Raw genomic sequence first — 144,179 nt, 5'->3', positions numbered from 1 at the left:
AAAATCCACCCAAATTAAATTCTGAGATGTTGGAAGGACTTTCTATAATAATTCATAAAATAAAGATATATGTATTTGAAAAATTTGAAAAAATATTTATATGTTATATGTTTTAACTTTTTAATTTCAATTTAACTCACTTTTTATTATGTTTTAATTTTTCTACTTAGAAAACATTTAAATGTTCACGTATGCATTGTTACAATGCATGAAACTTCCAAACCTTTTAAAACAACTACAATACATATAAATATAAACCTATCAATAACTACAATAACATGAAATTTAGAAACCCTAAGAGAAGATATTTAAATAAATGATAATAGATGTAAGTTATAAAGCTAAAAATAACTACATAAACATGAAATTTGGAAACCCAAAAGAAATTTATCACCGTATTAATATCTTGAACTCAACCATGGTTCCTAGAGTGTATTGAACTCAACCATGGTTCCTAGAGTGTATTGAACTCAACCATGGTTCCTAAGTGTATGAAAATGGGTGATGTTGATAATACACGTTAAAATTTTTTCAAGAATTAATTAAATTCACTTTATATAATTAAAAAAATATGTGCGTTTTATTTATTTATTTTTTTAAAAAGTTGTTTTTAGTGTGATTTTTTGGACTTTTCGGTGCCAGAATTGGGTGGAAAAAATTGAGGTGAAATTTTGATTTGTATTATTTAAACTAGTTTTTTGACTGTATATTTGGATTCAACACCCTGGAAAACTCTTAGGGCATTTAGATTGCACATGATTACCCATCAAGCTTGTGATTTCAATAAATTCCTGGTGGATTTTAGAGAAATTACACCAAAAAAAACTTGTAATTTCAATAAATTCCTGGTGGATTTTAGAAAAATTACACCAAAAAAACCCACTGTAAAAATTTCCAAAAAATCACACTAAAAACAACACTATTTTTTAATATACATAATATATTAATATAAAATTTATTTTATTTTAAATAACATTAAAAAAAAATACCTAATTTAATTTTTTAAAACGATATGTTAACATATTAGGTATATTATTATATATATTAATGTATTTATTTTGAGTGACATTGTTAAAAGAGGAAAAACACCTCTTTTCAAAGTGAAGGCAATGAAACTTTGTTATAGTCATGAGTTTGGTGATCATGGATTTGTTTCAATCATGGATCAGTAAGTGCGTCTCTATATAGGGGTTTGTTTCAGTCATGAATCAGTAATTGATTGTAGTTTTAGAAAGTATAAAATTTTGTAACATTATAATAATAAAATTTAGAGCCCAATGCGGATCCAGTGCAACATAACTCCCAATTTTGCGATGGCCATGAAAGATGCTAACCATTTTAGCTCACCATAATATATATTATAAATATATTAATAAATTTGGGTACACAATACAACGAGATCCGGCACATTGAAATCATATACTTGTGTATTCATGTGTTCTCATTATCATTACTTGCCAAAGATGAGCCGGGAGAAGATAATGAAGCATATATCATTATTATAATAATAATTTATCCCAATATGGATAAGGGTAAACATAACTTTGGATTTTGTTGTCATCACAAAAAGTCATTTTAGTTGGTTTAATATAACAAAATATGAATTTATGTATGAATTATTTATTCAAAAATATTTATTATTTTTATTATCATGCAAATTGATTGAAGAAATGAGAAATCTAGCGGGTATGTGACAATTTGAGCAACATGCATTTTTTTCATTTTAATAAATAGCTATTAATGTGCGATCTATCTATAATTTTTCGAAGTAATTTTTATTGAGCCAACATGTAAATGTTTACACTCATTTACAAACACTATAACATCTCCATCATACTAATTTTTATTTAGCTGACATTTAAATGTTCACTTACTTATGGACACTAAAACATCTCCCTCATACTCGGTTGTAGAGTGCTTCTCAATGCAATGATAGATTAATAAAAGGTTTTTCCTTCAAACCTAAGGATTGCATGTGATCTTTTTCAACTCATGTTTCTTTGTCTTTTGCTAACTCTTTTGATTTATAGTTTTCATATCCTTGTTTTATTTCTCCTTGGACCCTTCTAAATCCTCAAGGTGGCTAATCCCTTAGGAGGGGAAGGTAAAGTCATTTTCCCAAGCCTAAATCTTCTCACACATGGATAATTTTCAGCACTAAGAATATATTTTGGCTTTGACATGCATGTGCATAATTTCTTATTATGTTTGGACTTGATTCCACTTGTGCTTTAATTAAGTATTGGTATTGTTATGCTTTCTTAGATCTTTTTTCATTATGAAGACATGCTGGTACTCATCCTCAATTTCTTATCAAAGGGCAAAGCCTAGTTTGGAAACTTTTTTTAACAAAATGACCATGCTCATGACAACCATTATGCTTGAAGGGAAGTTGCTCATAATCCATTTTCCAGGCATGAGATTTGCTATCAAAGTTTGGTTTGATTTCTCCCGGGATTCACAAGTTCAGATCTACTTCTGCATAAATATGATAACATGAATATATTCTATATTGCTGCTCAAAATCAAGTAAGAAATTTCTAAGTTGATTTCCAGTTTCCTCCATAACCTCCCCATCCCATAGGTGTAGAGAAAACAAAGTTATGAAAACCCAAACTAGCATTGTGGAGGGTATTTCTTATGTTGGGCCAAAGGTAAGAGTCTATTTATTCAAGTGCAATCCATTGGACCTTACAAAGGAAAAGACCCACTTCTAAATATGATGTCTTTGTCATGCTTGAACAAGAAGACAAAAAAGATGCTTATCATGAAAAGACCATTGTAATATGCGTTTTGAAATGGGCATCCCAACATTGTAGTATCTAAAAATAAAGGGTTTTGTGGTTAAACCACGCCCCCTAAACGTTCCATGGAAAAGATGGCCTGGGTGAGCTCATGGAGTTGAGTTCCACTTTTTGGCAAAGCGAGGGTGTGCTTTGGTGAAAAAAGGATATTCTATCAAGCAATTTTAAGCACTCAATTGAGCAAATTTTAAGCACTTGATTGAGTTTTTTAGGCACTTAAAAATAGCTCGATTGAGTGTTTAAACAAAACCTCTATTGATCCCTTTTCTAACCCAAGTTAAAGGCTAGATTGAGAGATGGGACTCGATCGAGCTATATGGTTCGATCAAGCTCTATTTATTATTAAAAACCCTAAGTTGCAGCCTGTGCAAGCCATTTTCCTCAGACTGTGAGAAAAAAGGAGTTTGACAGAAGATTTCTAAGCTCAAACGAGATGGAGGAACTCAATTCAGCTGTCTATCAACCCCTCCAACGACCTAGAGGCTCAAGCCAAGGTAGGTTTCCTTTCATTTTGTCTCTTTTATTTAATTTTTTTTGCAAAATAAAATACATTATTTTGAAAAAAAACCTACCATACAAACACTACAAAACAATCATGAAAACCACAAAAAGCCACCAAGAAAACCTTTGAAATCCACACAAAACAACTTAGAAAACCACCAAGAAAACCCTTGAAGACCAAAAATAACCTAGAAAGCCACTAAGAAAACCCTTGAAAACCACCTAAAAGAACCATAATTTAGGTTTTATTTATTATTTATTTTTATTTCATTCTATAAGTTATTTTCAATAGTACCATGTTCATTATGAATATTTTTGATGGTAAAAACTTTGTTTTTAAATTATTTTAGTTTTTAAAGTTTTTAAAGTTTTTTTTAGGAATTCAGTGAAATAATTTTTCAAAAAAATCTGTATTTTTGTTATTTAAAATGCATTATAAATTGGGAACAAATTTGACCAAAAATATGCCCAAAAAATTCCAAAGTAGAAAACAACTAACCTATAACCTATAAATAAATAAATTAGGAGCTTTAGATTGACATAATGAATATGATTGCTTATGGTGAACCTCTATTAAATCCAATAAGAAATTTTATTTCATTTTTTATTTTAACTTTAAATAAATTTATATTTTAAATATTTTTTAATTATAAATATAGTAATATGTTTAAAAAAATTAATTATACTTAAATAAAATATTAACTAAACTAAAAGTCCAAAATGATTTTTTTTTGTTATTTAATTAAATTTGGTTAAATCCATAGTGAAAAGTACATTTAAAGTGAATATAAGCATTTTGACTCTTTTCTAATTTTTACCATATTGTTTCATTATGTAACGTGTTGTACCAGAAACATTGTCTTCATTTCCTTGCACCTAGTACATATCATGTGTCAAAGTCAAACATTATAAGAACTTGTCTTATGGAGTATTTGGTTGGCATGAAGTTTTATTAATTTTGCAAATAGGTTTATTTGAATTTTTAAAATATATTTACATATTTTTTTCACTATGAATAACATGCATGATTTAGAAATGGGAAAAAGTAAAAGCTAGATTTGATCACATCTTTCGATTGTGTTTACATGGAACTCAATACTTGGTTGATAATTTATCAAAAAAGAGACTTTATTTAGTTTATGAGTGTTACCTTTTCTTAGGGATATATTGTTCTTTGCTTTGATAATTACATTTCTTCATAAACACATTAAGTTCACTCCATAACATCATAGCATTATTCATATTTACATCATTATTCAACATCATATGAAATTATATAGAAAGAATAATATCATCATCATCAATGCGGCAGAACGTAAAGGAAAAATAGAAGAAAAGCATTCACACATAAAGACACCAGAATTGGTCAAAGACTAGGGAGAACCCCATTATGGGGAAAACCCTTTCAAAATATTCTTCTTGTTAGATTGTCATTGAATGATTCAACAAAAGAGAGTACAATAATCCATACAACTATTCATAAAAAGAAACTACAACATGCATGAAATGAACACAACAATGCTTATACTCAAAATCTTGATTCAGAAGCATGTAATGAACTGTCACTGTCTAAAGTCAACTTCCAAGCACTGCGATCATTGAGCGAAATCTTCAAACAACTGAAATTACATCATTTAGGTCCTGGTTGCAAGAAGGAGGAGTCATGCGTGTGACTGGGAATCTTCCAATTTCTCTCTAGAACCTACAAGCGAGTGATTGCAGTCTGCAACTGAGATTCTGACACCCTAGATGTTGGTCGCAAGGAGGACGAGCTGTGCATGCGATTGGGATGCTTCGGTCCCACGGATGAGCCTGGTAGTTAGTGATTTCAATCCAAATCTCTCTTTCCTATGCCTGCGACTGAGGACCAAAACTCTAAAACAAAAATGCAAGCTTCGAACCTTGTAATTTCATCTTTGAGCAAACTGATTCCTCCGTAGAAAAGCCTTAGATCCGTGCGAGCCAAAACCAAGATACACGAGTGTTTCATGATGATTTCCAAATGAGGTAGAGGTCACTTGTATTTATAGCCTTCTAAGGTTGTCCACTTTGGTTTAGGGCCGACCTTATCAAATACGCACATGTGGTATTTTCTTCATTAGTACACTCTCCCTTATCTATTTTGAGTGATCTTTAGGTCAATTTTGATCCTCTCAAAAAGAGGAATTAAATGCAATCATCATATCCATCAAATGAGTTTTCAAAAATGGAATTTGATTGCATTTTCATATTTTAACACTAGCTCTCAACTAGGGAGAATTCCACCTGCATCATGTCATGAGTATCTTGTCAGCAAATCATATCCAGTCTCAAGTATCTCATCATCATGTATCATTACTGTTCATATCGACCCATCTCTTTCTTATTCCTGCTTATCTTTTGATTGTCTTTGCTCATATGTTGAACATTCTCGAATCTAAAAGAAGAAGAATTTGACATCGGAGGGGAGCTCAATCTACCATCCTCTATCCATCAGGGATCCACTACTACCACTCGGAATCTCTGCTAGCAGGGAGCCCAATGCTACTACCTGAGAAACATTAGTGAGGAGCTAAATCTACGACTCACATCATAATTAGAGAACATGTCATCAGGGAGAGCATATCTCAACCTAGAACCACATCAGGGAGCATATCTCAACCCAAAATCTCATGGGGGAGCTAAACATATATAACACCATATCGAGTAATAGGTGATATAGGGGAGATACTACTCAACCCATATTATTTCCAACTAATATTCCCAACAATGACCCTCAATAGTCATGTGGTAGAACACCTGCATCATAATCAGCTTGGGTTGCACACCCCCAAGTACACTCTTAACCCATTGGCCAAATGGGGAGCGATAATCCCAACAAGCTCAACTTGTGGGTATGATGCCAAGTGGGGTATACTCTACAAATACGAAGATATGGGAGAAACATCTCCAATCGTATGGGTGAAAGATAGGGGATCAACATCTACGACCCTATTTTACAGATATCCCTCAACCCCAGGAGCCTTCCTTTTCAATTCCACACCCTAGGAGCTCAGGTAGGGGGGAAGAGTTGTATGAGTCAGTGTTCCAGATCAATTATGCTCTCTGTAGATCATCAATATATCATCGTGCTCATATTCGGTAATCATCATGTCTCAGTAACAATTTTCTCCTATTCATACAGGACATCAAATCAAATATCATATTAGAAAAAAATATACATATCATAAAAACGATACCATAGACATCCTCCCTCTCAAGGAGGAGCTAACCACAAGACTAAGATTGTCTCGTACAAAAACACTATCTTAAAGAAGGTGTCTCAGACTCAACTACAAGCGGGATTTTCTGCCAATTGGTTCCCACTCTTTGTCATCGCAATGTATCCATGTCATATCCAAAACTTTCTCAAACATCTTTCCAAAGAACTTCTTCATCTTGCCACATAGCTAGCCATGCTAGCAACATCATATTCAACCTTGGTTGTACTTAGAGCTATGAACCTCTCACCCAAAACATCATGGCATATATCATAATACGGCAACACTCAAATGTTCTCATCACGTCAATAACGATCATAACCACCATCAGTACTATTAGCTCCGCTGACAAAGGGATCAAAAATGGATTCAAAACACTCCCAAAGTCTGCAAATCTGCTTAAAATATATGCCAAGGGATCCATTCATGCTCTTGAGATCTTCATTTTTTGTCAAAGGTCATCCACCGATCGAAATAGTCGCAGTTGGAAAGCCCTTAGAAGGGCGACAAAACACTATCAGGAGGCTTAAACACTTCAAAAGCTACAAAAAAGCCTTTCAATAGGCATAAACCCAACAATGCATAGCCACCGTCCGATTTGGCCGATCAATGGCCCAGACCTGATCGACAGATCACAGATCAAGGAGACCAAGGGGCAGGGCCTTTACATATAGCGATATGCGATTGCGATCAAATCGCATCATTGTATTGCATCGGCGGAGGTAAGCTGGCAAGGTAAACGTGGACCAAGTGGGACTACGATTTGTGATTAGCAATGAAGGATCGCTATCGGAGTTAATTGGCGCCATACCAAGGGTCGGAGGGCCCACTTCGCATCGCAGGATCGTAAATCGGCATATCGCCAGTGGTGCTTCACCAAGGGTCGGGGCCTTTTGCACATACGTATTTGCGATGCGATAACCGGACCGTACGGGTATATAACACTCTATTGCATATTATTTCAGGTCCGCGCTAAGGCCGTTTTCAGTGGTTTTTGGTGTATTTTCGTTGCATGACCGAAATACAAAGGGAAGCTGGGTTTGTGATATGCGATGAGACACGGACCTTAAAGGGTCTGAGAAGCAATATTTTATAAAGATTGAGGTCTGCAAGGGCTGCTTTTTCTCATTTTTAATGTTTTTCCCACATGGCGAAATCCACGTAAAATACACAGGAGTGGGCTTTGTGTGACTGGCGATGGCAGCAAGGGTAGACCCGAGAAAAGAATGAACCATTTTTCTAATACCTTTGAGGCCTGAACGGGATAGTGATGGGCAGGATTTAGCAGTATTGCATCATTTTTGCTGTTTATGACTCGAACAGCCACAACAAAAGAAAAACATTCATGGCTATCATCTGAAAGGGACCGGTGTAGGGATTTCATAGGCATGATAGCCACTCCATTGTAGGTTCAGGCGACCAACCATCCTTAAAGGAGTCTTGCAGTCATGTTACATACTAGAAGAAGGATTCGGCAGAGAGACAACGACCAGAAAACAGAGCCCGGAAAGGGAAGGAGAAGGGCCACCACACGCCACAACCCAAATCAAACGAAATCATGGGGCATTAATAGTCCTGCCAGTGGAACAACTATCCTAACAAACATGATGGGGCATCTCTGGCATGAGAGAGATCCCAAGCATCACAACAAGCTGCCCAAAATATCTAAATATTGTTATTCCTCTGTCAGAATAGGAAAACCTCTGAGCCATGCCTGCCTGTTGAGGGAATCAAATGGTTAAGGGATAGATTAGACAAGGTTAAGACTCCGAGCCTTCTCGAGAGCTCAGGATCATTTTAAAGGGCCTATAAAAGGCAGAAAACTAGATGTAACAAAGGTTCAACTTTTGGAGACTGTTCCTTCAAGCTTCTTATTTGCATCCTTTAGTAATACATGCTTCTTTTGTTGTCATATGTTCAATATCCATTCCTCTTCTATTCTATGCTTTCACTTGAATAGTCTGTTCATGTTCTTTGTGTATCTGAGGCCAGATAACTACCATCTTATCTCTACTTTGATATATTAGATTTGCAAGCTTCTTTGTTGCCTGTAGCTAGCCATTTACATGTGTTGTCATATATGTAATCTGCTAGTATAGTTAAGCATTCTCCATCTATCAATTAAATCTGCAAACTATTGAGCATTAGTGGTCTAAATCCTTGTGTTGTTAAGAGTGTTCATGCATGTCTTGAGTGAGAACAGAGCTAAAATGGTCATCTGACTTGTTCCAAATCATCATCCATTCCAATAGTCCTGAGAACAATATTGAAGATTATATGTTATCAAGCATCTTCGAGTTGCAACCATAGGAGAGTTTCCTGGAGTGCTAACATAAATTGGTGCTGTTGTCAGGGAGAGGAAACTGAAGCTCAGCTTCCCTGGGAAACGACACAGACCCAACTTTGATGATAGACAAAGTCTGGGCACATTTTTCGTTGTAATCATCTATCTGGCGACTTTACTGGAGGTCGAACCTCTTGGCGACTCCACTTCATAATTCTGGCTCAGTTTGTGAGGCATACTCGGAGAAATCCTCAGAAATCACAAGCTGACCCAGTACCTGACCCTGAAAAGACCATCAAAGAGAAGAAAGTATTGCAGAAAGGAGCATCAGGTTCAGGTAAACCTAAACAATATTCTATATCTCTTCAAGAAAATCCTGTAATAGAACAAATACATGTTGCGAGTATAGATTCTAATACTATCAGTGAAGAAAAACTCTCAGAAATTCATAAAGCTCCTTATTCTTTAGTTTCTCCTTTTGTTGTTAGCACAAAGGGAACCTCACCTCCTATCCATCATACTCCTTTGCTCTCATCAGTCACTCCTCAGCCTTCTATCATTCAGACTTCTAGTACTCTTTTAGTCACCACAGCTATGGTAGGTCCATAAGCACCCACCAAAATGGAAAGAATCATAGCTACTAGGTATGGACTTCTAATACCGCCCACTCCTTTGAATGCTATGCCCACTGGAGAATATCAAAAGTATATGCCTAAGTTCACTGGGACTGAAGGTGTTACTGTTGAAGAACACCTTGAGTCATTTTATAGCTATGCCGATAATCTAGACATTAGTGAAGATGATGTGTGGATGAGAGTCTTTGTCCAAAGCCTAGATGGGGAAGCTAGAAAATGGTTCAGAGAACAAGCCCTAAGATCTATAATAGATATTGAAGCCTTAGATGATGCATTCCTAAAACATTGGGGGGATAAGAAGGATCTCCTCTACTACCACACTGAGTTTGGGAGCTTGAAGAGAGAAAATGGTGAACTGCTATTCGATTTTAATAAGAGATTTAACTGCATGTACAACAAGACACCAGCTGAGGTAAAGCCCACTACTACCTTTGCTAAACTCACCTATGCTAATGCTTTTGACTCTGACTTCTGCCTACTGTTGAGAAAGAGGCGATGTGCTACTTTGGCTGATATGTAGGATGCAACCTTGGAAGTAGAATCAAATATCATGGCTACAGAAAAGCTCAAGGGGAATGTTGATAGAAGAAGACAAAGGGGCAAGTCTTCATCACCCTCTGATCCTAAGATAGATAAAATGACCTAAATGATCGAGTCATTAGCCTCTGAAATCTCCAAATTAAAGGTTGAGCAGCAGCCAGGGAAAGGAAGAATGCCTAATGCCTTTGCCCATAGAAATCCAAACCCAAATCCATATAGAAGAAATAATGAGCAGTTGCAGATTTTGCAACGAAACAAAGATGCAAATGAAGACCAAAGGGTGAAGGCTTCTTTTCAAAATGCGGTCACGGAAGAAAAGCAGTTTGAAGAAGATGATGAGATCCATTATCTGGAAGACAAGGCCAGTGCTTCCTTTCTGACATTGGCTGCCTATGAAAAGTCATTATGTAATGGCCAAATCAGCCAAGAATGGGATGTGAAGCTATCCTACAAACTGAAGATCAGCGTAGATATAATCTGCGGTCAAAGATAAATAATGCCAAGGAAACTCCTGTTCAAAAAATTGCTTCCCTTGCAGTACAACAAGCTAACAAGTAGAAATAGCCAGCAGTTGATCCCATCACCCTCAAAGCTCCAGCTCATGAGGTAAGAGGCCTTGACAAGTCTCCTTCCCCTTTCAGTTTTCAATAAGAAATTCAGAAGCCAGAATACCTATGCCTATGATTGAATTAGTGAAAAATGAGTCCTTCAAATATCCATCCTTCAGGCTCTTGAGCCTAAAGCTATCCAAGCCTCCAATGATTGTGTAAATCTGCAAGATGACTAGCCAGCTGTTATTCTTAGCCCAATGATTTAAAATTGTGAGGACAACTCCCCATAATTCTATGTCTCTCTGACTAATCATGATAAAATCCTTCACAAATGCCTTTTGGACACTGGAGCCAACCATAACCTAATGCCCAAGGCTGTTATGGATGAGCTGGGTCTAGACATTACCAAGCCTTACCATGACCTGTTCTCTTTTGACTCTAGAAAAGTGAAATGTCTAGGATTAATCAAGGACCTAGCCCTCACTTTGTCTCAGCTGCCCATGAAAAGCATGATGATGGATATTGTGGTAGCAGATGTACCACCCAAGTTTTGCATGTTACTTTCCAGAGGTTGGATCAAGAGACTAGGTGGATCATTACAATATGATCTGTCCTATGCTACTGTCACAGTTTTCGGAGGTGAAAGTAAGAGATTATACAAAAAGGTGCAATTGGCTTATATCATCAACAATGAGAAGAACCCTAAGAATCATCACATCTATGCTGTGGATACTGATTTTGGAGCATGTATTCTTCATATTGAAGAATCCCAGTTGGCCTCCACACAGCTCAAGAAACCAGTTTGCTAGATCACAGAGGATGGAAACCCATAGATTTGGGATGCAGACCTCATCATTCAGCAGGTAAATAAAATGTTCTGAGCAAAGCATCCAAGGTTGAAAGAATACAGGGATGAGGTATGGAGGCTCAAAGATTCTTTCAAAGATTTCAGCATTTATTATATTCGAAGAATGAAGAACCATCTTGCCGACTCCCTTGCTGTCTCTACTAGCATGTTTGTTCCTCCTTTGCCTCCTAAATTGATATATGAAGTTCAAGTAAAATACAGACCACCCCTGCCAGACAATGTCAAATATTGGAGAGCTTTTGAAGGCGATGAGGAAATTAACAGGTTTTTACAAGTCGTTGAGGAATTTGCTGAAATGCACATCGACTAAGAAAATGAAAACATGGAAGAATTCGACCAGTCCAAACTAAAAAGTGAAATCGGCCGAGAAAGCATTGTCTAGCTGCCCAGTAATCAAATACCAAAGGGATTGGTGTCTCTAGAGAAGCTTTTCGATCATAATGACATGCCCTACAAGCTGACCAAAATAGAAAATGAGTCTGTTGTTTGTAAACATAATATAGGGAGCCTAGCCCATCCGAAATTCATCAATCTGTCTACTCATTTGTCTTCTGCCCAGAATTCCGAGTATTGCACCCTCATGAAGAAATTCGCTGATATTTTTTCCTGGGAATACATCGATCTTAAAACCTATGACCCAAACATTATTCAACATAGGATCCCCCTGGAAAAGAACACCACCCCTTTTAAGCAGAAATTAAGACCTGTCAGCCCTCTCTTACTGCCTTTGATCACGAAAGAAATCAAGAAGCTGTTGAATGCCAAAATCATAATTCCCCTAAGGTATTCGAAGTGGATAGCAAACCTTGTGGTGGTAAGGAAGAAAAATTGAGAAATCAGGCTTCGCGTCAACTTTAGAAATCTAGACAAGTGCTCTAAAAAAGATAACTATCCCCTGCCCAAGATGGAACACTTGCTGCAAAAAGTTTTAGGGGCTAGAGTCATGTTTTTCTTAGATGGATTTTCAGGTTACAATCAGATTGATGTACATCCTGAAGGTCAGGAAAAGACTGCCTTCACTACTCCTTGGGTTACTTTAATGTACTCCAAGATGCCTTTTGGACTGATTAATGTTGGGGCTACGTTTCAGAGGGCCATGGACATAGCCTTTGTGGGAGAGAAGGACAAGTTTTTCCTTATTTATCTTGATGACATAACAGTCTTCTCCAAAAACCAAAAAGACCATTTACAACATTTGAAGAAGGTATTCCTAAAGTGCAGATAGTTCAGAATCTCAGTAAACCCAAAGAAGTCACAGTTTGCTCTAGAAGAAGGCAAAATTCTCGGACATATTGTTTCTGCTGAAGGTGTGAAGATTGATCCAGTAAGGGTTCAAGCCATTCAGACACTGTCCATCCCAAGGTCGAAAAGGGGCATCCAATCCTTCCTGGGTAAGATCAACTTTGTAAGGAGGTTCATTCCAAACTTTGCAGAGTTAGTAAAGCACATCACTTCCATGCTAAAGAAAGGTTCAAAGATAAAATTGACAGCTGCTTCAAGAAGCTCTTTTGAAGCCATCAAGCAAGATATCATGGAAGATCCCACTCTAATCAGCCCAAATTACACTAAGGAGTTTTGTATCTTCTCTTTTGCCTCTTATGATACACTGGCAGTAGTTTTGTTGCAAAAAAATGATAAAGGCATAGAGCACCCCATGGCCTTTTTCAGCAAAACTCTAAGGGATGTTGAACTAAGGTATCAACTTATTGAGAAGCAAGCTTATGCTCTCATAAAGTCTTTTAAAGCATTCGTGATTTATATTCTACATTCCAAGGTAATTGCATATGTGCCCTCAGCCTCAGTGAAAGATGTCTTAACTCAGCCAGATATTGATGGAAAGAGGGCCAAATGGATTGCAAAATTCATAGAATTTGACATAGAGGTGAAGCCCACTAAGCTTGTCAAAGGCTAGGGCTTGGCTAAGCTCATGGCTGAAGAAAATTGCAACTTGTTAGACATAAATTGCATGGGTCTAAATTCAGATGATGAGCAAACAGAGGGATCATCAAAAGAGAAAAAGTAGAATCAATCCTTGGCTGAAAATCTAGCCACATGTGAATGGTATTCCTAGATAGTTAATTTCTTGCAGAAGATGGAAGTCCCTCCAGGGCTTAGCTCAAGTCAAGCTCGTACCATTAAACTCAGATCAGCCAAATTCTACATTGACAAAAATTTGCTTCTCTGATTAAGAACATTACCCATGATTTGCTTTATTGTAAAGACCCATCAAGAATCCTCTTGAGGTGTCTAGATAAAGAACAATCTGTAGAGGTCATACACCAATTCCGTTCTAGCATCTGTGGTGGGCATCATTATTGGAAAAACACATCTCAAAAAATCTTGAGGGCTGGGTATTATTGGCCTACGCTATTCTCTGATGTGTTTTCTTTTGTAAAAGCTTGTTACAAGTGCCAAAGGTTTGCAGGAAAACAACAGCTAGAATCTCTGTGTTTGAAGTCAATACATGTCAATGGTCCTTTCCAACAATGGGGCTTGGACTTTATAGGTGAGATTAACCCACATTCCAGTGGCCAACACAAATGGATCTTAGTAGCCACTGATTATTCCACCAAGTGGATTGACGCTATACCCACTAAGAACGCCAATCATCAAGTTGTCATCAAGTTCTTGAATGAGAATGTTTTCACTAGATTTGGTTGCCCAACCAAACTAGTCACTGATAATGCAGCAACTTTTAAGGCAAAAGAATTGATGGACATGACTGAATCCATGGGAATTCAAGTGGTGCATTCTACCTCATATTATCCTCAAGGCAATGGTCTGGCAGAACCATCTAACAAGAGTCTGATAAGGGTAATCAAAAAACTGTTAGAGGACAACAAAAAGAGCTGGGACTCCAATTTGAAGTTTGCGCTATGGGCTGACAGAGTTACCATAAAAAATTCCATAGGGAATTCTCCATTCACACTGGTTTATGGCGCTAATGTAGTTTTCCCCATCCAGCTAATTCTCCCTGTGGCTAAATTCTTGCAAGAAGAACAAGATGGAGAGAATGACATGGTAAGAAGAATGAATAGCCTGGTGGAACTACAACTGTTCAAAGAGCAGCTGGTTGAGAGGTCCAAGGCTTATCATAAGAAAATCAAAGAAACCTTTGACAAGAAGGAAAAAGTGGACAATTTCCAAGTTGGTGATTGGGTGCTCAAATGGGATGCATTGAAGAAAAAGAAAGGTAACCATGGCAAGTTTGATTCCTTATGGACAGGTCCGTTTGTCATCGCTCAAATTCAGAAAAACAATACATTCATCCTACACAATCTGGAAGGAAGAGATACTTTTGGTAGCTTAGTAAATGGGCGGTTCTTGAAACTTTATTTCGTTTGAGGCTTTAAATCCTTGTCATTGTAAATATGCTTTTCCAGTTTTTATTTTTTCTTTTGCAAAATAGACTTCATGCCCAATGGAACACTAGGGCGAATATTTAATTTTGTTTTCACAGGAAAGGCATTGGTCTGTGATTCTTGAAACCTCACAGGGAGGTTTTCATCCCCAAAAGGAGCCAGTCCACTGACAAAGGGATCATAAATGGATTCAAAACACTCCCAAAGTCTACAAATCGGCTTAAAAAATACGCCAAGGGATCCATTCATGCTCTTGAGATCTTCATTTTTTGTCAAAGGTCATCCACTGATCTAAATAGTCGTCGCTGGAAAGCCCTTGGAAGGGCGGCAACACACTATCGGGAGGCTTAAACACTTCAAAAGCTACAAAAAAGCCTTTCCATAGGTGTAAACCCAACAATGCATAGCCACCGTCCGATCTGGCTGATCAATGGCCCAGATCTAATCGGCGGATCACAGATCAGGGAGACCAAGGGGTAGGGCCTTTACATATAGCGATATGTGATTGTGATCAAATCACATCATTGTATTGCATTGGCAGAGGTAAGCTGGCAGGGTAAACGTGGACCAAGTGGGGCTGCAATTTGTGATCAGTGATGAAGGATCGCTATCGGAGGTAATTGGCACCATACCAAGGGTGGAGGGCCCACTTTGCATCACAAGATCGTAAATCGACGTATCACAGTGGCACTTCACCAAGGGTCGGGGCGTTTTGCACATACGTGTTTACGATGCGATAACCAGACCGGATAGTTATATAACACTCTATTGCATATTATTTCAGGTCCGCGCTAAGACCGTTTTCAGTTGTTTTTGGCGTATTTTCATTGCATGAGCGAAATACAAAGGGAAGCCGGGTTTGCAACATGCGATGAGACATTGACCCGAAAGGGTTCGGGAAGCAATATTTTATGAAGATTGAGGTCCGCAAGGGCCGATTTTTCCCGTTTTTAATGTATTTCCCTCATGGTGAAATCCATGGAAAATACACAGGAGCGGGATTGTGTGACTGGAAATGGTAGCAAGGGCGGACCTGAGAAAAGAATGAACCATTTTTCTAAGACCTTTGAGGCCCGAAAGGGACAGTGATGGGCAAGATTTAGCAGTATTGCATCGTTTTCGCTGTTTATGACCCGAATAGCCACAACAATAGAAAAACATTCATGGCTATCATCGGAAAGGGATCATAGGGATTGCATAGGCACGATAGCCACTCCATTGCAGGTTCAGGTGGCCAACCATCCTTAGAGGAGTCTTGCAATCATGTTACATACCAGAAGAAGGATTCGGCGGAGAGATGGTGGCCGACAAACAAAGCCCAGAAAGGGAAGGAGAAGGGCCACTGCACGTCGCAACCCAAATCAAACGAAATCATGGGGCATTAACGGTCTTGCCAGTGCAACAACCATCCTAACAAGCATGATGGGGCATCTCTAGCATGAGAGAGCTCCCAAGCATCACAACAGGCTGCCCAAAATATCTAAATATGGTTATTCCTCTGTCAGAAGAGGAAAACCTCTGAGCCATGCTTGCCTATTGAGGGAATCAAACGGTTAAGGGACAGATCAGACAAGGTTAAGACTCTGAGCCTTATAGAGAGCTCAAGAGCATTGTGAAGGGCCTATAAAAGGCAAAAAACTAGATGTAACAAAGGTTCAACTTTTGGAGACTGTTCCTCCTCTGTTCCTTCAAGCTTCTTATTTTCATCCTTTAGTAATAGATGCTTCTTTTGATGTTATATGTTCAATATCCATTCCTCTTCTATTCTACGCTTGCACTTGAACAGTCCGTTCATGTTCTCTGTGTATCTGGGGCCAGATAATTGCCATCTTATCTCTGCTTTGATATATTAGATTTGCAAGCTTCTTTGTTGCCTGTAGCTAGCCATTTACATGTGTTGTCATATATGTAATCTGTTGGTATAGTTAAGCATTCTCCATCTATCCATCAAATCTGCAAACTATTGAGCGTTAGTGGTCTAAAGCCTTGTGTTTTTAAGAGTGTTCATGCATGTCTTGAGTGAGAACAGAGCTGAAATGGTCATCTGACTTGTTCCAAATCATCATCCATTCCAATAGTCTTGAGAACGATATTAAAGATTATATGTTACGAGCCATCTCCGAGTTGCAACCATAGGAGAGTTTCCTAGAGTGCTAACAAGTACATCCAAGTAGTCACATATCATAGGAAGAATCTCTTAGACAAAAAGTATATCATCTCATGCAAATATCTCTAAGGGTGCTTGCCAACAACTCAGTGTGTATGAAGCAGTTCAATCACGGATAGAATCAGGTCTATGTACAACATATATGTATATGGATGGTGTTCAATCAAAATATCAATGCTTCAATCAATTTCCGGTTGCCAATTTTAGCTCAACACTATCGCTTCACAACTTCTTGAAATTCAATCGGAGTGTCCAAGGATTTGCATTTCCACTTTTTAACACTTCTTCAATAGCTTTGCAATATAGATATTCTTTCCCCAACTTCAAAAATTGATTTATCATGCCATGATTCATTATTTTGAGCTTCAGAATCCAACTCCTTCTTACTTTTATCATTAGAGGCTCATTACCTATCAAGAGTAGACCATTAGTATAAAATCAAAATCAAACACATACATTGGACCCCTTTTGAAGTAGAGGTTTGGATCAGCACATAATCATGTATTGTCAATGCAGACACATCAAGATCAAGGAGCTTGCTTCATACAATGCTATCTGCAAACATAAAGACTTTACCAAACCAACATGCTTAGCCTTACATAAATCAATATTATGCAATCAAATTAACTAAGTCAGCTTGTCAAATTTTAGATGCCAGATCAAAATTAATATCAAACTCATCAATATCACTATAATAGTTTCTTTAGACTAGGGGATAGGTAGAGCTCACATCAAGTTGTGACTTCATTTATCAACAAATTTTCATTTGCCAAATAATATCAAACCAAACTTCATCAAGTCATTCTTATGATCATAATATAAGTTACTAGATCCAAATGCATACATCAAGAATAATTCATGTAGGTTCCATCCATATATTGTAAGATTACTTCACACTAAATCACAACTTCTTATACTTCAGTGAGGCCAATACAAAACCATTATCGAATACCAATATTAGTCACCGAAAGATACTATGCCTATTTAGCACTATTATCAAGGAAACTCAACAGTTGTTAAATCAAATCATTAGTTATCACGTCAAATCCTAAATTTTCTATCATCGTGAGATTTATAGTCTAGAACATATCTCAATCATCAAGTCAAAGTTCTAAGTCATTATCATGTCAAAACTCCAAACACTTCTCATCTATATCAATCAGCCAAATCTAGTCAAACTCTTGCAGCAAAAACTTTAATGGTTAAATCATAATGACATATCTATATGCATATCCTGGTCACCTGTAAACAAGTTCTGTCTACATATTCATATTATAGTAAACATTCAAACTTCCCTTCTCATAGAACTTTCTGTTATCTGCTTCATGTCTGTAGGACTGACATCTTTCAGGTGAACATTTGATTTCATGTACAAAACTTCATTTTTGTGTCCTGCGGGCATACAATACATCCATAGGCCTTCTTCTGTGTGGTTGGGAGACTACAGTTGCACCCTTGAACTTAATTCCATGCCACTGAGAGGCTACAATCGCACCTGTAAGCTTGCTTTAGTGCGACTGAGGCTTAGAGTAAGGGAAAACTCTCTCTTCTCATATCAAAACTTTGCTGCAAATCAACAATGTCAGATATTTGTCTATTCATATCCATAAATCTTATTTCAAAAATAAAGAGTATACATACAATGGCAATGGTGATGGGAGTAAGAATCTTATAGGTAGATTCTCCCTATGAGTGGGAATCTAATTCAGTAATCTTCATTCATTCCATCAACTTATCTATAATGCTATCATGCATCAGTAGATATGTTAGATCATAAATTCAGACTATATCCTATAGTTAGTGTTGGTCCACTAAGATGACTTTATAAATCAATCTTAATACTACATTAATTTGTGAAACTGTGATTCCTATTTCCATTTCAAGGTTGCAAGCACTATCTCTGTGATAACAATCAGAGATTGGGATGCATGTAATTAATCCTAAAATCCTAACTAATCTTTGCAGAAATAAACAATTTTCTCAACAACTCATTGACTCTATAAATTCAAATGCAAAACAAAGATTATTAGTCAGTTCTAAATTGAAAAGATAAATCAATTGCAAACTACTTCAGACAAAGATCTTAACCTAATATTCCAAATGCCAAAAGAAAATCGAATTGAATAATCGAATCCACATGCATTAAAGGAAACTACTCAAATCATGTTAATCGCAAGGAGCATCCAAAGCTAGAAGTAATTACAGAAAGCATATATGGAAAGGAAACAAAAATCACATACGAAACTTACTTTTTTGTAAATTATAAAAACGATGTTAACCGAGATATAAAATTTAATATAACTCAACATGTAGAAGGAACAACAATATAAATCTTTATACTAAGGAATAATTGACATAATACAAATGACTAGTATATCTTCCAGCGACCGGGCCCAAAGCCTCTAGAAGGAATGTCTATAGAAGCTCAATACACAGATTTAATGCGAAACTCCAAGTTTTTCATTAACTGTCAAAAAGTAATTACAAAATCACTACAACCCTTAAGTTTGAATCTGCATTCACAGTCTTGATAGAAATTAATAATGATTACAAAAGTTATTGTTCTTTTTCATCTACTAGTGTTATATATTCTCTATCAAATGCTAGCAAAATTAGAGCTTATCCTTAGGATCGGAAGATCCTTAGGATTGCTCGGCTGAATTATCGGATTCTCCACATCAATTCTGTGTTTTGCCTCCTGTATTTAGCTTGGCTCGCGTAGCTGGAATAGTGACATCTTCCTTTCTTGGAGCTGCTGTCTTATCCAAAGGAACAACAATTGTCCAATCCAGTAATCCTGCACATAAACAAGCAAAAACTTAGGCTTTTAATGCTAAAAGCATATAACTTGTTCAACACTTCTTTTCATTCGTTGTTCATGGTATTACTTCAATAATATGTTTAAGACGAGAGCAAATTCATGAAAACCATATGATTAACCAAGTAAATGAAGAGGAAAAATGTACCTTTTCCACGACCCAAGTAGGACCCTCACTTAAGACAATGTTACCATAACAGATGAGTCTAGCTACAGTTTCCTTAAAGTTTCTGTAACCAAAGGGTTCTCGATTTTTGACACTGTTGGGAGAAGTCGTCCCCCTTTGGTTTGCAGCCATGAGAGCTACTTCTCTAATGTCCTAAAAATATTCCAAACCCAACTAGATAACTTTTGTGTGGATGGGGCCCAAGGTAGACACAACCCCTTCCTATTCCATAAAACTTTTATGTTGTATCCAGATCTGCAGGGGCCTTGTAGGTTCACCTCTTACCCAAAGATCCAATCCACTTTATCTCCTATAGAATGTATCATAAGCCTTAGCCCATTTGAGCTGGTTTCTGGAGAAGGAGATGAAAGCCTAAAATTGGACATCGCTGATGAAGGGGCTAGGATTCGCATCCCTTTCATCTTCCAGAAAATTGTTGTGCAAATATCATTCACAGAGAAAATGTTTTACATCCTCGGTCTGTTTTTGTCAACATTTAATAAAATTGGGAGTAGAAATAAACTCAAAAAGCTAACCAGCTCTAATAGCCTTAACTTTTAGCAGCAAATATTGTTCAAGCTAAAAAAGTGTATAGTTTGTAGTAGGCGACCTACAAGCTAGTGCATCTGAATAAACAAAACAAATATTTTTGATTTTCTCTAAGGATTTCTAAAATTGTCCTTGTACTTCCTCCACTTTCTTCCATTCTGCTCTGAAACTGGCATAGGTCTCATCCTCTGTTGTAGTCAAGTCATTAAATTTTTTCAGTAACTCCTGGTATTTCTTTGAAGGAACAACTTATTTTTGATGTTGTTGTAGAACTTGTTGTAACTCTTCTAGTTCTGTCTTCAACTTTTGAATAATAGCCTCTACTACCAAAGAGGTATAAGGAGGTATGTCCTGGGTCTGAGTAGTCCTATTGCTAGATGCTACCGAATCTGTTTGAATGGCTATTTACACTATTGACATAGGAACACAAAGGTCTTTTTGAAGATCTGTTTGAACAACTATTTCCATTTTGACATAGGAACACAAAGGTTTGTCTGAAGATCTGTCTGAGCAAGTGTCTCTATTAATTCCACAAAAGAACAAAAATCTGTTTGAGTTTCTATAGAACTAGTACAAACATCCTCTGTTTGAGTACCTGCTCGACGAGTAGTAATGTTTTCCGTTGGTAGTCCATTGGAAATAATAAAATTCTCACTCTGGGTTCCTATTGATTTCGACTCTACTTCCTTATTATAATATTTCTTAGAGTCTTTTAGCCATTTCCTAAGCTTCTTGATTTTTCTTTTCAATTTCTTATTTTCCTTGTTCATTGGTTCCAACTTGTAATCATCTCTCTTCTTTGTTCTTACTATGGGTTTCTTCACTAGGGAAGAAGGACCAGCAACAACATTTTCAAAAGTAGGAGAAGTTTCAAAATCATTAGGATCACGTTCAAGGAAGACTGTGTCTCTCGAATTAGATTCTGACTCCTCAACATTTTCAAGGTCTGGTTCAAGTAAAGCTGTGTCTCTAGACTTAGCTTTAGTCTCCTCAACATTATCAAGGTTTTGTTCAAGTGAGGTTGTATCCCTTGAATTAGCTTCAGGCTCCTCAACATTATCGGGGTTTTTCTTAGGTGAGGTTGTATCCCCAGAATTAGCTTCAGGCTCCTCAACATTATCAGGGTTTTGTTTAAGTGGGGATGTATCCCCTGAATTAGCTTCAGGTTCCTGGGTTTTAGCTGTAGAAAAATTTTGTCCTTCCAAGTCCTGTGTATCTCTGTCATTTTCAGAAGAGGGTAATGTCTCTGTGTGGTGAGAAATATGAGGAGAAGTGAAAGGGATAAGAGTAGGGACTTGTTCTTGTGGATTCTTAGATTGGCCTATCTCCTAAAAAGGGGTTCACAAATTTTCAAAGACCTGAGCCACTTCTTCTTCATAATCCTGAGGAAAATCAACTCATTGGCTATCAAGGAATCCGTGGGGTGATCTCATCTCATCTGTGGCTACATTAATGATTCTCCATTGGATTATTCACTCAGACCATCTTTGTTTAATAGGAATAGATTTCAAGACAGGGTCTTTTCTTTTTCGTCTCATTTTTTGGGCTTGTACCTCCATATTCTAGTGTTCATACTAGGGTGGGCATTTTTAGGGATTCCTTCTAGGGGTGGTACATTAGAGCTTATAAAATTTTCCCAGGTTAGTTGCAACTGAGTTAATTCCTTGGTGACTACCAATTTGATCAAACCTTCATGACTAACTATAGCCTATGGGTTTTTAGATTTCCTCACTCTACTAACAATTTCATGTAATAACGAGTTCGGGAATAATGGTAAATTGATTACTATGTTTTGTTTTAATGTTGCTAATAGTTTAAGGTTCCTATTGGGCGTGGAGCCTAATTATCTTCTTTATTCAGGGGTATCGCCGCATTGGACCCCAGTTCGTAATGTGGCGAAAACGCCACCCGTAAAATGTACACCACCAAGGGGTCTGGGGGGGTGACGATGATTATTTGGAGCCCCCCCAGGGTGGGGGATCAAGGAAAATGCCCCTGAAGCTAAAAATAGATGTAAAATTTCCTTGTAAAATGTTGTAATTTCGTAGTCAATCTAGGCCATTCATTAGGCAAATATCTCACGTAGAAGTTATGTTTAATTTAGGGTTTTTGTCCTAGAAGGAAACCTCTCACTATATATGAGGGAATTGTATTGCATCTATGCAGATCTATATTCTAAGTGAGAAAGAGAGAGGAGATTATGTGAGATCGAAGAGGGAATTACAACAGATCTTTTATAGCTTGCATCTCTTCAGTTTTCTAGATAATATAAAAGGAAGGATTGCTTGTTTCTTTGTGGACGTAGCCTAAATTGGGTCAACGACGTATATCTGTGTCTCTCTTGTTTTTTGTGTTTATATTTATATAATATTTTATGTGTTCCATTGCTCTGTAATATATAATTTTTCTAACAACTGGAATCAGAGCCGAAGGTCTATTTGGCTGATAAACTCGTAGGAGAGAAGGGTTCCTGGTTCGAGTGGGACCAATGGCAGAAGATGATAGGTTTAGGGTCGAAAAATTTGACGACCAAAACGACTAGTTGTGGAAGATGAAAATGGAATATTATCTATATTAGAAAGATCTATACCTACCATTGAGCAGAAAGACAAAGAAGTCGACGAGTATGATAGACACAAAATGGGATATTCTCGACAGAAAGGCACTTGGAACAATACAGTTATGCCTAGAGAGCATCGGTAGCCTTTAATATTTTAGAGGAAACGACAATGGAAGCTTTAATGTCGGCATTGGCCAAACTATATGAAAAACCCTCGGCCTCAAATAAGGTATTTCTTATGAAGCGTTTATTTAATATGAAGACGTCAGAAGGTGGATCTGTTGCCGACCATTTAAATGAATTTAATACAATTAGTAGTTAGTTAAGTTCTATAGGGGCAACTTTTGATGATGAAGTTAGGGCTATGTTATTTCTGTGTTCATTGCCAGAAAGTTGGAATGGTTTAGTTATGGCCATTAGTAACTTTCTCTCTGGATCTAGTACTTTAAAGGTTGATGATGCTGTCGGTGCAATCCTTAGTGAGGAAATGTGACGGAAAAGCTCCAGTGAGACATCAAGTAATGGTTTGACTGCAGATACTAGTGGAAGAAAAATTGAAAGAGGAAGGAGCCCATGATATCGCAGTAAGTCAAGGAAAGGTAGATCCAAGTGTAGATCGAGGATAGTGTGCCGGAAATATGGGAAGAAAGGACAGCTGAAGAAAGACTGCAAGTCTTGAAAGGGAAAAGAAGGAGACACGCAACAAGAAAACAATCATGAAGCGATTGTGACAGGTGATGTGTTGCAAGATTCTTTGATTCTTTCATTAGAAAATATTACTGATTCTTGGGTGGTAGATTCAGGGGCCTCATTCCATGCAACACCTGACAGGAAAAGTTTTCATGATTATGTTCAAGGATATTTTGGACAGGTTTGATTAGGTGATGATAAACCATGTAAAATAATTGGAATGGGTACAATTTCATAAAACAGCAGAATGGAAATCAATGGCTATTGAAGGAGGTAAGGCATGTTCTAGATCTGAAGAAAAATATAAGTTCAACAGGGTAGTTGGGAGGTGAAGGTTGTGTGACTACTTTTACAGATAAAACCTAGAAGGTCACTAAAGGAGCCACGGTAATAGAAAAATGAGAAAGGGTTGGTACATTGTATTTATGCAATGGTGTTTCTAATTTTGTTAATGATTTAACCTATACAGGAGAAGATACAACATTGTGGGATCATAGGCTTGGGCACATGAGTGAGAAGGCGATGCAGATTCTTCACTCAAGAAATTTGTTTCCAGGTTTGAAGCATGTTGATTTAAAATTCTGTGAGAATTGTATTTATGGAAAACATAAGAGAGTCAGATTCCTCAAAGTTGGGAAAGAAAAGAAGAGAAAAAAATTAGATCTTGTGCATACAGATGTATGGGTACATGCTCAGGTATCATATCTTGGCGAATCTCATTATTATGTTACTTTTATTGATGGTGCAACCAGAAAATCTTGGATTCATTGTATTCGAAATAAATCTGACGTATTTGATACTTTCAAGAAATGGAAAACTTTAGTTGAAAATGAGACAGGAAAAAGGTTGAAGTGTCTCAGATCAGAGAATGGAGGTGAATATTGAAGCAAATAGTTTGATAGGTACTGTTCAGAGAATGGAATTCATAGAGAGAAGACAGTTCGAGGAACACCATAAGGAAATGGCGTGTCAGAAAGGATGAACAGGAGAATCATGGAGCGTGCAAGGTGCATGAGATTGCGTACAGGATTGCCTTTATAATTTTGGGTAGATGTTGTAGATACTGATGTTTATCTAATAAAAATGGCCTTCAAGTTCGTTGGATGGTGGTATTCCAGAGGAGGCATGGACAAGTAAAAAGGTAAACTACTCATTTTTAAAGACTTTTGGCTGTGAAGCCTTAGTCCACATAAATAAAGAAAATAGAACAAAGCTTGAGGCAAAATCAAAGAAATGTACCTTTATTGGATATGTTGTTAATTATTTTGGTTATCACTTTTATGATTATGAAAAAAAAAATCATTAGGAGCAAAGATGTCATATTCAATGAAAAGGTTTTGTATAAGGATCAGATGGAGGAAAAGAAACAAGAAAAAAAAATAGAGAATACACAGTTCTTAATGACATCACAGAAAAAGTGAAGGTGCCTGAAAATCATAATGATCGACAATCATAACAACAACAACAACCACAACAACAATAAGCACCTCAAACACCTGAAAGTGGTGATAGAAGATCTACCAGGATAAGTAGACACCTTGAACGATACTCTCCTTCATTATATCATGTATTTTTGACTGATTCTGGTGAACCGAAATGTTATGAAGAAGCAGTGCAGGTAGAAACCAGGAAGAAGTGGGAGCAAGACATGAAAGAATAGATGGACTCCTTAGTACATAATGAGACTTGGGACTTAGTCAGATTTCTTGCAGTTAAAAAAACATTACAGAATAAATGGGTTTACAGGTTGAAGGAAGAAGATGGAGGTAGACAAAGGTACAAAGATAGAGTTGTGGTGAAGGGGTTTCCATAGAAAATGGGTATAGACTTTGATGAGATATTTTCTCCTATTGACTTCAATCATAACTATTTTAAGTCTAGTAGCAGCTAAAGATTTTCATCTTGAGTAGTTAGATATAAAAACAACCTTTCTCCATGGAGATTTGGAGGAAGAGATATATATGCAACAACCACAAGGATATGAGGTAAAAGGGAAGGAGAAACTAGTGTGCAGGTTGAAGAAGAGTTTGTATGGCTTAAAACAGGCTCCAAGGCAGTGGTATCTAAAATTTGACAGTTTATGTCTGAACAAGGTTATACTAGATGTCACTCTGATCATTGTGTTTATCTCAAAAGGCAAAATGATGGAAGCTACATTATATTGTTATTGTATGTAGATGCCATGCTTGTTGCAGGTTCTAACATGAAGGAAATAAATGTGCTCAAAAGAAAATTGGCGAACTCATTTGCAATGAAGGATTTTGGTGCTGCAAAACAAATCCTTGGTATGAGAATAACTAGAGACAGGAAGAATAAAAATTAACATTGTCTCAGAGTGAGTACATAGAAAAGGTGTTGAAAAGATTTAATATGTAGAATGCAAAACCAGTTAGTATACCTTTGGCTAGCCATTTCAAACTAAGTAAGGAGGTGTGTCCCAAGACTCAGGAAGAAATGGCTTATATGTCTAAAGTTCCATATGCATCAATAGTTGGAAGCTTAGCGTATGCAATGGTCTGCACAAGGCCTGATATTCGACATGCAGTGGGAGTTGTAAGCAGGCACATGAACAATCCAGGAAAAGAACATTGGATGGCGGTGAAGTGGATTCTCAGGTATTTGAGAGGTACCGCAAATCAAGAATTATGCTTTGGTGGTTCAAACATTTCTCTACAGGTATATGTTGATGCAGATATGGCGGGTGATAAATATAACAGGAGCAGAACAATAGGGTATGTGCTTACTGTAGGTGGAAAAACTATCTGTTGGGTTTCAAAACTGCAAAGTGTTGTTTCACTCTCAACAATGGAAGCAGAGTATGTTGCTACTACAAAGGCTAGTAAAGAAATGATTTGGTTACAAAGGTTTCTTGATGAATTGGGTAAGAAGCAGAAGTTGGGTAGGTTATATAGTGACAGCCATAGTGCCATACATCTTGCAAAGAACTCTGTATTTCATTCCAAGACTAAACATATACAACTCAAGTACCATTTCATACAGTCAACATTGGAAGATGGACAATTGAAACTGGAAAAGATACACACTATCCAAAATCCTGCAGATATGTTAACAGAAGTTGTAACCATGGAGAAACTGAGATACTTCTCAATTTCAATTGGTCTTCAAGTATGATGATGAAGATGAGAAATAACCAGGTCCAAAGTGAAGTCATTGTCCAACAAATGAAGCAGCTGTGGAGTTGCTATAATTAGTCTCCAAGTGGGAGATTGTTGGGTGTGGAGCCTGATTATCTTCTTTATTCAAAGGTATCACCACATTGGACCCCAATTCGTAATGTGGCGGCCATGCCGCCTATAAAATGTATGTTTCCAGGGGGGTCTAGGGGGGCGACGATGATTATTTGGAGCCTCCCCTGGCGTGGGATCAGGGCAGTGCCCCAGAAACTAAAAATAGATGTAAAATTTCCTTGTAAAATGTTGTAATTTCGTAGTCAATTTGAGCCATTCATTAGGCAAGGAGATGATGGTAGAGGTTATGTTTAATTTAGGGTTTTTTCCCTAGAAGGCAACCCCTCACTATATATGAGGGAATTGTATTGCATCTATGTAGATGTATATTCTAAGCGAGAAAGACAGAGGAGATTGTGTGAGAGCGAAGAGGGATTACAACGGATCTTATAAAACTTGCATCTCTTTAGTTTGCTAGATAATATAAAAGGAAGGACAGGTTGTTTCTTCGTGGACGTAACCCAAATTGGGTTAACCACGTATATATGTGTCTCTCTTGTTTTCTGTGTTTATATTTCTGCAATATTTTATGTGTTCCATTGCTCTGTAATATATAATTTTTCTAACAATTGGTATCAGAGCTGAAGGTCTATTTGGCTGATAAACGCGTAGGAGAGAAGGGTTCTTGGTTTGAGTGGGACCAATGGCGGAAGATGGTAGGTTTAGGGTTGAAAAATTTAACGACCAAAACTACCAGCTATGGAAGATGCAGATGGAAGATTATCTGTATTAGAAAGATCTGTACCTACCATTGAGTAGAAAGACAAAGAAGTCAATGAGTATGGTAGACACAGAATGTGATATTCTCGACAGAAAGGTACTTGGAACAATACGGCTATGCCTAGAGGCATCAATAGCCTTTAATATTTAAAAGGAAATGACACTGGAGGGTTTAATGTCGGCATTGACCAAACTATATGAAAAGCCCTTGGCCTCAAATAAAGTATTTCTTATGAAGCGTTTATTTAATATGAAGATGTCAAAAGGTGGATCTGTTGCCGATCATTTAAATGAATTTAATACAATTAGTAGTCAGTTAAGTTCTGTAGGGGTAACTTTTGATGATGAAGTTAGGGCTATGTTATTTCTGTGCTCATTGCCAGAAAGTTGGAATGATTTAGTTATGGCCATTAGTAACTCTCTCTCTGGATATAGTACTTTAAAGTTTGATGATGTTGTCGGTGCAATCCTTAGTGAGGAAATGTGATGGAAAAGCTCTTTGTGAGACATCAAGTAATGCTTTGATTGCAGAGACTAGGGGAATAAAAATGGAAAGAGGAAAGAGCCCAGGATATCGCAGCATGTCAAGGAAAGGTAGATCTAAGTCCAGATCGAGGATAGTGTGCTGGAAATGCGGGAAAGAAGGACACCTGAACAAAGACTGCAAGTCTCGAAAGGGAAAATAAGCAACAAGAAAACAATCATGAAGCGAATGTGACAGGTGATGTGTTGCAAGATTCTTTGATTCTTTCATTAGAAAATATTATTTGTTCCTGGGTGGTAGATTCAGGGGCGTCATTCCATGTGACACCTGATAGGAAACATTTTCATGGTTATGTTCAAGGATATTTTGGACAGGTTTGATTGGGTGATGATAAACCATGTAAAATCATTGGAACGGGTACAATTTCATAAAAAAATAGATTGGAAATCAATGGCTATTGAAGGAGGTAAGGCATTTTCCAGATCTAAAGAAAATTCTAATTTCAACAGGGCAGTTGGGAGGTGAAGGCTGTGTGACTACTTTTACAGATAAAACCTGGAAGGTCACTAAAGGAGCCATGGTCATAGAAAAAGGAGAAAGGGTTGGTACATTGTATTTATGCAATGGTATTTCTAATTTTGTTAATGCTTTAACCTATACAGGAGAAGGTACAACATTGTGGCATCATAGGCTTGGGCACATGAGTGAGAAGGGGATGCAGATTCTTCACTCAAGAAATTTTTTGCTAGGTTTGAAGCATGTTGATTTAAAGTTCTGTGAGAATTGTGTTTATGGAAAACATAAGAGAGTCAGATTCCTCAAAGTTGGGAAAGAAAAGAAGAGAAAATAATTAGAGCTTGTGCATATAGATGTATGGGGACATGCTCAGGTATCATATCTTGTTGCTTTCGTTATTATGTTACTTTTATTGATGATGCAACCATAAAATCTTGGATTCATTGTATTCGAAATAAATCTAATGTATTTGACACTTTCAAGAAATGGAAAGCTTTATTTGAAAATGAGACAGGAAAAAGGTTGAAGTGTCTCAGATCAGACAATGGAGGTGAATATTGTAGCAAATAGTTTGATAGGTACTGTTCAGAGAATGGAATTCACAGAGAGAAGACAGTTTAAGGAACACCACAAGGAAATGGTGTGTCAGAAAGGATGAATAGGACAATCATGGAGCGTGCAAGGTTCATGAGATTTCATGTAGGACTGCCTTTACAATTTTGGGTAGATGCTGTAGATACTGATGTTTATCTAATAAACAAAGGGCCTTCAAGTTCATTGGATGGTGGTATTATAGAGGAGGCATGGATAGGTAAAAAGGTAAACTACTCATTTTTAAAGACTTTTGGCTGTGAAGCCTTTGTCCACATAAATAAAGAAAATAGAACAAAGCTTGAGGCAAAATCAAAGAAATGTACCTTTATTGGATATGGTGTTAATTATTTTGGTTATCGCTTTTATGGTTATGAGAAAAAATCATTAGGAGTAGAGATGTCATATTCAATGAAAAGGTTTTGTATAAGGATCAGATGTAGGAAAATAAACAAGAAAAAAATAGAGAATACATAGTTCTTAATGACATCATAGAAAAAGTGAAGGTGCCTGAAAATCATAATGATCAACAACCATAACAACAACAACAACCACAACAACAACAAGCACCTCAAACACCTAAAAGTGGTGATAGAAGATCTACCAAGATAAGTAGACCCCCTGAACAATGCTCTCCTTCATTATATTATGTATTTTTGACTGATTCTGGCGAACTGAAATGTTATGAAGAAGCAGTACAGGGAGAAACCAGGAAGAAGTGGGAGCAAGACATGAAAGAAGAGATGGACTCCTTAATACATAACCAGACATGGGACTTAGTCAGGTTGCCTGCAAGTAAAACAACATTATAGAATAAATGGGTTTACAGGTTGAAGGAAGAAGATGGAGGTAGAAAAGGGTACAAAGCTAGACTTGTGGTGAAGCGGTTTGCATAGAAAATGGGTATAGACTTTGATGAGATATTTTCCCCTATTTTTAAGATGACTTCAATCATAGCTATTTTAAGTCTAGTAGCAGCTGAAGATTTGCATATTGAGTAGTTAGATATAAAGACAACCTTTCTCCATGGGGATTTGGAGGAAGAGATATATATGCAACAGCCACAAGGATATGAGTTAATAGGGAAGGAGAAACTAGTGTGCAGGTTGAAGAAGAGCTTGTATGGCTTAAAACAGGCTCCAAGGCAGTGGTATCTAAAATTTGACAGGTTTTTGTCTGAACAAGGTTATACTAGATGTCACTCTGATCATTGTGTTTATCTCAAAAGGAAAAATGATCTCAGCTATTGTTATTGTATGTAGATGCCATGCTTGTTGTAGGTTCTAACATGAAGGAAATAAATGTGCTCAAAAGAAAATTGGTGAACTCATTTGCAATGAAGGATTTGGGTGCCGCAAAACAAATCATTGGTATGAGAATAACTAGAGACAGGAAGAATAAAAAATTAACATTGTCTCAGAGTGAGTACATATAAAAGGTGTTGAAAAGATTTAATATGTAGAATGCAAAACCAGTTAGTATACCTTTGGCTATCCATTTCAAACTAAGTAAGGAGGTGTGTCCCAAGACTCAGGAAGAAATGGCTTATATGTCTAAAGTTCCATATGCATCAACAGTTGGAAGCTCAACGTGTGCAATGGTTTGCACAAGGCCTGATATTCCACATGCAGTGGGAGTTGTAAGCAAGTACATGAAAAATCCAGGGAAAGAACATTGGATGGCGGTGAAGTGGATTCTCAAGTATTTGAGAGGTACCACAAATCAAGAATTATGCTTTGGTGGTTCAAACATTGCTCTACAGGGATATGTTGATGCAGATATGGCAAGTGATAAAGATAACAGGAGGAGCAAAATAGGGTATGTGTTTACTGTAGGTGGAACAATTATCAATTAGGTTTCAAAATTGCAAAGTTTTGTTGCACTCTCCACAATGGAAGTAGAGTATGTTGCTACTACAAAGGCTAGTAAAGAATTTTTTGGTTACAAAGGTTTCTTGATGAATTGGGTAAGAAGCAGGAGTTGGGTAGGTTATATGGTGACATCCATAGTGCCATACATCTTGCAAAGAACTCTATATTTCATTCCAAGACTAAACATATACAACTCAAGTACCATTTCATACAGTCAACATTGGAAGATGGACAGTTGAAGCTGGAAAAGATACACACTATCCAAAATGCTGCAGATATGTTAACAAAAGTTTTGACCAGGGAGAAACTGATATTCTTCTCAATTTCAATTGGTCTTCAAGTATGATGATGAAGATGAGAAATAACCAGGTCCAAAGTGAAGTCATTGTCCAGCAAATGAAGTAGTTGTGGAGTTGCTATAATCAGTCTCCAAGTGGGAGATTGTTGGGTGTGGAGCCTGATTATCTTCTTTATTCAAAGGTATCGCCACATTGGACCCCAATTTGTAATGTGGCAGCAACGCCACTCGTAAAATGTACATCACTAGGGGGGTCCAGGGGGACGACGATGATTATTTGGAGCCCCCACTAGCGGGGGATCGGGGGCAGTGCCCTTGAAGCTAAAAATAGATGTAAAATTTCCTTGTAAAATGTTGTAATTTCGTAGTCAATCTGGGCCATTCGTTAGGCAGAGATCTGACAGTAGACGTTACGTTTAATTTAGGGTTTTTTTCCCTAGAAGGCAACCCCTCACTATATATGAGGGAATTGTATTGTGTCTATGTAGATCTGTATTCTGAGCGAGAAAGAGAGAGGAGATTGTGTGAGAGCAAAGAGGGAATTACAACATATCTGATGTAGGTTGTATCTCTTCAGTTTGCTAGATAACATAAAAGGATGGACTGGTTGTTTCTCCATGGACGTATCCCAAATTGGGTGAACCACGTATATCTGTGTCTCTCTTGTTTTATGTGTTTTCTGTTTTTTATTTCTGCAATATTTGATTTGTTCCATTGCTCTGTAATATATAATTTTTTAACAGTTCCAAGGCCTTACTACATCATGGTGACCATCAGATGTGATGTATTTTTTGATGACCTTTGCTAGTTCGTGCCATGGCTCGCTTAGATATACAGGAAAAATACCTTTACCTTTCTAAACTAATTCCTCGCCAGGATCCTTTAATAATTCTAAAACTTTGTGGAGTACCATGTGCTTTTATACTCATTTTATGCCTTTTGTAGGGAGGCTTTTGACCTCTGCCAAAATGTCTTCAGTTACTGCTATGGTCCTGCCTTTGATAGTTTTGCACTCGTTCTGTAGATTCTGCAGGAATTCCACAGCCATATCATCATTAAACCCCTGCAGCTGAGCAAGATATTGTGCCCATCCTACACATTCTAAAATATCTTGGGCTTGTGTGGTGATTTTTGACAGTGTAGGCTCACTCCAAAGAGAGGTGCCACCCATACCTGCTATTTCTTAAGAACAACTGCAAACATGCATGCACTTTTGAAATCCACAATTCTCGTAATGAAACATCATACATTAAGCTACATGTAGGAGTATAAGGAACGTAAACTAAGTACAGGCTCTCTCTAATGATATCTTATCACATCGACATATATGGCAGATGTTTTTTAATCATGCCTTTCACATCGTCATAATGTATGACCGTCCCCCTCTGATGAGAAAGAGGGCGACCACGACCTTTGAAGCATGTGAAAGGGAAAAAGGCATGCGACATCATTAATACAACAAAAAGTGGTCAGAGCAGTCATAAGGGAAGAACTAAATGCAATTAATGCACATCCATATGATTGGTTAGAGAAGATCATGAGAAATAAAGGGTATGAAATATACATCATGGAAAGAGATTTTCCTTTTGGAATACATGTGATGAAATATGATGAAGTGTTGTTTTAAATTTATTATCGCTGACGTTAGATGATCAGATAATGATGATGTGGTTCACATAATATAAATATGCCGCCTATACTAGTTATTAAGGATATAATCAATAATCAAAGGTGTTTTCTCCCTTTTTGTTTAATAAAGAAGAATTACGGACATAGTAAGAGTTTGCCAGCATCGAAGTAATCATAAATACCATAGGTAGAGCCACTATTGCCAGCATGTGCCCATGCCTCGAGAGGGTTTCCTTTTAACCCATAGATGAGATAGTATCCCTAACTTATAAAAAATGATTTCCTTCAAAAAGGACATTGTTTTGGCATGATGTCCAGATAGTAACAATGCCACTCACCGAATCATAACAAAGCGAATAGACTGACTTGTGATGAGACCTCATGTCCTTTGACATTTTAGTGTCACAAGGCCATTACCCTGGTGTGGTAGCCATAATGGGAATTTCACTTATGTTACTTTCCTATGATCGTGGTAGGCTGGCTTGTGATGAGACCCCCCATCCCTCTTTGAGAAAAAATAGCTTAATATATTCCAAATTTATTTTTGTTTTCAATTATTCCTTTTTTTTTGTTTTTTGTTTAGAAGTTAAGGGAGGCTCATCAACTCCTTAGTAAGAAATAAAAAAATTGTGAAGAATACATATGCCTTAGAGTGTTTATCATATTTGTGAAGGAATCCACCATTTGAATATGCAATAAAAGGAAAACTAGGATGGTGGGGATAAATCATGAACAGTTTATAATGTATCCAAAAAAATAGACATAAGCAGGTATATTCATAGATAGAACATGTCATATTTTAAAAAACAAATATTCACCAAAAGGCTAAGAATCATGATGATCTAAATATTACCGCTTTTAAGGATTTAGATCGAACTCATAAGCAAAAGGAGTAACCGGCATGGAAGGATAGTAATGGGGGCAACAATCATTCATGGCGATGGATCAACAATTATTCTTTTCGATAAAGGGGACATCAAATGTTTCATTGGAAGAGGGAACATAAATCATATCATTGAAGAGGAAACAACAACTGTTTCTTCTAAAAGGGAACAACAACTGTTCCTTTGGGAAGGGAACAACAACTGTTTCTTTGAGAAGGGAAAAAAAACTATTCCTTCACAAACAGAACCACACTTGTGATGAAGGAACAACAACTGTGTTTCAAGGGGAGAAAAATGATCGATTATAAAACAATGTTTGTATAAAAATTCGAGCATGTTAAATAATAAAAGAAAGAGAAAAGAAATTCTCAACCATTTCCAAGGAAAAATATGTACATTATTTACAATATAGAAAGAAATTTATTTTTTTATGGAAATGAAGTTGTCGTGTTACTATCCCCTGTAGCTATGATTTGAAGAGTAAGATCATTACTTACCTGCTGATAAAAAGATTCCTTTGCGAGTGGTTGGTGATAAAGTCACAACCGATGTCCATTCACTAGAAAGGGATCACCATACCCGTCAATGGTGATAAAAGTTATGGTGCCATTATTATGAACTTGTTGAATCTCATAAGGGCCAAGCCAACTTGTCTGTAGTTTCCCTGGGAATTCATGAAATCTAGAGTCATAGAGGAGTGCCCAATCACCTTTTTGAAATTATTTATTTTTAATAAGCCTATCATGCCACTTGGCCCTTTACTGTTGAATAATATTTGAACGCTGCAGGGAAAGTAAGCGTCCGTCATCTAGTTCATTTAATTGCTGAAGTCATTGCGTTTGGGCTTCTGTAAGATCCAGTCCAACCTCCTGGGTTGTCCTAAGAGTCTTTATGTCAAACTCTATTGGGAAGATTAGTTTTTTGCCAAAAACAAGTTGGTAAGGGGAGTATCCAGTAGTATTGCGCCATGTTGCGCGATAGGCCCACAAGGCCTTTGGAAGTTTAGCAGCCCAGTTCCATCGATTTGTTGAGACTATCTTAGTCAAGATTTCTTCTAGGACTTTGTTGGTGCTTTCTACCTATCCATTTTCCCGTGGGTGATACGAAGAGGTAACTTGATGTTTGATATGATGATTTCGTAGGGTGGCCTAAATTTTATGTCATGTAAACTGCAATCCACTGTCAGTTATTACCTCCCTTGGTAAGCCATATCCTACGAACAGTTCGAAAAGCAAATTAATCTCTATTTCTTCAGTGGCCCATGGCAAGGCTACTGTTTCTACCCATTTAGTCACATATTCCATGGAAACCAATATATAGACCTTTTCATTTGATGGTGGATTAAAGAGCTTGACAAAGTCAAATGCCCATATTTCAAAGGGTTCCAGCACCAACTATGGTTGTAATGAAATCTCATCAGCCTGGCCAGGACGACCCATCCTCTGGTAGTTATCACAAACTTGAACATATTTCTTGGCATCTTTGAATATGGTGGGTCATTAATAGCCCATCTGAAGGATTTTATGCCCACTTCCTTGATCTACGAAATGTCCACCACAGGGCTCATCATGACAGGATTTCAGGATATCATAGATCTCATCTTCTCGAATACACCTTCGAATCTGTAAATCATATCCAGTGTGGAAAAGTTACCTTCCAATAGATGAAAATCAGGCACTGTGTTTGTTAAGGGATAAATTCCCCTAGGGTCTTGGGTTGATACCCTAGCAAATCGAAGGTTATTTACGTAGAGAAACACTCATTCCATACAGCCATGATGCTAATATAAACAAACTATACGAAAAAGGGTTGCACCTGAGGTCCTTCGTTTGAGAAGATCCAGTTAGGGTCCAAACCCTCTTTTAGTTCCTTTTAGTCCTTCAAATTGCAAAACCAACAATTCCAGAAAGTACAACAGTATATTGACCAAGCATCATAAAGAAATCATCTTCATAACATAAGGAAAGGCAGTTAGTTATACAATTAAAAACAACCATTCACATATGAATTATAACATTGACATCATGAATATGAAGAAGATTTATATCAGGAACAAGACAAGTGTTTCTTTTATTATAAATAACTAAAATACAGAAAGGAATGATTTCACCTGATTCGTCCTTTCGCAAGCTCCAAGCGAAACTGTCCTCTGGATTTGTCCAGTCTCAAGCCTTCAACAAACTCCTTCCATGACTTACTCCATGATCTCTCAAGTAGTAAGACATCATCACACAAGGAAACAAGGGTTTCCTGCAAATGGGGGAAGTGCTGGAAGCACAAGGATCTTCAGACATGGTTAGGGAAAATCTTAGCAGAGTGATCTTTCTCTCTATTCTCTCCTCCCTTTGGCCTTCGCATTGAAGCCTTTTTATACTTCTCCCAAAAGTAGTTTTTTAGTTGGGAATTCGTTGGGAACAGTTGGGCCACGGGCACTAACAGGTAATCAGCAGGTAAAACCTGCGATCTCCGCCTGAAATTAAGAATTTTTAATTTTTTAAAGTGTTTTAAGACATATACGTGGGTTGGGTATACACAGACCCACGTACACATGTGTTTAGCTCAGGTCAATGTCACGTATAGGGAGTAAAACACTGTTTTTTGAAAATTTGGACCAGGTCTGGAAGGAGGGGTTGTCGTAGGCCATGAGTGCAGCATCACAAAACATCAAGAGTGAGGTTTGGAGCTATAACAGATGCCCCCTAATATATGAGGTCAGAAGGGGTACATGATGGCCAAAATGTATTAAGCAAGTACATGGAAAGGAAATCTGTCAAAAACTGAGAAGGACTTCACCAGAGTTCAACCTGCCAAGCCACAAAAGGAGATCAGAAAGAAACACTGTCTGAGGCGAGCATACCCATGCTCAGAGAAAGTAAAGCATGTCCGCATATCAAGTACAAGCGGATCCACTAAGTATACAAGTATAAAGAACTGGAAAATACATAATGGATCATCTGATCACGATCGAACAAGTACATGTCTGAATATCACATATAAGAATGTCAATGATGCTGAAGAATGAACTGGATCACTAATATCAAAGACTGATCACAAAAGGTACCAAATGAACATGATGGAGTAGGATGGTACTACACTACAAACTCAGGTGCCAACATATAGAATGTTGCCATGAATGACTGCAACATATAAGTTAGAGTGGTATCAACTAGCAGCAACAGGAACAACTGTCAAGTGACCCAATGAATGCTAATGCAACCAGAGGTTTTAACCGACCGTCGTGGTACATTTATGCACTATGGGAATAAATGATCTGGAGTCAACCATGTGAGAAATCGTTTGGTTACCGGTCATTTATGTATACCGTTAACAATCACGAGACTACTCGCCGATAATGATAATGAGTGTCAAGGTACCCATTACAATCTAACAAGTGTGAATAGATGAGCTAGAGTTGAACACCCATCAGAATCTATCAACCAGGAGACAATGATGGTTTCCCACTGTCGATAGTGAAGGATCTGCCACTAATTACTGCAAACCCCAAGTTACTGCAAAATGGACTCTAGATCTTTGCCCCAGAGCAATGTGTCATAGTCGATAGGGAAAGATCTGCTAGAAGGAAGGAATTAAGGCATCCTTCATCAATCTAGCGTGAGTGTAACCTGTAGGCCAATAATGTGGAAGGAATGGGACGAAAAAGATGTAGTAACCCGACTGAAGCACATTTCCGGTGTACACAAGATGTAGCTAGCGCACGACAGAAACCCTCTGAACCAACCAATAATGAAAGCTAACACAGAGGTGAGGTATCCATCAATAGGGTCAAATGGAAACCAAGGTACTGCACGAATCCCAATGTGTGATAATGTAAGCTGATGTCAAACACAAGGGAAACCGCTGAGTCAAAGACCCATGATACTGATCGATGCTGAGCGCAAGGTGACCTATCAATAACGAAAATAGGGCCAGGGTGCAGCTCTAGGCCTATCCTCAGAGCAAGATGTCGTATTCGATAAGGACAAGACCCGCCAGCAAGAAGTCAATGGGGACCTTCTCAAACCGGCACAAGTAAAGGATCAATATAGCTGATGTGATGATAGACATGAAACTGACAACCAGGGATGGCTGACTCAAAAATGAGTCAAAAGACACCGCATAGAGGCCGACTCAGGCTAACTTCCCTTGAACAAAAGCACGACTCAATATGACCATGTGGCAGCATATGATGACTTTGTATAAGTTCGTCATGTAGGAGGCACGAATGAACCCTCCATATGATTGGAAGAGATAGCCAATCGGGGGAGGATTGACTCAATAACAAGGTTAAGGTGTGCCTAGGTCAAACTAAATCCTGCCCAGATGGAGGAGACTTTGCTTTGAGTGCTTTGTTCAAGGGCGACATGACTGACTCTAGCTGCCAACAATAAGTGGAAATATTGTCCCGTTCCCGCTTTTTTTTTGCAATATATATTTTTTTGTCTTTTTCTTTAAGCTAGAAAAAGAATAAAAGAATGCTATAGTACAATGGAAAGGACGAGTGTCAATGAAACAGATGATCTAGTTCCTGGGATTGGAACGTTCCTATGCTCAATGCAGGGAGGTGAAAATTGGTCAAAGACACTTAAAGGTGTGTTCCTTCCATGGATCAAGGTGTGTCAAGTTGTAGAAGGCAAGGGCATGCAAGTTTGATTTCGCAGTAGTCATGGTCAAAAGTTGGCTTAAACACGAGTCCAAGTGAAGTTGGGTTAAGGCCAAAAGGGTGCAAATGGTCAAAATGCAATGCAATAGTACAACTCAACACAAAGGAGCCTCTAGGGTATAAGGCCATAACCAAGCGAAGCAGTAAAGAGGAATGAGTCTTCATCGCATAAGTCATGGCAGGACTACAAAGGACTCCCGAGCCTACTCAGATCGCAGCAGCATGGGTAGCAAATGTTAGTAAGGTGCTAACTACGATGCCCATGAAAAGGATGGCTCTACCATCGTGTCATGATTTTTTAAAAAATTGGCGAGTGGAGGTGGTTTATGAACCATAACACGATGGGATCGACCCTATGGCAAGTGTATCGACAAATGGAGGCTAGTATGCATAATGCAATGGAAAAATGGTGTCCCTAACCTATATGCTAGTGAGAAAACAATACCTACCATGATGGGTCAGCAGTCATGGAACCATCTCGAAACTGTCGAAAAACGTCCAAAATGTCTTGAAAATCAAACCATTCTCGACATTCCAAGCTGCCAAGTTAAAAGTTACATGAGACCAAAGAAAATCAAGTTTTGAAAAAAATTTGCATTTTCAAAGCCTATAAATAGTTTTTGGACTCACCATTTTCACCATTCGAGCTTGAGAGCAAAGGATTGGAGCAAAAGAAGCAAACTTTCCCATACGCCAAATTCAACCGTTCAGATCCTTCCAAAATCACCAGGTAACCTTTATACTTGTCTTGCATTCAATTGTGACTAGTTTTAGAATTTTTAATTTAAGTTTTACCATTGAATATTTTGTCAAAATATTCACCGCGGTGTATATGCGGGTTGGATATATGAAACCCGCATACACGCGGGCCCTACACGCGACTGTGTGTAAATGGACCCACGTATATGCCGCGAACATTTCAAACAAAAAAAATAACGGTTTAAAATCATTTTTTCTTCAGGATGCCAGTCACTTGGCGAGAAAGAGAGCATAACTCAGTGGATGATGAGGTCATGAATGATCCCAATGCTTTGGATGCCTTACGGGGATGTGGTTTGCTAAAATTCTTCAAATTCCCAAATATGAAAGAAAACACACGCCTGCTTGAGATGCTCATTCACTATTGGAGCATCGAGGATGATTCATTTCTGATTGACCAGATGCCACTCAGGATAGAAGTGGATGACATTTATTTCATCACAGGCCTTTCCCAAAGGGGAGAGGTAGTACATTCCAGGGGTAGGACACGAGGCAATCTCTCGATCGAGGACTACGTACATATATATTGCTTGGGACATCCAGAGAAGGTTGGAAGTCAGATTCCAATCAAACATGTGGAGAGTCTATCGCTGAGAATAATCTTGTTCACTATAGCTAGAGTGAACGGATTAGCTTCTCTGCACCAGGCATCATGGCCAGCCATGAGCTTGGTGGTAGATTGTCTTATCACCGTATTTGATTGGTGCACTCCTCTTCTAGCCAGCCTGAAAAGCCAGCTTACTTCCATCAAGAGAGGTCAGACCAAAAACTTTGGATATGGGACTATTTTGTGTTCTTTCTTTTTTGAGAGGGTCCCAACACTTCGTCCTAGAGTGCCAGTTTCAATCAGCACCCCACGAGATCCACGAATGGGCAGGTGGGCTGACTTGATGAAGCGTCTAGAAGGCGGGGACGTCCAACGCACTACATTTGAAGATGACTTCTTCTCCTGGTGGGAGGATCAGATCATTGCCATAGATGACTACCCTTATGCTGGGTTGGATTTCCGAGGGGATCTCGATCTAGTATTACCACTGACCGCAGCATGGGGTGACATAGGTAAGTATTTTTATTTTTATGATTTTTTGTGATTTTTTCAAATATAATAATGAATTTTTAAAAATATTTTTGAGAGGATTCAAATGACTAATATGATGATCATGTTCCAGATATTGGGCCGGTACGACCAGATGAGTTCCCACGACATAGACGTCGTGGCTGAGGGGCCGAAGAGGTAGCTGCAGACATAGAGCGATTGCTACACACAGTCCAGTGGCACTTGGTGAGACTCACTCACGGAGTACCGATGGCGAACGTAGAGGATCTTCCTGTAGATATGCAAAGTCATGTGGTTGGCATGCCACGTGACTGGGTTCGCACTCTTAGGCGTGTGGCCAATGCGATAGTTACCTATTTATCCACTCAAATTGAGCCGGGGCATTAGATGTACTAGACATGATTATGGGCATTTGAGTCCCAATTTTGTATATTATTTTTGGACAGACTTATGTACACTCGAGATGTTTTATGTATATATATATATATATATATATATATATATATATATATATATATATATATATATATATATATATATATACAGTTCGACTTTTTGATGCTTGATTTTATTGTGATGAATGATTGATGTGCTAGTCTAATGCTTGATTAGCGATAGAATCAACTAACCAATTATGAGATCTTGGAATGTGAAAATAATTAATATAAGTAAATGATCTTTGCAACAACCTCACCCTTAAATACTGGCGATATAAACATGGATCCCTCACCCGATAAATGTTATTCAATTGTGACACTATCAATTGTGAATCAAGATAAACTACCAGCGAGTCGATTTCATGGGAAATTGCCTCGGATAGTAAATTAATGATGGCAGTATACTCAGCCATATTATTTGAAGTAGGACCAATGCATACTCCCCTTGACACCATCAATTGACCAGTTGGGTAGTAGAGTACCCGAGCTGCGGAAGTGTGGTTCCGAGTGTGCCGACTAGCACCATCGGCAAATCCAAAATAGACCGAGTCATCCATCAACTCCTACCACAGCAGACCAAAAAGTATCGATATCAAAAACTCTCGATGAGATATGTACAAATATACAAAATGTACAAAGAAGCCATTGCCTAGTTACTACTTAAGAAAAGTACTTCTTGAGATAGAGCCTGTTTCGGGGCTCCGTCAACTTGTTTCCTTCAAAATCGATTAACTCATATGCCCCTTTTTCTACAACTTGTTTAATAATGAAGGGACCGTACCACATAGGCTTAAACTTGCCTGCCCCCAAGGCGCTTTTATCTTGGTCATAGACCAAGACAAGGTTGCCTTCAGTAAAGACTCGAGGATAGACAGCTTTATCATACTGAGTTTTAACCCTTTTCTTATGAGCCTCATTCACCGTGGCGGCATCTCGACGCTGCTCATCGAGATGTTCCAAATGAACGAGGCGATCTTCGAGACTAGAAGTCTTTGGAAGGATCTCAACAGCTAACTTAAGGGATGGGATTTCACATTCAATAGGAAAGATAGATTCCATTCCATAAACTAACTGAAAAGGTGTAAAACCAGTAGCAGTCTTTATGGAGGTTCGGTATGCCCAGGGAGCCGGATACAACATAAGATGCCAATTGGACCAATTTTTGTCGATTGTCCACTGCAGGATCGTCTTGAGAGTTTTGTTGACTGCATCGACCTGTTCATTGGCCTGAGGATAATAAGGAGATGAATGTTCCTAGCGGAAACCCAATTTGAGAGCCAATTCAGACATTAGTTGATTCTGGAAATGACTGCCATGGTCAGTGACAATCTCTCTCCGGATATCGAATCTTGAGATAATCTGATTAAAAAGGAACAATGCTGCCATTTCACTATCATTATTATAAGTGGGCATGGCCTTAGCCCACTTTGTAAAGTAGTCTACAACCACGATGCTGTACTTGTGATTCACCGCTGAAGGCGGATTACAAGTTGTAAAATCAATACCCCACCTAGTAAAAGGACTGATAGTGACAATGGGAAAAAAAGGAGCTGGATGTGCGGATCTTCCGAGTATAGATTTGACAGGGGTGACAACACTAGACCGCTTCAACACAATCTTTGAAGAGCGAAGGCCAAAAATAGCCGGCACATAAGATACGCTGGGTTGTAGCAAGCCCTGAAAGATGACTACCACAAGCTCCACTGTGGTAGTCATTGAGCACTGACTCTGCTTCCTCTAGGGTTAAACAACGCTGAAGGATTGAATCAACCTCTCGATGGTATAATGTATCACCTATGATAACATAGTTCTTGGCTAGGTGACGTAATTTTCGGCGTTCATCCTTAGAGAAAGTAGAGGGAAACTTTGAAGTCTGGAGATAGAAAATGATATCTCCATACCAAGGGTCGAGTGAAGAGATGAGGAATAAATGTTCGTAGGGAAAAATTTCCTCATAAATAATATCCTCTCCATAAGGCAGCTCAGAAATTAGCTCGGCGAAAACCATGGATTTCTTAGACTTGGCAGACAAGAATTCGAGATCAAATTCTTGTAAAATGACTATCCATCGATGATATTTGCCCCCAATCACTGACCTACTGAGGACAAATTGAAATGGATTGACCGCCTCTAAGACAAAAGTTTTGCGTAGCAAGATATAATGACGGAGCCACTGGACAACATGGAAAACTGCCAAAGCCAGCTTCTCAACCGGAGAATAGTGAAGTTCAGGACTTATCAAGCCTCGACTCAAATAATAAATCACATGCTCCGTGAGACCATCGTCTTCCTGAACGAGAACCATCCCAATGGCTGATTCTGCTGCAGTGAGATATAAAAGGAAGCCCATACCATAATTCGGTGGACTCAAAAGTGGGGCAGAGACTAATGCCTTTTTCAAAGCATCGAACGACCGTTCTGCAAAGTCATCCCATACGAATGGAACTCCTTTGCGTAACAAACGCATAAACCCTTTAGTGATCTCGGCATAATTCGCTATAAACCGTCTCAAGAAATTAGCTTTCCCTTGAAGACTTTGAAGTTGTCGAATTGAGGATGGGGGAGGCAACTGAATTATTGCCTCAACCTTGAAGGGATCAACTCGAATCCCTTCATTTGACATGATGAACCCTAATAGCTGACCAGATGTAACCACGAAAATGCACTTATTGGGATTCAACCGGATCTTATAAAAACGACATTGCTCAAAAACCAATCGAAGGTGACTAGGATGATCAGTTCTCTTTCGAGAATGAGCAGCTAGATCATCCAAGTATGCTTCGATGATATGTTTAATGTCGTGGAAAGCATTTGACATGGCCCATTGGAAAGTAGCTCCAACATTTTTAAGACCAAAAGGCATCTTTTTGTATGCAAAGGTACCCCAAGGACATATAAAAGCTGTCTTATGTTGATCTTCAGGACGGATAGATATTTGATTATAACCAGAAAAACCATCCATGAAGGAAAAAATCTCATTACCTACACACTCGTCAATAATCTGATCAATAAATGGTGTGGGGTAATTATCTTTGGGACAAGCTTTATTTAGGTCCCTAAAGTCAATGCAGACTCGGATTGTTCCTTGCTTTTTATCCACAGGGGCTGGATTAGAAACCCAATCGGTAAGAGGAACAGGGTATATAAAACCCACCTTAAGCAGCTTCTCTATCTCAGCTTTAATGGTTGTTGCTTTCCTAGGATTAACCGGCTGAAGCCTTTGACAAACTGGTTTGGTGTTTTCATACGTCTTGATCTCATGTTGAACTATAGATGGATCAATTCCATACATTTCTTCATAAGACCAAGCGAATACATCTCGAAATTCCTTGAAAAGGTCGGTGTAAACTTGAATTTCTTCAGGGGAACATTCGACTCTGATGAAGAGATTCACGATCATGTTAGGGTTCATAGAGATGTTTATATATATCATTTTTGAAATCACCGACATATTACCTTCAGCACGAAAGTGTGCTGGAGCCAAAGGATTCGATACCTTACAAACGTCACTAGTAAAGAGCTCAGAGAACCTAGATTCTACTTCCTGCAATGGAGGAAGAAAATATGAACGATGGTGTAAGTATTCCCAAGGTCGATCTACACCCATAATTACTTCTAGGATTACTTCTTCGAAAGGTAAAACCGTATCTAAGCAGTCCAAGGCGGAGGTAGAATCAAGGGTCTGGGCCGGGGCCACATCACCATCTAGCTCCTCCTCAGAGAAAGGAGTAGAGTGGTCATCTGCAGGGTTAACGATAGACTGGTATCTAAGCTCAGCTGCAGACATAGGGAATTCCATTCCATTAACTTTTCCTTCAGCTAATTTGGTCGTAGGTGAAGGCAAGGTCCAAGGGTCCGAAAAATAATGAGTTCAAAAGAACTCTTTTCGAGGAGACTCCTTAGATGACGAAACGACATTGATTCTAGCAATAGGAAAGGGAAGATAAAAGGTACCCATCAATGAAGAATACATCCCAACTCCTAGATTCTCAGTAGGTGGACGAGGGTTATCCACTAAAGGAACAGTAGAGTCAGAAGTTGCTTGAGGATCAACTGGACAATAATCCAATTGAACAAACTTAACGATTTTCCCTTCATGAGGAAAGAAAATTACGCAAAACAGAGTCGAAACAACGACGTGCATTTTGTATACCCAGTTACTTCCTAAGAGGAGATTGTAGTCTATGTTAGCATCAATGACTTCTACTTCAATATTAACGACCTTCCCCCCAACACATATGGGAAGGGCCGGGATAATCCCATGTGGCCTATGAGAATGTCCATCAAATGAAATTAGGAGGGTATGTGAAGGAAGAGCTGAAGGTGATCCAATATCCTTCCAGCATGACATCGACATGATGCACGTGGAAGCTCCTTCATCAATAACACTACGAAAAATGTTAATTTTCCGGTATGTAGACTTTATTTGGAAAGCCATATGATGAGGGAGTCGCTTTTTGACATTTAACATGTCGAAAGTGAGCACTAAAGAGTTAGTTGGATCAACTGCCCCAATCACCGAGAGTAAAGCACTTCTTTGAGCCGGACATGACTAGAGAACCTCTAAAGCGGACATAGCGCATGGACTCTGAGCGACATCCTCAACAATGGAGTAATTCTAGGTGGCCTTAGCATTAGGATTAATAGTCACGCTTTTAGCGGAACCTTTCGGTATCTGTGGTATAGTCTCAACAGGGGGTCGTTCAATATGAAGGTCGGTATTTTCGGGAGTAGTTTTATCCTTGGAAGTTTCTGCTTCGCCATAATCATGTGTCTGAGTGGCCACATGGACATTGGAACCCATCATGAAAACATTTGATGATTTTTCCCCTTCCTGGTTGCCCCCTGCTGAGGTACCAGGGTTTGAACTCGCGCCAGCAAGAAGTTGCTGCCCTTGGGGAAAAGGGTTTGTTAACACATCTTGGGAGCTAGAAGTCCCTTGCTGCCCTAACAAGCGCTGAGCATATTGAATCTTGGGGCAGAGATGAGCTAAATGGTCTCTACTTCATGACTTGCATGGAAACTTGACTTTCTTTTTAGACTCATTTCTACCACCACCAGCATTATTGCTAGGATTATTTGCGCCAGTCTTCCCATCTTGACTCCATCTTGACATTTTTTCTTACCTCGTCCTTTCTTCTTCCCGTTGGAATTTTGATTTCCTTTGGGGTTGGTATATTGGATGGCATTAATTCAAGAGGGTTGGGAAGACAAAGGGTTAGACGATGTGACCTGTTTGTTGGAAGCAGTTTGTAAAGACAACTGCTGTAATTGGCTCAACAAGTTCACCACATTTGTGTCTACTGATCCAACGATACCATCCACATGAGGACCTGGCTTCGAATTGGCTATATCAACCTTAGATCCAGGAGCATCTGGAAATTTTTTTTGTAGGATCCCAGACTGAGAGTAAATCAATTCTAATTGCTGGGCCCTAAAAATAGCTTGCTCCTCAGAATAGTCTTCGGACATGGAGACATCCTTAGAGATTTCAGGTTGTAAATATTTCAAAAACCATTCAAGACGGTATTCCAGAGGAATTTTGGCTTTAATGAGCCTCTCTCTCTGTCTCCATTCCTGAATGTGATCAGAAATGTGAGTTGTCGTATCCTGACGAAAAGTGGCCAAAAGTTTAGTTCCGGCATCATAATGGATAGGAAACTGGAAATGATTTAAGAAAATATTAGCTAAGTCGGTGAAAGATGTAAAGCTGCCCCCTAGCAACTCTATATACCACTTGGCCACATTACCAGTCAAGGTGCGTTGAAAAAGTCTCAACCTAATCAAGTCATCAATAAGGGAGTTTGATGAGCACCACAAATGGAATGTGGTTAGGTGGTCTCCCGGGTCTTCATCGCCCTTCCCCTCGAACTTTGGAATGTCCAAAGGGAGTTTGGTTGGGACTGGAGGCCAGGCTGGATTGTATTTGATTGGATCCTTTGTTAATTTCGTGAGATCTGTCAAGTTCAATGTTGCCAAAAAGGGAAGCCTAGGAGGACCTTAGGGGTTCCACCTAGACTGGGCAGAGTTCCCAAAGTTTTGAAAAGATTGGCCTGGATTTTGGAAGGCACCGGGCTGCCCAAAGTAACCAGCAGAACCAGATAAACCAAAAGGCAGACCTTGTGATCCAGCAAAACTCGGAGTTTGACCAACTCCGGCCGAAAAACTTCCATAACTGGTGAAGCTCCCTCCTAAAGGATTATAAGGAGTCGAAAACCCCATATAAGGATTCCAAGCAGAAGCTAAGGGAGGAATACTTTGAAACAAACTAACCGTGGAGTAAGGCTTATTCCCTTGTTGGCGTAAAAACAGATTCCCAGTTCCCATGCCACTAACCGTAGGGTTAGTCCAACCTCGAAAGGGATTACTGCTTTGTCCTGTTGCGGGAAAAGGCATAGATCCTATCGTTGGGTTGGAATGTGGTATATGACCACTTCCAAAAGGAAAACATTGAAATGAAGCTGATCCACCCATCATGGATGTGGAGGCACTAAATGGAATTGACGGAATACCCTGTGAATGGGTGCCAAACGGGAAGAATCCAGTACTAAAAGCATTGGCTTGGGAATTTCCACTCGTAGAAGGAATGGAGGTAGACCCAAGTAAAGATGTGCTAGCAAAAGACCCAAATAAAGATGCAGAGGGGATGGAGATGATTCCTCCCCCTTGTACTGATGTTGGAGTCTGCATAGTTGTAACACTTGTGGTAGAAGCCATGCTTCCACTAGTAGCCATCGATGGTAAGTGCGTAATATGACTTGGACTTGACGGTCTACACATTGGAGACCCAACATATTGTAATACTTCTGGATAACTAGAAGGTAGGGGGAATTCGGAGCCGCTAACGACTCTTGAAATTCTTCTACTTCTATGTTATCTTCCGGTCGAAAAATAACTCGAGAAAGAACTAGAGTGTTCCTCTCTTGTTCCATGGAAGTACTAGGCCTGTTTTGAACACTAATGTCCATGTGAGGAGGATCAATCCTCGATGCGTCAGCTGCCACGGGATGAAACCCACTGGAAGTATTACCTCTGCGACTTCTCGGAGAAGGCTCTAAACTTGGTGGTGAAAGACCACGAAGTCTTCGAGACCATCTGGGTGATCGGTCAGCCACTGTGAATTTTTCATTAAGATCTAACTAAAGACTCAAAAAATTGAAATATAGGCCAACTAAGAGCACAAAGCACACACTAAAAAGTCCCTAAAAGATATCAGCTAGTCAAGCAACTTTCGAGTATTTCCGCTCCGGGTGATGAGGACCGGACACCAAAATACAAGAAAGTGAAGTAAGGGGTCTTCCGAAGATATTCTAGGATAATGACGGCCCAGTCCTACCAGCGAAGGTAACAGAGGAAGTTACGCTGACCTCCTAACAACAACCTGTGCTGGTGCAAGCCCCCAAGCTTCGCAAGGGTGCCCTCCAGTAGTACTGTTGAGCGTGATACAACATCGACCTCAGGTGCCACGGGATTCCCCTCCACAGCCACCTATGTAGATCCCTAGGAGTAGCAACTAAGGTTACCAACTCGTATCAGAAGCCAGATGAAACAACCTTGAGGTTATATCCGACAAGTAGGAGAGGGAGTATCTCTCTTGCTTATCTTCAAAAACCCTCGTGCTTAACTCCCAGATCCGGAGCTTTCCCGGTCTCCCTAACGCTATTGGATTTTCACTCACTATTCAGACTCCTATGTTTGACAGCTTAAATGGCCTTGGAGAGTTTTCTCTCCACTCGCCTAATCCAAGGCCCTAAAATATCCTAAAACTTGTTGGTGTGTCTAACTTGACAGTTATAAAAAGTTCTAGTATATTTTAATTAGCGCTTGTTTTTAAATGGGCTGTTCTTAAGTCAAGGGATAAGCGGAAATGAAACTTGTGGTGTTTTGATGCAAAAGAAATTAATAAAAACCAAACTATATGCAAATGCACTCGTTTTGTTCGTCGATGAAAGAAATTTCTACTGGGTTCAGAGGAACTTGTTATCACAAAATCACTACTAAGGGCTGCAACCAAGTAAGATTTTATGTAACTCTTTCAACCAGACTTTAGACTAGGAATTAGCCTTCCTAGTCAGAGAGGGCTCTCTCACAGACTTTTGATAGAAATCAATCACAATAGCAGATGGCTAACTCTTCACTCATTCATGAAAACAAAAGCTGGTTGAACACATATCAAATTGGTCTTCATTGGGCTATGGAGTCTCACACATTTAATAAACAAAGCAAAGTCATTTCATGGAAGTCAAGGCTCTTTGCATTAGATGTTCAAACATATTTCACATAAACCACAGCTTGCCAAACATACAGGAAGTCAGAGCATTAGAAATGAATTCTGAGTGATTATGTTATAACAAGGCTGTAAAAGAACATTAAGAGAAAACACCACCATCATATTTGAACAATATAATCCATTGAGAATCTTGAGAAGAAACAACCATTGTTTTACTATTACTGTAACAAGTCTTTACATTGGCCCAAATAAACTCTGTTTTTGTATAAAATGTCCAACCCCTATTACATTCATCTTTCAGCTCTATATAGAATGCTTCCTCTACCTGATTCGAGCTCCCTCCTCCCCCGTGAGGAGAGCTCAATAATTTCCCTATGATGACACCTACTAACTTTTTAAAACCAACTAATAAATACAGCAGGCTACTAATCTACAGCACTGGAATTCTAAAGCAAATAAAATCCTAATTCTACATCATGCTGGACATAGCATTTATTACAATTAAGATTCCTCCTTGCAGCTTTGACACCTAGCTTTGACACCTGGCTTTCTCTTCGTTCAGCTGAGATAGCATGAGATGGCATAAGATGGGCAATTAATGTCCCATGCTGGCTTTGAATACCAAAGGCTTTGATCTGTTCTGTATTGACTGAAAATATCCCTAAACTTTCGGTTCTGGTCCCCCATCACCGAGTATGCAGTAGTGGATACTTTAATTCTTTAATAACCCAAGAGAATAGGGTAACACCATGCTCCTGACATGCTGGAGGCTTCCTTGGTAAACAAGTGTAACATAAGAATGGATACAGAGTTTACCATTAAAACCTTCAATTCTCTAAGAAGTGGACACTCCCCCGCGCAAACATTATGGCAATCATTTTTGAGACACTGAATGTGGTCTTCCCATCTGCAAACACTCGAGCCAATGTTCCAGCTCCTGTGGACAGCAAACCACCTTATAGGCCCTTCGTGCTAACCTTGAGGACATGACTTTTGATAATAAGAAAAGGTTCACACCTTCAATAACTTCTGGTAGTATGCTGTGACAACACTCGACTCAGAAAACAATATGACCATTGCATACTTGAGCATAAAATATATCAAAACTTGCACCTTTACATGCTTCGTGACTAATTTATATGCCTCAACAATTGAGCTTGCAGGTTTTCGACTGTCTTTTGAAATACATAATAGACTCACAACCTGTGGATGGTGTAAAGACCTTGGAGGATCCCTGAGAAAAACTGTTGGCATGAAGCAACCAACAATTCTGCATTCTCCTCGAAACTATACTCAATCCAAAGCAGCAGAAAACCTCTGTTTATCCTCTGTAGTCAAAGATACTCTAACCATATTCCTTTGGCTTAAATGGGCATTTTCATCCGAGCATTAGCTGAGAAATCTTCAAGATTTAGCCGATAAGTAAGACTATCAAGAGTACCACCTGCAGTTTGCATCACTTTGTTCGGTGATTGCTCATGTGTGTTTGTAAAGATGTTCCTTGTTGCGCTGACTGCCTTTGTTCCAGGGGTCACAAGCAATCTTGGGTCAAGACCATCTGCAACAAGCTGGGAGAAATAGCCCACTAAAGGAGCCATATGTATCCTGCCTATAGTGGGAAACATTTTTCCAGTAGGACCAAGGAACTTGTCCCTCACAATCACATATGTTTCTAGCATTCTTTCATTGAGTAATAATATTCCCTTGGGCTCTGATATTAGAATATCTGCTTTCTCTGGCAAAATCAACCTCTTCAATTTTTCCCCTTGATCACTGGTATATGCTGACCCAAAGATAATATACACGCACCAATATGCAGATCAATCTGACACTATGCACTTAATAACCAGGAATTCCACTGTAAATGTTTGCATATCCTTTTTCTGACAATCACACTCGACCAGCATGAACCAAAGCTTGCAATCTGACAATTGCTTGCGCACAACGCAGAGTTCTTGCAGCCTGCTTTCGTTCATGAACATGGGCTTGTAAACTTACAATACATTTAAGGCGATCAAATTCTCGGCAGGCCAAATAGGCCCCGACAACTGCTTGTATATCGATCACTGCAGAAACTTCTGAGATTCTATCTGCAATTCCAGTTCTCTTCTTCCATCTTATCTGGAAAGAAATTTCCCTCACAGTATGGCCAATGAGCAGCTGTGGTGTTGCTCTTTCCCCAAAACTGGCTATAAATGTTTGTCAACTTCAGAACGATTCACCATGTTCCTGTACCTCTTTCGGAATTGGCTTTGAATCTAAATCGATGGCCATTTATGAGGTGTAGAAAGAACCCTATTGATTATGATGGGCTGGATGCTGAATCCGTCGATATCACCGTCATCCTCCATTTACAGTGCCATGTGTTCATTACCATGCTCTGATGCATGCCATGTGTGCACATTGCTGTCGTTCAATCATCAGTGCAGAAACTCGACTTTCCACCCTCTTGTTTTTATGTAGGTGGTATTAAATGTGCATAGAAAGCTAGAGGCAAAGATCGGAATCTTGACCTCAGCATCCCCAATGTTCGTATCTCACCAAGTCGGCGAAAGGCACCATAGATACCTCCAAAGATAGTGGAGTAAATGGTATACCAAATCTGTATGTCCATGAAATAAACAAGTACTATTGGAGCCCAGAGGGCAATCACCACGCCAATGTTGTTTTTTGCGTTTGGAGAAATTCATGCCATTCGAATGCACTAATATGCATTGTCACGATAGCCTTTGTAGGCCCAATCAATGGATGAATCTCATCGTAGTAGCTGAATGCCAGTTTGGTTACAAGAAGTAGGATCCAGAACATTGTGTACTTGAAGAGAGAAAACTGACTTTCGTGCATTGCCCAACCAACATAAAGTCAAGGCTGTGCCCACCACATCAGGATACTCACAATGCGCCATTTCGAGCTTTCAATAAATCGCTTTATCATGGGCAATAAAAACAATATTGCCCCAAGTACATTAGGAACCAGATTAGAACACGATTGCAGAAATGTATAATGAAGGGCTTTCCCACTTGTCACCAAACCGGTTCTTGAAAATTTTACCAAGACCAATTGGGTTATCCATGCGTGAGCATAACAGACTGGGAGGATGATTACCCATGCAGCAGCAACGACAACTTTCAAAACATATCTTAGAATTTCTGATGACTTCATGGCTTTCCTTGCTTTCCAGCTAAGAATTATATCTAGAATAGCTTGAACAAGCTTTAATATTGCGGTGGTGATAACAATACTCAAGATCTTTTCTAAAAACAACTTCATTAAAGATTCCAGTTGGCTGGCTCGATCCATTCCAGAAAAGAATTATCATTCCCTGTAAAGACAAAATATGGAAGGTCCACATTCGATCAAAGCTTCTAAGAATGTGCCAGAAGGAACGGATTTCAACAAAGTTCATCTTGCCCAGCCATCTGTTTCTATCAGTTAAAGGCTTTTCTTTAGAGTTACAGCCATCTCCTGGTAGCATATAAAAACAAAATCTGCATCTGCACGCATTGGCCATCCTAGCCGAAAACAATCCACTGACCAGAAATATTCATTCAGATCATCATAATTCCTCCATTGAGAATGTTTTGCAGTGCCATCCTTGCTTCTCTTGGCTTCCATTGCAATGAGTTCATAGATGAGGGTCACAACTTTTCTGAGAAAGGACTCCTCATCACCTCCATATGCTGGCTTTACATTTTCCCCTGTTGTAGGACTCACCTTGCCAGCTAACATCCCATACAGCTCAAATGCCATATGATGGTAGATATAACAGAGGCACTCTGGCATAAACCGTAGGTTTGCAGCCTCCCCCCAAATAAGAAGGTATAATCCCATATAAAGAATTTTCCGCTGCTGCAGATCCTGTTGGATGTTGGGTAACCAAAGGCTGGATTTACGTCCTAAATACTTGTGCCATTTCCTGTGAGATTCCCACTTGATGCAGATTTCTGAAAGAAAGCAGAACTCTGTACAATAGGCATGCTAGGATATTGACCTCCACTAGATACCAGAACTTTGACCAATATAGTGGGATTATAGAGAAAACCTTGAAGATGAAAAACACAGCAGTATTATTTGTATATTGATGATAATAACCTGCACTGTGACATGTCGAGCCAGACATTCCCACAGAACCCATAGGAGACAAAAGTGATATGGGTGAGTTATGGTTTCGGACAAATCCCCAGTTTTGTAGCGCGCTACGAAACCACCTAAACCTGTAGCGCTGCGAAACTGCTAAACAGGATTGATGCGCTGCGGAAACACTTTGCCCTGAAACTAATCTAAGCAAATTTGGCAACAGAATTTTCAGTGATAACAGTGGCTCCACTTGGGATAGTGTGCCCTTGTGGTACACTAAGAACATGCAGCTCCAGTGCCTTATCCATTTGTGACAAACAGAAATTCGCTTGACAAGCATGACTGTAGGAGAAAGAAAGCTACATCTACTGAAAAAAGAAATGCTCAGTTAACCTTGAGCTTATTTGCATTTACCTATACCTACCTACCCTAACAATTTCAACTTCTTTCTGTTCAATCAATATGAAATTTCCAATGTAGCCAATCCTCTGCTTTATCTGATATTTGATTTCTTTGACCGCATTGGAGTTCAGAGCCAATCTGACAGTGTGATGACCGCTGCCACTGAAACTGCCTCTGATCTTTATAGGAAAACTGAAACACTGGAGAGTAAAACTCTTCCATGTAATCAGCTATAGGATCCCAGAATATATGATCAGCTTGATTTTCCTTGTAACTTTCCAGCTGTGCAAACTGATCTTCAACCACAGTGTTCAGTTCCTCAATCGTGAAAGAGAAAGGAACCAGCATTGTCTCCTTGCGTTCTGCCATAGAAAATTTCTGAGAATAATGATCATGATCATGAAAATTGTATGCCTGAATTTGTCCTTCTAAACCTTCAATTTCTTTTTCAAGGTCCTTGGCAAATTCATCCAAAAATCTCATCCTTTCCTCTGCCTTGCAGTCAAAGGATTTTAGATATGAGGATAAGGACAAAGAAAAAGATTCATTTGTTTCTTCTTCACTATGATCATCATTCCATTGTTTGAAACCCTCAACTGAAGGAGAGTTTACCACCACCTCTGACCTATCTATCCATTCCTCCAAAAACATAAGCCAAAAGTCTTGAAATGACTTAATAGATTTGGTAGGAAAACTTTGAATCCATTGTTTGCATTTCCCTTGAAGTGAATCATAAAATAACATAATGCAAACATCCTCATGTTTAACTCTAAGAAGCTCAGTAAAATGACAAAAATCTGTTATATGCCTCAAGGTTAAACTCAAATCTTCTCCGTTGAATTTTGGACCATTCCTTAGAAAATATGCATCCTTGGGAAAATGATTTGGGAAACCATGAATTCCTGAGAAATCTATGCATGCATACCTTGAACTAAGAATGGCAGCTTCTGGGTCCTTCATAACTCCAGTGGAATCACCATGAATGTATGAACTTTGAATTCTTCAACAATGGAGTCGCCAAGGTAGGTTTGCAGCCTCGAAAATCATTTGAACTCCTACTACCTTCAGAAATTCAATCTTCAAACTTCGGGAATAAATAATCATCAGACTCCCGGCAGACGCACCAAAATGTTATCACAAAATCACTACTAAGGGCTGCAACCAAGTAAGATTTTATGTAACTCTTTCAACCAGACTTTAGACTAGGAATTAGCCTTCCTAGTCAGAGAGGGCTCTCTCACAGACTTTTGATAGAAATCAATCACAACAGCAGATGGCTAACTCTTCACTCATTCATGAAAACAAAAGCTGGTTGAACACATATCAAATTGGTCTTCATTGGGCTATGGAGTCTCACACATTTAATAAACAAAGCACAGTCATTTCATGGAAGTCAAGGCTCTTTGCATTAGATGTTCAAACATATTTCACATAAACCACAGCTTGCCAAACATACAGGAAGTCAGAGCATTAGAAATGAATTCTGAGTGATTATGTTATAACAAGGCTGTAAAAGAACATTAAGAGAAAACACCACCATCATATTTGAACAATATAATCCATTGAGAATCTTGAGAAGAAACAACCACTGTTTTACTATTACTGTAACAAGTCTTTACATTGGCCCAAATAAACTCTGTTTTTGTATAAAATGTCCAACCCCTATTACATTCATCTTTCAGCTCTATATAGAATGCTTCCTCTACCTGATTCGAGCTCCCTCCTCCCCCGTGAGGAGAGCTCAATAATTTCCCTATGATGACACCTACTAACTTTTTAAAACCAACTAATAAATATAGCAGGCTACTAATCTACAGCACTGGAATTCTAAAGCAAATAAAATCCTAATTCTACATCATGCTGGACATAGCATTTATTACAATTAAGATTCCTCCTTGCAGCTTTGACACCTAGCTTTGACACCTGGCTTTCTCTTCGTTCAGCTGAGATAGCATGAGATGGCATAAGATGGGCAATTAATGTCCCATGCTGGCTTTGAATACCAAAGGCTTTGATCTGTTCTGTATTGACTGAAAATATCCCTAAACTTTCGGTTCTGGTCCCCCATCACCGAGTATGCAGCAGTGGATACTTTAATTCTTTAATAACCCAAGAGAATAGGGTAACACCATGCTCCTGACATGCTGGAGGCTTCCTTGGTAAACAAGTGTAACACAAGAATGGATACAGAGTTTACCATTAAAACCTTCAATTCTCTAAGAAGTGGACACTCCCCCGCGCAAACATTATGGCAATCATTTTTGAGACACTGAATGTGGTCTTCCCATCTGCAAACAGTCGAGCCAATGTTCCAGCTCCTGTGGACAGCAAACCACCTTGTAGGCCCTTCGTGCTAACCTTGAGGACATGACTTTTGATAATAAGAAAAGGTTCACACCTTCAATAACTTCTGGTAGTATGCTGTGACAACACTCGACTCAGAAAACAATATGACCATTGCATACTTGAGCATAAAATATATCAAAACTTGCACCTTTACATGCTTTGTGACTAATTTATATGCCTCAACAATTGAGCTTGCAGGTTTTCGACTGTCTTTTGAAATACATAATAGACTCACAACCTGTGGATGGTGTAAAGACCTTGGAGGATCCCTGAGAAAAACTGTTGGCATGAAGCAACCAGCAATTCTGCATTCTCCTCGAAACTATACTCAATCCAAAGCAGCAGAAAACCTCTGTTTATCCTCTGTAGTCAAAGATACTCTAACCATATTCCTTTGGCTTAAATGGGCATTTTCATTCGAGCATTAGCTGAGAAATCTTCAAGATTTAGCCGATAAGTAAGACTATCAAGAGTACCACCTGCAGTTTGCATCACTTTGTTCGGTGATTGCTCATGTGTGTTTGTAAAGATGTTCCTTGTTGCGCTGACTGCCTTTGTTCCAGGGGTCACAAGCAATCTTGGGTCAAGACCATCTGCAACAGGCTGGGAGAAATAGCCCACTAAAGGAGCCATATGTATCCTGCCTATAGTGGGAAACATTTTTCCAGTAGGACCAAGGAACTTGTCCCTCACAATCACATATGTTTCTAGCATTCTTTCATTGAGTAATAATATTCCCTTGGGCTCTGATATTAGAATATCTGCTTTCTCTGGCAAAATCAACCTCTTCAATTTTTCCCCTTGATCACTGGTATATGCTGACCCAAAGATAATATACACGCACCAATATGCAGATCAATCTGACACTATGCACTTAATAACCAGGAATTCCACTGTAAATGTTTGCATATCCTTTTTCTGACAATCACACTCGACCAGCACGAACCAAAGCTTGCAATCTGACAATTGCTTGCGCACAACGCAGAGTTCTTGCAGCCTGCTTTCATTCACGAACATGGGCTTGTAAACTTACAATACATTTAAGGCGATCAAATTCTCGGCAGGCCAAATAGGCCCCGACAACTGCTTGTATATCGATCACTGCAGAAACTTCTGAGATTCTATCTGCAATTCCAGTTCTCTTCTTCCATCTTATCTGGAAAGAAATTTTCCTCACAGTATGGCCAACGAGCAGCTGTGGTGTTGCTCTTTCCCCAAAACTGGCTATAAATGTTTGTCAACTTCAGAACGATTCACCATGTTCCTGTACCTCTTTCGGAATTGGCTTTGAATCTAAATCGATGGCCATTTATGAGGTGTAGAAAGAACCCTATTGATTATGATGGGCTGGATGCTGAATCCGTCGATATCACCGTCATCCTCCATTTACAGTGCCATGTGTTCATTACCATGCTCTGATGCATGCCATGTGTGCACATTGCTGTCGTTCAATCATCAGTGCAGAAACTCGACTTTCCACCCTCTTGTTTTTATGTAGGTGGTATTAAATGTGCATAGAAAGCTAGAGGCAAAGATCGGAATCTTGACCTCAGCATCCCCAATGTTCGTATCTCACCAAGTCGGCGAAAGGCACCATAGATACCTCCAAAGATAGTGGAGTAAATGGTATACCAAATCTGTATGTCCATGAAATAAACAAGTACTATTGGAGCCCAGAGGGCAATCACCACGCCAATGTTGTTTTTTGCGTTTGGAGAAATTCATGCCATTCGAATGCACTAATATGCATTGTCACGATAGCCTTTGTAGGCCCAATCAATGGATGAATCTCATCGTAGTAGCTGAATGCCAGTTTGGTTACAAGAAGTAGGATCCAGAACATTGTGTACTTGAAGAGAGAAAACTGACTTTCGTGCATTGCCCAACCAACATAAAGTCAAGGCTGTGCCCACCACATCAGGATACTCACAATGCGCCATTTCGAGCTTTCAATAAATCGCTTTATCATGGGCAATAAAAACAATATTGCCCCAAGTACATTAGGAACCAGATTAGAACACGATTGCAGAAATGTATAATGAAGGGCTTTCCCACTTGTCACCAAACCGGTTCTTGAAAATTTTACCAAGACCAATTGGGTTATCCATGCGTGAGCATAACAGACTGGGAGGATGATTACCCATGCAGCAGCAACGACAACTTTCAAAACATATCTTAGAATTTTTGATGACTTCATGGCTTTCCTTGCTTTCCAGCTAAGAATTATATCTAGAATAGCTTGAACAAGCTTTAATATTGCGGTGGTGATAACAATACTCAAGATCTTTTCTAAAAACAACTTCATTAAAGATTCCAGTTGGCTGGCTCGATCCATTCCAGAAAAGAATTATCATTCCCTGTAAAGACAAAATATGGAAGGTCCACATTCGATCAAAGCTTCTAAGAATGTGCCAGAAGGAACGGATTTCAACAAAGTTCATCTTGCCCAGCCATCTGTTTCTATCAGTTAAAGGCTTTTCTTTAGAGTTACAGCCATCTCCTGGTAGCATATAAAAACAAAATCTGCATCTGCACGCATTGGCCATCCTAGCCGAAAACAATCCACTGACCAGAAATATTCATTCAGATCATCATAATTCCTCCATTGAGAATGTTTTGCAGTGCCATCCTTGCTTCTCTTGGCTTCCATTGCAATGAGTTCATAGATGAGGGTCACAACTTTTCTGAGAAAGGACTCCTCATCACCTCCATATGCTGGCTTTACATTTTCCCCTGTTGTAGGACTCACCTTGCCAGCTAACATCCCATACAGCTCAAATGCCATATGATGGTAGATATAACAGAGGCACTCTAGCATAAACCGTAGGTTTGCAGCCTCCCCCCAAATAAGAAGGTATAATCCCATATAAAGAATTTTCCGCTGCTGCAGATCCTGTTGGATGTTGGGTAACCAAAGGCTGGATTTACGTCCTAAATACTTGTGCCATTTCCTGTGAGATTCCCACTTGATGCAGATTTCTGAAAGAAAGCAGAACTCTGTACAATAGGCATGCTAGCATATTGACCTCCACTAGATACCAGAACTTTGACCAATATAGTGGGATTATAGAGAAAACCTTGAAGATGAAAAACACAGCAGTATTATTTGTATATTGATGATAATAACCTGCACTGTGACATGTCGAGCCAGACATTCCCACAGAACCCATAGGAGACAAAAGTGATATGGGTGAGTTATGGTTTCGGACAAATCCCCAGTTTTGTAGCGCGCTACGAAACCACCTAAACCTGTAGCGCTGCGAAACTGCTAAACAGGATTGATGCGCTGCGGAAACACTTTGCCCTGAAACTAATCTAAGCAAATTTGGCAACAGAATTTTCAGTGATAACAGAACTTCAAAGAAAGCAACAAATTTTTCTTTTCTTTTCTTTTACTCAAGCTTCACACTCACAAAAGTTAACAAAACTATGGATGTCCTAAAAAGATGTGCAAATTTATCATAATGCAATGAGTACATGCTGACGCAAGACTTAAGACTACTCTAAATCAAGAAATGAAAGTAACTTGTTTATCGATGTGATTTGCCACTTAAAATGTTTAGATGGAATATGAGTTGCTAATGCTCATTTTCGTCTCTACACTAAAAGCAAGTTTCAAGACAAACAAAAATGCACTTTCATTCACTAAAAGAAACTAAATCAAAACAAAGTTCAAGAAAGCAAAACCAAGTTTTTCAAGAAGTTTTCTTCAAAAGAAAAAACAAAAACGTCTTTTCAAAAGTGCTCTCAACAAGACTGAAACTTTATGATTGAAAAATTGGCAACAAAACACTTTGCAAGCCGACAACACAAAATGGATGAAAAATCAACAAAAAAAATGTGTTTCGAGATGCTCTTAACAATCAAAAGCAGCAATAAAAGCTTGGGAACAAAAACCAAAATATCCAAAAGACAATTTTCAAGAAAGTGTCAATCAACAACTTTTGGAAAACAAGAAAAGTAGATGGTCACAAAAATGTAGTTTCGACAAGCAAACAAAAATGTCACCAAAATAAGATTTGACACAAAGATTGAGATCAATATTCCTGCCTTGAGGAATCAGATCAACGAATATTCCGAGCAAGAAATATTGTGTGCTTAAAAAAAAAGAATGACACTTGCAAAAACAAATAAGACCAACACTTTCCACAATCAGAGAGAATTTGAAATCAGATACTTGCTGTAACACTAAAGACTGACACAGAAAAGTAACTGTTCAGGACTGAATCAGATCGGCAGACAGACCTTGAGAAACAAAAAGATTTGAAAAATCTTGAAAATTTTAAGATATACGCGACTGTATTGATGTACAGCTGCGTGTATACGTGACTGAGCCTAAGGAAACTTGCGTATACGGAGGTTTACTTAAGGAAACATGCGTATATACACTTCTGTAAATTGGAAAAACAACGTATATAAAATATTTCAAGAGAAAAACAAAAAACAGCCTGAAGAAACTGACCGAACTTATAATTCAAGTTCCTACATGAATAGACTACACAGTAACAGCAAGCAAATAGACAGCTGAGACCTGATTGGCTTGAATAAACCCAAACTAGGAACAAAAATACTCTTGTCCCTAGAAGAGTCACCAATTTTGTTAAGGGATAAATTCCCCTAGGGTCTTGGGTTGATACCCTAGCAGATCGGAGGTTATTTACACATAGAAACACTCATTCCATACAGCCATGATGCTAATATAAACAAACTATACGAAAAAGGGGTGCACCTGAGGTCCTTCGTTTGAGAAGATCTAGTTAGGGTCCAAACCCTCTTTTAGTTCCTTTTAGTCCTTCAACCTGCAAAACCAACAATTCCAGAAAGTACAACAGTATATTGACCAAGCATCATAAAGAAATCATCTTCATAACATAAGGAAAGGTAGTTAGTTATACAATTAAAAACAACCATTCACATATGAATTATAACATTGACATCATGAATATGAAGAAGATTTATATCAGGAACAAGACAAGTGTTTCTTTTATTATAAATAACTAAAGTACAGAAAGGAATGATTTCACCTGATTCATCCTTTCGCAGGCTCCAAGCGGAACCATCCTCCGGATTTGTCTACTCTAAGGCCTTTAACAAACTCCTTCCATGACTTGCTCCATGATCTCTCAAGTAGAAAGACATCATCACACAAGGAAAGAAGGGTTTCCTGCAAATGGGGGAAGTGCTGGAAGCACGAGGATCTTCAGACCTGGTCAGGGAAAATCTCAGCAGAGTGATCTTTCTCTGTATTCTCTCCTCCCTTAGGCCTTCCCATTGAAGCCTTTTTATACTTCTCCCAAAGTAGTTTTTTAGTTGGGAATTCGTTGGGAACAGTTGGGCCACAAGCACTAATAGGTAATCAGTAGGTAAAACCCATGATCTCCGCCTGAAATTAAGGAGTTTTAATTTTTTTAAGTGTTTTAAGACATATACGCCGGTTGGGTATACACAGACCCACGTACACATGTGTTTAGTTCAGGGCAATGTCACGTATAGAGAGTAAAACACTGTTTTTTGAATATTTGGACCACGTCTGGAAGGAGGGGTTGCCCTAGGTCATGAGTGCAGCATCACAAAACATCAAGAGTAAGGTTTGGAGCTATAACAGTGTTGGACAATCAACTTCCTTTCCTTGGGCAACAAATGTGCTGGTAATTTCCTGACTACTAAGTATTATGCTAAATCTGCATACCAAGTCGCTTTAATCATTACAACGAACATGTGCTCATTTGGAAATTTATCATCTACTGATAATGGATCATTCGTCTTAGGCACCCTAGACAGGAAGTATGCAACAGGATTTTATTTTCCCAATCGATCCTTTATGGTGACATCGAACTCCTACAGTAAAAACAACCATCATGTTACTCGCCCATTAGTGATTGGTTTGTTGGTCGATTACGTGATAGCAGAGTGATCAGTATATAGGAAAAATGGATAGCTTGTTATATAATGTCTAAAATTATTGATAATATGTATAACAACTAATTTTTTTTTTTTTCTATTACTATATCATTTAAATCTGCAGGGGTAAGCTGTTTTCTAATATAATAGATAGCGTAGGGCTTCCTGTCCTCTTCTTGTCCAAGTAAAACGCTTATAGTTGTGTCTAATGCGCCTGTAGAGATATGGAAAGGTAACTCCTAGTTTGTCCCTCATAATAATGAAGTGGTTGAAATCAATTTCTTTAGATCTGCAAAGGCAACGTCACATTTGGCAGACTAGTTAAATTCAACATTCCCTGTTAAGACATATAAGGGTGTAGCAATTTTTGAAAAGTTTTCAATAAATCTGTGATAGTACCCTAGATATCCAATTAAACTACGTACCTTGGTTTGTGTGGAGGGTGTGGGTAGTGCAATAATTACACTTTAAGTTGCTTAATAATAACATGGTATAAATGCGTCGTTCAAGTACCTTTTCCACATTTTGTAAACCTTGCTCAAAGTCACTTCCATAGGGCGTAAAATCATCCATATAAATCTCAAGTCCTTCGTTAATCAGATCAGAAAAAATGCTCAATATTTCTCTCTGAAATGTGGTTGGGACATTGCATAAATCGAAGGGTAAAACTCTGTATGAAAAGGTACCCCAAGGGAAGGTGAACGTAGTTTAATCCTAGTCTTCAGGGGCGATTTGAATATGATTATAACCATTGAAGCCATCAAGGAAGGAATACAATTGTTTCCTTGCTAAGGTATCGAGAACTTGATCAATAAAAGGAAGAGGGAAATGGTCCTTCTGGGTGGATTTGTTCAATTCTTTGTAATCCACGCAAATTCTCCATTTCCCATTTTTCTTGGGAATGACTACCATGGGGAGACCCACTGACTATTTGAGATAGGATAAATAGAATTTACATCCAGTAATTTTTGCAGTTATTCTTTCACAATTTCTCTGAGGTGAGGATTCAACCTTCTCCGAGGCCGCCGGATGGTGCGAGTGTCATTCTCAATGTAGATATGATGGGTACACAACTGAGGATCTATACCTTTCATGTCTAAGTATTCCCAGTAAAAATATTTTTTATATTTCTGAAGAACCTGAATAAGTCTTTGCTATTGATGACTATCCAAGTTACCGTTAATGTTAAGTGTTTTACTTGGTTCAATATCAATTGGCCTATTGTTATAAACAACAGTTGTGGTTATATGTTGTTCGTCTGTGTCCCTCAAGGGATCTCCCTGTGCTTCATTATTGAGGATGGCCTTTAACGCTTGGCATGTTGGATTATTCATGGAAACTGGTCTATTAATGAAGTTGTTAATCACATCATCTTCCATTTGATTCTTAAATTCAAGAGCTTCTTCCAGTGTGAGAGGAGAGCATATGTTTTCTTCCAGGTATCTAGGTGGGTGTAACTAAGTATTTACAATAGGTAGACTTGGTTTAGCTTTACAAGATTCCCTTGAGTGATAGTCATCCTGCCTACACGACATCCTATATAAGCATCTGTTGTTGCTAACCAAGGTAAACCTAATATCAAAGGATGTCCATCTAGCCTACTTCTTGGGTTGATGACTAGAAAGTCCACACGATATTCCCAGGAGTCGACAAAAATAGTCACATCCCGTAAGGTTCCTTCAGGTCTAACAACTGATATGTTAGCAAGCTCTAATAAGGTTGAGGTGGGTTCCCGAGTTGTAATGCCTAGAACCTTGCAGGTTTTAGAAGTCAGAATATTAATGGTTGCCCCAAGATCTACTAGTGTATTCTGAAAGGTGCAGCCTTGTATCTGAACCATTACTACAATATTTACTGGGTCTTCATATTTAAAGGGTTCTTGTTTACCCAAAAGCATATTAGATAAAGTTCCTACCACATATACTATTGGTGGATTTTTTAATTTCCTCCAAGGCTTCTTCCCTCATAACTCCTTAATTGTCTTTACATAAACCAGGATGTCTTGTATGGCCTGGAGGAGAAGAATATTTATACAAAATTTTTTCAGTTCCCCTAAGATATGAAAATTAGGATAGACGATAGGTTTAGCTATCGCTAGTCTCTCATGGAATGGGGGAGAAGAAATTATAATTTTATCGGGATTCTACTTTTCGACTGTGTCTTCTACCTATTTTATTTCCATGGTAATCAAAATCGAAGGGTTTATTGCGGTTGATTTTCGTTTTTAGTCTCTTTATTTTCTACTGTAGTAATAATGAACCCTAACCCTAGTAGAAGCTCATTGCATTCTACTGGTTTTGTGTCATTATCCGAATTCTCAAGAATCTGTACATATTGAACTGGTCTATTATTACGATTCAGATTTGGTTGAGCTGGCAATTGGGGGCATACTGAAGGTTGAGGGTTCTGAAATGGACCTAGAAATGTGGGTTGAGGTTGAGAACCTGTTCCCATGGGTAGATTGTTCATCCCCATAGGGCACTGCCAGTTTTGAGACCAATTCAAGTTCTGTGAAGTGGAAGCAGCCCACTATGAAGGGTAAGGATTACTAGCTGCATTTTACCAGAAGAGGGCACAGCATTATAAAATCGGCTAGCTAGCTCCTGGGAAGGGTTGGTTTGACTAGGGTGACATGGAATACTGTTGGGATTTCTAGGCAGAGAAGTGTGGTTGACCTTGCCATGTTGTTCCAGGATTTTGTTGTTGATTATATTGCGTAGGAAAGAACAAATAAGGGTCTTGTGCCATACCTGAGGGTCGTACTTGCCATTGTCGATGTTGAGCCATTAAGTATGCCAACTCTGTTCCTTCCTTAGCTTCTTTGAATACTGCTTTTAATCTGGGAAGTGATGGACACTGATCCGTTTCATGGTCCTTGGTGCATATAGAGCACGTCTGAATCATGTCGAAAGGACATTCTCTTTGACTGTGTTTTTTCTAGAAACATGGACAAAATATGGCTAGCATTTGTTTGCCTCAACTTGTGTTTTTCTAGCATGCAAGAAGTCTAACTGTGTAGTCAGTGTGCCCAAGATATCTGTCTTGAAATATTCCAAGAGGTTTCCGATATCTATTCTTGTCACGCCTATGTTGGGAGTTCTGCTTCCTCTAGTCATGGAATCTCACCCTCCTAGTCCGATGTGTGTATTGCCCTGCGAACACCTGATACACAATCAGATAATTTCATCATATTCCTCTTGATAAATGTAACCTTTGCCAATCAGATTTAAAGTTTCTACCCATTCTTCTCTCATTCCCTTTATCAAAATGGATTTCAAGACTGCTTTTGGCAATGTGGAGTGGGGGGATATTTGCAACTTATACTGAAACCATACAACATATTCTTTTAAATTTTCATTGTCCTTTGCAGACATTTTGAATATTTCATCCTTTAGATCCCTTGTCCTACAATAGTCCTAGTACTTGGTGAGAAAAGCATTCTTCATGTCATCCCAGGAGTTAATGGTACTTCCACCCAAACCCATCAACCATAAAAAAGATGCTCCTTAGAGGGGAACAACTTCAATTTCTGAGGATCAGTTGTGTAGTCATATGCTCTGTACAAGACATCAAAATTAAATAGAGAAGCATCCAGATCCTTTGAGGTCATCTCATGAAAGGTTGGGATATTTTGTAAAGGAATGGACTTCATCAGGGCATTGGCTACTAGGTCAACAATAGGGTATTCCAACATCGAGATTTGACCTTGAGGTGGTTGATTTTCCATTTGATCAAATATGTGCCAATAATCTTCAGGTATTTCTTGGTCAGGAGGTGTTATCCAGGTGGATGAAGTATTCAAAATTCGAAGGGGATTTACTATGCTACCTAGATCTGGGATTTTAGATACTTCTTTTTCAACTAGGGTCATAGGAGATCCTAATTCAGATGGTTGTGGGTCTACTTTAGAACCTCCACTAGTTTTTCCCTCTCCTTCTTTCAAATTACACAATTCTCCCTCTTGTGAAGGACTAGAGTGTTGATTATTTGTATTTTGAAAGCTTTGCTCAGATCCTTCAGTTTTACTATGGATCTCGATGTAAGATGCAATTGGTGATTTTGCTGCTTGAGGGTCCAAAGTAGAGCCCTTTCCAGATACTGTCCAGGGTCATATTGACGCCTGAGATTTAGCTCTCCTAATTATTTCGTCTATAAAGGTTGGTCTCCCAAGGGTCACCAATCCTTGGGATTTGGTGGTTTTCGGTACTGATTTCTAAACTATTCGTGTCTTTCTTCTCCTAGTCATTCATACCTACACAACCCCTGTGTATCTACTGAGAGCGGGCATTAGGAAAAATATTTTTATTTGCTATATACGCAGGTTCTTACCTCTCATTTTCAATACCCAATTCTCTTCAGAGATACAAATTAACTATTAACCTGACAACCTCCCCAACAACGATGCCAAAATGTTGGTGCACTAAGATGACTTCATAAATCAATCTTAATACGACATTAATGTGTCAACATGGGATTCATCTTTCTATTTCAAGGTTGTAAGCATTGTTTTTGTGATAACAATCAGAGAATGGGATGAAGGTAAATAATCATAAATCCTAACTAATCATTGCAGAAATAAAAAATTTGCTCAACAACTCATTGACTCTAGAAATTCAAATGCAAAACAAAGATTATTCTACAGTTCAAAATTGAAAAGATAAATCAATTGCAAACTACTTCAGACAAAGATCTTAATCTAATATTCCAAATGCCAAAAGGAAATCAAATTGAATAATCGAATCCACACACATTAAAGAAAACTACTCAAATCATGCTAATTGCAAGGAGCATCCAAAGCTAGAAGTAATTGCATAAAGCATATACGTCAAGGTAACAAAAATGATATACAAAAATTACTTTTCTGTAAATTATAAAAACGATATTAACCGAGATATAAAACTTAATCTAACTCAACCTGTAGAAGGAACAACAATATAAATATTTAACAGTAAGGAATAATTGACATAATACAAATGAGCAGTAGATCTTCGAGCGACCAAGCCTAAAGCCTTTAGAAGGAACTGTTGTAGAAGCTCAATACATGGATTTAATGTGAAACTCCAAGTTTTTCATCAACTGTCAAAAAGAAATTAAAAAATCACTACAACCCTTAAGGTTGAATATGCATTCATAGTCTTGCTGAAAATTAATAATGATAACAAAAGTTACTATTCCTTTTCATCTACTAGCGTTCTATATTCTCTATGAAATGCTAGAAAATTTGGAGCTTATCCTGGGATTGGAAGATCCTCAGGATTTCTCGACTGAATAATTGTATTCTTCACATCCATTTCGCATTTTTCCTCCTATCTTTAGCTTGGCCCATGCAACTGGAATAACGACATCTTCCTTTCTTGGTGCTGCTATCTTAGCCAAAGGAACAACAATTGTCTAATCCAGTCATCTTGTGCATAAAGAAGCGAAAACTTCGGATTTTAATGCTAAAATCATTTAACTTGTTCAACACTACTTTTCATTCATTTTTCACGGTCTTACTTTGAGAATATGTTTAAGACGAGAGGAAATTCATGAAATCCATATGATTAATCAAGTAAATGAAGAGGAAAAACATACCTTTTTCACGACCCAATAGTTAGCATGAGGTAATTCACCATTACATATCAATCTTTCATCGAGGGTCAGTGTCAAATAGCTAATAGGAATATACTTCTAGAGTCATGATCACAAAACTACTTATTTGTCACATAACTCAATCCATCAAGTTAGGGAATTCAATTTTACCATATGCAATAATTACTAAACATATCAAAACATAACTATGGTTAACAAAATATCTTGAATATCAATCTCATTAGTTATACTTATATCATCATGGATACAAACAATATCAATAGTATCAAGTTACCATCTATTAGAATCAAGGTTCTAGCCTTCTTTATGGGATCAAGATATTCAAGATGATAGATGTTAACCAAACATCAAGTATATCAATATATAAAATATCAATATTAAGTAGCTTCTAGAATCAAGAAGTTCATCACTTCTAAAAGGTAAGATAGTTGTTTACTACCAAGTGCACCATTTCATTATAAGAACCATGAATCCAAATCACTTTCATATGCATGAACGATTTGTGAAGGATACATTCATCATACCTTAGGGCTTACCTTGTCATCAATATTACAGCTGAAACATAACACCATACATACCTTGTAGTGTTTATATACTTGTGCACCTTCTTATTTGAATAGGCAACTTGTAGCACTTTGTTACCTTTACTAGCTCCTCTCTTCTTGCATTAACCATGATCCTCACGAAGGATCCACTTATCACAACTCATCAAGAGTTTATAAGCATCCACATACTCAAATATACATGTAGGAAATATAAACAATCAAAACAATAATAAGATCCATAATTATAAACAAAAGTAAAGAAATAAAGGAGCATCATAAATCATAAACTACTTATCTTCAATGAGAGGTGATCATCTCCCTCTTGAACTAGCCTTCAAGAGCCATCACTGCCCATTTTCCACTTGTTGCCTTCAATATATATTCTTCAAATTCATCATCAACCAGGCCTAATAGAAGCTATCGTATCTAGGGATTCATCAAATCTGTCACAAGTGATTGAGCATCTTCACATTGACCATGCTAGGGATTCTAGATTTCATATCTCAAATCCTTTCCATAAACGAGGGTTTCTCCCAAACCTTATCCTCATAATATCCATAAAACCCTAATGCAAAAATTGCCTAATGTTTTCTTCAAACCCTAGACTTCTTGTAGGTCTCCATCATCCTCTCTTGCATCCATCAATGGTGTCATCATAAGAGTGATCTCCATGAATTTTATTAAGCTTGGCTCTGATACCATGCTAATTTTTCTTAGGGCTATACATTTCTTTGCTTTGATAATTGAATTTCTTCATAAACACATTAATTTAACCCCATAACATCATAGCATTATTCATGTTTACATCATTATTCAACAATATATGCAATTATATAGAAAGAATGATATCATCATCATCATTGCAATAGAACATAAAGGAACAATAGAAGAAAATGATTCACACATAGAGACACCAGGATTGGTCAGAGACAAGCGAAAAACCAACTATGGGGAAAACCCTTTCAAATTATTCTTCTTATTAGATTGTCATTGAATTATTCATTGAAAGAGAATACAATGATCCATACAACTATTCATCAAAAGCAACTAAAACATCCATGAAATGAACCCAACAATGCTTGTACTAAAATTCCTGATTCGAAAGCCTATAATGAATTCTCACTGTTTGCGTGTAATTTTTGAGCATTAGGGTCACTGTGTGAAATATTCAGATAAATAAAATTCCATCATTTAGGTCTTGATCGCATGGAGGAGGAGTTATGTGTGTGATTGGGATGCTTCAGTCGCATGGATGATCCTGGTAGAGAGTGGCTACAATCAAGATCTCTTTGTCTTATGCCTGTGACTGAGGACCAAAACCCTAAAATAGAAATGCGAGCTACGAACCCTATAATTTCATCTTCGAGCAAATTTGTTCCTCCATGGACAAGCCTTAGACCTGTGCGAGCCAAAAACCAAGATAGAATAATGTCTCATGCTTATTTCCAAATGAGGTAGAGGTCACTTGTATTTATATCCTTCCAAGGTTGTCCACTTTTCTTTAGGGTTGACCTTATCAAATACTCACATGTGGGCTTTTCTTCATAAGTACACTTTCCCTTATTCGTTTTGAGTGATATTTAGGTCAATTTTGGTCCTCTCAAAAAAATAAATTCAATGCAATCATAATATATATTAATTGATTTGTAAAAAAGTGGAATTTGACTTCAGTTCCATATTTTAACAATGACTTCAACCTAGATTATTCTACTTGAGTTTATAAATTGTTTTCCTGTCAACATTCTCTCTATGTTAACATTTTTTTCTTGGATTAGTTTATATGTATTATATATAGTTTGTAGAGCCATCTCCCATATGTCCCCTAATCAAAGCCCATCTGAGTGTTGAGGGATCTGTTATACATAGTTGGTCTCATGATATATCACGTAACCATAATAGAGTGTGTGTTCCACTCATAGATCCTCCCTCAACACCAGTGATAGTTTCATATGCAGTGTTTCTGTCTCTGTTGATGATCTTGGTATGTATAGTGGACCTTCTTCATATGTTATAGGTACACATATTTCATTTTAAATCCTCTTTAAAATTTATGTTTTTATGTCCCGAAGTCATGTTTAATTTTTAAATCGTCTTCAAATGATATATTTGAATTTAATGTATATGTTATTATGCTTCTAGTTTGTTATGTATATTAAACTATGTTGATTATTTGAAGACCCTCAGTAGGGTGAAGATGATTATCATAGTCTAGCATTGATCCATCCATTGAACGACGATATATCCAATATCATAGGTTAGGATGTTAGGGCCCAAGAGACGTGGATCACACGAGAGTTGGATACAATATCTACTAGTTATCCTACTAGGTGTAGTTTGTCTTTAATGCTAGATAACATCAATAGGTTGATTGAGACATACCAGAGGGTGGGCCCATAGAGCCACCTCCTATACTCCATACATATGATTAGGAGGTTAGAGGTTAGAGGCCCACATGCTTGGAAGGTAGTGAAAGACGCCACCAAGAACATTGATGTTCGTGGGGAGTTGTTTGAAATCCCTCTAGACTGTCGTGCTAGACATGCTGGTCTGATTTTGCTAAAATATTTCAAGAATGTTGATGCAACCCCTTTTGTTAATGATCAATTCAATGGAGGTTTGGGCTAGTTCTGCCACTATGACCAAATCCACATTTACTTAGAAAAACATATATATGTAGAGTTTTTGCTACATATGAGGTTGGATTACACAAGCGCTAGATCTAAGTTTTATGGTCTTGGCTTAGGACGTAGTTATGAATGTGTTGGGGCTCGTAGGGATCCTGCACATGTATCACTACCTTTGATATTATTTCCATGATCATCTTAGAGCATGGTATTATCGATGGATCTAGAGAGGTCATTATAGCTCGACGTTGAGACTAGGCATACCATTATAGATAGCATGTAGAGGACATTGGCCATTGCACATGTCGCATTGCGTGGAGAGATGAGGAAATCATCGTCGTTGCCTCGTAGCCCACCAGTTGCATTACATAATTCATATCTCGAGATTCTAGGGCATGAAAAAATTTTGTCATATACAAATAGTGTCGTGATACCTTCCATGACACTTGGAGGGTGCATGACCCATGTGACACATACCAGGTACATTATGGAACTTTTGATTCTTATCTTTAAATTATACATTATTTACGTTGATAAGTATATATCAAATTGCATTTATATTAATAAGTTCATGATAACATGCATGCACAACCCAACTACAAAAATGACCTCCTAAGGTCATCTAAGGGTGCAGTTGACCAACCAGAGCAGCCTCCTGTAGTGCATGTCTCCATGGCTCAGTCTACTCCACCTCTACATCCACCTCATAAAACTCATGTGGAGGAGATTCACTATGTATAACCACATGGACCAATAATTGAGGTAAAAAAAATTATTCCTAAGATTTCAACATTTTATTTTCTTAAGTTACATGTATGCATGCTAATTAATTCATAAACTGATTATAATTTGTCTTTTCCCTTGTGTACATAGGACCAGATGCAGAGTGGTGTTGATGATGCAATTATGTGGACACATGAGTGGGATTTTGGGTATGGAGTCATTGAGCCACATGCAGGGGAGGACCAAACCCAGATTGATTAGACCCCCATCCCACTTGAATTCGATTTGCACTCGACTGAGTGACAGGTAGGGGACTAATTAAATGCACAATTCAAAATCATTTATTTATATATTTTTTTATTTTGCAAAAATAATGTTCTAATCAATTTGAATTTGAATATGTTATATTGTAGTACCATATTATGGACACTCACTCTGTGCAGCGGAACATACATAAGAGTTCCAGAAGTGATACTTTCCAGAGTAGATCACAGATAGTTTGTATATTTTTAGGCCCTTTTCATAGGGCACATTCACATTTTCATACATAGATAGTTTATGGATGCATGTTCACATTATTTCAGTTTATGGATGCTTATTATTTCAATTCTCAGGAAATAAACTAAGAAAATAAGTACAATCTTAGACTACGATGCAAGCCACTTTGATACTTAAAATGAACTAAAATATATGTTCATGGTTCAATTAAAAAACATAAGTAAGATTGAAATAAGTTTTAAATTAAATTTTATAATATGTATTCAACCATTAATGTTCAACAAATAAGTTTTATTAAATTTTATATATTTTGAGGTCATCTACATGAGCTTAGTCATAACATGATATAAGTCATATATATCAAAATATAATATACCAAAAAACAATTATTGATATGTTTTTAGATAATTTTATATCATTTTATGAATTTTCCTAAATTTACTTGGCTATCCAAATATTTCAATCAATTCCTTAACTTAAGACCTTCGATTAAGAACATTCAAGAAGTTAAATTTTACAAAATAATAATTTTGATTTCTAGTTTCATAGGCTAAGGAAATAAGTACTTGATCTTAGTATGATGCAAATCACTTTGATACTTAAAATTAACTAAAATATGATCACGTGTACATCAATTTAATAATTAACTTGTAAAATGTGTCTTTTAGTGCAATCAATGTATGTTAGTTTAAACGATTTATGATGTGTTTGTATAATTTTATGCACTTTCCTAAATTTACTTGCCTATCCAAATATTTCAATCAATTCCTTATCTTAAGATCTTCAATAAAGAACATTATGTTCAGGGAATAAAATTTTACAAAATAACAATTTTGGATTCTAGTTTTATAGACTAAGAAAATAAGTACAATCTTACTATGATGCAAGTTACTTTGATACTTAGAATGAACTAAAATATATCATGTACATCAATTTAATATTGAATTTGTAGAAAGTGTCTTTCATTGTGGTCAATGTATGTTAATTTAAACAATTAATGATATGTTCCTATAATTTTATACACTTTCCTAAATTTACTTGCCTATACAAGTATTTCAATCAATTCCTTATCTTAAGACCTTCAATTAAGAACATTCAGGAAGTAAAATTTTACAGAATAAAAATTTTAGTTGTCATATTGGCTTGTAGAAAGTGTCTTTTAGTGCACAATCAGTGTATGTTAAATTACAATTATTTTAAAAGATGTCAAGATGTAAACTACAAATAAGTTTGATTCGATTTTATTTCTTTTGAGGTTATCTAAAAGAGCTTAATAATCATTATATATATATATATATATCTCTCTCTCTCTCTCTCTCTCTCTCTCTCTATATATATATATATATATATATATATATATATAGATATGAAGCATGTGTGTAACTCTTTCCATGTTTTATATCAAACTAACACATGGAATTTATTAATAACATAAAAATATTTCAATGTTGTTCATAATCTATATAGCTGATTTTCCATTTTAAGTAAAATAATATTATATCAACTTGCTTGTTACTAAAATGGATGTTGGCATGTTGGGGTCTGACCCAGGTTTAGAAGTGTTTTAGCCAAACAAATCCTGAAACTACCGGCCCTTTCGACAACAGTCCACGGAGCATGCACTGAGGTCTCACTCGAGGTAGTATGGGAGGGCGTTGGAACCATGTTTCCACACCCTTGGGATGTATTGATGAGTCTTGGAAGGCTTGCGATCCTACTCTACGCGTTTTGTTACTTCCGCGTAGTTGTCTGTCCAGTGCAACTACCTTTGCGTGGCTTAGTTGAAGATCGCGAATTTTCTTTACCCTTTACTGCGCTTATTAGTATTATAGATCTTGAACTAAATTAAGTGGGCCCAATACATAATATAAATGAACATGCACGCAATCATAAACTATAAACAGATGCTTAAACAGAAACTTAGAAACAGATATGCAATATTCCAAAACCAACTTATCTTTATTAATACCCTTTCCAATTACAATCCACTTCCTGCCCTGCACACACAACTGCAAGGGTTTGCGCACATAGCTGTGGACTCTACTAGGCCTCCGCACACACAGCTGCAAAGCCTCTATCTACTACCATGATAAAACACTTGGACGTACAGAATCAGAGTTAATATTTCATTCAAAAACCCATATCACTTAAGATCTGATCTAAAACTTAGAACTGACTTCTATACTTAGAGCCTCGCTCTATTTATACATTCCCATGGTCCGCGGACCATGGGTAGGCCGACTCACTTTCCATTACCTTACATTATTTCTGGGCGGATAACCCTTTGAATTGACTTATTACAATTAACGCTCCGTGCACTTTGCAGAGCTTTTACAATACCATTACCCCAAAATTGTGGGCTTTAAGCCCCAGAACCATTATGCGGGGATCCGCTGCCCAATCGGCCCCCAACACAAACATTGTGACTCACCCTCGAGTCATCGCGCTGGTGTGGTGATCTTTTCTCGGAGTCCATCCAACAACTTCTGCGCTTCGCGAACGTCTGCCGCACATTCCTTTGTTGTCCGTTGAATCAATTGTGCTCGACTCTCTGATGCATTGTTGTCAGAGGCACCTTCTTGCCTTTGCGCATATGTGTCCTACATCTGGGGTAACTTCCCCTCAATCATGGCAATGACTGTGAATGCTTCCTCGAGCCAAGGTTGGATGTGTGCTTTAAGCCCTACTTCCCTCTGGCGTGCGGCATCCACCTGTTCTTTCAAAGCCTGCGCCTCCCTCATCTTGGCCAATCGTTGAGTAAGGGCAACCGTTTGTGTGGTACCTTGGACATTGTCATAGGCCTGCTATAATTGTCGCACTTCTGTCTCTAACTACTACAGTGTTGGGTCCTCCTACAGTGAGGTGAGCGTGATGAGGGACTGGTCCAACAATCCCATGCAATCCTATAGATCATGCTCTATCTCTTTCAACTCGGATTGAATGGCGCGGTGGTGCTGCTCTCTGACTTCTGGGGTGTAGAGGACTGCGTCTTCAGTCGCAGCTCTGCGATCTGCAAGTTCAGCTCAAACTGAACCTTCGCGGCCTCCTCCTAGGTTCTGTGGACTCCAGCTACCAGTTGGTGAATCATTTCAGCGGTGGGGAGTGCTTCCAACACGGCCGACTCTGGAATGCTACTACATGCCTCTTCCACTGACTGTTCTAATCCCTAGTTTTGGGCGTCCAGGTTGTCACGCTATAGGCTGAGTTGTTCTAAATTTACCTTCTGCTCACTCAAGACTTGGAGAGCGCAGCCCTATCTAGCATGAAGCTCAGCTATTACCCCGTCTTGCAGTTGGTATAGGGTTTCTATGGGAAGGGCGGCCAAACTCAACCCCCAGCCCCACATGTCACCTTCAGTTTCTGCTAAGACAACACCTTTCGGTAACACTAAATAGTTTGTTATGCGTGTGCGCACCATTTTCTCAATTTCGGCTACAACTTCCACAAGGTGTGGTCTCATCACTCTTGGAGGTCACACCTATAATTCTTGCAACTATGCTCTGAGCACCCCCAACACAGAGGTTTGCTCTGTCATCGACTATTCAAGAGAATCCTTAGTGAGATTACGAACTGGTTCCCTATTGTCAAGAAGGACTCCCTCAGATGTCTTCGTTGTCTTTGTATTCTTCTGTACGGTTGGCTTCTCCTGGACGTGCGACCTCTTGAGCTGGGTCGATTGTGTTGTGCATTCCTCTGCCTCAACCTCCCCCTATATTTCCTATTCAATGGACATTTTCAGACCTTCCTTGGTTTCTTCGGTGGGCACGGTTATGGTTTCTGCCATCTGCATAGTCACTACTGCCTCAGCCTCCTTCCGCTGCATGGGTGCTTCCTGTTCTTGGCGCTTCCATTCCGCTAACTTCATGATGTGAAACTTGGTTTCCTTCTTCTGCTGTTGTGCTAAACTGTTTTCTAATGCTACCAAGTCCGGAGCGCACCACTCTAGAGACCATGTCGCCATTACATCGAATATTGCATCATCTGTTGCAATGAACGGAAGCCTCATCCATGTTTGGGTTGGATCCTGTCACGCCTGAATATACAGATTATGCATATCTGCCTTGAATTCAGCTGCACTTTGAAAACTGTTGTATACTATTGGGGACAACCTCAGCCTGCGATTGATCCATGTTTAGATGCGCGCCTCCATGAACCCCCAAAATACCTTGATCTCGTGAACCCTCGTCGCATCTTTCGCCGCCTAGAATGAGGTGTACCTCGTGGCTTCAGGTAGGTTCTTCTCAATGGTGGGGAATTGACTGTCCTCCGGCAGCTCCCCTGCAACCAACAGGATGGATAAGAGTAGCCACACATAGTGGAAGGTCTTACCTTGCTCCTGGGCCTCCCTACAATTTGTCAGAAACTCGTGGTAGAGAAACTCCGCCCAATTGAACTGGACCCCCTCTGCACACTGCTCTGCCAACACGATTACAGATGTTGGCACCTCGTCTACGCGGCACTTCCTCATGCTCTTGTCGGCCAACAGCTGGGTGGAAACGCACACCCCGTGATCCTTGATGCTTGCTATGACATACCCTCTCTTCCTCTTCTCCAGCTTATATTTGGCCTTCATAGCATTTGTGAGGCCCAAGTCAATGCTCTTTCCTACTATGGCTGCGGGATTGTTTCCTTTGATGGGCAGCCGAGAAATTCGGTGAATTAAGTCAACTTTGATGGGAATTGGCTCCTCCAGCCAGAGACACCCATCATTTACTAGACACAGTAGCTATCAAATGACAAAACTTGTGATGGGTGCGTGGTGGTAGTGGGGTATCCACCGCATATGTAGTAACCAAGACTTCTCCACACCGCGTAACCATTTCTGCTGCAATAGTTGCTCCTTGGCCAGCTGTGGGAACTTCTCGCTATCCATGAGGTCCCAGTCTTCGAACTTTATATTAGGCACCCATCCCAGCGGTGGACCGTCAAACCTTATTTCGTCCGGAAGAAGTGGGGTCTGGAGCGCACTCTTCATGGCCTCCAGGTCCTTTGGTATCTTTGATGTCCCTTTACACAGGGCCATGTAGGGGGGTAACTTTATCGCCGAAGGTACTTGGGAAACATTTTCCACCTCATCATCCTGTGCTTCAATTTGAGCGATAAGGGCCTACAAATCTTCCTCCTCCTCCTTGGTTTTGATGGTGACAACTTTGCACTTCTATCCCATTGACAATTTACTAACTCGTGGGTTTCATGGCGATACCTAGACTGGCCCTATTGTCTGCTTGTCTTTCTATGGTCGCAGTGTGTGTGGGTACTTTGGAACCACTGGTGCAACTGTCGCCTCTCCAGGCTCCTCCTGGGTTACTCTGGGCTCTGGGACTACTTCCGCGAATCGCCTTTTGGTTCTTGTAGCCGTCATTGTTTCTACACTAGATTTGTTTGGTTGCATACTTACGAATGGCAAGGTATCTTGGTCTCAATGCTCTGTATCAACTCAAATCTCCAACAACCAAGTGCTTCTTCAAGGCTTCGCCAAGGGATTTATAGTAATGTTTGAATTTGAAGTCGCCCATTCCCTCCACTTCTGAGTCATTAATACCTTCTTGGCGGCAGATCATCTCGAATAAGCTCTTAATTCCTGTCTTAATGGCCCGCCACCTGCTCCTTTCTGCCTTAAGTTAGACCTCTTGTCATGAATAGTGACATCAACGGTCACCTCCCAGTATATCTGTGCAGCACCCTATGCACGACCGCGATCCCTGTGACATACTAGGCCTACGCGGAAACCTTTTTCCGTGTAGATTTCCTGTAGACTCGTTTATAGTCCCGTGCCTTCTTGCAACTGCTTAGAGTGTTGAGGCTGTGCTTCCTACAGATAGTCAAGTGTTCGCACCCCTAATGTGAAGCTTCCATTTTCTTGCTAGCCCGGGCTTGCGGGCACCCTTCAAATTCCCTTGCGTTCGGTAGTGCATTGCATTCTTCTTTGTATGGTACGCTCCCCTATTTAGTAAGGTGCAGTCGTTGTTGGAAATAATACTAAGAGGGGGGTGAATCAGTATTATCAAGACAAATATTTCCTTTTTCAACTTCAGATAATATACGCTACTTCAGTTAATAAAAACCGCGTATATACGCAACTTCAGATAGGGAAAACCGTGTATATAAAGCATACTTATAATTTGATTTATCTTTCAAATGTCAGTTATTAATTTGTGAATCAGAAGAAAATAAATAGTACTAGAAGCAGTTAAACAGAGCAGAAGACAGTCACACACATGAACACAAGATATAAGGAGGAAACCCAATGTGGGTGAAAACCCCCTGCTGCAATTCGTCTCTATCTTCTTTTAATTAGAAACTTCTCTTTACAATGTTTTGCACTAGTGCAGTCTTTACTAGTACGCAGGATGCAACCTGCAGAGAACTACAACTCTCTCTCGTTCTCCAGCTTTCCTAGAAGGGAGCTCCAACCCCGTTAGTTCTTGTACTAGCTTGAGATACTAGTACGCAGGCTCCTACCTGCAGAAGGCCGCAACCTTCTCTCTGCTTTCAGGGACCTCGTTTCATTAATTTTCAGACTGGATCCATAAGTAATATCAACCAAACATCAAGTATTTCTGCATCAACCAAACCCCTTTCACCAATCAAAAATTGAATCAGATAAACACTTCTCTGTCAGCTGTACCCAGAACACACTAACTGTAATCAAACACCAATTCTGAACCCATAATACTGCAACAATAAAATAGAAGCAGCTAGAACATAAATCAAGATATGTACGCTACTTCACTATTCATCAATCTGTGTGTATATGCTTCTGTACCACAACCAACCTGCGTATACGCTTCTTTCATTCATATAAAAAGCGTGTATATGCACCTGCACTTCACTAAACCTGCGTACAGATCTATAAAGGATAATTTATTATTTTAAACATTCAAACATTAGTTAACCCAAATTTATAGATCAAGAGTGCGCCACATATAACAGATCAAAATCATACAGAGATACCAATGTTCAAGCCTTGAGATTTTGATCCATCAATAGTCCTTATCCTTCTCGCGCTCAGGTTCCTCCTTCATTTAGATTTAGATCTGCACCATAACCCAATCACCAGTATTCCAGATCTAGCACGATATCAGATATTCAATAAATCAGATGATACTTTGCCACATGATCTCCTTCCTCTTTTATAGTTTTAGTCCTTCCACAATACCACGGTCCAAAACCATAATAAACCAATACCAAGGGCCCAAAACCTAGGGTCAACACTTCTGATGAGATACCATGGTCCAAAACCATAGGTTCAAATTCCAAGGACTAACAACCACGGACCAAAAATAAGTTTCCCACCATGTACGTGTTTTTCTGTGCATAAAAGTGTGTGTATACGCATACGCGACTTTTGAACATATAACCCGCATGTATACACGTCTTCGGCAAGGTGAACCTGCATATACAAGATTTCCTTCATTCTGAGCGCCTGAACTGAGATCTGTCACCAAAGTGAGTTGCCATCAAGGACAACACCTGTCATAGCGCCACGCCGGTGCCAAAATGCCAACAATCTCCCCCTTTGGACTTGATGGCAATCCCAAGATCCTCAAAGTCATTCTCCCCCTTTGTCATCAAGGGCAAAGGGTTGTGCTCCCCCTGAGTACATGATATATCTCTACTCTGCTGTGCTGAACATGCTCCCCCTGACTGTAGGCAAGATCTGCAAAAAGGTGTTCTTCAAGAAGAACCATGACTTATACATCATAAAAGACCTTCCTATCACCAAAAGACTCAATACATACAACCATCACCCAATCAAGTGGGGATACATCAGAAATTTACATATGACAACCAATTGCATCAATCATCCCAGGCATAATGGGGAAACCAAAATAGGCCCTTACATGACCTTGATAGAAAAAGATATACATGACATAGAGACGAAATATCAAGACTATGTAAATCACCAATAACTACTTTCAGCAGCATCTGACAATCACTGTATATATCAGCAACCATGTTCCCCTTCTGTTCTTCTTTCTGCAGCTGATCCACCTGAACCAAAAACAACTTGAGTACTAGAACCAAGAGCCAACAATGCATTATTAGAAGATTATCTGCTCCCCCTGAACCTGTGCCTAATGGTCTCTGACAGACCCATATCAGACTCTCTTCAACCAGAGTCTGTCCTTGCTGATTTTCTTCAGAACTCCATATACGCGACTGCACCTGCATAAATCAACGTATGTACATGGATTCCCCTCATCCAACTCGTGTACACCAACTTTTCTTTGAAACAGACAAGCTTCAACAACAGGACGAAGCATCAACTACTCCCAGCCTCTGTCTGAGATATTCAAAAGTTTCCCTGGGTAGTGGTTTGGTGAGGATATCAGCAATTTGTTCCTTAGAAGAAACATACTCCAACTTGATTTTTTGCTCAAGCACTTGTTCCCGAAGAAAGTGATATTTGATAGGTATGTGCTTGGTCTTTGAATGCATGACAGGATTCTTTGAAATGCTTATTGCACTTGTATTATCACATAATATAGAGACAGGTGGAGTACAAGTGATTTGAAAATCCCGCAAGGTTTGCATCATCCAAAGAAGTTGAGTGCAACAAGATGCAGCAGCCACATATTCTGCTTCAGTTGTAGATAAAGCAATCGAACTCTGTTTCTTGCTGAACCAAGATACTAATCTGGAACCCATAAAGAATGCACCACTACTTATGCTCTTCCTGTCATCCATGCTTCCGGCCCAATCTACATCTGTGTAAGCATGAAGTGTGAGATCTGTATCTCTAGGGTACCATAAGCCATAGTTTTGAGTTCCTTGAAGGTACTTGAAGATTCTCTTGACTGCCTGAAGATGAGTTTCCTTTGGATTTTCCTGAAATCTTCCAACTATTCCCCCTGCATGCATGATGTCTGGTCGGGTACCTGTCAAATAAAGTAGACTTCCAATCATAGATCTATAGGTTGGTTGATGCACTGCTACAGATTCATCATTTACACTGAGGCTGCATCCTGTAACCATGGGGGTACATACTGGTTTTGAATCTTCCATGCCATACTTCTTCAGAATCTGCTTGAGGTACTTGGTTTGAGACAAGAAGATACCGCCTTCATTTTGTTGGATTTGCAATCCAAGAAAGTATGTCAGTTCTCCAAGCAAGGACATTTCGAATTCTTTCTACATCACCAAGGCAAAGCTTTGTCTCATAGCTTCTTCATTGCTTCCAAAGATAATATCATCTACATACACAACAAGTATTAGCAATTTGTTATTTTCAATTTTTATATAGAGATTGCTATCTGTTGATCCTTTTGAAAAACCTTGTTGATGAAGGTATTTATCCAAACGATAGTACCAAGCCCTTGGAGCTTGTTTAAGCCCATAAAGAGCCTTTTTAAGTCTACATACAAGATTTGGATCATTCCCAAGGATGAAACCATCTGGTTGCTCGATGTATACTTCTTCTTCTGAGTCTCCATTCAGAAAGGCTGACTTCACGTCCATTTGAAATACTTTGAACTTCTGAAAGCTTGAGAGAGCAAGGAGCATTCAAATGGCTTCAAGTCTAGCAATAGGAGCAAAAGTTTCTTCAAAGTCTATTCCTTCTTGTTGAGCATACCCTTTACAAACAAGCCTGGCCTTGTTTCTAATAACTTCCCCATTTTCATTCAACTTGTTCTTGAAGATCCATTTTGTTCCTATGACATTCTTATCTTTTGGTCTAGGAACCAACTCCCAAGTGTTGTTCTTTTTTATCTTCTCAAGTTCTTCATTCATTGCCTTGACCCAGCATTCATCTTTGCACGCCTCTTTTACATTTTGTGGTTCAGTGGAGGAGAGTAATGCCAAATAGCTTGAGGCTTCTGCAATTATTCTTCTAGTTTGTGCACCTGCTTCTTTCTGCCCCAAAATCTGAGATTCTGGATGATTCTTCTGAACGTATCTGGATGGAATCTTCTCTTATATCCTTGTCTGTCCCTCTAGTGCCTCTTGAGGTTCTTCTTCATAATTTGTCTGATTTGGAGAGTAGTCTTCATCCTCATCAATATCTTCATGATTTACTTGCCTAGGGATGTATCCTTTTTCATCAACCACTACATCAATGCTGTCAACAATTCTTCCAAGTCTTTTATTGTAACACTTATATGCTTTGCTGTGAGGAGAATAACCAAGGAGAATGCCTTCATCTGCTCTAGGTTTAAGTTTGCCAAGCTGCTCATCAGTATTCTTAATATAGCATTTGCTCCCAAAAATTTTGAAATGCTTTACCGAAGGAGTCTCACCATACCAGAGCTCATGAGGAGTTTGAGTGTTGTTCACTCGGACATTTGTTTTGTTGAGAATAACAACCGCAAAATATGCATCTTCACCCCAGAAGGTTTCGGGAGTTCCAGACTCATCAAGCATAGCACGAGCCATTTGTTGGACTGTTCTATTCATCCTTTCCACCACTCCATTTTGCTGAGGAGTCCTAGCCGTAGAGAATTCCCTTCTTGAAGCAAATTGGGAAGATTTTACCTGTGGCTGATTGTAGCTTCTGTTTGTCCTTAAGGTAGCTTGTCCCCAATTTTCTTGATAGTCTTTATTCGTTCTTGAGGTAAACTATCCCTGATTTACCTGATGATTTCTATTAGGCCTTTGCTCACTCCTCCTTGCTGCATCAATATAACTTTTGGAGGTAGAAGCTTGAGATGTTTCTCCATTATATCCCAGACCTGTCTTGATTAGTGGAGAACGCTGCACATTGATAATCTCATCTAGAGTTTCAGATCCTTTAACAAATTTAAGATTAATAGCTTTTGTTTTCTCAATCTCCTTTCTAAGACAAACAATTTCACATTCCAATTTTTTAAGATGTTTTTCCCTTTCAGCCAGTTGACATTGTAGAGAATCAATAATTGCATTTTTCTCTTCTAAGCAGATTTTGAGATTAGTCATCTCTTCACAAAAACCTTCTACATCTATAGCATCCATGTAGTCATCATCTTCAAAAGCCATTAAAATTTTATATTCATTACCTCGTTCATCTTCGTCACTATTTGAAAGACCATCACTATCCTCATGAGTGTAATAGCTTTTCTTATTTGCATTCTGTTTCTTGGTCCATCTAATAGGTTCCTTTCCCTTGTCAATCTTATCCTTATGAAGACATTTGGCAGCATAGTGACCTACTCTTCCACAAGCAAAGCACTTGAAAGGTAACTTACCTCGGAATCGTCCGGCACCCCTTTGAAGATTTTTGACAAAATTTGATTCTTCTTCTTCTTCTGACACATGTCCTGATTCATAGTATTCTCCTTTTCCTGAAGCCTTGAAGGCAGCTTCTCTCATGTCTGATGGACCTCCTTTCCTCATTTCATAAGCAGTAATAATTTCGTGCAGTTGTGACATTTTAAGACTTTGTAGATTCTCCTTTTCTTCTATTGCAAAAACTTTAGATTCAAACCTAGGTGACAAAGATCTTAGAACTTTTTCAACCACAACAGCCTCTTTTATTTCTTCTCCCAAGTTTTTCATAGAATTAACAATCTCATCTACACGAAGAAAATAGTTAGCCACACTTTCATCATTATACATCTTGAGATTTTAATACTGAATCTTGAGGGTTTGAAGTTTTGCTCGTTTTACCTGATCATCTCCTTCATAGCTTAGGACAATCTTGTCCCATATTTCTTTTGCTGATTTTAACTGCATAACTTTCACGAATTTTGATTGAGATAGACATCCTAGAAGATTATTGACCGCCTTTGCATTGTTTCATATTTCTTCTTCTCAGCTGGATCTGTAGGGGTAGCTGATGGAAAAGTATACCCTGTTTCTATGATGTCCCAAACTTGTGTACCCAGAGATTGAAGATAGGCGGTAACTCTTACCTTCCAATATATGAAGTTTGTCCCATCAAAAACCGGTGGCCTGATTGATGCTTCCCTCTCGTAGTTGCTCATGATGAAAGATCTTCCTTCAAGCGATCAAGCTTCTTCAGAAGGACCTTCTCTGATACCAATTGTTGGAAATAATACTGAGAGGGGGGGGGGGGTGAATTAGTATTATCAAGACAAATATTTCCTTTTTCAACTTCAGATAATATACATTACTTCAGTTAATAAAACCGCGTATATATGCAACTTTAGATAGGGAAAACTGTGTATATAAAGCAGACTTATAATTTGATTTATATTTTAGATGTCAGTTATTAATCTTTGAATCAGAAGCAAATAAACAATACTAGAACCAGTGAAACAGAGAAGAAGACAGTCACACACATGAACACAAGATATAAAGAGGAAACCCAATGTGGGTGAAAACCCCCTGCTGCAATTCGTCTCTATCTTCTTTTTAATTAGAAACTTCTCTTTACAATGTTTTGCACTGGTGCAGTCTTTACCAGTACGCAGGCTGCAACCTGCAGAGAGCTACAACTCTCTCTCGTTCTCCAGCTTTCCTGGAAGGGAGCTCCAACCCCCTTAGTTCTTGTACTAGCTTGAGATACTCGTACGCAGGCTCCTACCTGCAGAAGGTTGCAACCTTCTCTATGCTTTCAGGGACCTCGTTTCATTAATTTTCAGACTAGATCCACAAGTAATATCAATCAAACATCAAGTATTTCTGCATCAACCAAACCCCTTTCACCAATCAAAAACTGAATCAGATAAACACTTCTCTGTTAGCTGTACCCAGAACATAGTAACTGTAATCAAACACCAATTCTGAACCCAGAATACTGCAGCAATAAAACAGAAGCAGCTAGAACATAAATCAAGATATGTACGCTACTTCACTATTCATCAATCTGCGTGTATACACTTCTGTACCACAACCAACCTGCGTATATGCTTCTTTCATTCACAGAAAAAGCGTGTATACGCACTTGCACTTCACTAAACCTGCGTACAGATCTATAAAGGATAATTTATTCTTTTAAACATTCAGACATTAGTTAACCCAGATTTATAGATCAAGAGTGCGCCACATATAACTGATCAAAATCATACAGAGATACCAATGTTCAAGCCTTGAGATTTTGATCCATCAATAGTCCTTATCCTTCTCGCGCTCAGGTTCCTCCTTCATTCAGATCTAGATCTGCACCATAACCCAATCACCAGTATTCCAGATCTAGCACGATATCAGATATTCAATAAATCAGATGATACTTTACCACATGATCTCCTTCCTCTTTTATAGTTTTAGTCCTTCCACAATACCATGGTCCAAAACCATAATAAACCAATATAAAGGGCCCAAAACCTGGGGTCAACACTTCTGACGAGATACCATGGTCCAAAACCATAGGTTCAAATTCCAAGGACTAACAACCACGGACCAAAAATAAGTTTCCCACCATGTATGCGCTTTTCTGTGCATAAAAGTGCGTGTATATGCATACGCGACTTTTGAACGTATAACCCACGTGTATACGCGTCTTTGACAAGGTGAACTTACGTATACAAGATTTCCTTTATTCTGAGTGCCTGAACTGAGATCTGTCACCAAAGTGAGTTGCCATCAAGGACAACACCTGTACCATAGTGCCACACCGGTGCCAAAATGCCAACAGTCGTAGCCATGATAGCAGGGTTGCAACTATTTCTAATGCAGTAGTAGGGCTGGCTAGACTTGATCCAACCATGCTTAGTTTCTCGCGGCCCGTTTGCGCTACTTTGGTTTCCAGTTCGTTGATTTCTTCATCCAATATCACACTTCTCTTCCTTAGCCGTGCCCAGTCGTCATCGAGTTCGCGGAGTTTCATGCTTCCTCACCAAATGTCTTCTTGAATCTGCATATGTTCGTCCTCGCTCTGCTGCATAATTTCTTCACTCTGGTCCTCGCGACCTGCAATTATGGGAGTGATTGTGTGGGGATTCTTTCCCAAAACTATGTCCTTGACTCCACTCATCATCTTTGGAACCTTTTCCGTGCCCCGGTTCCAACACATAAACCTATATGCCCATCGGACTGCTGGCACGCGCAGGTCCCAATCAGTTCATCCTATCTAGTAAATTATGTTCATGATTCCGCATAGCTTTGTGAAGGCGTCAACGTGAAATTTTTGTGGCATGCATCACATCCCTTGATGTTCGATCCCTAGTATGGGAGGTGCTTGCTTAGCACATGTCTGCACACATCGACACAAATGGGCGCACCCACTGCTGTGTCCTGGCTGCCCAGCTTGTGTTCGTTGCTAGGAACTCCTAGTTCATAAGTGCATCCGTCTTCTACCTTCGCACTAGTTCGACATAGTCTTTTGATGTATATTCCCCCATCGTGCGGGTGTCGCGTGCAACACCCATTCTAGCGCACCGTACTACTGTTGTTCCAGTATGTTAGGTCCCTATAATACTAGTGATTACCCCATTACTGTTGTAGCTGTATCCTTTATTAATATTGTTGTGCCCCTATTGTCCCCATATTGTTATTACTATGCCCCATAGAATCCCACTATTGTTATTTTTGTGCCTTTATATTATTATTGTTAGGTCGGCTGGGTTATATTGTGAATCCTTAGACTCCTATGTATAGAAAGGAGGTTTTTTCATTTGAATCATCAAAGAATCATTCATTTGTGTAATGTAAAGGAGGTTCCCCCCTCGAAGAGGCTGAATTCTAAGGCGTTGATCTATCTTTTCTATCTTTTTGTGAGTTGGTTTCATAACATTTGGTATTAGAGCTTTGGATTCTAGGGTTTCGCTGCTCCAAATAGATCATCGTGGCATTTTTGCTATAACTTTTTTTTTGCGACGTTTCAAAAGTGAAAAAAAAAACCATTTGAGATGAATTCTTACTGAACCTCAGGTCCGAATTTCAGAGCTTTTCGCGCTATATTTGCGGAGATATGATCTGAGGAAGTTGGTCTTTTTGCAGACTCTTGAATTACATTCCAAACAGGTGACCTGGGGAAAATCGTCAGAACTTTCTCTCTGAGAATCAAATTGAAATTTCATCACAAGGTATAGAAGGAGGATGGACTGTAGTTTCTTGTATATATTTTTCAGAGCCAAAGGTCGAAACAGGGACACGTCACATGCCATACAAGTTTGCTCTAATGAACTAGTCTATAATCAGGCCACTGTGGGATATTTGGCATAACTCTTGCTTGGAGAATCCAATTTGGATTAGACTAGTGGCATTGGAAAGACGAAATAGAGGGCTACTGTAGGTCGCAATTTCAAAACCAGATGATTGAAAATTACAGAGATACATCAGAGGCAATATTGAGCTCCTACAAAGTGAAAAAAAAGGTGTGTAGATTTTTTTAAATTTTTGCTTAAGCTTGGTTTGAAAAATTATTTTGAAGGAATTCAAAGGGCATAGTAGAGAATTATTATCGGTAACTGATGCCCCGAGGAAAGAAAATTCAAACACCTAGTAAGCAACCTGAAAGCTTTAGCACGACTCATGAAGAAGAGGAAGAAATGCTACATGATATATCAAAATTACAAGACCAAGTGCAACAAATGTCACTCTCACAAAAGCTATCAGAAGCTAAGATAAATGGCATGGAATATAAGATAAAGGGCGTGGAAGCTAAGATGAATGATGTGGAAGCTAAGATTGACAATTTGAAAATAGATTTGAAGAGATATTTGAAGAAAGGCATGGTAAATTTGAAGACAGATTTGACAAATTTTCTACAAGAAATACTTACTAATGGTGAAAGGATAGTAAAGGAAACTCATGATGCGAACAAAAGAAATTCTAATCATGATTTCATAGATTCTAATGTTGGATTGAAGACCCACCATATTCTAAAAATCGATATGAGGAAGTTTGATGGCAAGGATCCCGCAACATGGATATTACAGATGGAGAAATTTTTCGATTTCAATAATGTGCAAAACACATAAAAGGTACGTATTGCAACTTTATATTTGGAACCAAATTAGTTTGTATGGTATCAATGGCTTTTCTCTTGTAAAAAATTATCACTTGGGCAATTTTTACGGAAGAATTGATAGCACATTATGAGGATACAAAAAGCAACACTTTTTTTAGCCAATTGATAAGTCTCAAATAAAAGGGTTCAATAATGGAGCACATTGAGGAGTTCCAAAAATTGAACATAAGGGTAAAAAAAATTTCAGAGGAGCATAGGATTGATGTGTTCATAGGGACCTTAAAGGATAATATCCAACATAATGTTTTCCTTTGGGAACTTGATTCATTAGAGAAGGCATTCAAGTTAGCAAGAAAAATGGAAAGAAAAATTATGGCAACCAGGAAGCATACCACTTACAACTATAAAGATGGTAATGTTGTTGCCCCTAGTCTTCCACAACCTATAAGGTTGAAACCAAAACAATTAGAAGAAAAAAGAGAAAAAGGGATTTCTTACAGTTGTGATAGCAAATACACTAAAGGTCATAAGTGTGCTGAGAAGAAATTATTCAACATAGATTGTGAAAAGGAAGAAGAAAAGGAGCAAGAAAGGTCAAAAGAAGAGGATATACTCCAGGAACAAAGCCTAGATAAATAAGAAATGAATCCGACCATATCTTGTAATTCCTTGGCTGGAATTACCACTCCTAAAACCATCAAGATAGAAGGACAAATCAAGAAGAAAAAAGTAATAGTGTTGATTGATTCTGGAAGTACCCACAATTTTATTCATTGTAAGGTAGCAAAAGAATTGAATTGCTTCCTATATCCAGTACCAGAGTATTAAGTGATGGTTGCAAATAGAGGAATGATAAATTTCTTTGGAAGGTACCATAATATCAAGCTATCCATGGGAGAATATGTATTGACTAGCCCAATGCTTTCCATTCCAATGGTAGGTGCTGATGTTGTACTAGGAGTCCAATGGCTACAGTCCTTGGGTACAATAGCTTTTAATTTTCAAGAAATTTTCATGAAATTTTCTGCAAAAGGAAAGGAAGTTGAATTAAGGGGTGTTGCAGGGAAACCAGGAAAGATAATCAGCTCTAACGATATGAAAAAGCTTCTAAAAAAGGAACAAAAAGGTGTAATTGCACAATTATGTTCGCTAGATGTTTCCACATCGAAATTATCTATTTCTCCAGATCTCCAAAAGTCTTGGACAATCATTCCAAGGTATTTGAGATTCCCAAAGGTCTCCCACCTATTCGTGATCATTATCATGCTATTCATCTGATTCCAGGAAGTGTTGCTCCAAACACTAGGCTGTACATATATCCCTATGCCCAAGTGAGTGAAATTGAACGTATGGTTGCAGAAATTCTAGAGGCTGGTATAATTCAACCTGGTCAACGTTCTTTCTCTTCTCCAGTAGTATTGGTGCACAAGAAGGATGGATCATGGCGCATGTGTCTGGATTATAGGGAGATCAACAAGCTCATTATTAAAGATAAGTTTCCCATTCCTGTCATTGATGAATTACTAGATGAATTGCATGGATCAATTTACTTCACCAAGTTGGATCTTTGTTCAGGATATCATCAAATCGAATGAAGACAGAAGACATTCCGAAAACAACATTTAGAACTCATGAGGGTCATTATGAATTTTTGGTCATGCCTTTTGGCCTTACCAATGCACCTTCTACATTTCAAGGCCTGATGAATTCCATTTTCAAACCCACCCTTATAAAATTTGTGTTAGTATTTTTTGATGATATACTAATCTACAGCAAGTCTTGGAAGGATCATGTTGAACATGTTGATAGGGTGCTACAACGATTGGAGGAGAAACAATTATATGCAAAAAGATCCAAATGTTTCTTTGGAGTACAAGAGGTGTAATATCTGGGTCATATTGTATCTCATGAAGGAGTTAAGGTAGACCCTAGCAAAATTAAAGCCATTAAGGAATGGAAAATCCCCACATCCATAAAGCATCTACAAGGATTTCTCAGGTTGACAGGGTATTATCGCAAGTTTGTTAAGAATTATGGGAGAATAGTAGCACCTCTAACAACATTATTGAAGAAAGATGGATTTTCATGGACTCCAGAAGCAACAAAGGCCTTCGAACATCCTAAAGAGGCAATGTGCCAAGCACCGGTCTTAGCTACCCCGGACTTCACAAAAACCTTTATTGTGGAATGTGATGCTTCAGGAAATGGAATTGGTGCTGTTTTAATGCAAGATGAAAGACCCATTGCTTTTGAAAGTTTTCCAATCAAGGGAAAGTTTTTACACAAAGCTATTTATGAGAAGGAAACGTTGGCAATACCACATGCAATTAAGAAACGACAACCCTACCTAATGGGAAGACACATCAAGGTAAAAACGGATCATGATAGCCTTAAATACTCTTTAGAACAAAGATTATCCTCTGAAGAGCAACAAAAGTGGGTCACAAAGATGTTGGGTTATGACTTTGAAATCATCTACAAAAAAGGGAAGCAAAATGTGGCAGCAAATGCACTCTCAAGAAAGGATGAAAATTTGGAAGCATTGTTGTGCGCCATTTCTATTATCCAACCAGGTTGGATAAATGAAGTAAGGGAGGAATGGAAGGATGATGAAAAAGTGTGGGCACTTATTCAAAAGTTACAACAAGATTCCAATACATCTTATACATTTAGCTGGAAAAATGATTCGTTATGGTACAAAGATTGCTTATACCTCTGTAAGAATTCCCAACTCAAACAAAAGATTCTTATGGAATTGCACATTTCTCCCTTAGGAGGGCACTCAAGATTTCTAAAAACTTACCACAAGGTTAAGAAGGAATTCTTTTGGGATGGCCTTAAATCAGATATTCAAAAGTTTGTGGTGGAATGTTTGGTTTGCCAACAAAATAAAGTTGAAACAATTAAGACCTCGGGTCTATTACAACCTTTATCCATTAAAATCCAACGTTGGGAGGAGGTTTCAATGGATTTTATCACAGGTTTACCCAAGTTTGAGGGAAAGAGTGTCATAATGGTGGTAGTTGACAGACTTACCAAGTATGCACACTTTTGTGCATTATCACATCCATTTAAATCCAGTGCAGTTTCTGCTACATTTATGGAAACAATTCAAATGCTACATGGAAACCCAAAGATTATTGTAAGTGACAGAGATCCCATTTTCAATGGAAATTTTTGGACAAATTTTTTTTCTTGTCTCAGTACTCAGTTAACTCATAGCTCATCTTATCATCCTAAATCTAATGGGCAAACTGAGATAGTAAACAAATGTTTGGAAGGATATCTTCATTTCTTTGTATCTGATAAACAGACACAATGGGTCAAATGGTTGCCTTTGGCTAAATGGTGGTATAACACTGCCTTCCATACAGCAACAAAAATGACCCCATTTATGGCACTTTATGGATATCAGCCACCATCCATCACATCATATTTAAGAGAAAATTCTAAGGTTCAAGTAGTGGAACATCACATCGAGCATCAAAAACAAGTCCTCCAACTCTTAAAGGATAACCTAATGTTGGCGCAGAATAGAATGTAACAATAGGCATATCAACATCGCAACGAAATAAGTTTTGATGTAGGTGATTGGATATTACTACGGCTCCAACCATATAAAAAAATGTCCCTCAAGCAAGCTAAGAAGGATAATAGATTATCACCAAAGTATTATGGTCCGTACAAGGTGTTGCAAAAGATTGGTACTATGGCATACAAATTGGCGCTTCCTGCAGCTTCTCGAGTGCACCCAGTTTTCTATGTTTCATGTTTAAAGAAGGTTATAGGTGACAAGCTCCAAGCTCAAACAATATTGCCAGAACTTGACGAGGAAGGAAAAACTATATTGGAACCGGAAGCAGTCACAGAAACAAGAACTCGACAGCTATGAAATCAATCAATTTCGAAGTATCTCATTAAGTTGAAGAACTTATCCGCTAAAGATTCCACATGGGAGGATGAGAATTTTATACAGAAGCATCCAAAACTACTCAAGAGTTGAGGACAACACTTTTTTGAAGGAGAGGGGCATGTTAGGTCCCTATAATACTAGTGATTTCCCCATTACTATTGTAGGTGTATCCCTTATTAATATTGTTGTGCCCCTATTGGCCCCATATTGTTACTACTATGCCCCATAAAATCCCTCTATTGTTATTTTTGTGACTTTATATTATTATTGTTAGGTCGGCTGGGTTATATTGTGAATCCTTAGACTCCTATATATAGAAAGGAGGTTTTGTCATTTGAATCATCAAAGAATCATTCATTTGTGTAAGGTAAATGAGGTTGCCCCCTTGTAGAGGTTGAATTCTAAGGCGTTGATCTATCTTTCACATTGGTCTAAGGGTTCCTCAACATTTGTTACCCCATCATTTGTTGGCAGTTCCCTTGCTTCAGTCGTCACGCACCGCAGTGATCTAATCATCATGTTACAATTCAGCGTTGTGACTTCGTGCAATCGGTTCTGCCAGCGTTCTATTTCTTCATTTGAATCCGAAGTATAGGAACTGTCGTGTTCCCATGAGATTCTTCCATCTTCAGTCGGGATCACCCGATCCTGGTCTTGCTTATCTGGTAAATGAAATCCAACTCCTCATTGCTGTCATCCTCGTGCACAGGTTCAATATAGCTCACTCCTTCAGCTGGATCTAGCAGAACTACTACGCGTAGGGACTTTTTCTCAAAAATCATCTTCCGCTTCTTCAATTTGATGACTCTGTTCATATCCGTGTCCCAATATATTCCTAGCAACGCGGGGTAAGGGTTGTTGCCATCAACAATCTCTATTACCTCAATGTCCATTGCCGTGCTTGTGCCTTCGATATCAACTGTTACCCCCGGCAACCTTCCCATAGGCAAGATCTTTTGTTGGTTCGTCATCCGTAATTGAATAGGAGACCACTGTAACGCGGGCTTGCCCATGCATTCCCATGTTTGCTTTGGTAACACATTCGCGTCTGAGCTCGAGTCCAGGATTACCTGATCCATCTCATATTCGCCAATCTGCGCCTTCAATCGCATTTCCCTCTCGGTGCGCAATGCATGCTTTCCAAATTTCCGAACTACGCGCAGTTCACCCGACCCTACACACCTAGCGATTAGCTCTGGTAGTGCCTTAAATGCTTTATTTTCACACAACAACTTCATGCATGTCTCTAAAAAGGTAGTAAGCATAGAAGGATCCATTCTCGGATCTGGTAGATCCTTATTACCTGAAGTAGAGGCCTCCGTGAAGTTCTTCTTAGCTTCCATAAATGTCTCCCTTGCGCGTTCCAAGTAAAACTCAGGTCCCTTCGTAGGGACCTTGCGAACCCATGTATCGTCCTCAGGTTGCTTTCCCTTATCTTCCCTAGTGGTCACGCTACTTCTGAGCACCATGTTTACGTTGGGGTCTTCTTTGTGTAGTTCAAATCTCATCATTTGGATATTCTGAGTTGGAGTAGGCTGTAGTACCCCTTTCTCGCACATTTGTGTGATCAACGTCAAACAATCTACCACTTCATTACGGACAACATGTTCTGGTCAGATTCATATAGTCACACGCATAGTGCACAGGTCCTCCAAAATTATAGCAGATTAACTATTCGCGCCCTCTTCCGGGTCCCATTCCTCCTCGTCCTTGCCCGCGTCCTTAGAATCCACCTCGCGCTATTGCTGCAATTGGATCTTGACCTCGTGCCTCAGTCTGCATCCTATAGGCAGGTGTTCGATCCATCAAAAATTCATAACTTCGACAATTTCTCTCATTGTGGCCCACCGATCTACAAAAATTGCAAAACAGCTGCTGCAGAGTCTGTGTATACTTCTGCAACAAGTGACAGTTGTCTGTCGTGTGCTTTCCTCCCACCTGACAGATCGCACACCAAAGCGCAGGTGCTGCACTTGACCCTAGCTATGCCTCTGGTCTCAATGGCATTGGTACTCCTCCTGCCAAATAGTTTGCAAATACCAGACAATGATCCTTATCGTGGCCCTAGCCTTTACATTTCATGCACCATACTTCTTCATGCGATTCTGGCTAGGGTGACCTATCCTGCTTCAAGCTCTACATCTCCAAGCATAGGTTCTGTAGTTGTGCATGGATTTGTTGGACTCCCAACCCCAAATCTTCTATCGGTGTTTCATGAAACCTCATCATCATTTCCAATGCCATAAACCATGTGTGGTGCTGTGCATCCGTTAGCGTCATATTAGCCTCACAGATCGTACTCTTCAGCCTCTGATCCAGATCCCAAGGGGTCTCTCTTGGAAGCACCGTGATCTCTTTAAATCCTATGATCGACTATGTTTCTGATTTCGGCCAGCTAAATTCTCTGTTCAGCGCGTTTTGGATCTCCACTATTCCTGCATTTGGGTGATCATTTGAGTGCTTAATGTACCATGTCAGCATGCGATCGTGTAGTGCACTTACCAGTGTGGCCTTCTTAATGTTGTCATCCATGACCCCATGTTCTTCCCACATTGCTCTTACCATGAACCAGAACTGATCCGGGTCCTCGTTCCCTACTCCTATGAATAAAGGTAGCTTTATCGCACTCACCATGCTGAACTGTGGGTTTGGTGGAGGTGGGGTGGTTGAAGACGGAGGTGAAGTAAGTGAGGTGGGTGATGGCATAAGTGGAGGTGATAACTATGGAATGCGCTGCTTTATGAAACTGACCGTACTTCTTGGAGAAACCCGAGCGTGCTCTTCCTCACTCTCTCGCAATGGAGAAATTAAAAGATTGTTCCCTAACCCTTCGATCCCTTTGTAGATATTTCCGCTCCACGTCGCTCCACTCATTAATTATTCGCATAACCTACTTTTCACATAACATCTTAATCTAGGTATTCAGGGATTTGATGTACCTACCTCACGGTCCCTTGAGGAACTGGTGTTCTGCTTCGCTATAGCTCACAGTTGTCTTTATCGCGAACTCAATGAGAAACCCTCCTATTATCCGGTCGAGCCAATGGTCCACGGCCCACGCAATTTTATCTTCTGATGCCTCTAGTCTGCGCACTAAGTCTGGAGTTCACACTATCGGTTGATCGAGCTTGTACCCTCCTTGGCTATTGGCTAACCTCACGATCCAATCATATAGCTCCGAAGAGAATGTCGCAAAGAAGATCTCGTGGATTTCTGTATAGACGTAGCGATCCAACCACCTCTTCTCAGATATCTGTAGAGTTCTGTTCTCCTATGTTATGAACTCATGAAGCTTCTGATGCAACCAATCTTCAATTTCCTTTTTCGTAGGGTTCCAGTTTTCCGACATCAAACATCCCTTAGGTAGATCCTGGTCCCAGAAACGGAACCATTTGTTGCCTTTTTGGGGCCTGACCCAGGTTCAGAAGTGTTTTAGCCAAAGAAATTTCGAAACTACTGGCCCTTTTGGCAACAGTCCACAGAGCGCGGACTGAGGTCTCACTCGAGGTAGTATGGGAGGGTGCTGGAACCAGGTTTCCGTACCCTTGGGATGTCTTGATGAGTCTTGGAAGGCTCACGATCCTCCTCTACATGCTATGCTACTTCCGCAGAATTGTCTGTCTAGTGCAACTACCTTCGCGTGGCTTAGTTGAAGATCGCGAATGTTCTTTACCCTTTACTATGCTTATTAGTATTATAGATCTTAAATTAAATTAAGTGGGCCCAATACATAATATAAACAAACATGTGCGCAATCATAAACTGTAAACAAATGCTTAAATAGAAACTTAGAAACAGATATGCAATATTCCAAAACCAACTTATCTTTATTAATACCCTTTCCAATTACAATCTACTTCCTGCCCTGTGCACATAGTTGCAGGGGTCCGTGCACACAGCTGTGGACTCTACTAGGCCTCTGTGCACACAGCTATGGAGCCTCTATCTACTACCACGACCCAAGACTCGGACTTACAGACTCAGAGAGAAGATCACATTTAAAAACCCATATCACTTAATATCTGATCTAAAACTTAGAACTGACTTCTATACCTAGAGCCTCGCTCTATTTATACATTCCCATGGTCCACGGACCATGGGTAGGCTGACTCAATTTCCATGACCTTACATTATTTTTGGGTGGATAACCCTTTGACTTGACTTATGACAATTCGCGCTTTTACAATATCATTACCCCAAAATTGTGGGCTTTAAGCCCCAAAACCATTAACTTCGCGGATCTTTTACAATACCATTACCCCAAAATTGTGGGATTTAAGCCCCAAAACTGTTATGCAGGGATCCGCTGCCCAACAATGGATTTTCTAGAAATGAAATGTATGACATGTATATAGATGTATAAAATTTTCGGCACACTCAACATGAATACTATACAAGACATTTAAAAAAAATTAAGATAAACAAATTTAATTAAATCTAACTCTAAATCCCTATTGATTCTAAATTTTAATAAAATTTTGGTTCTATGGGGTTCACATAAGGCTCTTATCCATAAAATAAAACCTCCTTGAAATGTGGTGTACTTTAGAAACTTAAGCACCTCAAGGAAACTAAGACTTATATAACATATATGTACACCATTATAAATCCATCCTAGACCAGAGGGAAACATTTCTCTTTTCAAAATTACAAAATTACAACAATATTCAACTATCACACTTATAAATTAGAAAATGCATACATTTGATATCTCTTATACTAGATTATATTACACTTGACTATTATAGACTCATCTTGAGGGCTTTCCATTTGCATCATCTACTCGTCTGGCCAATGGTTCATAGGAATGCAAGTCTCCATAATACGTCCATAGTCTCATTCTCTCATCTTACATCTCCTTGGTTCACCTATATTTGTTTTAATTTCTATGAGATTCATCTAAGTTGCTATGACTATGATCCAGTGTTTCAATCATGCTTTTGATGGTGGAAATAGATTCAGCAACATCAAAAATATCTAAGACATCTAAAATTATGAATTTTAACAGCTTTTACTTGGATTTACAAAAATCCCAACCCAAAATTTTCAAAATATAACCAGAATTTCCATAATTTTTAGAGCAAAAACATAATTTTTAGACTACTACATAAAAATGATTAAACACTTTCGGACTTTTTGAAAATTTCTTGATAACATAATTAATCGTTAGAGTATTCACTAGTAAGATGTTATTAGTATGATTGGGAATCTATTTCAAACATAAAAAATGATTAAACACTCTCGCAATTAATTTTTTTTGAAAATTTTCTTAATAACATAATAATTTCGTAGTTCAAGCAAAATTATAACTTTGTTAAAAAACACCTTAAATAACTCTTCTTTATTTTTATCAAACAAAAAATATGTTGCAGTGAGATAAAAAGGTCGTCACTTTACTTATAAAACAAAGCAACAAATAAGAGAATTCACTATATTATTCACTTTTTTCATTACTTCTATGCATTCTCTTCCATATCCATATTTATCCAAAGTATTATTTTATAAATTAATAACATATAAATAAACAACAACAATAGTTCTTGTTGGATATTTTGTGCCCTCTAGTTAGTGTCACATAGAGGTGGAGTGAACATAGTTGTTAGGGTTTAGTTTAGTTAAATGTTTTTTTGAGGCTCATGAACATAGTTGCTAGGGTTTAGTTTAGCTAAATTCTTTTCAAGGCCTAAACCTTCATTAAAATTTGGAGATTCAATGAATATTAAATTATCTTGGCATGATTTAGGGTTTTTGTTTTTGATTTTGGTTGGTAAATTTCAATTTTAAGGTTTAGATAAGGTTATATGTCATTTTTGAGGCTTTTTCTCTCGATCAAATCTCTCGAGGTGTAAACATCTTTTTGAGTTCAAAACTTGAGGAAAGGTTTTCACCTCAAGAGATTTTCTCCCTCTTAGCACTTGATAGATCTGGAGTTGAGATAGATATAGGCTGGTTTCAATCATGGGTAGCCACATAAAATTAGTCAAACATATCATTAAGACAATCATTTTAAATATGTTAAATATGTCTAAGATCAATCCAATGAGTTCTTTCTCTTCTACATCTCATTCACATTGGACTTGTGTTTGTATGAAATACCTAGATTCCAACATATGACTTCTCACACACATAATCGATAAATCCTATCATCAAGTTTTCGATGTGCATATTTATATCAACAATAGTATCGATATGAGCTTAGTTATAGATATCTTTTAAATTTATTTTTTTCATAGGTTTTTATTCTGCATATTGTACTATACCTGAGTCTATTGAATATTGTTTTCCAGGAGATGTAAGATAAACCAATTATACATTAATGTTGGAACATTATAGCTTATGTTGCTTGCATTTTGTTTTGAAATTATACTTGCATATTAATGCACAATTAGCTTTGTATGTGAATCTATGTATGTGTAGTAAGCAATCAAAAGTACCTTTGGTTTTGTTTGCTGGTATATGTATCCATGAAGGTCTGTACTCACTAGTTTTATTGAGCAACTGAAAACAAGAAAAACCAACCAAAGGCCAAGCACAATATATTGTAAGTATACCACAATTGCACAAAGTGTGTTGTCAACTATTACATTAAACTGTATCTTTAACTGTATGTGAACTATTATATTAACCATGCAACCGATTGCATCCTTACACAATCCACATTGCAATATGGTCATAAAAAAAAAGTCATGCCACCATTATGCTTAATGTCCTCAATTTTTTGCATTGCCCAAACTTGTTGAGTTACTTTCCCGAGCCAAGTATGGTGGGCTACCCAAGAACGGTTGATTAGGATGTGTATGAATGTTAACATATTCTTAAGTCCAATTTTCTCCTTGTGGGAATGGAGGTATTGAGTAGTTGAAGTGTCCACTAATGCTAATAACCACAACACTAAGGGAAGGTGTCCTATTATCTAACATATGATTTAAACATGGACTGGCAGGGGTATAAGAGGTGGGAATAACCCTTGGATGGTAGCGGGGGACTTGGATGTTAATTAGATCCAGGTATGATGGTGTATGCTTTGCAATGTGGTCTAGAGTGTTGGACATCATCATATTTGACTCAATCTGGCCTGGACCATAATATTCCTTGTCTATCACCCCTCCTCCTTTTTCCAACACTTATTGAACCTTTCTTTCCTCCCTATATTGCCTTGCGAATTTTTTTTATGTTCCTTTCTTCCCTTGCTTTCTGTCTTTCCATCCTTTCCTTTGCCTGAGATTTTGCTACTGCAATCCTTGCATCTCTCTTTTCTTTACCCAACTCCTTCTTTCTCTATTTAGATTCCTAAATTTCAATATTTTCATGTTTATACTCAAATAATAGGTTCATATAAGTCTTCATAGGTGAGCAACTGTGAATTCCTCCCTAAACGATGAGTGCCTTAATGAGACCTTCACTCTCTACTGGTAGCTTTAGGAACCTGCCAAGTCTTGGTTGGTTCGTTGTCACATTCTCTTCAGGGCCTGACACTTTCCTTTAAATCTACAGGAAAACTAATTAAACCCCATTATTGCCTTTTTCTGGTACTTCATGGTGAACAAGCTCTTCCTCCAATGATCCATTTTCCACAAAATAATGAACAAGTTCAATGTTTAACTTTGCTAGTTATCAAGGCATGTTCATGCTTTCCTCACTGGTGGATGACACATAATGTGTGTTGATATTCATCATGGCCTCTTCTAACCATGATGGTGGAGTTACCTGGGTTGACATGATGAATTAATCATTGTTTAATCCTGTTGCATTATCATATGAAACCACAATTGCATTGTCATTCACATGATCAATTGCCTCATATGTAATATCACATGCATAATTAGTAGGTGGTTCAGTGGGTGTGACAACCTCCATTGCAGTGAAAATTGGTTCATGACTGAACTATGTCTCACTCACATGTTCATCATCATCACCATAGACATTCCCTTGAGAAAAGGATATCATACCTTCAATACAAACAACATCTTCATGCCCATCCACATCTTCTTGGGCATCAACATGGTCTCATAAGCTCTTTTCTTTTTGACCTCCCACATCAAATTCCTAGTTGCAACCAGTATCATGCAAAAGAGCATCAAAATTTAGTGGGAATATACCATTTCTCTTAAATCCAACCTTGATATTAGAAGGTGTGAGAGCCCTTTTAAATTCTTTACTTGTAATCTCAACTAGCTCAAACCTTTTTACCTCCATACCTAGATTCTTTGCTATCCATGAATCTCTCTCGACCCTAAAATAGTTCTTGAAAGGCCCAAACACACTGACATTAAGGGGTTACAATCTGTGAGTCATATGAGTTGACAATGTTAACATGTTAATGCCCAAATTGTTGGCCCCTTAAATTATCTACACAACCATGTGGCTTCCATGGCCATCTAAAACCAGTAGGTATTTGTTTTTAGACGAGACACCACCTAGTATTGATGCAACAAAGTGACAAAGACAATTCAAGAATAGCTCCTTTGTCATCCATGCATGGAGATGTGCAGGCATGTATACACCTCGTTCACAATTATGTATATAGTTTTTTAGTTGAGTTTTACCTTTGAATATATAAAAAATTGGTATTGAAGAACCAATAGCATTGACACAACAAAGAATAGTGATCCACTCCCCACTCTTAGGAAAAATCTTAGTCATGTTTTTGCTCCCTCTCTTGGAAATTACTCGCATGCCACAATTCCTTCTCCCCTATAAGCTTGTTTCATCATAGTTGCATATATGGTTTGGGCCATATGAGTGTTTCTCATATGCAATAGAAAGAGTGTCATAGAAATTGGACACAATTGCAGGGAATTTAAAGAATTGTCTCTATCAAGGCCCTTGGTTGTACGTAACACAAGGCCTGGATTCCTTTTCTTAAACCCACTCCATTGTGATTTACCAGGAAACCCACCTTTGAAGGGGTTTGGCCTCCCTTGACATATTTGGGCTACTGTGAATTTAAGTTATATCAGCTCTAAGCCATGTCCCAATTGGGCCATCTCCTTACACCACTCAACCACCTCGACCTCCTCCTCTTTAGTGATAATTGTAATAGGCATTGTACACTTTGAATGAGTTAGCCCATTTATCCAATAATTTATGTTTGAAGCAACGGTCACACATTTTTTTGCAGAGGTACAAATTAAATATCCCCTAAACTCTATGTCATCAATTGCAACTATCATGTCTTCCTTTGTCCAACCTCTTATGGAACTGATCTTCTTTGTAGAAATTGCACCTTGCACTATGGTTGACGATGGCCTTGTGGTTGATTGTGGGGCAACATGATCTTCCATCGCATTGTCATTATCAACAACATTGTTGGGATCATTCTCATCAGCCCCCCTGTCTTCATCTGCCTCAGTGCATCGCAATTATGTACCCCTGGTCCCTCGCCTCCTCTTATTCTTTGTATAGGCTGCAATAATAACTCTCGGCATGGCTGCAACAACTTGCAAATTTACCCAAAATTTTGATTAAAAAAATTGTTTTTGTGCTCAATCTTCTTTTGTATTAGTGAATATTGTCTTCAATTGTAATTTGTGAGCAATCCATGTGTAATTGGGCATGTAATTGAAAGCGTTCTTTTTTTTTTCCCAACAAACATAAATGAAATTTTTTCCTGAAAATGTTAACGTTCCTACAAATCTATGTTTTACTTTTTTTCTAGAAAAACAAATGAAAGTGTTATTCAAAGGATAAAACAACAAAAATAATAGACTAAGTTTATGTTTAAGTTTAGGAGCTTGAAGTTGTATGTATCTGAAACTTCAATTGTTTCATTGGAAAAGTTGAAACCTTTCGTGATTGTATGACTATCAATCTTTTGTGGAAAGTGCAGTTTTCTTGGCTAAAGAGAATTTGTCTTGGCATAGTTGTAACTTGTAAAGTTACAATTAATTTATCACTTGAATAAGAAGGTATCCTATATTTTATCGTGATTATATTAGATTACACTAGAAGTAGGAAAAAATAAAATTAAATGTTCAAACTTTATAACACCGTGCACGCACTTGGATTGTATATATCCAATAGCTGATGAGTAGAATGAGCGTTTCAAATGCTATTCGATGAGGGTTGAGGTTAGTTTGTAGTTTTTTGATGTTGAATTTGATTGGTAGGAATATTGGCATGGATTGCCATCTCTCAAATTCAAATATGTGTTCTGGATTGATTTGTACATGATCCAATGAATGGTAAAATTTCATGGTTGATACTTGTGCTTTCTTGTGTTTTATTCCTAAATTGAAAGGGTTGGTGTCATTTATTAAATTCAGTAGTTGAATAGTGCCATTTATTTCCTTCATAGATTGAATAGTTGAACACACATGTAGATATGGTTGACACACATTTCACCTATTCTTGTGTAGGTATTACCCAACCATGGGAAGTATTGCTCCAATGGAGATACGTTTGATGGGATAGGTGTACTGTTGGATATAAGTTAATGGAATGTTTTGTAATGCATTTTGACTTGTTTAGTAATTAAAATTTGGAGGTATTTGGGACATGATGTCTTGTCAACTTGTTATGTTAAAGGCTAGTATTTGACCGTTGTTGGCCCAATCAACATATAGGCCCATTTTGGACATAAATTAATAACTTATGTAACTTAATATTAAATATTTATGTGCAATTTATGGATGTTTTATTGTCATTTTTTAATGGATGTGTGGGACCAATACTATAATAGCTATTGGTCCCTGCACAACAATCAAAGCCTCTCCCATCCATATATATATATATATATACATATATATATATATATATATATATATATATATATATATATATATATATATATATATATATATATATATATATATATAGATATAGACAAAGCAATTTGGGAGTGAACCCTAAATGCATGCATCAAGCAAGCAAGAGAGTGTTACATTATTTTACATATAAAAGTTATCTTTCATATATGTCAATATTGTATACATCATCTTTCTTCACTTCTAACAAAAAATAATTCCCCATACAAATTAAGAAAAATAGACTTAGATGTTGATTAAAAAAAATACGTTGATATGCTGGTTCAAAAATTTATTATGTTACAATTGTTAATGTAGAAAAAAAATCAAACCTTAATATGACTTTGGATAGTTATCATATGACTTTGGTGCTAGACCAAATTCATTGAAATAATTCAATTAATGTAGAAAAAAAATTAAAAGAGTAAAATGAAAAGGCAGATTCCCTTCAGGAGCTTGAAGTTATCATAGAACGCACGCAAATGCCTCTTTAAGACGTTCCAAACATTTCATTGATCCCTCCGGGGGCAAGGAACCTTCTTCACTAACAAATATAGTTGGAGCCTGCCTGGACCCCATTGAGGCACCCAAAACAAATCATTCGCCGTGCTCTGCTCTCCTCAGTCAAAACCCCTGATTCGCCGGAGCTTTTGACTATAAAATGAAATGTTGTGATTTTTGATACCATTGTTCAGGAGCTTTTACTTTAGCCAGTTGTTTTTATTGTTGTTCATTCCGAGCCTAAGTGGCTGTCTCTATCAATCAAAGTGGAAAGTAGAGAGTGAGCAGTCAATGCACAGAGAGTAAATGTCAATTGCATGGGGGTCTTTCTCATTAGCAACCCATAATTAGACCAAAGGCCCGACCAAGGAGGGGAACCCCACTTACTTATTAGGGCAGGTTAGCCAACTTCTTATCTATTCATTGTATCCCTTCCAGCCTTGTCCAAACTAGGTGTATAAAGCTCTTCTCATTCTCTAGAAGCGAACCTGGCCGAGTCTGGCCTATCATCAAATTAGCGCATCCATCCTCCATACATATAAAGCAAGTGTGATGGCAACACCGCATAGACATATCACTGTTTTGCCTCACTTCCTTTCGCTCATTCCACATCTCGTTTCCTCCCTTACTATAACCTCCATAAACCCGCTTGCTCATATATGCCAACCAAATCGATGGACGAAGTCGACCTTGTTCACCCACTCCACTATTTAGACGATCTTCCATAATGGGTCCTAACGCTTGGGCATTCAATGCCCGTGATACCAAGCAAGATTGAAAGGGCTATATGTATGCTTTTTTCGCCTATGCATGGTGTTTTTCCCCGAACATAATCCTAGTTCCCCCCCTCTTATCTTACTTATTTCGGAGACGTGTGATTCACCACCCAAAACAGGACTTGGAAAGACCGGATAAAAAAAAGAGGCGCGGTGCCTCCATTACAAACCATAACCATACAAATATAAGGTCAAACCTTTTACTTCCCTCTAAACACATACACACACTCGCTCGTTTCGGGTTTTTCCTTTTCATGAATATCCATATGAAAAGATGCATATCAAAAGGTGATCCCCGAATATGGTTTCCGACGATCCCGGATAACAAGGTTTAGTGGCATTGTTGAGTGAACCTTAGCGATCGATCCAAAGGAAAATCTCTATCTCTTACTACTTCACTTAGCTAACGAACTAAGAAAATGAGAATCCTATCGGTTGTCACCATTAGGGGTTTCCATCCCACCAATGGGCCGGGTGGGTTAGGGGTTTGGTCCTTTGGATCGGCGCCATTGGACCTGAAATAAGTAAGTCCAACTCTTAAGAAGCCCCAGAATGAATGGAACTGGTGTTTGCCCCTACAGACGGCTAGTCCAGACGACCTGCACAGTAGGTTTCGGAAACAGACAGTAAGCGGAACCGAACCTCTACAGAATAAGACCTAAAAAGAAGAATGCAAAGAGTTCTAGCTTAAGGTTGGTAAGGTAAAGCATGAGTTGAAGGGCTAGAAAGGTAGTTCTAAAGGAATACACTTAAGAAATACCCGTAGGATTGGGTGTTTAAGAGCATAAATATATCAAAGAGCTAGCGGGCGTTCGCTAATATTTGGGTAAGAAGAGTCCCATAGAAGGTAGTTAAGTAAGAGTGATAGAGAAAAGCACGACTGAGAAGCGAAAGTTCTATAGGTCAAAACAAGTCTAGGCTAAACTCGCGTACCTGGGACTGGTGTAGGTCAAAATTTGCATGCAAAGGTAATGCAAGTACATAGGCCCCTTCCCCTATTGTTCAGAAGGCACTTTCCGCGAAGTTAGGAAGAAACCTCTGAAGGAAGTGAATCTTCCAAAAGAAAGATTGGAGGGACTTATTGTGTCTGGGGAAATAAATAGAATTGATTGCCTCAACCCTTTCTGGATCAATCTTAACCCTTTCTCGGAACATACATGGATTTTGTATGACATATGACTTTCGTATGACATATGGCTCTCGATCTGGCTATGGTAATGGGATCTTTGCTTCTGATCCTGGCTGCCATTTCTGGAAGTTTCTCTATTATAGATATGTCCTTGCACCCAGACCCACCACTTCCATAGCCGATAGGAAGGAGAATAGAATTGACCCATATAAAACTGAAGATGGAAACACAGTTCCTACAAAGGCTTACCCATACACAGCAATGGAGTTTCTCGTGGATCTTCGGATCTATCTATAGTTCCGGGTGCAAATTATACGCACCTGTAAAGACAGATAATGCACGCTTGACTAATAAGGACCCTTTAGGGGGCTCGACTGATAAGGAGAGGAGAGGGGCTTGACTGATAAGGAGAGGAGAGGGGCTCAACTGATAAGGAGAGGAGAGGGGCTCGACTGATAAGGAGAGGAGAGGGGCTCGACTGATAAGGAGAGGAATTTGCGTCAGACAAGGAACGTAGTCGCTTGCTCAACAAAAGGAGAGCAAGGTCTTTTCATGAATTGAGAGACTGAACCTTCCCTAACTCTTCATCCCTATTCTTTTAGGGAATTTCATTTACTTATGCCATTCCTTGCCCTCCTATCGTCAGGCAAGCAATCCTTGCACTAGGAAGCGCAAGCCCCTCCGGGCCTTCTTTAGGGAATAGATACCGGAAACAAGATTCCATATAGAGGGGAGACAAGTCATAGTTTCTCCCACCTCTCCTTATCTCCGCACCCACCACCTCGATATCTCTCCTACTATTACCTCCGACTACGATAACTACATACCACCTATAATAAGAAAGGAGATCAAATACAACCACTACTATTTCTTGTACGAGACCCACCTCTCCATGTACTCCACCCAACCTAACAATAAATACCCGCAAGATCAAGTAGAAGGTGATTCAAGAAGAAGCCTGAATGCACGAAATGGGAAAGGTTCTGTCACCAAGGGATTTATCTGGATGGCTTCAACCTTGTCAAACTTTCAGGTTATGGGGGGGATGTATGATCACCTCAACATAATCGTAACTTGAATTCGATGTCCTCCAAAGGTCGGGGTTATAAAGAAGATCCCCATCTGAAACTGGCACCAGGTTTGGAGGGTGGGTTCAAAAGAATAGCAATTCATCAAAAGGTTTCGTTATCAAGATCCCTACCCTAAAAAGGCACCCATAGTTGGTCGATCAACCCAAACTTCAGGTTCATGGCATGGATAACTCAGGACTAAGGTTTTATAAACCAAAAGAAAAGGCTGGCAGGAGGTACTAAATAGCGATCGGGGAAACCAACTAATTGGCAACCAACCACTATTATGGCGGAAACCCTACCCAAATATGATTGTATGAAACTTGTTCCTGTGTAGGTAGACTCCAATTATGACCGAGTCCTCTATTCCCGTGTAGGTAGAGTAGTCCAACTATGAATGTTATGGACCAGACAACTGAACTTGTCGAGGGAAGGGGTCATGTGTTAAGCATATAGCTAGCGTTCGTTCTGAGCCAGGATCAAACTCTTTTTTTGAGTATGATCTATTTTGAGCATCAAATGCCCCTCACCCATATGAATGAGTGAGCGACCGATGGCGGCCTTGACAGTCGAGCCCCTCACCATATGAATAGTGAGTGACCCCTCACCATCGGAATAGTGAGTGGCTCCGCCCCTAAATAATATAGGGCCCTCCGGTCCTCACCATCGGAATAGTGAGTGGCTCCGCCCCTAAATAATATAGGGCCTTTCGAATGCCGGCAGCCTTCATATATGATGTTGCCATGGATGGATAAGTCCTGGCCAAAGCAGCCAGCCCATGCACAACACCACTTGATTTCGTCTGATTTTATGAAGGCTATCAATGAAACCTCTTGAGTTAGTTGGCCCTTTTTCTCTGATCGTTTCTCTCTTGCTGGTATGCCCTTGCACCCAGTTTCAATGGCTCGACCACCGCCCCCCCACCCAATAAGTAAAATGAATTCACCTCTAGGTTAGAATTCTATTCTTTCAATAAGGGTGAATTGGGGTTCGAATCCCCAGGTACCCACCTTTCCGTCTGTTCGTGATGCTGGGTTGCCCAAGCATGAAAGGCAGGCGGTCCTTCGGCCCCGAAAAGCCGGTTTCGGTCTGATTGAGAGCTGTAAAGGTAGTACAGATCTCTCAGTCGAGAGCTGGAAAGGTAGTACATCTCTCTCAGATCTCTGAATCAAAGAATCTATACTAGGTGGGCGCTGGGGGGCACGTTTCTCTCTGTTTCTCGGTTCAAAACAATGTAACCACCCCGGGAGAAAATGTACTTCATGCCTTCTGTATGGTCTTCCGGATAAGACATAACGCTGAGCTAGACCAGAGTGACAGGGATGAGTCTCCCGGGTTGTCCACGGCTCAACTTGAAGGGGCATGCTTCCCCAGTCTAGCACTTCAATCCATGGAGAGAGCTCTAAACCGAATCAATTCTAGCTCGCTTTTTCGTAGACATTTGAAACCAATTCGCAGACGTTTGAAACCAATTCGTAGATATTTGAAACCAATTCGTAGGCATTTGTCACCTATTAGGTTGGGAGATCGGATCGATTATAAAAATATGAGCCTAATTAGTCGATTTATTAGTGAGCAAGGAAAAATATTATCCAGCCGAGTGAATAGATTAACTTCAAAACAACAACGTCTAATGACTAACGCTATTAAACGAGCTCGTATTCTATCTTTGTTACCTTTTCTTTATAATGAAAACTAATTTTATCCATGGTAAATAAGCCTACTCCTTAATCAAATCGGAGCTGGAATATATGTTCGATAAAGATGCGGATCTTGAGTCTATTGTTGAAAAAGTCAACAAGATTTCATTTTTGGAAAAGAATTGGATTGAATTCTTTTCGTTCATTATGCGTGTGTCACATCCACCCACCCAGACGTGATTTGTGTCTTTGGTTAACTGGCAGTTACATCAAGCTCTTCATCCTAGTACCCGTTGCACCATGGCACCCATTCACCAGGAGGGTATCCATACGTCGAGAAGAGCTGAGAGTGAGGTCATTGCTATCCGGTCTCAATAGGCCCGTATATCCCAGTCACATTGTAACAACTAGTGGCCCAATAAGTCCGCTGAGAAGGAAGTAAGTGCCCCCCATATTTGATTTGCTCGCAGGTAAGGCCGTGTCTATGTCCAGACCTCAAGTTGCAGACCTCAAGTGTCAAGACCTCTGCTGGGTTCCAGACCTACAGTGCCCAGTCATTTCAATAGGTGGTGTGGATCCTAAGCACCTACCCCATATAGATAGAGTTAAGCTGCTTTAGTGTATGTCAATTTCCTTGCCCCCTGGAGGGACAAGCAGCTTCACACCTTAGAATGAGATATATTATATATGTAATTATGCTTCAAGATTGAGCAATTCCACTATTTAAGAGGGGAGCCTTCTCAAACATCCGCTAAGGAAGATAAGTTCTTGAAGTCTGATTATGATTCAAAAAAATAAAAATGATTCATCCAATCCTATCGCAGTATATAGGACTTACATCCCCAGACAGCTGCAGTAGCTTAGATAAGTCAGGCAGGGGCCACTCTGTGTTGATCACTTGACATGACGAAAGGGAGAAAGGCTCTAGTAAGCTTAGCTTGAATGAATTCCTCTCCCTCTTGGGTTTACTTATTGGCCCCCCCAAATAAGTAAAAAAAGAGTCGAGCAACTAAAGTTCCTCTCCTTATCAGTCGAGCCCCGTTGCCGGTCCTTAACAGTCGAGTGATGGCGGCCAGTCGAGCGTTCGTTACCTCTCCCATAGGTCGAGAGTTCGACAGGCTCACCCTCACCCTGCCGGGGGCATGATGGCGGCCCGTTGGTCGAGAGTTCGACAGGCTCACGATGGCGGCCTTAACAGTCGAGCCCTGCCTTCATTTTACTTATATTGTTTCCTCATGAACAGCCTTTCAGTGGAACCATCCTTCTATAGTTGCTCTTTAGTTACTTATTTGAGAGGGGCCACCCATTCTAGTGCGTTGTATATTCTTACTTATCTAATACTTGTATCATTTCATGATGATGCCATGTGAATTGCTAGGAACATGTTAAGTATATAGCTAACCTAATAACAAACGTTTTGTAAGGGGACTAGAGCAGGCTACCGTGAAAAAAAAAACACGATCTTATTTTTCATTGGAACTATTATATGTCCAAGGTTCAATATCGAAATCATTTTCGAAGTTTTCCCTGATTGTTTCAACAGAAAATTCAAAAATACCTTGGCGGCCCTTATGGTCGAGCCCCTACCACCGGTCCTTATGGTCGAGCGATAAATCGATGGCGGCCTTATTTGATAGGGGGGCACCCAATAAGTAAATTGAGGGAAATATGTGAAAACCTGGGTACTAGCTAAAGCATTGCGTATGTCCGGTGGAGATCATATTCACGCCGGTACTGTAGTAGGTAAACTTGAAGGGGAACGAGACGTAACTTTAGGGTTTTTTGATCTACTGCGTGATGATTTTATCGAAAAAGATCGAAGTCGTGGTATTTACTTCACTCAAGATTGGGTATCTATGCCAGGTGTTATGCCCGTCGCTTCAGGAGGTATTCACGTTTGGCATATGTCTGCTCTGACCGAGATCTTTGGGGATGATTCCATACTACAGTTTGGTGGGGGAACTTTGGGACATCCTTGGTCCTTATCAGTCGAGCCTGCTTACGCACCCTTTCAGACGAGATTCCACTCTCGATGCATGCCTCTGGAAAACTACCGCAACATAGGCTAGCTAAAGAGAGATAGATCGAGTAAGTCTACATTGAATTATATATGCCATTACGATCTGAATCTCTATTTTATGAAGCCGCAACTACCACATGCTCATATAACAATGACTGGTCTTTCTTCTCTCTCTCTCTAGCTAGGAAATCACTATCATTATATATGTCATTACGGTCATGATCAAATTCATTATATATGTCATTATGCTAAGATCCATTTCGCCTACCCTCTTTCATATAAGTGTAAGGAAGGTACAATTTCTCCTTGCCTTGCCTTACGCCTACAAAAAAGAGTGGGTATAATTGGAGTCCTTACCTTCTTACACCGTTTATGACTGCTCAATCTTGACTTGAAGGAAAGGAAAACAGTTAGGTCAGTACCAGCCATCTGAATCTACCTCACCTCACCAGAGCCAGAACTGTATAAACTTACTTGGCTAGTGCTGCTTCTACCCATGCTGCTGGTAGATATACTGGTTCTGCTCGAGCAACTAACTGGAACTGGATCTACTGCGGTGCAAGGCCAATCATTTCGTAAACATTCATTCGTAGACATTGATCTATAAATTCGGAATTTGCATAATGACGTATATTAAGCTTTTGATCAAATTAGAAGGGTTATGACCATTTTGCCTATTTACCTACCCCCCCCCACCCGTGACACTTGGCTGTAGAGAGAGAACCACCCACCCACTAGCGCTTGGCAGTAGCCCGTGACACTTGGCTGTAGAGAGAGATCAAATACAGGCAGTAGATGGCTACTACAGGAATCGCTTTTGCTTCTATTCCTCTGGCTACTAAGATGTTTCAGTTCACCAGGTTGTCTCTTGCCTGCCCATGGATTCAGCAACAGTGAAAAAGGTTAACCTATTCGGGAATCTCCGGATCTATGCTAATTTTCAACTCCCCGAAGCATTTCGTCGCTTACCACGCCCTTCCTCATCTCTGGGTGCCTAGGTATCCACCGTAAGCCCTTCCTCGTTTGAACCTCATCATTCAAGGCTATGCCATCCTAAGGTGCTACCAAATGGAAAAATATTATCAACGTCCACGAACGAGAAATCATAAATAAAACTACCGAATCGGGCTATATGTATGCTTTTTTCGCCTATGCATGGTGTTTTTCCCCGAACATAATCCTAGTTCCCCCCCTCTTATCTTACTTATTTCGGAGACGTGTGATTCACCACCCAAAACAGGACTTGGAAAGACCGGATAAAAAAAAGAGGCGCGGTGCCTCCATTACAAACCATAACCATACAAATATAAGGTCAAACCTTTTACTTCCCTCTAAACACATACACACACTCGCTCGTTTCGGGTTTTTCCTTTTCATGAATATCCATATGAAAAGATGCATATCAAAAGGTGATCCCCGAATATGGTTTCCGACGATCCCGGATAACAGGAGATAGACTTACTTGGCCCCTCAACCATTGCCACTTTCTTTATTTGTTGTGTTGTGGAATGGACGTATTGAAAGAAATATCCTGCAGATATCTTACAGGAATGCTTAGCTCTTACCCTTCTCCTTTGACAACAGAAGGAGGATCGCCACCAACATCGTCGTTCGTGCCTGTTGGCTGCGTGATCACAGAGTCGAATTTTGATGTCGGAATCTTTGGCTAGCTATCATATCCTGGGCTGAATCTGTCTATAGCCCAAAGGAGAATAAAGTCAGAACATGAACGCCGCTAAACAACTAAGTTTAGAAGGCTGGGCTGACTCAAAGGAGCTCATTGGCCCAATAATTACACTGAGTTTCGCAGCATCATGAGTATCAGTTCATTCATTACATCTAGGTCAGAGTAATAAAATGTTGTATGATTTTATCGAGCGTTTAGCAAGGGTAGCGGAGAAATAGAATATTCTAATGCGTCATTTTTTCTTCTCCGAGAAAAGAAGTTCATGACCCGTGGGCCTTCTGCCTTCACGCGGCATTGCTCCGTCAGGCTTTCGCCCATTGCGGAAAATTCCCCACTGCTGCCTCCCGTAGGAGTCTGGGCCGTGTCTCAGTCCCAGTGTGGCTGATCATCCTCTCGGACCAGCTACTGATCGTCGCCTTGGTAAGCCATTGCCTCACCAACTAACTAATCAGACGCGAGCCCCTCCTTGGGCGGATTCCTCCTTTTGCTCCTCAGCCTATGGGGTATTAGCAGCCGTTTCCAGCTGTTGTTCCCCTCCCAAGGGCAGGTTCTTACGCGTTACTCACCCTTGACGCGATATTATATACGTAATTACGCACTACGATATCGCTTCAATGCACTAAAGCATGGGTTGGGTGCTGCGTAAAGCCTCTCCGCTTCTTATTAACCAATGGCGTGTCAAGAGCAAGGTTCTACAATTCTATTGCCAGAATGGGCCTTACACAGCTAGGAAAGGGTTACACCTACTCCTACCTACCTATACCTACTCTTACCACCTACTCCTAACCCTACCCATTGCGTGAAACATTTAGCAGTCTAACCCACACTAACTGGAACTTCTACTTCAAATACTTCAAACGAACCTCCCTACAAAAACCATCGAAATCACTCTCACTGCTACCCCCCCCGCACCCATACCGCATCGAGACTGACATAGCCTGCCTAATTTATTATCTCCTTAACTTCGATCGAACGAAAGAAATGGCAGGCTCTAACTTAACCACCTATCGATCAGCAGCGAAGATGGATGCTATGCGAATTGAAACAGCAAGTTATCACCAGCAAGAAACAGTTCTAAACAGCAAGATGCCTAAACAGCTTTGGATGCCTAACCTAAACAGCTTGAAACAGCAAGATGCCTAAACAGAAGATGGACCCAACCGCATATAGGGCACATGGGATCTACGGATCACGAATGTACGACAGGGGTAGGTCGTTTTGGGGGTTATAGTAAGGGAGGAAATGAGATGTGGAATGAGCGAAAGGAAGTGAGGCAAAACAGTGATATGTCTATGCGGTGTTGCCGACCTTCTACATCCCAGCCTGAGCTTATTTGATCCGTGGAAGGTTATCAGTGAAGTATTGGGTGAGTTAGCTTTGGAGAAGTATTGGTGAGCTCGCGAGAAAAGGTTTTTCCCCGTAGCGATAGAAGCAGTAGTTCCGAGAAGTAGCAGCTCTATCTTCCAGTCGCTAACGCACGCTTCTTCTCTTATCAATTCCAGTTCCGGTGCCGGAGTGAAGGAACCGGGCCCTTACGCGAGTGCTCTCTCCTGTCGATAATTTGGGTCCTGTAGATGCTTGCATAACATCTCCTATTCATAGACCTGCTCCCGCCTTTACAGAGTTGGATACAAAATTATCCATCTTCGAAACAGGCATTAAAGTAGTAGATCTTTTGGCTTTTAGTTAGTGTAGGCATCATTCGTTACTTGCCTCGTTAGTTACTGGCAGGCTGCTAGTTGAATTACCCCGGGCAGGAGGGTCGAACCCATAATTCTAGAACCTGTGACTAGACCCACCATTAGGTTCATTTCTTACCCTCAATGCCACCCTAGCATCGAAATCAGGGTTCGTAGCTAGCGGGATGTGTTCGTAGCTAGCGGGATAGAGTGTGCTAAATGTAGACTTTCAAATCAGGGACGGAGTCACTCACTATTCCGATGGTGAGGACCGGCAGGATGCGTAAGCATGCTCGACTGGCCGCCATCGGCTTGCCCCCACACTGTTATTCCGGTAATTAATTAGATACGTCGTCATATCACTAGATTCGGTTTTATAATAAGAATGCATGCTATTATTATATATGTAATTATGCATGAATGACTCGCGTTGCTCAATATTCCAAACCTCCGCCAAGGGATTGGCTGGATGGCTTGGCTTGCTATTGACTACTCGCCGGGTGGGGCAGGACATGGATTGCTTTGATGGCTTGACGGCTTTCCCGCTGACTTGCGAAATGGCTCTTGCTGGCTAGTTGGCTGGGCTTGCTTTTCTCGCTTGCTTGCTGGCTACACCAACCCGGCATCCCCAGCCAGTTGGGAGAAAAGGGGAGATAAGGTCCCGGAGGGGCTTGCGCTTCCTAGTGCAAGGTGGATTTTCTTCTTTATGAATGCCATTTAAGGTGCGAAGCCGCCAGAGAAGAAATAGGAGGTCCCAATTGACTAAGAGGTCTAAAGGCAAGTGTGAAGAATGTCCTTCCTGGCAGTGTCTGAAGCCCGTCCGTCCAGCTCTCTCTGTTGATCCCATTCCGTCCCATTCCATCCAACGAGGTTAGGTGGCTCTGATGGCCCACAGAATCAAGGCCATCCGGCAGCAGTAAAACGATATCAGGTAAAGGCTGCCCTCTCTCTCTCGGCTGACCATCCATCCGGTGTTTCTAAGGTAAGGGGGATAGGCGTTACCTAGTTAGTTCTATTCCTTCCCGGTTTCACATAAAAGGTTGGGCATGATTGTCCCTCCATGCTCCTAGGATTCTGGTCTAAAGGGGTAAGGTCAAATCTATCCTTCCTATTGTGGTACTTCCGATTCCGATTCCTGACTTCAATAAGTGGTTGTTGGGCAGCACTGCATGTCTTTAAGTTGAAGTTCGTAAATGAAGTATCCTTCCTGGCTTGGTTGGGTCGTGCAACAAATAAATCTGGTTGAACCCTTATGTCACACTTATCTACTTCCGGATCGCACTGCGAATTGTTCGGGTGCTAGGGTGCTGTTGAGGGCCCTGAAATCGGGTCAACAACAAGGGGGATACCCACCCGGTCGGGAACCTGGTTGGCGGCTCCGTGCCTGTTTGGTGTAGCGGGTCCGACTGGGGATAACGGGACCAGCTTCCCGTTCTAAGGGGGTGTGTGTGTGTGTAGAATATGATAATGAAAATATAGAATTATTTCTAAGCTAATCTAGTTCTGAACTCTCAGAGTGAATTTTATACTACTTTAATCTACAAAGAATAACACATCTAATCTATGCTAACCCGGGATAGAACTTTTTCCATTATGCGATCTAGAAAGGTTTCACACAATAACTGGTAATGAAGATTATTCAGCTATTATGAGAATATAAATCAATTAAGATGAACCATTGTGAACAGCATATCGCATAATCAGTTATTCATGTATTAAGCACAAATCAATGACTCCACCGTACAAAAGTGCCAAATGGTATTCCACTCATTCATACGTTAACATATAAACAACATCAGATGTATATTACTCTAAGAATGCAAGCAGAAACTTGTCAAGAGATAAAAGTACCATTTATGACTGACTTTATACTCACAGACCTGAAGCAATAATGATCTATTTCTACTTACTTCTAATGCCTACTAAGAGTACAGAAGTGCAACATCAGTAGCAGGTATTAAAATGCAAACATAAATAAATCTTGATCCGTCCATTCATCAAAAACCCCCTCCGAGGGTGCAAAAGTTCATGTTCTGAGGACAAGTTTTTTGACAAATTTCCGGACCCTTCTCCAATGCAACGAGAAGGGTTAAATACTACTAACCGGCTAATTTTAATTACACAAATTGAGGGAACGGCTTCAAATGACCGCCCTTTTACTAAAAGCAAATTTATTTCTAAAAATCAAATCTAATTTCTAACCGTTTCTGTATCTGTTCTTTAGTGCTGTAAGCAATGCGCTGTTCGCACTGAAAGAGTCGGCTGGTTGTCCTTTCCTTTTGTTCGAGCTTGAAAATTAGAAATAACAAGAGCTGGCACCTCTTTCTGACAGGCTAGAAGATATTTTCGAAAACCTTTCTCTGGCTGGGTGTATTCGCTGTGCGCACACTTAGTACAACCCAGTTTCTTTTCGAACTGATTTTGCTGTTGCTATTTCGGTTTCCGGTCATGCGAATGACTCAATGAGTTAGAAGTCACGCTGTATGGACAATCCCCTGTTTCGAGAATTGTTTCCGTTCTTTGTTCCAGGCTTTTCTGGAGCGTCTTCCTTCTCTTGCACTTCTTTCTCTGCTTTACCAAGTCTGAGCTTCAAGATATTTTGTAAACATGCTACTTTTGTGCGCCTTTGACTCTGAGTCTTGGACAGTCTATTTTCATCAGTGCCTGTTGGGCGATATTTTGGAATCCGTGGTTCTGCTGCATGCGGCATCCAATTGCGGAGGCATCTTCTCTCTGTTGTCTTATTGGCGCTCTTCCCTTAGATGTTTCCCACATATAGATTTATATCAGTAGCATGTCTTGCAGTTTACGCAAAGAAGAAGGGAAATGACGAAAATATTGACATGAAAGCATTAAATTATAATGAATGCGTAATTATGACATCCATCCTGACTTGACTCTTCGATAAATGCAATGCAATCATTTCTGGATACTCAAGCATGCGGTCATTAATTTCCCGTAAGGTGCGCGCCTAATTTTGGGCTCACAGATCATGCTGAGGACTGCCTGCGGTGAATGATTTCTGCGATTTGCATCGCAGTCTTGAAAATTGCGATGTAAATAGGTGGCGTTGCAGCAATTGACAGTCTCATTCGTCGCAAACCATAGATCGCAGATCGCAGCTTTGCATGGTCGCAGATCGCATATCGCAATATCGCAAGATCGCAAGGTTTTCGCTTTGTCACTTTGTGCTGCTCATGCGACATTGTGACGTGTGACGTTGCATATCGGCCGTCGGCGTTTCTTCAGGTTCTCCTCTTTTGAGCGCCTTTGATGCACGCGATGCGATGAGTTCTCGCGTCGCTCTTCCTTGGTGTGTTTGTGTGCTTTGGGAAAGCGCTCCTTTTTCCTTTGCGACGCGATATAGCTCTTAGGTAGTTGATACAAAAGATTTTTTTCAAACAAAAATATTTTTTGGATTTTTTGGTTAAGGGTCCCCCTTTGCTTGATGTTATTACTAATATCAAACAAAGAGGGGGGGTGTTGGTGACCACAACAATGGCGATTCACTGTGAAGAACCAGTTATCTCTGCATTTCTATTGACCGTTCACTTCCGAAACAGCAAAATTCTTTTTATATGTCTAAATTTTGTTATGGACAGATAGAGTAGATTGCCCCTCACCTTGTCGATGATATTTTGTTTCAACCTGATTTATATCTCAATTTCTTGCTTCCTCAGGTTTCTTCTTGCACTTGCATCAGACATTACTTGGTCTTGATAAAAGATAAAATAAGGTCTTCTCTGCGTACTGGCTTAAAAGTATGCTCATTTGTCGTAGGTAGAGCCTCTGCTGCCCGCAAGCGTCCATAGCCTCGACAGGGTTACCATATTATCCAACAATGATCATTTTTCCTGCTTTGAGGTTACTCGCAACATTCCAGAGAAAAATCCTTTTTAACACACTTTTCCTTTTTTAATTCTCTAAAGAACAATGTCTTGGTTTGGTGGCCAAATTATGACACAGTCATTCACCTGATTTACACTTGTGCTGAACAAGCCGGCTCGTGATGAGACCTCTTGTCTTTGGATTGCAACAATCTTAAGTCGTTGCCCTGTTTTGATAGACAGTATTGGCAAAGTCAGCAAGTTATAATATCTATGATCATGATAAGCCGGCTCGTGATGAGACCTCTTATTCTTTGAGATATAGTGTTTTGCTTGGATTGTTTCTCTGGATGCTGTAGTTTCCTTTTTGCAGGGAGGAAGTCATTGTTTTTCCTTAAGAAAGCTCTGGACGACAATAATAGAATTTTTGAAAACAACAGCTTTGCAGAGAATGCTTATTTTATTATTGATGATACCCTTCATGGTGCTGATACAAAACAAGTCTTTTACCAGAGGTTTCTTTTGTCAAAGTTTTTTTAGAGGTTGAAACGAGTATCGTAATCAAAGTGAAGTTAACTCTATTTGTCAATAATAAAATTCAGATTTTTCAAAAAAATTTGCTATTTGTACAAGCGAAATCAAAATCTGATAGAGAATTGGCGTGCTCTTTCATGAATCCTTTTTAAATGATCATCTACAACGGGTTTTATTGAAAAGAGAAAAGCAAAACAAAATAAAAACTAAAAACTAAATCTATCCTACAAAAATTAGAAGATTTCTCTTCTATGGAAAATATAATTTAAGAATCAGTCCATTGACAGGTAAAGAATCTCTCCTTCCTGCCAGATCCTGCAATACGAATGTAGATGGGCCTACGACTTCCACAATCTGAAAAGGGCCAAGCCACAGCTTCTGAAATTTTGTATTTTTGCCCTTTTCTTCATGAGCCTTATCCCATTTCAAAACTAAATCACCCATCTAAAAGTTTTTTCTGGTTATGATGCTTGAGTCAAAAGAAGATTTTATTAGCGCTTGGTGATGAGCATGGGTTTTCCTAGCTTGTTCTCTTTGTTCTTCTAGTTTGATTATTTCCATTTGTCTTAATTGTAATGAGGAAGTAGGTACTTCATCGATGTATTGCACTAAAGACAAAGAGGGAATGACTAAGTGAGTCGGAAGAACCACTTCCCTCCCATAAACTAAATTAAAGGGAGAAGTGCCGATTGAAGCTTTCTTTGTGATTCTATCAGCCCATAAAGCATTTACCAGCGCTTTGTGCCAATTCCTTTGGTTTTGGTCGACTGTTCTTTTGATAATTCTGATTAGGTTCTTGTTTGTTGATTCAGCCAATCCATTACCTTGCGGATAGTAGTTGGCAAAATATTTCAGTTTGAACCCTCTTTTAAGCGCAAACTCAGTCATAGCATTTCCAGAAAAATATGAAGCGTTATCAAACATTAAGGCCGTTGGCAATCCAAACCTAGTTATGATAAATTGGTCTATGAATTCAATAATGTTTTCAGAATGAACTGTCTTGAGAGGAACTGCTTCTACCCATTTGGTAAAATAATCAGTTGCCGTAAGGATATACTTATGCTTCTTAGAAGAGTGAGGAACGATCTCACCTATTATGTCCAAGCCCCATTGACTGAATGGTTGGTCGATGTTGACCGGTTGTAGCGGCATGGATGGTTTCCTTTGTTTTCCTGCAGCAGTCTGGCAGACTTGGCATTTCCTTACGTGATTGTATGAGTGTTTGAACAGCGTTGGCCAATAATATCCTGCACGCAAGATTTTGTGTGCAGTCGCATCTCCGGCATAGTGTCCACCTGCTGGTCCATCGTGAAGTTCCTGCAAAACCTTTTCGGCTTCAATTTTCTCAAGACACCTAAGGAGTACAGAATCGTAATTCCTTTTAAACAGGACATCATTTATGAGCTGGTATTGTTTAGCTTTTAATCTCAGAGCTCTTTTCTTGGTATGATCCAGATGTAATGGAGCATACCTGTTCTTAAGAAAATAAATGGTGTCAGCATATAATGATTCTGCATCGTTTAGGCTTACCTCATATGCTTGTACCTCTTCAGATGAGTTCTCCGGGATTTGCGATGCTCCGGCTAACATCTTGCAGAAGCCTTGACCTCTTACGATGTTTGATGGTTTGATCTCAAGATCATATTCTTGTAAAGCGGTAATCCAATTAGCTCTCTTCTCGCCCACGTCTTTCTGCACCAAAAGGTTTCTTACCACTGGAAACGGTACTACGACTTTGGTGTGGGCTTTAAGCAAGAAAGGTCTGAAATATTTGATTGCTTTGAAAATAGCATATGCTTGTTTCTCTACGTTTGAGTAATTAATTTCAGCACCTTGTAAGTTCGAGCTAAAGAATGCAATTGGAGCTTCCGCTTTCTCTTGATTTACTTGGGTCAAAATCGCGGCATAGTATTTCTCTGAGGAAAAAGTGTATAAGATGAAAGATTCTGAAAAATTTGGGGTGGCCAAAGATGGAGCATTGATGATAGCTTGTTTGATTAAGTTAAATGCTTCGTGCTCATCTAGACCCCATTTGAAAGTTGAATTCTTTTTTATCATATTTTGTAAGGGAGAAATAATACGTGAAAAATCCGGGACAAATCTTTTGACAAAATTGATCTGTCCAAGGAAGGATTGCATGGCTTTCTTGTTATGAGGTATGGATATTTTGGAAATTTCCTTGATTCTGTCGGGTTCTATGTGAATACCGGATTTCAACACTATGACTCCGAGCAATTTCCCTTCGCTTAACGCAAAGAAAGATTTCTTTGGGTTGAGCGAAATACCATACCTCAAGCATCTTTGAAAGATTTGCTTCAAATCTTTGAGGTGGTTGTTTTGATTTTTGGAGTACACTGTTATATCATCCAGGTAAATCACTACTGATTTATTGACTAACCCTTTAAACGCGATGTCCATGGCTCTCTGGAAGGTAGCTCCGGAATTGATCAGACCAAATGGCATCTTCCGATATGCATAAGTGCCCCATTTGGTTCGGAACGTAGTCTTTAACTGATCATCGGGATGCACCAGTACTTGATTGTATCCTGAGAATCCATCCAGGAATGACATTAATTATGAGCCTGCTACTTCCTGTAGAATTTGCTCCATAGGTGGGAGGGGAAAGTTATCTTTCTGACAGGCTTTGTTGAGATTTTGGAAATCAATACAGATTCTAATGTCTCCGTTTTTCTTCCTAACGGGCACCATATTGGATACCCATTTAGAATGCCTGACGGGGAAGATTATTCTGGCTCTCAACAACTTATTAAGCTCAGTTTTTATCTGATTTTCTAGGTTAGGGTGTATTTTTCTGAGCTTCTGCTGGACAGGTTTTTCATTGTCAATCATAGGGATAACATGTTGAATGATAGAAGTGTTGTAAGTCTTCAGCTCATCGTAATTCCAGGCAAAAACATTTTTGTATTGTCTCAGAAGACGGATATATGCTGATTTTTCTTCAGGGGCTAGGCCCTGGCCTAGGTTAACGTTCTGTGGCTTCTGATCGGTCCCTAGGTTTACTAATTCATAGTTCAGGGTAGAACTGCAAAGTTTAGCATTGGCGGACCTTTTAAACCGACTTTTCAAATCATATAGATCTTCTAGCTTGACCACCGATTTCGGTATAGCATTGTCAGAGCTATTTTGTTGTATTTGATGATCATGATGGTCTTTGTCGATTATCTGATTTGAGTAGGATCCTTCAGAAGTGAGGAAATTTACGATGTCAGGATCGTCGTTGAACACTCTCCAATTGGTGATATTGTCAGGGATGGATGGTTTAAAGATCAATTCTATTGAAAACCTATCAGGACTAAAATCTTCAGAAGGGATAAGTCTAGAGGCTACGTTAGCTAACAGGTCTGCGCTCGCGTTTTGAATTCTTGGAATTGACGAGATGTTGAATGCTACGAAATGTGCAGTGAGATCTTGAACTAATGATTGATAATGCTTTAAATGACTTGACAGGAAATGTATGGTGTTACGTACCTATTTTACAACGATCTCCGAATCTCCAAAGACTTGAAGATACTTAACGTTCAATCCGATTGCTTTGTATAGGCCTTGAACCAAGGCTTCGTACTCCGCTGTGTTGTTCGTGCAATCGAACTCAAGTCTGCATGTGAGCATAATCTTGTTCCCGTCTGGGTTAAACAGAACGCATCCTGCTCCTGCTCCCTCATTTGATTTAGATCCGTCAAAATATAATTTCCAAAATAAAGATGTATTTACAGAATTATCTAAAAAACTAAAACATTTTGAGTCATCAGTTTGTGAGAAATTTTCAACTTGGGATAAAACTGAATTCTCTAAGTATGGTGAAATATGAGCATTGAAATTACCTAGGAAGGAATCTATTGCGTAATTGCCTACAATGTTGCTATTGTACGTTATGGCCTCATTTTCTCCTTCGAGTTCTGTCACTATGTATTTTTGGTGCAACTCTCGTTCAACCTTTATCTGATTTGGTTTACCATTTTATGGTAACCACATGTGTGACCAATCGGTTGAAAAATATCTGTGGAGTTTTTCCGACCAATCCCTGCTAAGAATCAAACCATAGAACTCAGGGATATCAGTTACTAGAATGTCGATAACCTGACACACTTTCGGGTTAGACGACAATCTTATGGTCACCTGATTGAGTTCACCAATCACTTCGACTTGGGATCGATCAAGTTGAACTATGCGTACTGCGGATCTTTGAGGTTGCACATTCGATTTAGCACATATTGACCTGGGTAAAATATTCGTTGAAGCACCAGAATCGACCAAGCAATTGTGCACATTTTTGTTGAAGATTTCATATGTGAGCAGAAAAGGAGGAGTATGAGATCTTGATCTTCCTCCAATCAAGGCGATGTCATTTGGATCAATTTTATCGATCATGTTGGTTGGAGGTCTTCCCAGATTTTGGGAAGCTACTGCTGTAGGTAAAGATGTAGTAGGCACAACATGTAATTCTTTCATCATTATTTTCTGTCGGTGTTTCAATTTACTCAATTCATACAGAGTGATATTAGCCCTAGTCTTCTTCATGTCATCAATGATGTTATACTCCATTTCATCCGACACTATTAGTGTTCTTGATGGAGGTGTTTGATCAGATTGGACTGGGCTAATCTGGGTCGCTTTAGCAGTTGTCTTTTTTGTTGCGACCTTTTCTTTTGTTGCAGGGCTTGCGCCCTTTTGTTTTGGGGTAGTTATGGGAGGATCAAGTTGATTTTTGCTTCTCGTGCTAACAGGAAATGCTTCTTGATCCTCTTCTTGTGGGAGGATGAAATCCCACATTCCTTGTAGTTCTACGAACTCTTCCTCGTCGGTCTGCCCTTCAGTGGTATTCTCTTCTTCTTCGTCTTCTTCAGATTCAACGTTTGAGACAACACTAGGTGGTCTTACCTCCATAGGAGGATTTCTTTTAAAAGTCCTAAAGGGATTTTTCGAAGAAGTCTCTGCTACTTGTTTCTTAATATCAATCATCTCATTTGACATGGCTTTCAACACTTTTTGTAATCCTTCCAAATCGAAAGGATCTTTCGTTTGCTTCTTCTTGGTGTCTTCTTTGAAAGAGATCTTCTTAGATTTGCGTTCTTCTATAGCAGATCTCTTTTCTAGGGCTACCACGCGTTTTTCCACTGCTAACGCTTCTATCAAGTTGTCGACTAAGGTGGTCTTGGATTTCAGAGATCTGTGGGTTGAATCTTTTGATACAAAAATCTTAAAACTGTGGATTCTAAGGTGGTCTTGTTTGCCCTATCTACGAAGATAGCCAAGTTTGGGGGTAAAGCCGTGATGTACCATTCACATCTTACTTCCTCGCTGGGTTGTGAGGTAGCGGGGACTTTGTTGAGGATCTTATTGAGCCGTAAGTTAAAATCTTTTATGGGTTCTCTAGCCTCAGCCTTAAGATTAGATAGGTCACTGATCAATGTCGCCGTGGATCTGTCATCACCAAACTTGGTGAGGAACTGACTTTGAAAAATGTCCCAGCTAGTGATGGATCCGGAAGGTAACGAAAAGTACCATGACCCGGCTGTTCCTTGCATTGTATAAGGGAACAGCCGGACAACAGCGTCTTCGTTAGTGACTCCGTTGAGATTAACAGAAAGCATGAAATTATTGATATGTTCCTCAGCTAGCATGCCTGCTTCCGGATTGAATTTAGGCAGCCATTTCTCAGGATGGGCCGGTATAGGGCTCAGGGGTGGAGGCATTAAAACCGCCCCAAGATTGTTCCATGGAGACTGGGCCATCGTTGAGCTACTAGTTAATGGAAGTGTAGAAGATGAATTCTGATGTTGAGAAGATGAAGATATTAAGATCCTTGATGTTTAAAGAGGAAGGTTTGTAGAAGATGGGTGAGTGAGTTGGAATGAAAGAGTGGGTGGTTGACTTCGCGGTGAGGGAGTTGATATGGACGAAGTGGATGAAGGAGTCTGACTGTCAGACTCTGGTGGTGTTTTCCTTGCTCTTTTCCTGGTAGGGAGAGGGAGTTCACTTGGTTGTATGCCAAATTTTTCACTCTTTGATCTGGTAAGGGGATGAGCAGGGTTATACTACGAAGTCACGCTGCTTTTAGATTTATCAGACTTCTAGTTAAAAATAGAAAATCCCTGGAGTTTACGGATCAAAGTCCGAATTTCAGGGGATTTCAATGATAGATTGGTCTGATATATTCGAATATGTAGCAGTGGTAGATACTCGAGCGACTTCAAATTCCAGGTTTAACCGTGCTGGAGAAGTCGAGGGAGTTGATGAGGGTGTATTACTCTCAGAATGGTGTTTAGATATTTCTTTAGGTGCCATTCATAGTTCGTGCCCTCCTTCTAGCGCCAAATATGTTGAGGGCCCTGAAATTGGGTCAACAATAAGGGGGATACCCACCCGGTCGGGAACCTGGTTGGCGGCTCCGTGCCCGTTTGGTGTAGCGGGTCCGACTAGGGATAACTGGACCAGCTTCCCATTCTAAGGGGGTGTGTGTGTGTAGAATATGATAATGAAAATATAGAATTATTTCTAAGCTAATCTAGTTCTGAACTCTGAGAGTGAATTTTATACTACTTTAATCTACAAAGAATAACACATCTAATCTACGCTAACCCGGGATAGAACTTTTTCCATTATGCGATCTAGAAAGGTTTCACACAATAAATGGTAATGAAGATTATTCATCTATATAAATCAATTAAGATGAACCATCGTGCATAAAAAGTTAAGCAGAACGATTGTGAACAGCATATCGCATAATCAGTTATTCATGTATTAAGCACAAATCAATGACTCCACCGTACAAAAGTGCCAAATGGTAGTCCACTCATTCATACGTTAACATATAAACAACATCAGCTGTATATTACTCTAAGAATGCAAGCAGAAACTCGTCAAGAGATAAAAGTACCATTTATGACTGACTTTATACTCACAGACCTGAAGCAATAATGATCTATTTCTACTTACTTCTAATGCCTACTAAGAGTATAGAAGTGCAACATCAGTAGCACGTATTAAAATGCAAACATAAATAAATCTTGATCCGTCCATTCATCAAAAACCCCCTCCGAGGGTGCAAAAGTGCATGTTCTGAGGACAAGTTTTTTGACAAATTTCCGGACCCTTCTCCAATGCAACGAGAAGGGTTAAATACTACTAACCAGCTAATTTTAATTACACAAATTGAGGGAACGGCTTCAAATGACCGCCCTTTTACTAAAAGAAAATTTATTTCTAAAAATCAAATCTAATTTCTAACCGTTTCTGTATATGTTCTTTAGTGTTGTAAGCAATGCGCTGTTTGCCCTGAAAGAGTCGGCTGGTTGTCCTTTCCTTTTGTTCGAGCTTGAAAATTAGAAATAACAAGAGCTGGCACCTCTTTCTGACAGGCTAGAAGATATTTTCGAAAACCTTTCTCTAGCTGGGTGTATTCGCTGTGCGCACACTTAGTACAACCCAGTTTCTTTTCGAACTGATTTTGCTGTTGCTATTTCGGTTTCCGGTCGTGCGAATGACTCAATGAGTTAGAAGTCGCGCTGTATGGACAATCCCCTATTTCGAGAATTGTTTCCGTTCTTTGTTCCAGGCTTTTCTGGAGCGTCTTCCTTCTCTTGCGCTTCTTTCTCTGCTTTACCAAGTCTGAGCTTCAGGATCTTTTGTAAACATGCTGCTTTTGTGTGCCTTTGACTCTGAGTCTTGGACAGTCTATTTTCATCAGTGCCTGTTGGGCGATATTCTGGAATCCGTGGTTCTGCTGCATGCGGCATCCAATTGCGGAGGCATCTTCTCTCTGTTGTCTTATTGGCGCTCTTCCCTTAGATGTTTCCTGCATATAGATTTATATCAGTAGCATGTCTTGCAGTTTACGCAAAGAAGAAGGGAAATGATGAAAAGATTGACATGAAAGCATTAAATTCTAATGAATGCGTAATTCTGACATTCATCATGACTTGACTCTTCGATAAATGCGATGCAATCATTTCTGGATACTCAAGCATGCGGTCATTAATTTCCCGTAAGGTGCGCACCTAATTTTGGGCTCACAGATCATGCTGAGGATTGCCTGCGGTGAATGATTTCTGTGATTTGCATCGCAGTCTTGAAAATTGCGATGTAAATATGTGGCGTCGCAGCAATTGATAGTCTCATTCGTCGCAAACCATAGATCGCAGATCGCAGCTTTGCATGGTCGCAGATCGCATATCGCAATATCGCAAGATCGCAAGGTTTTCGCTTTGTCACTTTGTGCTGCTCATGCGACATTGCGACGTGTGACGTCGCATATCGGCCGTCGGCGTTTCTTCAGGTTCTCCTCTTTTGAGTGCCTTTGATGCACGCGATGCGATGAGTTCTCACGTCGCTCTTCCTTGGTGTGTTTGTGTGCTTTGGGAAAGCGCTCCTTTTTCCTTTGTGACGCGATATAGCTCTTAGGGAGTTGATACAAAAGATTTTTTTTCAAACAAAAATATTTTTTGGATTTTTTGGTTAAGGGTCCCCCTTTTCTTGATGTTATTACTAATATCAAACAAAGAGGGGGGGTGTTGGTGACCACAACAGGTGCGTGTCACGACGTGTCGACTGATCCTCCCATCGAATAAAGCCCGCATATGCCATAAAAAGTAGCTGAACCATCCTCGAAAGCATACCCTGAAGCCAGCCCCCTTCGGATAATGATGTCCATCGACCCACTAAACCAGTAGCTACAGTTTCGAGTGTTCCCCTTCGCCTTCTTCTCATGCTCCGGATGATACAGATTTGTATTATTCACAGCAGGTGTAACATCTATCGCCGGGTCGTCGAAGGTCTTGAAGCCCCGAGGTGGAAGGTGCGTGGAATGCGTGTGAGCGGAGATTGTTACCGCTGTGTGGCTGGCTGTCTGAGCTGCTGTGTGTAACATGTAGTGACCATATCTCTAGGCTTTCACGGGGCTAGCCTTAGGGTGACTCAGACTGAAGCTAAGGCAATGATATGCGAGTCCAAGTTAAACGTATAAATGCGATATTGTATATAAATGACGAAGCAGGACGGAGTTGCCGGTCCTTATCAGTCGAGCCTGCTTACGCATCCTTTCAGACGAGATTCCACTCTCGATGCATGCCTCTGGAAAACTACCGCAACATAGGCTGGCTAAAGAGAGATAGATCGAGTAAGTGAATCGGTCTACATTGAATTATATATGTCATTACGATCTGAATCTCTATTTTATGAAGCCGCAACTACCATATGCTCATATATAACTACCACCATTTCACCATCAATTAGGCGGTTTATAGGATTCGCTCGAATCATCAATCATAATATCGTATACAAAGAGATATCTCATTCATGCATAATGACCAGCAGTCACTTACTCATTGTCTTGGTCGGCATTCATTATATACGTAATTACGTCATTCGAGATATGTCATTATGTATTCATTCATTATATATGTCATTACGCTTCAAAACCTCCGCCTCCTCGTGGAGCAAAATGAGTAGGGAAAGATGTGAAAACCTCCGCCAAAGGACAAGTAGTTGAAGGGTACTCAAGTTGTATGGGCAAAGATTAAGCGATGGCGGCCTTTTAGTCGAGCGTTCGTTTAGAAGAGGATGTTAAGAGCGAAGGCCTCAAAAGGAGCCTAGTGCTGGAATAGAATCTGGGTGGGCGTGGAGCGAAAGAGAACAAGATTCGTGCTCCGGACCTTCTCTTTTTCTGAATGAATGGATAAGCTCCTCTATAAAGAGGAATACCCTGAATCCTACTATGTGGATTGTTGATTTGTAAAGCATGTCCAAAGGGGAAGGGGGAAGTGGCCTTTTCGATCATGCAAGCCTGGCCTTAAATAATAAGAATAGGGGGCGAACACCCCTTAAATCAAAATAGTAGGCAGCTTCATATTCCTATCCTGTTCGCTGCATTCCATTCCAACCCGGCCAGGGTTGATTCAATTTCCGGTGGATCAGTAATACCAGGGGTAGGTCTTTTCGATATGATGCAAGCAATAGTACCAGATGTACATACAATATGCATGGGGGTAGCTGCTTCAATGGGATCTTTCATCCTAATCGGGGGAGAAATGCCTAAACGTATAGCATTACCTCACGCTAGGGTTATGATCCACCAACCTACTAGTTCCTATTATGACGGATTGGCTGCAGATTTTCATAACGAATCAAAACACGTAACGATGCTTCGCGATTACATAACCAGATGTTATATAGAAAGAACGGACCAACCCGGAGAGGTAATTCAACGGGACCTACGAAGAAGAAAAATCCTAGAACGAAATGGGAGGTGGATAACTAGAGATTGGTTCATTCTTTATATATGTCATTATACATTCATTCGTTGCTCAATATTCCAAAACCTCCGCCAAGCTAAAATGGCCAAATTAGTAGGGATGTAGTCGCTTGTCCGCATTGGGCAAGGGAGAATGTCCAAAACCTCCGCCAAGGGAGCTGATCAGCTTGGAACAATTTTCTTAAATAGAAATGCTTTTTTAGGGGGGAGGAATGGAAAATCTTTGCTTACTACTGTCTTTCGTTGCACTGGAATATAGATTCGGTAAGCCTTGGAGGTATCACTATAACCAATAAATATACCTTTGTGCGTCGAGGGCTAAAATTTAGGTTGCGATGCTCGATCTCTAACTGGCTTAGAAATTATAATTGGCTTAGAAAAAGATTTTATGGCTCCGCTGTTGGGATGGATACTAGCGCGGGTACTGGCTTTCGAACGGACTCTGCTACTAGGACTAGGAATTAGCTATGAAAGCACTATTATTGAACTTAATAAATGATCAGAGTTGCATAGGTCGTTTTGGGGGTTATATTTTGGGAAATGAAAGTCACTAGCTACATGGGACCCTACCACTGTTATCTTCCCACCACCTGCTTTCACGAGCATATACAAACCTACTTGCTATAAGTTCCCACCACTCGCTTTGTTAAGCCCTGGTTGCAGAAGACACACCATTAATCCCTATCTTCCATATTTCCTTGGTTACATATCTTACTTCTGGCAATCCATATCTGCCTTCTGGACACACTTGAAATCCATAGCTTCATGGCAATCCATAGTTTATTATCTGCAGTGTGTTCTGCCTTCTGGTAGTATGTTGCAGTGGTAGGATGATATTATTACCCACATTCTCCTCGCATACTCGCATTCCTGCATACTCGCCTTGAGTCACAGAAACGAATTGACTTATACAGCCCCTTATGGCTCCAGCTGGAATGGTACTAGATCACTAGGAATGGGAACAGCGGAAAGGGAAGAGTGCGATCAATTCCCTCTCCCAATCAATGGGTCTAGCCTTAAATAAGAGATTCGCGTAGATGAAAAGAAATAGTATCTGGTTTCACCTTTCCCGCCTATAAAGAAAGGGGTTGAAAGCTTAGTTGTTCCCGAATCAACCAATGGAGGAACGAATGTCATTCTATTGACCATTTTCAGAGAGCGCGTAAATGACCTTCGGACCTATCAATAGGTCGAGTCCTATATAATTAGAATAGGTCGAGGCCCTCACAGCAGCAGCACAAAACGACAAAACGAGGAACGCAGGTACTATGGAGACCAGTGAACTTAGAAAACAGGTAAGTAATAATTTGATGGAGTATCTAACCACAGATAGATCTATAGAGTGTGGAATATATCTAAAAAAGATAGAGTCTATCTAAAATACCTCTATATTCTATCCATATAGTATAGATTCAGTATCTATCCCGTTGGGATAGATATTTAAATTCCATCCCAGATATTGGTTGACATTGATACATGGATCATATTATACTGTAAAATAACAAGCCTTATGCTTGGGAGCCTCTGATGATTTTATAAACGAAGTTCTGACCATGACCGCAATTATAGAAAGACGCGAAAGTGCAAATTTATGGAGTCGCTTCTGCGACTGGATCACTAGCACTGAAAACCGTCTTTACATTGGATGGTTCGGCGTCTTGATGATCCCTACCCTATTGACCACAACCTCTGTATTCATTATTGCTTTCATCGCAGCTCCTCCAGTAGATATTGATGGTATTCGTGAACCTATTTTTGGTTCTCTTCGTGTCAAGTAGCCGTAAAACACACGCAAATGGCCTTTCAGTATAGAACCTATTCCAGTTGCTTACTCACCGCCATTTCCCAGGGATCCCCCGACCTACTCGGCCGCTTCGATCCTGATTGATTGGATGAATCACCAGTCTTGTCTTATGTTACGAGCACCTGCTTTACTTTCTTTTCGATTTCAGCGATGGAACAAGCGGTCATACATACCTATTAAAGAGAAGAGGTCGAACTCTTTGGGCTTCCCTACCCGCCTATTGAATGAATAATAGGGGCCCGGTCTACCTAAGAGGATGGCGAACTCAAGCAAGCTGGAAATCTGCCTTCACCCTTAGAAAAGATAAGCAAGTCATCTCCAAAGCAAAGGTGGAAGATTTGCTCTTTTTGACACCGCCAATGGTATTTAAATAGCCTGTTCTGCACCATGTTTTGCATAAGTCCAGAAAAGGCCTCCATCACTAAAGAGAAGAGATATGGGGATATTGGATCCCCTTGGCGCAAACCTCTGCCCCCTGAAAAGAATCCACATAGCTCACCATTAATTTTGATTGAGAACCTAGATGTAGAAATGCATTTTTGGGAAATGAAAGTCACTAGCTACTCCAGGGAATTGAGAGGGAAGGACGCTTCCAAAGGCGAAAGGCCGTGGGGAGATACCGTCCGTGATCCATGGATCTTCGATCGGGAAACCGTATCCAAGCCCCGTGGCTAGTCCGCGCTCCTTGGACTTGAAAGACTTAGCTAACTGAAACATCTAAGTAGCTATGGGAAGGGGAATCAACCGAGACCCCGTTAGTAGCGGCAAGCGAAAGCGGATTGGGAAAATAGTAAGCAACGGAGGTTTTCATTTCGATCTTGGTCTCATTTTCCTAGCCTTGCCTTCTCATGTATTGTCGAAGAAGGAAAGACAAGTAAGTGGATCAAATTTGATTGATACTCCGGCGGGACTAAGATGCCGGGGTAGAGAGGTCTTCGAAATGAGTGGGCCTACGAACGGATGAATCCATACTCAACCAATAATGTGTGTGAGGTGCGGGGTCACCAACGAAGAGTGATTTATTCAATTTATGCCACACATAGTTGGAGCTGGGGCGGTTCAATAGACCCTCCATTCAGTCCCTCTAGATTTACGTGTCCGAACCCCTCCTATATGTACTAAATTTATCCCCAACTTCCATAGCTATGCGTAGCTAGGCTATATCATAGATCCGACACACACTAGGTGGCAGGTGCGTCGCGATGGCTAGTGCTTGGCATGGGTGCTCGAAACCGAGGGATACCAATCGGGGTAGGGGCGGCTGGTAAGATGGTTGATCCCCGGGCCCAATATGGTCCCTTGTATTTTACTTTCTGCTTCTGGTTGTCTCGCAATACCTTCTACAGCTTGGCCCGCAGCAGTGCCCTGGCCAACGCTAGGTCCAATGGAAGCAAGCCCTACAGATAATCCAGCAGCAATAACGGAAGCAGCAGAAATTAAGGGATCCATGGTAATCTCCTCTTACTAAGGTTGGGAAATAGTGGAATTTGCCGTTGAACTCCGAGTGGCTTAGCCGACTTGAACTAACCTGCTGCTATCTAACCTGCTGCTAATTCTATTTCGTTTGCCGGGTTGCCTGCCCAAGCTCTTGCCTCCCAACTATTTTCATTAGCCGGAGGAAAGGAGTTGTTTGAATTCTCCCATCCAGTGTTCAGTTCAGGTAGTTACTTCCTCCTTCCGGTTGTCGTTAATGCAACCTGCTGTTGAGCCTGCCGCCCGCCCTCGGAGTTCTCCTTGCCTCTCACCCACGGTCCAGGGAAGACCTTAAATTAGGAAGGCTCGCTGTACCTTTCTATCCTCCCACCGGGTGGGAAGGAGAAATACACTGGGAAAGAACAATCGAATTCCTATACCTTTTGGGGTGGGGGCCTTACGGCACTAGATTGGTGGGGGTGGTTATGGTCGAGCACCTAAAGGTCCTCTTGGTCGAGCACCTAAAGGTGATGGCGGCCTTAACAGTCGAGCCTGCTTACGCATCCTTTTAGTCAAGCGTTCGTTACCTCACCCTGCCGGACCTCTCCTCTCCTTATTAGTCGAGCCCCCTAAAGGGTCCTTATCAGTCGAGCCCCGTTGCCGGTCCTTATCAGTCGAGTCACTAACGTACCTGGGCATGGTGGTAGTTAGTTATATATGAGCATGTAGTAGTTGCGGCTTCATAAAATAGAGATTCAGATGCTGCCGTAATGACATATATAATTCAATGTAGACCTATTGTAAGATCAGAGCCAGTAGTCGACGATAGCCAGTCATTGCTTATCGATCATAGATAGACACCGAGCATCAGGGTCTAGCGTCACATTCTAGCCAGCCGGCAAGCAAGCCGTCAAGCTCATCGGGCTCCTTCATGGGAGATAGAGAGCGGTATGAGGGAAGAAGCGAGATGCCAAGAGTTTATCCCAGTGATTTAGAGGTTTCTTTCTCGCCTACCAAGTTTGGCGAAGGCACTAAGTTTTCTTCGAACAGATATTAGAAAACCGCCTCATTCACCTTGCCCGATGCGGACAAGCGACTACGTTGATGGCGGCCCTGCCTGTCAATAGATGAGTACGTTAATTGATTGAAAAATATTGGTTGTAACAAAACTTGGGTAAACAGATAAGGTTGGGTTTCGATCTAGCTCATCAAGGCAAGTGACTGACTCTGAACCTCGATCACGAAATGTGAATGGATTCCCACTTCCTAACCTTCATTACTGATCTTCAAGTAGTAATCGAGGCCCGGGTGCAGGTGAGTAGAGAAAATCTCTTGTTAACATATATAAGATCAATGGTATACAGCCCCCTTTCAATCTCGACCTAATAGATTGAAAGGGCTGATACACTAAGGAAGGGCGGAGGATGCCCAGACTTGTCCATCCCACTCTGATGAATGAGGGAGATGACAAGCATCTATTATATATGTAATTACGCTTTCTCGAATCCAATCACCGTACTTATCTGTTTTTTCCCCCACCTGCGGCACTTTGGTGAGGAATCGAACTCTCAACAACGGGGAGAGGAACATCTTTCCCTTCTAGTTTGACTTGTTTCCCCACCCACGACACTTAGTTCACTTTTACTTACTTTTTGATCAGCTCCCTTGGCGGAGGTTTTGGAAGGGGGATGAGTAGCAGCAGCCATAAGGTATCCATCCATAGGAGGGTATTCATCCAATAGCCGAACCGAGCATTGAAAGAAGGTCCCCAGTGGTTGGACAATTGACTACCCTTTCACAGGAATAAGAAGCAGCACCTGGCAGAGAATTTCGGTGGGGAAGTCCCTTCGAGGGCGACTCCCATACAATTCTTGCGAGAGTTGGAGAAGCGCCGGAGAGCAAAGCACCGTATCCATATCACAGCTTCCCACCTACGCTCCACGGATGCTTAACCTTGACCACCGAAGATTTAGATGCTTGACTGCTGAAAGAAGATGGAAAGTCGTATGAATGGTTCCCCTACCTCACCTGGCCGAAAACTTGGAAAAGTTAGATCATTATAGCTAGATTTCCCTCTGCTCCCATCTCTTACAACACGGAATGACAAAACATCGCTAGTAGGGTATTATATCGGAACAACTTGACTAGGAGCATCATAGGATGTTAGAAAACGCGCATATGCTGAAACATGTCTACTTAGAACAGAATGTGTTTTCGGGGGTGTGCCACAACCTTAAACTCCTGAAAAGCACTGCCATATTCTTTCTATAGCTCTAGAATTGATCCGATCCCGGGGGATTGTGGAGATTGCTACTGGAAGAAGGAATGAAACGAAGCGCGTGAGAGGAGAAAAGAAAACCCAGAAATTGACCCATCTCCCGGTGTAGTGTGTGAGAGGAGAGGGAAATTCGTTTCTTTTTTTTTTCCATTCCAGATGATGAAAAATCATCATATGTAACAGGTATAGTTGGTATCGACCCGACTTTATGCTTATAGTTAGGGATTATACGAAGGGGTAGAATAGAAGTTGTCCCCGGGAGAGATGGCCAAGTGGTTAATGGCTCCGGTCTTGAAAACCGGTATAGATAAAAAAACTATCGAGGGTTCGAATCCCTCTCTCTCCTTTTGTTTTTCAACAATTGCATTGTTCCTTGGGTTCGGGAGAAGGCAGACCGATTAGCGACCACATGGGACGGACACGGATGCTGTGATACAGGTTCAGCCGGTACTTCGAATAGAGAGCGGGAGGATTGGACATTTATCAGTTTTTGGATCAAAACCCTATAGGATTAGAACGGGAGATAGGATAGGGACCGGACTCTGCACGCTCTCCCCTCATAGATAAGGATATGTTCTACAGAATTTTTTATTTTCTTATTTGATCATATCTAGTTCTGGATAATAATATTTGGGATACTTAACTTAGTCCCAGGTCTTTTATAAGGATAAAAAGAATATGCTTGCCCTATCCACTCCCTTCCATGTCACACGCGTCATGAATCTTTCCGACCGAAGTATAGTTATAGGAAGAATAATTCATTTGCTAATTATTCAGATCAGCCTCTCCTGCAGTTTAACAAGTAAATTATTGGAGAAATACTAATGTAATGACGAGGTGTAGGGATCTTTTTTTTCAGTATTAAACAAAGGGATTCACAAATAGAAGCGTTAGGGCCACAACTAGTCCATAAATAGTTAAAGCTTCCATAAAAGCTAAACTTAGCAGTAAGGTACCTCGTATTTTACCTTCTGCTTCTGGTTGTCTCGCAATACCTTCTACAGCTTGGCCTGCAGCAGTGCCCTGGCCAACGCCAGGTCCAATGGAAGCAAGCCCTACAGATAATCCAGCAGCAATAACGGAAGCAGCAGAAATTAAGGGATCCATGGTAATCTCCTCTTACTAAGGTTGGGAAATAGTTGATAATACGACAGTTTCATCTATTGAGTGTTCACCAATGGTAAAATTATGGAACTATTTCTTCCGAACAACTAAGAACAAAAATATTTATTGATGATATCAAAGTGATAATATCAACGAATAGGGTATCCCTTATAGGCACTAAGAAAAGACTAGAAGTACCTGATCATTATCCATTGCCTTATGAAGTGGGTACAACGTATTCACTTATGGAGGGAAGAGCCTTAGACATTACTTACCTTTCTCTTTCAGCACCAGATTGAATGGAATGAATTATTGAATGACGAGGCCAGGGACGCAAAAAACCCGAGGTAACAAAGCTCAATCCCCGAAGGAGGCAAGCAAGATTCAAAGTGAAAGGTCGGGCCTGCTGGTTGAACCGGAGGGAGGGGAAACAAAGGAGGTAGGCAAATAGAGAACATCGAGGACGGGCTCCTCTCTCTCTTACCGCTAGGACGCATTCACAGCTTTTTACCCATCGGCAAACTAAAGGCGTTTTCTGGTCCCCCCTTCGTCGGGGGGTGCTTGTGGGGGGGGTGTGCCACGAAAAAACAAGGTCCGGAGGGCTTGCGCTTCTGAGGGCAAGGGAATAAAACGCCGCTTCGCGTTGGATGCTTCTTACCATGAACCTGACTAGGCTTAGTTATTGATAGAGTGAATTGATCTGTCATTTCCAGACAATTTTTGTGCAATATGTATTTTCCTTTGCTTTGATCACAAAATGCAGAAAATAGATTCCAAGGCAGAGTAAAACTCCGCATAGCACAATTCAAGGAAGGATTTTCAATTTCAAAATATGTTTTGATCTTCCATAGATCAACTATCCTATTCATTAATGAGAATAGCGTATGGTTGTGGGTAAGCTACTGGATATGCCCATTTCCCTACGTGTGCTTCAAAAAGAGAATCTACTGCCTTCTATATATACCTATACCTTTGGTGCTTCTCCTACCTATGCCTCTCCTGCTGCTGGAGAAACAATAGCTGCATGGCTTGGATTAGATGGCTCTGTAGCTGGATCAACTGGTTCTACTCAAAAAAATAGAGAGAATCTATTTTATTATCCATTCTATCTTGTTCGGATAGGATAATAATAAGCCCTACCCAGTTCCATGTCCCATGGTTGGTGAATCCTGAACGTAGTAACATGTTAAACCGGGATAGAACGCCATGAAACCATCAACTGATTCATCACTTGTTGTGCCCTGCCTGACTGACTTTCTGCCTGACTGACTTGCTTTAAGTGCCCTGCCTGCCTGATAGAACGCCATGAGACCATCACGGGTGAATCGTAGCGGGGAAACAAACCATCTTCTGAATCAACGTATAGCCTGAGACAACGTCATAAAACATGCCGCAACATGCTCATATAATAACCATACTCGAACGCGAATCGATCGATCAACCAACCAATCTTGAGAGCCTGCCGCCTATGAATGAACGAGTGAACAAATAAGCCAGATCCCTAGCATGAGAACGAGATTGGGGTTCGGCAAAGTCTTTAGCATCTGAAACATTGTTCTGCCAATTAAAGCCAAGCCAGCTCTTCATCCGATCCAGGAGGGTTTATGGGCCCAATCCATCCGATCTGATCAAGCAAGAAGTAAGATGACCATCCATGCCATCCAGCAATTGGTAATGGGGAGCAAGGGGCGTTATATCCAAACTATACCGACGATTATACGGCTGATGGGACCCACGGGCAAAGTTGCGCTTCGGCCAAGTTACGTAATAGCATATATAATATATGCATTGAAGAAGGGTTGGGTACCAACGTGTGGCTAAAGTAGCGATCAAAAGCAAGCAAATGGCCGTTGAAGCCGTTCTTTGCATTTCAATCCATCCATCCGAACCACGCATCCATCCAGAAGTAACGAGTTGACAACCGAAAGCCTATCCGCTAAGGAAGGTCCCGGAGGGGCTTGCGCTTCCTAGTGCAAGGACCCGACAGGGGGCTCGACTGATAAGGATGCGTAAGCAGGCTCGACTGTTAAGGAGGGTTCACTCACTCCTTCCCGGCATTCTTTCAATAGGTAGGTCCTCGCTAGCGCACCCGCCCTGGTGCATGCCAATTTCACCATCCCATTCTAACTATATGTAAATCCACTTATTCCATATACATGATTTCCACCAAAATGAAGTGATATAATCTTCCGTTCCAATATTCTATCAGTTGAGCAAGGAAGAGAGGGAATTGGATGTCCCTTGAGAGCAGGACACGCGGACCACCCACGTCTTTAGATTCCAATCTCAACTTACTCTTTCTTGCTTCGATCAGTCTATCGTTGGCAAGTCGGCAAGGGAGATGGTTCTAATGATTAGAACGTAAATCACATTTCTTTCAAAGTGAGCGAGCGAAGCGAGTGACCCGTAGCAGGGGAACGAGTGAAGCGAGTGAACCCATCCTATCTAGTTTCTAATACCTGAAAGCGGCAGGAGATTTGTAAGGTGGTAAGGCAGAAGGGGAATCAACATGAAAGTCTACGCCCGGTGAAGCTCGAAGAGCACGAAAGAAGTCAAAAACCTAATAACTTTGAAGTGAAGCAAGCACGCCACTAACACGTTTCAAAACCCCTTGCCCTCAGAAGCGCAAGCCCTCCGGACCTTATTTGTGAGCGCTGAAACATCTCCAGCTTGAGTCTCAACTATTGGTAGAGCAGTAACACTCCCCTCACCTAACTGGGAACTTAATTTAGCTGCTCTTTCCAAGAGATGGGAATGCAAATAGAAAACATCTCCCGGATAAGCTTCTCGGCCAGGTGGTCTTCTTAATAGAAGAGACATTTGTCGATAAGCTTGTGCCTGTTTGGAGAGATCATCATAAATGATTGATGTGTGTTGTTTTTTATACATGAAGTATTCAGCCAAAGTTGCTCCTGTATAAGGGGCGAGATATTGTAATGTAGCGGGAGAATCCGCAGTTTCCGCTACCACAATGGTATATGCCATTGCGCCACGTTCTCGGAATGTATTAACTACCTGAGCCACGGAAGAAGCTCTTTGACCAATTGCTACATAGACACAGATTACATTTTGACTCTTTTGATTAAGAATAGTATCTGTAGCTACTGCTGTCTTGCCGGTCTGTCTGTCCCCAATAATTAATTCTCGCTGACCACGCCCTATAGGAATCATAGAATCAATAGCAATAAGCCCCGTTTGAAGGGGTTCATATACGGAACGTCTTGATAGGGCTCTTTTCTATGCAGGAAGCTCTAGATGATGGTGCATGAATGATGCTGACTGCTGGTCAAGCTAGAACTCTGGTCAGTGCACGAATGAAGCTCTAGAACATGCCCATTACTCATCCAAGAGTCAATGACAGGAATCGATGATGATACTCAATCAGTTGATGCCAAGAGTACATCATTCAGGAGGTACCGATTAACGGTTGCCCATAGATTGATTTCCGGCTACCGATACCCGGGAGACCGTGCCCCCCTCATTCCATTCAGTGCCAGTTGTTGACGAGTTGAAGGCCCAGTGCATGTAGAACAAAGACAAGTTGATCGATCAGCAGACTCCAATCCAGGGTAAACAACCTTTCTGCAAAATTTGTGTATTTGTGTTCAGAATTTTTGTAGGTTATCCCAACCCGCCTGGTAATACCTTTCAGGATACTATTTTCTTCCCCTCAAACTGAAAGGACCAACCCAACCCTTCTCACTATTTTTTTCCACCCGGACCTTTCAGTAAGCCTTCTATTTCTTCCCCTCAAAAAGTAAAAGCATAATGACATATATAATGAGATATATCTATTTGTATACGATATATAGGGTACGATCGATTATGAGAGCCTAAAGCGTAATTACATATATAATGACCAGCCCCTTCAATTAAGTCGTTAGGTGAGGAATGAAAATCGCTTGACTAAAAGGAGAGGATGCTAACGCATGGCTCGACTGAAAGGCCGCCACCCTGGAACAGGTTATTAGACTAGATCAATTGGAACTAGGTAAACTCAACCAACCTTGGAACTTTTATTTTAAACTTCCTATGCTTCCATTGGCGCTGATGAACCCACTGCTGATTCTCGAAATGGAATTGGACGGATAGATGGCGGCAGAAAAGGCCTCTCCTACCTCCTATCCTCTATCTGTATCCGATACAATCTGCCCGCCCTAATTTCATATATAGAGAGATCTAAGCAACCGCCTTTGACTCCGGCTTCGATACCTTATATGTTAGTTATTTTAGTGGTTACTCCGCCTTGGGTGCACTTAAACTTAGTCAATTGCTTGGTTTCAACTTCGTTTGAAGGTGTGATGAAGAAGCGAATCTTCTTTGCTTGGTGAGGTGAGGGTGAGGTAACGAACTCTCGACCTCTGGGAGAGGGAACCGAACCGCTCTAAAGACCAGAGGAAGGGCGAGGGCCCCATATTACTTAGGGGTCACTCACTATTCATATGGTGAGGGTGAACCGGTTTTATGGGACACCTCCGGGTTACCCCCAGTTGGATGAGCAACCCGGTGTTAGGCGAACCCCCAGTGAGAGTAGCTATAGTTTCACCCAGTTGATCTCAGCTACTGAGTTTGGGTCAAGCCACTTAGCGTAGTAGATAGGCAATACAGCAGCCCCAGGAGTTAGGCTAAAAACCAAGCTTGGCAGCTTCAAAGTTGATCAGCTCCTGCGACCATATTGTTGCCAATGGAACCGTCTATTAGCGATGTAGTTATACAGTCCAATGCGACCAATATGACAGTCCAAAGCTTGTAGTTAGATCGTCTACCGATGCTTCGCACGAATGTGATTGGAATCTGATGCTGCTTATGGACGGGTTGAGCTGCATCCTGAGGTCTTGCTTGGGTTGCTTGGGTCTATCCAAGCAAATTCAAACGGATCAGGAGAACAAGATGGATCCACTCACTTACCGATACAGAACACACGGTCCTTACCTCCATCGAAAAGAAGGAGATGAAGTCGAGGCTGCAGGCCCCCCTCATAAGTAAGGGAGAGAGAGCCGCATGCGATGGTCAAGGATATGACGCCCAGAGCGAATGAAGATAGGGCAGATTATGCTCTTGCTTTTTAGCCATCTGAATAATCTGCTCAGTCTACCTATCTATTGATGGCGCGCCTAAAGGCAGGCCGCTCTCCCGTGTGTGCCTGAAAGCCCTCCCTAAAGGCCGAGCGAGTGCCTACATAAATGCTCACTAATTAATACCTCCTAGTTTGAACCCGTGGCCATCTGTCTTTGTGCCATAAGTTTGGGAATCAATATGTATATAAATAATTCGGCGAACTCACTCTCTCTGGGCCTATATGATATATTGGGCATTCATGTCATGTCCCCCCCCCAGCAGGGCCCCCAGCAGGGCGGGCATGAAATGCCCCAGTGATCGACCGAAATAAAGCATTTATGCGCCTGCTGAATAGAGGAGGTCGAGCGAGGTAGATAGCAAGCATTCACTCTCTCTCCCAACCAACAAAGAATTCATAGTTTCTCTAGGAACGGCCATTCAGTCAGTGTGTGTAGGGCGTACCCCTTGCATGCATAATGGGGACACGGTACTCAATCAATTAGGTAGAGGCGCGGCTACGACTACGAATGAATGGGAGTAAACCACCCACGCTCTCACTCTCCTCCCTCATACTTCCTGTTTGGGTCAGAATCATTTATGTAACTCGTGCGTGAAGGGGCAATGGGCAATGGGTAGGAAGGAGGTGGTTACACCAATCCTGCCTGGAATACTATTCTTTCATGCAGTCCCCCCAAATAAGTAAAAAAAGAGTCGAGCAACTAAAGTTCCTCTCCTGGAGCTAGCAGACCCCAGAAATCCATCCACCATATTGGTTGTGGTTAGCCTGGAGATCATCCATTATATATGTCCCACTGCAAGTAGCTAGATGTTATGGAGAGATCTACACAAACTTTTTAGTTTATGTTTACGGCCGATTTGACCGTCTTATAAAACCTTCGCCCTCAGGTATCGTAAGAATGGATTCGATTTCTTGTCTGTTTAAGAAGGAATATCTTTTCGTTTACGAGAATTTGTGTTTCCTTTTCGAGTGTTTGGCGCAATATGAGTGGACAATACTACTAATATCTCGCGCGGGTATACCTCGGGATAAGCGTTATTCAATGGAAAAGAAAGATTTTATTGCCCTTTACAGGGAAATACTATTAAATGAACCTCTCCAAATTAGAGAAATTCGGAAACATGTGCCTCGATGGTCATCTGGTTTGATGATAGGTGAATATGATGACGTAGACCCAGTTCTATTATCATCGAATAGGATTCTTTCAAGAAAGGTCAAAGATACAATGACCTTTGATATTGGGCAAAGACGAATAGGAGTAGTTCAAAACCGTTATTCTGCCGAGGCAGATTATCGTCGGAACTTAATCCAAGGATCCATACGTGGCAATATAGAGTTTGAAGGGGTAAGTTATTCAACCGCGCTTTGCTTTGGGCGGGTAAGAGAGGCACATTATAGATAATGCTGCGGAACTCAAATACTTGGTAAACTTGAATGGGCCAGATTATGTGACCAGTAGAGGAGCCTTTTGATTAGGGTTGAAAGCGATCGTGACCAAGATGCAGCAGATCCATATTCAGATTTTCCAAAGCCAGATGCATAAGAACCTACAGAAGCACCAGTAGCAGTTGATTCCGTTGATTCTTCTCTTTATTTCGATTATGCAGTTGACTATGATCTTTAATAAGCACTTCATAAAGCAAAGGCAGAAGCACTTACATCCGACCTTTAGAAGAACGAATAGGTGCTAGTTGAATCATGTGGCCTACGTAGCTTACATAACCGGATCGGACAGGAGGAGCTAGCTCAGCTGGCCATGGAAATTAGCAACACAATAGCTGAGCTGGGAGTGATGATATCAACCCATCCCAATTCCAATTCCCATCCAATCCGGCGCTTATAAGGTAAGGGATATGCGACTCACTTACTACGTGATTCCAGCAGGTATCTGGCTCCAGGTCTAGTTCATGCAGGTAAAGAGAGGGAGTGTTTAATAGCAGTCCCAATTGACTAAGAGGTCTAAAGGCAAGTGTGAAGAATGTCCTTCCTGGCAGTGTCTGAAGCCCGTCCGTCCAGCTCTCTCTGTTGATCCCATTCCGTCCCATTCCATCCAACGAGGTTAGGTGGCTCTGATGGCCTCCCCCAAATAGATAGGCAAGGAAACCAAATCTAGACCTCCTCTACTGGGGGCCAACAGATACAGATGAAGCAGAAGTTTTCGTCTACGTAACTCCATGCCCTCATTAAAGGCAGACAATGCAATAGCTTCAGGTCCGCTCAGCCATCTCTCCAAGATCGGCAATATAATGAATATTGCGATTATTCAGTTGGATAAAGAACAATCCAGTCAATCGTATTGTTCATTTCGTTAAAAATAGTTCTGTATGACTGATTTTTTCTGCTTTTCTTGGCCTGGCCGATGGCCAGGCCAAGAAAAGCAGAAAAAATCAGTCACACAGTGCTTGACCTAATTTGATAGCTAGAAGAAGACCTGCTGTAAAAGCAAGACAACAACCTATCAAAATTTTAAGCTTTTCCATATCTTCATTCCCTTGGCTTCATGGGGCCCGAGGCAGAGATCTATATCATTCGGGCACTGAAAGTGAGGGCCTCCGGCTCCTCATACTCGTACCTCATATGAGTGTTTTATTATACAAGAATGACATTTCATGTCGTTTCCCCATGATTGGCGGGATGGAAGCCTTTACTTTTTGGTTTTGCGCCTTGATGCTTGCTATTGGGGGAAGTGCTTCACCGGACGGAAGGAGGTAGTAGTGAACCGAAAGAAAGCTCGGTTACACCTGATGCGGTTTCACTTTAGCCCCCACAGTTTTCGAATTGCCCCGTTCCCCATATCCACGAGACAATCTAGTTATTGAGGTTATCAACTTGCCACAAGAAAGAGACTAAGTTATTGAGTTTTTTCTTCCCTAGTTTCCAACATATGCGGAAAATTATGTTTCCAAGTTTCCGCCAGACTAGCAGGAGATAATACTAGCACCTTACCTAAACTAGCACTTGCTCACCTTACCATTACGATTTGATGGCATTTCATTAGCACCTCACTACACGAACACTAGCACCAATGCGGTAAGTACGAGATACCACACTCAGTACCTTGCCCGTATAACCAATGAGACTTGCCCGTACAACAAATGCTGGGATACTTGCCAGTCCAACCAATACTTCCTTACCTTATAGCTTGCTCTTTGAGGGGAATATTGGTCCCGCAAAAAGAGCGTAGAGTTCCCCGCAAAATAGCCTATTTTGGCTTGAGTTTGAGGAGTTCAGAGCTTGGGGAGGGGTAGAGCCTATAATAGGACCTTACAACATTTCATTAGCACCGTGCCCTTCTGGGCAAAGAGCTAGTTCCGCTGGTGAAGATCAATTGCATATAGAGCATGCATATCTATAGGTGCTAAGGCATGCGGTACGTGGGCATTCAAAATGTAGAATGGGTCCCGTGATGAATCCCAACCGAGTAAGCTAGGTGATAGAACTAAAGATCACTGCTAGGGCCTACCGTCAAACCCCTGAACTGCACTCTGGATTGGAATCTCTGCGGGATGGAGAGAAGGAAGTGAACACACGGGAGAGACAAAGGGGAATGCATGGGTAACCGGAACAATAGGCGGCTCTATTAGCAGTGGTATTGGTGGGATGAATTCAGATTCTTTTCTTCCTCAGCTGATGATGCTCAAATCACTTTCATCCAAGGGGCTTCAGCATCTTTTGTTACAACTTTATAATAGATCCTAATGTTTTGGCGGTTGGCTCACGGTTGGCTCAAGACTTGGGCTAACCTGCCTTCCTTCATTATTTCTTCGGTAGTAGGTTCACCACCACCAACAACAATATTGAGTTCTTTCTGTACGCACTAGTGCTAGATCGGATCAAACATGCTGATTCAAGTTCATGTAAAACTTGCGAACGTTACCACAAGTCCTACAAGGAAGAAAGGAGGTCAAAAGGAAAGAGGGAAAAAAGGAAGGAGGGAGCCGGACTTTGCAGCAACTTGAAAGAAACTACGCTCACCCCGGCTCACCCCGCTATTCCTACTCTTTAGTTCAATCTTGAGTCAGCGCTCATTATCTCTTTTTTCCAATCATTATCCCGCACCGAATCGCATCACAGGGTTCACCTCCGCTGCCACTTTTGACCCGCTTTCGCCGCAACAAAGACACTTTGCACCAATCACTTTAGAGTATATTAGCTTAGAGCAACGAGGTACCTTGAAACACAGGGCCGGATGCTTGAATATACACATCGGCTAATAAATGATAGGAAGATAGTGGGGGCAAAAAGAGGGTTGGAAGCCAATTCTGGTGAAAGTGAAGTTGCAGCTAATTCTACATTCTTTGTATCCGTAGGCGAAATAAAAAGGTGGAGAACTTATAATTGATCCGCTGGTTTTTCCGATAGATCCCTTATCATAATGTCCGTGTCCTAGGAGGTTTATCAGGATATGCTAAGACCCGCATTCTCTCTACCTTGTGCGAATCCTCTCCTTATCAGTCGAGCAACTAAAGTTCCTCTCCTTATCAGTCGAGCCGATGGCGGCCTTATTAGTCGAGCGTGCTTACGCACCCTGCCGGTCCTCACTTCGAAAAAGATTGGATGCCTGATCGGCTCTCTCTATGGAATAATGACTCCCATCCATCAGGATCATAGCTCGGGCTTTTCAATGGCAGGCAAAGCCCTCATTGATTCCCACTACGTCCCGCTTCCTTCCCTCCAGAAGTATTCTAGGAGGGCAGGTAAAAACGCCCTGTGTGAAGTTAAGGTGGTGTGGTGGTGTGACTTACCACTTAACACGGTCGGAGGCGGTCGGTGGCCGGTTCCACGAGCGTGCCCAGACACGTCATGGGAAACAAGCAATGCGGTGCTGCTCCAGTTCTTACTCCTGTAGGTACAGTTTTCGCTCCTTCCCCGATGCTATCAAGGGCTAAACGCTCCTGTAACTGTTCTAGCTTAGCCTGTAGGTTTGCCATATTGTGCATATTGACCCGGGATGAGGCAAAGGAGTGAGTGGCCCAACCAACCGCAAAGACCACTTATCATAAAGGATATATTAGGGCTGTAACGAAAAAGAAAGAGGTTCACCAGTCTTGTTAATACGGGATTTGCTAAAAGAATGGGATTCAACAATTGAA

The 144,179-nt window shown here is 40.0% G+C and overlaps 1 non-coding gene and 2 pseudogenes across 1 annotated transcript; 1 reads left to right on the top strand and 2 right to left on the bottom strand.

Annotated features, from left to right (window-relative positions):
• Positions 1 to 51,980: 51,980 nt before the first annotated feature.
• On the bottom strand, positions 51,981 to 53,253 carry LOC149247321 (callose synthase 3 pseudogene; annotated as a pseudogene).
• A 4,261-nt stretch (positions 53,254 to 57,514) lies between these two features.
• LOC149247320 (callose synthase 3-like) lies at positions 57,515 to 130,663 on the bottom strand (annotated as a pseudogene).
• Positions 130,664 to 133,163: 2,500 nt separating this feature from the next.
• On the top strand, positions 133,164 to 133,251 carry TRNAS-UGA (transfer RNA serine (anticodon UGA)). The gene has a single exon. It is a non-coding gene; the product is annotated as a tRNA-Ser (tRNA).
• Positions 133,252 to 144,179: the final 10,928 nt, after the last annotated feature.

Source organism: Pinus tabuliformis, chromosome 7 (assembly GCF_031772625.1).
Source record: "Pinus tabuliformis cultivar Carrire ecotype Pingquan chromosome 7, CPIR1, whole genome shotgun sequence".
NCBI classification, from domain to species: Eukaryota; Viridiplantae; Streptophyta; class Pinopsida; order Pinales; family Pinaceae; genus Pinus; species Pinus tabuliformis.
Note: the sequence above shows the minus strand (reverse complement) of the source record. Positions and strands in the feature narration are given on the sequence as shown.